Raw genomic sequence first — 144,179 nt, 5'->3', positions numbered from 1 at the left:
CACTGGACGACACACAGTATCATGAGAAGAACTAATGTTTAATGGAAACATTCCTGCTTTTATGAGATTCTCCCATGCAAGGGAGGGATTCACATTAATTACACATTGCACCAATCATACAGACGTTACCTCCCACACATCTCCTCCCCTTAGCTTAACAGATAATACGTTTATACTGTACATACTTTTCCCCACTTTCCAGATGTACCCCAAATATGTGTGATCGCATGGGTAAAGATGCCGAAATTAGTTCCATTAAATCTGGCTCTGTGGTCGGTCTCTATTCGTGCCCCAAAACTCCCGAAAGGCTATGCCACACATAATTGAGTCGGTAACCGAATGAATCCCCTAGTTTGTGGGATTCATCCTACCGAATGCCGGGCCGTTCGTGAGTTACTTTCGGTACTTTCTGCCATCCTCGAGGTCTTAGCGGTGTTCGGCTAGTCAAGTGTCCGTTTTGAGTTCCAGACACTCGACGACCAAACACCGCTGTTCGTGGGATTAAGATGGGCGCCGCCACGTGTTCGGCTGCCGAAATGGCGGCCCCCCAGGGGACACAGCAGTGAGTTCGTATAAACCAAGGGAATGAGAGAAACGATCAGGGAGGTAAATTGGATGATTAATGTACATCAAGGTGGTCTGTTTTCGGTACTTTGTTTGTATACCGAACAAAGTATGTCCATAGCTGGTGCAATGTCAATCTGTATAATCCAGGCATGAAGAACCTCAGCAGGGCCAACAAATAAAACGATAGATGGGACAGCCAAAAAGGGGTTCCGCTACATTTATTTTTTACAGTCTTTGTTCATTAGTTATACTTATGTTTGGCTTAGCTGTTCCCACTCTCCACCATGTTTTGACTGGACTGGTTACACAGCTGTCTCCACTCACATAGCCAGATAAAAAAGAGAAACCTTTTCCCAGTAGGTATGTGTCATACCTATGGCTGCCATGCGGCAGGTTTGTGAAGTAGCCGTGTGGCATCCTCAAAATCCTGACACCCTCCGGTATTCTCGGATCCAGGAGAACCCTGCAAGTTCTTGTCCTACACAGGATGCTTGTGTTCTCTGGATACATGTACAGCACACACCAGAGAGTCCACGGTTGTTGCTAGGTAATCATGGCAACCCTGCACATCTTTCAGTCATCCTTAAACGTTACAGGACACTGTCAATTCTTACCATTTTATAATAAAGGTTTATTATGTCATAATGAAGGAACACCTCCTGCTGCTCTTTACCAGAAACATCTATCCTGTGCAATTTTGACCTCACTGATCATTTGGTATCCCTGACCTGAAAGCCTTGACGTTGACTAGTTTTGTTGACTTTGCTTTCTCAACTTCTTTAGACATTAGATTAACCCCTTAAGACCGCAGCCAAATGTACAAGTTGTGATCCAAAAAAAACGTAAACAAAACCTGGCATTTGCGCTATATGTCTGTCCAACCGTAATTCACCTCTTTCATATTAAATGCACCCACACTTATTATATATCATTTTATTCAGGGGAAACAGGGCTTTCGTTTAACATCAAATATTTAGGTATTGAACATAATTTAATATGAAAAAAATATTACACAAATGGGAGAAAATAAGAATTTTTAAAAAATTTTTAGTTCTACGTGACATTCTAACTGTGAATGTCATAATACTGTTTGCTTTTACTGCAGTAACATACACATATTTGTATTCAGCGATGTCTCACGTGTAAAACAGTACCCCCTATGTACAGGTTTTATGGTGTTTTGGGAAGTTACAGGGTCAAATATAGCATGTTACATATTTCAGTTTTTTCACATTGAAATTCGCCAGATTGGTTACGTTGCCTTTGAGACCATATGGTAGCCCAGAAATAAGAATTACCCCCATGATGGCATACCATTTGCAAAAGTAGACAACCCAAGGTATTGCAAATGGAGTATGTCCAGTCTTTTTTAGTAGCCACTTGGTCACAAACACTGGCCAAAGTTAGTGTTAATATTTGAAAATGCAAAAAACTAATTTGAACGCAAATTTTGGCCAGTGTTTGTGACTAAGTGGCTACTAAAAAAAACGAACATACCCTATTTGCAATACCCTGGGTTGTCTACTATTGCAAATGGTATGCCATCATGGGGATAATTTTCATTCCTCAAAGGCAACCTGGCGAATTTTAATGTGAAAAAACTGAAACGCAAACCTTATATTTGACTCTGTAACTTTTGAAAACACCATAAAACCTGTACATGAGGGGTACTGTTATACTCAGGAGACTTCGCTGAACACAAATATTAGTGTTTCAAAACAGTAAAACGTATCACAACAATTATATCGTCAGTGTAAGTGCCATTTGTGTGTGAAAAATGCAAAAAAATGTCACTGTCACTGACGATATCGTCGTTGTAATATATTTTACTGTTTTGAAACACTAATATTTGTGTTCAGCGAAGTCTCCCGAGTAAAACAGTACCCCCCATGTACAGGTTTTATGGTGTCTTGGAAAGTTACAGGGTTAAATATAGTGCTAGCAAATTAAATTCCCTATAGTTTCAGCATGGGTTGTCAGGCAGGTCCCGCTAATTGTAATTAATAAAATGACCTAATTATGTAAAATGATTACATAAATATATGCGTAGAATTATTATATATATATGTGTGTATATATATATATATATGTGTGTATATATATGTATATAATTTTTGTTATTATTTTTATTTATATATAGGTATATATTTAGTGATATATACGTATATACTTATGTATATAGATATATATATATATTATTTCGTTCTACATGTATTTTGATATCAATATATATATATTAATTTTAAAATACAGTTAGAACGAAATTACGCATGTTTATATATTTTTTATCTATTTATTTTTTATTATTTTATTTTTAACGTATTTATATATTTATTTATTTTTTATTATATATAAATATATATATAATAAAAATTATATATATATTTAATCAATATCATTGTACGTGTATTTTGATATTAATATATATATATATATAAAAGTATGTATATATTAATATTAAAATACATGTAGACAGTTTATGCATATTTATGTGTATATGTGTATATATATACTTAGATCATGTATATAATAAATATATATATGATCTAAGTATATATAATGTTATTTTTACACTGATTTAACATCTTTTATTTTTTTTTCAGACAGCAGGGGGAGTACCTGTCATTACAGGCACTCCCCCTGCTGGCATTGACATGGACGGCTATGCCGTCCATGTGATCGCGGGGTCCTCGCAAGGACCTCGCGATCACATGGCCCTGGGGGCTCGAAGAGGATGGAGGGGGACTCCCTGGGCTCCCAGGTAAGTCCCCCATACCGCGATCGCCGGCGTGGGATCGCCGGCGACCGGGTAAGTACATAAGATCGCAGGACGTTCTATGCCGCCCTGCGGATTTTAGAGCCATCTAAATAAGGACGGCATAGAACGTCCTGCGGTCTTAAGGGGTTAAGCATGGTGCTTTATTAACTTTTTTTTTTTTGTGCTGACACTTGTGTGCAGTCGTCTGCTCCATCTCCCTTGACGTCTTCTCGTCCAAGCCAATGCTTCTCAGAGAGAAGCATTGGGAATGTGTAGCACATGCATGGCAAGCACTGTGCTTATCCAAACACATGCTTCTCTTAATAAAGCATTGAATCCATGTTAAATATTACATGTCTGACTCAGGAAGACAGCAACTACAAGTGTGTTTAGCCCTGCATTGCAAACATTGCCGTATCTAGAAAATGGCAATGTTTTATATTGTGGGACTAATAAGACAGATCTACTGCACTCAGGCCACTTGATGGAGATGAAGTGGTCTGGATGCCTATAGTGGTTCTTTAAAGATTGTTTTGGCCAGCCCCTATATTTTCTGTCGTAGCACTTACAAAAGGTCCTGTTTCCATTCCAGTTGTAGATTCTGGTGGTATCAGACCCATTTTCCCCTTCCTATATAAAGATAAAAAAATAGATAGATAGATAGATTCAGATAATCTGCAACCCGTATTGTGTTCCTTCAATGTGCTGTTTACATATGCCCAGTTCTCTTTCATATTTAATTAGGTAAAACCCCTGGAACATTTTTGATGGTCAGAACGCTTTGGAGATCATAGATTACCTTACATTGTGAAACCAACCAGATATGTATACATACACATCAAAAGATATTACTGTATTATAGTAACATATCATAACCATGTTAATATAGAAAAGATCAATATGGTGAAAATACGGTTCAGAGATTGCAAATAGTGATCTTATAATCAACACCTAAACTTCCCCCCAAAAAACAATACTTTTTGTGGATGCTATGAATCCTCCATAAAGTGGAGTTTAACAATGTTAGTATGGCATGACACGTCGTAACATCATTGCCCCCCTTCTCTTCCCAGGTGACTACTTACCAGCTGGGATCGGCTGTGGGGAGATGCCTGTAATACTGGCAAACATAGGCAGTCCCCATGATCCAATCAACACAGTCCAAGCCAAGTACTTGCATTAGTAGCCAGTAGTGATGTACCGAACTGTTCGCTGGCGAATAGTTCCTGGCGAACATAGCGTGTTCGCGTTCGCCACGGCGGGCGAACACATGCGCGGTTCGATCCGCCCCCTATTCGTCATCATTGACTAAACTTTGACCCTGTGCCTCACAGTCAGCAGACACATTCCAGCCAATCAGCAGAAGACCCTCCCTTCCAGACCCTCCCACCTCCTGTACAGCATCCATTTTAGATTCATTCTGAAGCTGCATTCTTAGATAGAGGAGGGAAAGTGTAGCTGCTGCTCATTTGATAGGGAAATGTATAGCTAGGTTAGTGTATTCAGTGTCCACTGCAGTCCTGAAGGACTCATCTGATCTCTGCTGTAAGGACAGCACCCCCAAAAAGCCCTTTTTAGGGCTAGAACATCAGCCTGCTTTTTTTTTTGTAATCTAATTGCAGTTGCCTGCCTGCCAGCTTGTGTGTCAGGCTCACAGTGGATACTGTGCCCACTTGCCCAGTGCCACCACTCATATCTGGTGTCACAATAGCTTGCATTTAAAAAAAAAAATATGTTTTTCACTGTAATAGATTGAATAGCAGTTAGTTGTTTGCAAGCGTCTGTGTGTCAGGCCAACAGCGTGTACTCTGCCAACCTCTGCAAGTGCACATTGCCACTCATATCTGGTGTCACAATAGCGTGCATTTAAAAGCAAAAAACTTTTTTCACTGTTATAGGTTGAATAGCAGTTAGTTGTCTTCAAGCGGGTGTGTCAGGCTAACAGCGTGTACTCTGCCAACCTCTGCAAGTGCACATTGCCACTCATATCTGGTGTCACAATAGCGTGCATTTAAAACCAAAAAACTTTTTTCACTGTTATAGATTGAATAGCAGTTAGTTGTCTGCAAGCGGGTGTCAGGCTAACAGCGTGTACTCTGCCAACCTCTGCAAGTGCACATTGCCACTCATATCTGGTGTCACAATAGCGTGCATTTAAAACCAAAAAACTTTTTTCACTGTTATAGATTGAATAGCAGTTAGTTGTCTGCAAGCGGGTGTCAGGCCTACAGCGTGTACTCTGCCAACCTCTGCAAGTGCACATTGCCACTCATATCTGGTGTCACAATAGCGTGCATTTAAAACCAAAAAACTTTTTTCACTGTTATAGATTGAATAGCAGTTAGTTGTCTTCAAGCGGCTGTGTCAGGCCTACAGCGTGTACTCTGCCAACCTCTGCAAGTGCACATTGCCACTCATATCTGGTGTCACAGTAGCTTGTGGTGCTCGTGGTGCTGTGATTCCCTTTGGACCTAGAATAATGCCCAGTTTTCAGAGGCCACGTACCCTGAACTTGAAAAGTTCTGAGGACATAGTTGACTGGCTAATACCCATTGGACACCCAATTCTACAGCTTCCGCTCGGAACCTTGATGCACCATCCTCCTCCAGCTTAGCGTCGGGCACCTCTCAAGATACCACTCACCCGCATAGGCGTGCGCACGGGGTGTGCCTGGGCACACCCTAATCCTCGCAGCACGCCTATGTATTGAGACTGGCAGGGGAGATCTCAGGATCTCTCGCCCTCCCCTCACCAGCTCACAGGCATGGAGGGAGGCAGGAGAGGACCCGGGGAGCTATTGCCAGCAGCTCTGCCGGGTTCCTCTCGCGAGATCTGAGCGTTGCCGCGGCAACGCTCAGATCTCGCGTGAGAGAACTCTAGCCCTGCAGGGCTAGAGTTCACTCTCCACTGGACCACCAGGGATGGATGGCAGCAGCAGCAGGATCCCCCTTCCCAGGCATAAGTTAGGCTAAGTAAGTAAGGGGGGATAACTGATCTGCCCCCATCTCCATTGGACCACCAGGGAAGGCAGCAAGGAAGGATCCCCCCTCCCTACATAAAGTAGGGAGGGGGGATATTAAGTAATGTACCCCCACCTCCACCCCCCCACAATCACCCACACACATACACAGCACCCACACACATGCACAGCACCCACACAGCACCCACACACATACACAGCACCCACACCCACACACAGCACCCACACACATACACAGCACCCACACACATACACAGCACCAACACACATACACAGCACCCACACACATACAGCACCCACACACATACACAGCACCCACACACATACAGCACCTACACACATACAGCACCTACACACATACACATCACCCACACACATACAGCACCTACACACATACAGCACCCACACACATACAGCACCCACACACAGCACCCACATACATACACAGCACATACACACATACAGCACCCACAGACATACACAGCACCCACACACACACAGCACCAACACACATACAGCACCCACACACACATACAGCACCCACACACACAGCACCCTCACAAACACACAGCACCCTCACACACATTACACAAACAGCACCCTCACACAGCACACTAACCGTACCCTCACAAACACAAACAGGACCCTAACAAACACACACAGCACACTACCAGTACCCTAACACACAAACAGCACCCTCACACACAGTACATTTACAGCACCCTCACAAGTGCACACACACACACACACACAAACAGCACCCTGACACACAGTACATTCACAGCACCCTCACAAGCACGCACACACAAACATCCTCACATAGTACACTACCAGCACCCTCACACACACATCACACTAACAGCACCCTCACACAGTACACACACAGCTTTGTGTGTGTGTGTGTATATATGTGTATATATATATATACATACACATATATATATATATTTGTGTACGGGATTATGAAGGGGGCGCACATTTAAAGTGAGTGTAATTTTGATAAATAATAGTCGGTTGAGGTGTGCCGAAACCGACGAGAGGTTAGGCCTGCAAAAAAGAGGGCCCACCTGGATTTATGATATGAAAAGAGGGTGTGGTAGGAGGGGAATTTCCGGAATCGACGAAGACAGGTAAGCAAGGGGTTTGCTGGGTTTATATAGGCCTTAAATCCCTCCCACAACTTCAGGCATACGCCTTCTATTTGTGTACGGGATTATGAAGGGGGCGCACATTTAAAGTGAGTGTAATTTTGATAAATAATAGTCGGTTGAGGTGTGCCGAAACCGACGAGAGGTTAGGCCTGCAAAAAAGAGGGCCAAAAAGTAAGTAACGTTTATTTATTACCACAATAATTACATTATTTAGACATATTGAGTCTGATTTCTTCTCTGGGTTTGGAATGTACCGGTTGTATACTAAAGATCCCCGGCGACCCACTCTCTCTATGACGTGTTGGCACTTGACTACTTGAGGCCGCAGTGGCGGCCCTGATCCGTAATGAATGACCTGAGAAGGAATTTGGATTAAGGCCAAGTCTAAGTAATAATGAACGTATGTATAGCCTGAACTGTTATGTAGCGGGTGCTTTGCATGTTTTTAATGGGGTATGTGTATTAGAAGGGAGTCTTGTTCGAGAGTAAGCGTGAAGTGTTGTATCCCTGTCACGTATAGTTTGATGGTATTGTATGCTAGTTTTAATGAGAAGTGGCAAAAGTTGTAAACGCAACCATGGTTCCTACTGAAAATTGATTTATTATGTTACGTTCGCGAACAAATATTTTTGAACATGTCAAATGCCCTCCTATATGTTGTTTTTTTTTTTTTTTTTGATAAACCTGTCCGATCAAGAATTCTACTGTGAGCTAACAATTGGTTTAAAGCATGATTAGTTCATTGAACTGCGGGGGAGTTTTGGGATGCATGTTCGCTGTAGGGTGCAGTCTGAAAATTCCTGCAAAACAAAACGTGACAAAGCGTCAGCTGCGTTATTGAAAATTCCTGGAACACGCATACAACAAATGTAAAACCGTATGATGCCAACCATGTGAGCCCCCCACGATTCATAACAGACAGGGACTGAAAGCGGCCCCTGTTAACTACATCCCAAGCCACTAAGTTATCAGAATAACCTAACTGCTGTTCCAGTACCTCCCCAAATGTGTGCTGCTGCCACTATGGGGAAGATTTCGAATAACGCTGAGGTTATGTCGAAGTTCTCTAGTGTATCTGTTTCCGGTGGCCAACTGTCATATCCATTCGTCCCCAAATATTGCCGCGTACCCTACTGAAGCTGCAGCGTCTGTCCAGATAACTGGGAAATCGCCGGAGATGGGGGAAATGAATAATGACCTACCATTCTATGAGGATAACATAGCGTAAAAATAGCGTACCAATGATTGAATGCGCATGGAGAACGTTGTGAACATTAGGCGTGCCGAGACAAGTCTCTACTAACTGTCAGGGATTTGAATTGTATACGTTTGTTCGCAATGAAGGCTAAGTGATGCCTCAATGACCGACATGAAACAAGTGGGAACTCTGGTCCACCTTGTCTTTATCGAATACTAATGCTATTACCTGCATTGCCTTATATAATTTACGTAGACGTGATAATTAAGCGACAGTATGAGTCAACGTATGGTAATTTAGAATTTAATGTACTGAAATGCCCCCAATGGGCCGCCAGTTAATAACAGTATATTTGTAATGAATAAATCTGGAAGCAGTCCCTATATGTACAGGAGCGTATAGAGGACCTGACGACAGTCCGATGCAAGGAGAATATGTATTTCTATATATATATATATATATATATATATATTTTTTTTGTAATGTTATTTGCTAATTGCCAAGCAGCTTGAGATGCTCTATCTATGCGTTGGCGCGAGGGGATAGCGTGGCCACTGAACGTTGTGGCGGGGTGTCGGCCTCTCGGGGACAGTTAACATAAGATAGACTGGGAGTGACAGGTGAGGCCCTCTCTATGCCACAACGCAAGGCGACTAACTATGATTTGGCCCGAGGGGCGTAGTACCTCCGAGTATGAGGATGGGTGTTGGCCTCGCAGGACCACTTAACCTAAGGCGAAGAAGCCAGGGGGAATGATAACTAGTGGATGCCTAGGAACCTAACAGCCAGCCATTGCTGTTTAAGAGGGACGGTTAGTTAGTGAGAGAGGACATACCATGGGATGAATCATGAGAGATAACGAAGTAGAATTGTAAGGCTGACCGTAGCTGGAGTGCTCTGTGAGCGTGTCGGGTCCAGATGGACAGTATTTTCCTGTATAACGTATACTGTAGCGGAAAGAACGATCCGTATCCAGCTAACAGGTTTGAGCTTTGGTGTTTAGCGGTCTTGTAAAAGTGTGTAAAGTGTATAATTGTGCACAACACCCTACCTACTGACATTACATGACGACACCAAAACTACTGTACGACATTATAATTGTAACACAATAACCATTACCAATTGATATTGCAACCATAACACCATGATTAACTGTTCAATAATTATTAACCATATCATAACTACTAATGGTAGAGACAAATTGTTGAAACGTTATGCGATCGGTTGGTTAACGTATGGCTATTGTGTAGACAATTGAATGAAATGAAACTTGACTCCATTATAATTGAATGGTCTTTGGAGGTTTTGGTTTTGTTTTATATGTGGGCGTCGTCATAATTTTTTTTTTTTTTTTAATTCTTTATTTTTTCAGTGCATTAAGATATAACAATCGGGCATGTGGTACCCCAACGGCAGTCCTCATGCTTTTCAAGAAACAGTTATAACATTAGGGTTTAGGTTAGTACTTGCACAATTTTTATATTATGAATGAATTTGCATAGGGAGCATTGCGTTCTCAGCTCATTTTTATATTCAAACAATGGTGAACAAGCTAAGTATATATATCTGACTTCAAATCATTCTTCATGTCTAAGACTTCGCTAAATATTAGTTATATAGGAACATACGATGTTGCTCTGTGCTTGGTACACGTTAAGAAATATACAATTTGTTAAATATCATAGCGTGGTCAAACTAGTGTGGTTTAGCTCAACTTAAATTTATAGTAATCTAGCGCAAGTATGTTGTGATATGGGTGTTAGAACAAGTAGTCCAAGCCGTGACCTGTCGTCCAACAAGCTGACCAGTGATGACTGATAGGCTATAACAGTGCTCATTTTCGTTGGGGGACATGAATTGTACACCTTTAAGCTTAATTGCTGTACGACTATAGAAAACGACATCAGTTAACGAGGCATGCTTTTAGTATTATGGCTGGCGACACTGTGCTAGCATGGATACGTCTATGACAATGTAACAGTTTAAGCAGCCTAAAAAAGCCTAGGCAGGACATGTGTTAAGTACTATAAACGTAAAAAGTCATAAAATGTAAAGTCAACAGTGGTATAGTTTAACTAAAAAAGTGGTATCTAGGAAGCATCAGCGGCAAGTCAACAGGTTGGACCACGCTGATACACACATATAACTGTAAGCTACCAGGGTGGCAAGCAATGACATCAGCATACACAGTATGGTATACATTATAAGCAGATTAACTGTAATGCAACTTAATAAGGTGCACATTCTGGCTGCTTGGCTAGTCAGGATGATGCTACATAGTTAGCTGGTCTCGGTAGGCCTTAAGGTGACATGCTATGTGTCATGAGCGTTATATGCTTAGGTAGGTATTCCTTGCTGTCTAGATTATTGTAGTTGAATTTTGTCCTGAATAGGAGATTTTAGCTAAGATGAGTTTGAAAGTATAATAATACAATGAAGGAATAAGTCAGTACGTGCTTAGAATAATTGCTTGGCTGCCTGTAACACATATATAGCATGCATATCATGGACTAGTAGTGACACAGGAGCCGTCCCCAGTACTTAGGTGTTATAGTGTGGGGAAGTCCACTGTGCCTCCCGGGGTCAGCCAATGCCCATAGTGGCGATCTGCTGGTGTGGTGTGCTGTAATCCGTCGAGGCAGGAACCGTAGCAGTGTCCTTAGGCTTATGTGACAGCACCTCACCGATATATCCTCTGGGCTGCTGCGGTAGATCGGCACATGGGGTGGAGAGGTGGAGGGTTATGGCTGTTCCGTCGCGTCTTGGGCGCCTTGCTGTAGCGGGTCTGTGAGGAGTTCTCCGGAGTGTCTGGTAGGCCTTTGCTTGGGTCCTGCTGGGTGGTCTCTGCGTTGCCGGCTGGCAGCGCCCTCTGTGCTGCTTGCCTGTCATAGCTGGTTTGGGCTGCTTGTGCGGGCGACCTTGTGGTCGGTGAGGTCTCCTCCGAGCCGCAGTCCCAGCGTTTGCCCGCTTCCACGGTGTTGTGGGTGCGTCCGGGTGACACAGCTGGCTGTGAGCGGGCGCAGGTTGTGGAGCCGCCGGTTTGGTCGGTGCCGGAGCAGGGAGTCGACTCTTCTCTTCCAGTCTCTCCCAGAATCGCCGGCATATGGCGTCAAATTTGTCCCGAAAGGTTGCTGCCCAGTTGCTTGTGTTGTGGTGCCCCTGGTGAGCTGCACAGCTGCCGGCCATCTTGGCTAGGCCATATGCGTCCCGTTGGTCGGAGCCGCTCTCTAGAGCGATCCATGGGTGAGTGCTCCCAGTAGGCAGGCGGACCGGGATGACCCCCGCCGGTCCATAGGGGGGGGGACAAGGGCCTGTATGCTCCGAGGCTGTTGGTTGTGGCGGTGGGAGAGCGGCCGCCTCTCCTGCGCACGCCACATGGGTAGGCCTCGAGCGCTTGTCGGGTGAGTAGGTCTCGGATTGTCGCTTAAGGGGTGTCATTTTGCTCCGTTCGATGTCCCCTCACGTTTGCTGGCCTTTATGTCACAATTAGTCGTTCGGCGTCGTCATAATTTTGTGCCACTTAAGGGAACCAGTTCGGCTTATCCTGGTAGGGTGATAACTTGAAACTAATGAGATTTATTTATAGTAGAGGTCACCAGAAGGGAATACATTAAATTTAGATAGGTTTCCGAGGCCAACCTCTATAAGTAATGTGGTGAATTTAACCCATAAGGCCCATTAGCAATCAGTAACAGTAATAGTGTGGTGGAATCTCGGTAAAAATAAATTTAGTAGGCCGAGATTACCACGTGGCATGTGTACGTGCATATGCTGACGTATCGATCAGTTGGTTGCACGAGGCAAGATACGATCAGTAGTTTACGGAGCATGTGCAAGAATACAGGATATAGTATTCCCCTCCTCCATTGTGCTGGACAGGCCATACGGTCAAGCAGGAAGTTAATTCTTATTTGTATTGATTGGTCAAGAGAATGTGCGGGTGGAGCTTAATATGGGAGGAGTTATATGCCTATATAAGGAGCCTGCACTATTGTCCGGGGCTCAGAACTTGCTGTATTTTGGTGACATTAGTCCCTCTGAGTCCCGATCGGTGATCCAATAAAGAATCTCTTCCTTCCTGAAGAAACCTGTGTCCATCTCTCTGTGCTTGGCTTCCGTCAGTTTCTCCGGTATCATTTGGTGCATTGGCCGGGAAGCTCATCGTTCAACGGTAGCTGAGAGGCAGAGGCGTGAGACGGTCTATCTTTGCCCACGTTCTCTACGGCTGCACCCCTGAACTTCTGCGTGGACCTCCCTTCGTCTCGGCGCCACTGGTCTGTTGTCCAGGAGATCATCGGCCTCTACGTAAGAAGTGCTGGGGTGTCCCCGTCGATGAGTGTGAACTCAGGTTCAGGAACGAGGAGGTAAGACAACTGCTGTTTTAGACGGCAGACCCACTAGGGGTATACCGATTGTGCGGTAGGCCCATAAGGGGTTTGAATTGTGTATGGAATCTGCCCCCTCTGTCGGAGGGAAGGAGCGAAGGCGCACCGCTCAATCGAACGCTCTTTAGTAAGACCGTTTGATTTGGTTAGTCAGGCGGGATTCTGGTGTAAATAGCCCTAGCCGGACACCGGTGTCTTGTCTAGACTAGCGTTCTAGGGTGTATATTTTGTTCGCTAGGTCGGAGGGACCGGGAGACTAAGCGGCGTCTGTGTAAATTCGGTTCGCTAGCTCTCAACCTATCTTGGCTAAGTGGGAAGGCGTGTAAATTTGGAACCCACTAGATTTTTGATAGAGTAATCGACTAAGAGGCGTCTGTGTAAATTCGGTCCTCTAGTTCGCTATATGTGGTGCTTGGGCAGTGTGGCTAACCAAAACGGATGTAGATAGTTTTAGGTAGTCCATTCAAGGTACTGGCCAATAGTTTAGTTGGGAATTGTAAATGTGTTAAAGATTGTTAGTAAAGTGTATATCTTGTTAGATAGCGCGAGCTCAGCCGTCTAGCGAGAGTGTTAATAGTGTGTTGCTGTATCATAGTGCACGGTACCATAACCCTGTATATTTACTGACACTGTATATAAGTACTAATCATTGTCGTCTATTGCATGTTTAACACCATAAACACTAATAATTGTATTGTGACCTTAAATTGTGCTTTGACCTATGCTAACCGTACTGTAACCGCTATTTGTAAAAGACGATGTTACTGGGGTGTGTTATAGACGGGTAATTCATATATAGAGAATTATAGCGTGGGTGACTGTATAGTTTCGCCAAAGGGCATAATATTGATTATTTAGTGACTGGTGTAACAGCTGTGTGTGTACGGGAATTCCCTGAGTGTTTATTGTGTTATTGTGTACGTTTCACTTGGTAACCGTACCACGTGGTGCTGTTGCCAGAGGAAACGGGTGTGACTGTTGAATAGTACGCGTGCATAGTATTCGTTGTCAACGACGTTCCATTGATAAGTATGGGTGCGTCGGAGTCAATGATTCTGGATCCCTTAGGTTGAATGGTAAAGAATTTTAAAAAGGGATTCAAAACATGTGATTTTGGGGTTAAAATGTCTCCTGTACGTTTGGTTACTTTGTGCACTAGGGAGTGGCCTACTTTGGTTGCGGCATGGCCGCCACGTGGTAGTTTGGATCCAACCCTGATACAGCGTGTACACGTGGCTGTGTCAGGTAGGCCTGAACTTTACGGACAGTTTCCATATATTGATTGTTGGAGACAGGCCGTAAACGACTCGCCAAAATGGATTCAGATATGCCACGAGGAGCAATGTCGCCTCATGGTGGCCAGGACTTGTTTGTCCACTAGGACGGTGGTTAGGCCCATTTTGGACACGCCCCCTGAGTCCGAGATCCCTTTGCCGCCCCCTTACTTCCCTACAGGAAGAGGTAACGCGAATGCAGGAAGTTCTATACCCCTCCCCTCATTGCCCTCATCCACTTCCGCTTCCTCCTCTAGTACAGAATCCACCCCCCCTCGTATTAAACCTCCCCTTCCGGAACCAGAACCAACCCCCGTTAGATCTAAATATCCTGATTTGGCGCCACTTCAAACTTCCGGTCAAGCTTCTTCTAGCTCGGCTGGGAGTATTCTATTTACCAATTTTTCCCAAAATCAAGCTCCCACGTCCTCATGCCCTATTTCCCCCCGACTGGAACCTCTAACTGACGCCCCTCCACGTAGCCCCATACTAACCCGACAACTGACCGGTACCCAACAATTAAAACATTATCAGATGCCTCTTCGTCTGAATCCTGGGTCAGCCTATATCGATGCCGCAGGCCAAATGGCACATGCTGACCCAGTCTTTGTATATGTCCCATTCACGACAACCGATCTTTTAAATTGGAAGACCCACAATTCCTCGTATACTGAGAAACCACAAGCTATGACTGATCTGTTCACCTCAATAGTACAGACACATAACCCGACATGGGCTGATTGCCAGCAGTTATTAATGACTTTATTCAACAATGAGGAAAGGACAAGGATTAATCAAGCGGCCATTAAAGCACTAGAGGATAAAGCCCGTACTTTAAACCAAGCCAATCCATCAGCATGGGCCGCAACACATTATCCCAACACCGATCCCGATTGGAATGTAAATGGTGCTGATATGGTTCAACTCAGAGCCTATAGAGACGCTATAATTGCTGGCATGAAAGCCGGAGGAAAGAAAGCCATTAACATGTCGAAGACAGTTGAGGTGATTCAGAAAAGTGATGAAGCGCCCAGTGTCTTTTATGACCGATTATTGGAGGCATACCGCTTGTATACCCCCTTTAATCTGGAAGACGCAGATAATTCCCGAATGGTGAACTCCGCCTTTGTCAGCCAAGCTTACGGAGATATTAAGCGCAAGCTACAAAAGTTAGAAGGGTTCGCAGGTATGTCTATTACCCAACTAATGGAGGTAGCGAATAAAGTATATATGAACAGGGAAACAGAGACAAAGAAAGAGGAAGAGCGCAAGATGCGTAGAAAGGCAGATATGCTAGCGGTAGCGATCGCAGGCGTAGATAGACGGGGCCCAGATAGAGGCGATAGTAAGTGGAATGATAAAACAGAAAAGAGGGCGGTGGTTGCGCACACAATGAATGATATCCTTTGGTCTTAAGTGTAGACCCTTAGGTTCTGTGAATAAAAAGAGCCATCATAGGGCAATACATCTTAGCCACATTAAAAAGTGTAAAAAACTTGGAAAACTCACAATATTTAGAGCCTTTCTGAGTTGGCTCTAAACTTTAAAAGCAGTATGTAGAATCTGGTGCTGGTAATGCAGTCAGGGTCCCTTGGGAAAAACGCCAACCGCCTCCTTTGTGTGTAAATCAGGAACCAGGATCACCAAATAAATAATAAGTAAATACTTTAATTTTAATACATAAATAAAGCACAACGCGTTTCGACCTAGTCCAATAGGTCTTCCTCAGGTGCATAACACAAATGGACTGACAAATTCTTTATATATCATGCCTAACACATACAATTACTAATCAAATTACTATAAAATATCGGCAGCTGTAAAGTCCGTCCTTCAAATCCATATAAGGAGTGTTTCCGGCGAGAATTCTAGTGCTTATGCCTCCTCCAAGATGGCCGCCGTCTGTTAGTATCCATAGGAGTGCGTGCGACCTTCCCAAGATGGCCGCGCGTTATTACCAGGACGATATGTGTGTGCCCTTCCGGTTTCGCTTTCCTCCGGTCACATGATGCAGCTACCAGTCACGTGGTACCGGAGAGGGGCGTGAATAAGCGATTAAGCTTACATGCAAAGATAGTGAGGAGGATAGGAAACCCTTATCACTCCAAGTCCATGTTTAAAGTCCATATAACATAGAGGTATAAGAAGAGAGGGAAAAAGAGATTAAAACACTAATATATTTATGATGGTTACAATGAATTAAGAGCATTTAGATGAATAAAAATAATAATTAAAAAATATATATATTGATATAAAAGCCTATATACCAAAGAGAGTTTATAATAGATAATTAATCACATACAGACAATTGGATATAGAGACCAACATACCAAAAATGGATTATAATAAATTGATAATATCATATACATAGAAAAAAGGGGATTTTTATAAAATTGAGCTTATTCCAAAATCGATATTTAAGCCTTTTGGGCATAATGTTTGTAGCTCAAATATCCAGTTTGATTCTTTTTTATTTAGATTCATAGCGCTATTGCCGCCTCTCCAATGATTTTCTATTTTATGAATTGCTGTAAATTGTAGATCATTGGGATTAGAGTCATGTTTTTCTAGAAAGTGGCTTGACACACTATGATTTAAAAACCCTATTTTAATGTTCCGGATATGCTCATAAATCCTGGTTTTTAGTGGTCTTGAGGTTTTTCCTACATATTGTAGGCCGCATGTGCATTGCAGCAAATAAATAACATTTGTAGACTCGCATGAAATAAAAGAGTAAATTTTAAAAAAAATGTTGGTTATATTAGAGATAAAATCAACTTTCTTTTTATTAATTATATGCGTATTTCTGCAGGCATAACAATTGCCGCAGTGGTAAAAACCTTTTTGTGTTTCTGACCATTTAATTAAAAAGTTTGAATTCTTGTTTTCTTTATCTACATAATTAGAGGAATGAAGTGGAATGAGGAACCTCTGAGTAGAAATCAGTGCGCATACTGTAGGGAAGAAGGGCATTGGAGAAATGAGTGTCCTAGGACAGGTTATGGAAACTTTAGAGGCAGAGCGAGAGGTAGAGGAGGCCCCGGAGGGAGCAATGGTAATAGAGGGAGTAATGGGAACAGAGGAAGTGTAAGGGAAGATAGGTACTATCCAGCAGCGCAAAGGTCCCGCGATAGAGAAGGTAGGGACTTTGTAGGATTGGCTGACACGGTCATGGAGGACTATTGATACCGACCGGGCTTCATCCCCCTTGGTCGAGCGGAGCCTATGGTCGATGTATCAATAGGGGGAAAAAGGAGTGCGTTCATGATCGACACTGGTGCTGAACATTCGGTGGTGACTGATCTAGTTGCTCCTCCATCTGGAAGAACTATTACTGTAATAGGAGCAACTGGAAGAAGTGCTGCAAAACCGGTTCTTAAAAGTCGACTCTGTACATTGGGAGGCCACGTAGTAAAACATCAATTCCTTTATATGCCTGAATGTCCAGTCCAATTGCTGGGACGTGATATGCTATCTAAGTTACAAGCGCAGATTACGTTCCTACCAAATGGAACAACATCCTTAAAGTTTAATGGACCTTCAGGTATTATGACATTATCCGTACCAAAGGAAGAAGAGTGGCGACTTTATACAGCGTTGACTAGCCAAAACCCTAGGAGTGATGAATCCTTATTCAACATACCAGGAGTTTGGGCAGAGAACAACCCACCAGGACTGGCCCGCAATATTCCACCTATTAAAATCGAACTAAAACTTGGGGTTTATCCAGTGAGCCTAAGACAATATCACATCCCGCAGAAGGCTAAGAAGAACATCCAATCTTATCTGGATAAGTTCATACGGTATGGTATCCTAAAATTCTGAACTTCCCCCTGGAACACCCCATTGCTGCCTGTTCAAAAGCCCGGTACAGATGAGTATCGACCTGTGCAGGACTTGAGAGCAGTCAATGATGCGGTTGTTAGTATACATCCAGTTGTGCCCAATCCATATAACCTGCTTGCTTTAATTCCGGGCGGGGCTACTTATTTTACAGTCTTAGACCTCAAAGATGCCTTCTTTTGCCTCCGAATTGCCGCAGAAAGTCAATGTATCTTCGCTTTCCAATGGGAAAACGCTGTAACGGGCTCAAAACGCCAAATGACCTGGACAAGACTGCCCCAAGGGTTTAAAAATTCACCTACCCTATTTGGTTCAGATCTAAGTCAAGATTTATTGGATTTCGAGTCCATCCCAGGAGAGTGTGTATTGTTACAATATGTAGATGACTTGTTGATAGCAGCAGTTACAAAGGAAATATGTCAGCAAGCAACGCACGATCTACTACACATTCTCTGGAAGGCAGGATACAAGGTGTCTAGAAAGAAGGCTCAGTTGTGTTTGCCAACTGTCAAATATCTGGGATTCCATATTTCTGAAGGTCAAAGAATTATGGGGCCAGAGAGAAAAGAAGCTGTGTGCCAAATACCGATACCCAAGAATAGAAGACAAGTGCGAGAATTCTTGGGGGCAGCAGGCTTCTGTAGGATATGGATTCCCAGCTACGCGATACTGGCAAAACCTCTGTATGCAGCTATCAAAGGTACAGAGCACGACCCCTTCTTATGGACTCAAGAACAGCAAACGGCATTTGAAGATGTGAAGAAGGCTTTGATGAGTGCCCCAGAATTAGGTCTACCTGATCACACACGACCATTCTACCTGTATGTACATGAGCAAAGAAGAATGGCTGTGGGAGTATTGACACAGTACTTGGGATCCTGGCAAAGACCTGTTGCCTACATGTCTAAAAAACTGGATGCAGTGGCCAGCGGACTTCCACCTTGTCTAAGAGCCGTAGCTGCAGCCACCCTGCTAGTAGCTGAAGCCGATAAACTCACTCTGGGTCAAGAACTTTATGTACGAGTCCCACATGCAGTACAGACGTTGTTGGATTACAAAGGAAATCATTGGTTTAGTAACAGCCGTATGACCAAGTATCAAGCAATGTTGTGTGAAAACCCAAGAGTGCATTTAGAGACTGTAAATACCTTAAATCCAGCTACCCTTTTGCCACAACCTACTGAAAGTCAACATGATTGTTTGGAAGTAATGGATGAAGTATTTTCAAGTAGACCCGATCTCCGTGATTTTCCCATCCAGAACCCCGATGTTCAATATTACACCGACGGCAGTAGTTATGTGAAAGAAGGGATCCGCTATGCAGGATATGCAGTAACAACAATAGACAAGGTGATAGAAGCTCGGCCACTGGCAAAAGGAACATCAGCACAAAAGGCAGAATTGATAGCACTGACACGAGCATTACAATTGGCTGAAGGTTTAAGAGTGAACATCTACACGGACTCCAAGTATGCGTTTTTAACCACTCATGCCCACGGAGCTTTGTATAAAGAAAGAGGACTATTGAATTCAGAAGGCAAAGAAATCAAGTATGCAGCTGAAATCCTACAACTATTGGAAGCAGTGTGGGAGCCGAGAGAAGTCGGTATTATACATTGTCGAGCGCATCTGAGAGGAGATGGTGATGTAACCAAAGGAAATCGGATGGCAGATAGTGCAGCTAAGCGTGCCGCTGAATCGGGAAGACAGAAGTATGTGGGGCATATAGCTGCTCTTATACCAACTCCACTGTCTCAATGGACTCCAGTTTATACAGCTCAAGAAGAGGAGTGGTTAAAGACTGAACCTGGAAAGTATTTGGAGAACAAATGGTATCAGTTAGAAGATGGAAGAATAGTCATTCCAGCATCACTAGCGGTAGAAATTGTCCAAAACTATCACAACGGGACACATTCTGGGAGAGACAGCACAGAAGAATCTCTCAGAAAACATTTCTACATACCAAGATTGTCCAACTTGACTCAGGCCATTGTACGAAGATGTGTAACGTGTGCTAAAAATAATGCAAGGCAAGGACCAGTAAAGCCACCAGGAGTCCAGTTTATGGGGGGACTCCCCATGTCCGATTTACAAATTGACTATACAGTGATGCCTAAATCTGGTGGACATCGCTACCTTCTGGTGGTTGTGTGTACCTATTCAGGCTGGGTAGAAGCATGTCCTACTCGTACGGAGAAAGCAGGAGAAGTTGTGAGATTCCTGTTACGAGAAATAATACCCCGATATGGACTACCCTGCTCTATAGGATCGGACAATGGTCCAGCTTTTGTTCATCAGTGCCTACAACAACTGACTCATATGCTTGGTATAAAGTGGAGGCTTCATACGGCATATAGACCCCAGAGTTCTGGTAAGGTAGAGAGAATGAATAGAACTATTAAGAATCAGTTGGCTAAAATGTGTCAGGAAACCCAACTTAAGTGGAACGTTCTCTTACCCATAGCTCTATTGCGAATCCGCAGTACACCTACCAGAAGGATGGGCCTCTCTCCTTTTGAAATCATGTATGGGCGACCACCTCCCGTACTTGGTAACTTAAGGGGGGATTTGAGTCAGTTGGGAGAAGGAATTACCCGGCAGCAGGTTGTAGAGTTGGGTAAGACTATGGAGGAGGTACAGAAATGGGTACAAGATAGATTACCTGTGAATATTTATCCCCCAGTTCATAGTTACCACCCAGGAGACCAAGTGTGGATTAAAGAGTGGAATAATGTACCGTTAGGGCCCAAGTGGAGAGGTCCTTATGTTGTTCTTTTGTCTACCCCTACAGCGATAAAAGTAGCCGAAGTGACTCCGTGGATACATCACTCCAGGGTTAAACCAGCAGCAGTCGATTCTTGGCAAGTTACAGCAGATCCAGAGAATCCCTGCAAGATCCGGTTAAAACGCACGACTCAGTCGGAGTGACGAGGAACTTTGTGGATTACAAATTTTATTGTTTCAGAGATTTGGTAAGTGAGTGAGAAGGCCATAATAAAGCCTGTCCGCTCACCGACGTATAGTGTATAAGCCAGGAAAAGTCTCGAAGGGACCCCTGTGAAGACGAGCAGAACTCCATTCCCTGCAGCCCTTACATCCTGGAAGCTGAGGTGCCTTCGCACGAACGAAGACTGAGGATGACGACGAAAGATGTGTTTATGATAATGTTTATTTATGTGTATTTTTATATTCAGGAAGGTAGAGGTACCGACACTCCTAGCTGTGAGGTATGCATTAAGACTACAAGAACAGGTAACCATATTTCCCAAACCCTAATTTGGCATTCACAATACGAGTGTAAAGGAGATGTATCAAGATGTAGATACCTAAATATAGAATATAGTGTGTCATTTAGGAGTAGGAGAACCTAAGTGCTTCAGTCCAGAGTATCAACCTCGTACAATTTGGTTGACTCTCAGGAATGGAGATCCTCAGGGGACCCTAATTAATAAGACGGTATTAGAATCCGTACATTCTTCGGGTGTTCTGCTATTTGATGCGTGTAAGGCGATATCAAGTGGTAGAAAGCTGTGGAATGTATGTAGGGATCTTAGATGGGAGAGGACGTATGGGTCTAACGATAAATATATTTGTCCCAGTAGTAAAAATAAATATGTGAGTCCTAGATGCCCAAATAGAGATTATAACTTTTGCCCATATTGGTCTTGTGTGGGGTGGGCAACTTGGGGACAGACAGTAGACAAGGACATGATTGTGACTAAGTTGCCTACCAGCCTATATTGTAAGTCTATGGAATGCAATCCAGTCCATATACTTTTAAATAACCCCGACAAGTTCTTAGATAAATATGGTAATTTATTTGGGTTTCAAATATATGGGACGGGTTTAGATCCTGGGACAGTATTGTTTATAGGGATAGAGACTGATACGGTATCCTCCCAGACTCATCAAGTATACCATTCCTTTTATGAAGAGATGAGCATAGATAATAAGATCCCCCATAATGCTAAAAACCTGTTTATTGATTTAGCCGAAAGTATTGCCGGTAGTCTTAATGTTACCAACTGCTATGTGTGTGGAGGTACTAACATGGGAGACCAATGGCCTTGGGAAGCAAAGGAGGTAATGTCCGGTTCTGAGGCAGTTGACCAATTAATATCTACACAAGCCGATTATCATATGAGTGTTAGAGGTAAATCTGAGTGGAGATTAAAGACCTCCATCATAGGTTATGTTTGCATAGCAAGGAAAGGAATGATGTATAATACTTCTGTAGGAGAATTAACTTGTCTAGGGCAAAAAGCTTATGATGATGATACGAAGAATACAACTTGGTGGTCGGCTTCAAATGTCTCAGAACCATCTAACCCGTTTGCTAGATACGCCAATTTAAAGGATGTGTGGTTTGACCTATCCATCACATCTACCTGGAGAGCCCCAGCAAATTTGTACTGGATCTGTGGTAAGAACGCCTATTCGGAGTTGCCACAGGACTGGGAAGGGGCATGTGTGTTGGGTATGCTCAAGCCATCCTTCTTCTTGTTACCTATTGAAACAGGTGAGACTTTAGGTGTTAAAGTGTATGATGTGAATCATAGGAAGAAAAGGGGACCCATAGAGATAGGCGCCTGGGAAGATAATGAATGGCCTCCCCAGCGTATTATAGATTACTATGGGCCAGCCACGTGGGCAGAGGACGGTACCTTTGGTTATAGAACCCCAATTTATATGCTCAACCGTATTATAAGATTACAGGCGGTGGTTGAGATCATTACTAACGAGACATCACAAGCGCTCAATCTTCTAGCGAAGCATAATACCAGGATGAGGACAGCAGTATACCAAAATAGATTAGCCTTGGATTACCTTTTGGTAGTAGAGGGAGGTGTATGTGGGAAGTTTAACCTGAGCAATTGCTGTCTTCAAATAGATGACGAAGGGCAAGCAATAGCTGAGCTTACTAGCCATATGGTTAAACTAGCGCATGTGCCTACTCAGGTATGGAAAGGGTATAATCCAAGCAGTTGGTTTGGTAGCTGGTATGAGTGGTTTGGAGGGCTTAAGGCAGTGGTAGGTGGAGTCCTACTGATTTTAATGTTGTGTCTACTCCTGCCGTGTCTTATACCCTTAGTAGTTAGGTCTGTGCAAAGCCTGATAGAAAATATAGCAGAAAGGAAGGCTGCTGCACAGATAATGGCAATTTATAAATATAAGGCTCTAGATCAGGGAGAACCAATGCAGGAAGATGAGTGTTGAAGATTCACATCATAGATAAGTCTGGTCTGGTTCAAGGTAACTTGCGGTGTATGCAAACTAAGGTTAAGTGATGCCTCAAGTAATTGTGAAATATCAAGAGGCATCAAAGGGGGGAATGTGGTGGAATTTCGGTAAAAATAAATTTAGTAGGCCGAGATTACCACGTGGCATGTGTACGTGCATATGCTGACGTATCGATCAGTTGGTTGCACGAGGCAAGATACGATCAGTAGTGTACGGAGCATGTGCAAGAATACAGGATATAGTATTCCCCTCCTCCATTGTGCTGGACAGGCCATGCGGTCAAGCAGGAAGTTAATTCTTATTTGTATTGATTGGTCAAGAGAATGTGCGGGTGGAGCTTAATATGGGAGGAGTTATGTGCCTATATAAGGAGCCTGCACTATTGTCCGGGGCTCAGAACTTGCTGTATTTTGGTGACATTAGTCCCTCTGAGTCCCGATCGGTGATCCAATAAAGAATCTCTTCCTTCCTGAAGAAACCTGTGTCCATCTCTCTGTGCTTGGCTTCCGTCAGTTTCTCCGGTATCAATAGTACGATCTTTACAGGAGGGAAAACTTACTTAATTGTCATCTTATTTATATACAGCCTAGTGCAATAAGGAACATGAGATGCCGGAGATAGGTGTAGAGCGCAATTTAAGACTTAACCCCCTCATATATCAATATTCATGAAGCTGTATAAACGGAATTAACTTGAACTGCTAGGCATGAGGCAGTTTATACAAATAAACGAAAGTTTGTGCGAAAGTGTGACTGTGTATACTAATGGAAAACATAAGCGTTTTATGCGAACGGATAATATATACGAAAGTTTAACCGAAACGCCAGTTAGCAAGCACAAGACGGACTCTAAGCATAATCTTACCCTGATTAGCATACTTGTATATTAATCAAACACATTAGCTATGCTTTGAGGAGAAATACTTAAATAAAAGTATACCTTACTGCCGTCCGGACATACTGATATCGTATTTAGAGAGTAGAAACAAGGACGTTTTTTAAAGAGTGACACAATAAATGCTATGACATTGAAAGCTTTACCAGCGCTGTTACAACCAGAGTTTTAACTACTATTGCAAAGCCAGCAAGTTAAGATAAAAGATCGTTTATAATTCCCGTATGCAAGTAACGAACAGAACAACAAAAGACAATTTGCAAATAAACGAAGATTTGCCATCCATTAACTGAAATGTAGCCCCATGTAGCCAAAGCGCAGCTTAAGCGGAACAGGGCCTTGACAGGGGTTAGGAGGCGGGCCCAGGAGGAACAGACAGGACAGGTGGGTTATGGGATATGTGGGATTGGCTATTTAAGGGAGGAGCCATTTTGTAAGGTTCACTTCTAATTTCCTACCCGGTTCAGTTTGTCCCGCCCACCCTCCCTATATTTTATGTTTAGATAGGGGTTTCCCGTTTTTTCACAGCGGCGGGATAGGGAGCTGAGAGAGAGGACATAGGCTCCCTATGAGGAACGTGAGGAACATGGAAAAAAGTGGAATTATGGTCAATGGTGGTTTCGAGTCCTGGAGGTGGCTCAGAACCTGGTGGGGCAGGGGTATCCGGGTATACCCCTGCCATGGTTACTTATGGTTGGCACTTGTTCGGTTCAAGTTGGCGAGGTTGGAAAATGTCGTTACATATTTGTATTTGTTATGTTGGGGGTCATTGCCCTCTATTAAAAAGAAGGATACGGATGAGAGGGGCGGAAGGTGGGGGCAATGACCCATGTTTATATGTTAATTTATTTAAAGCAATATTATCGTTATATATTATTTAAATTATTTAATAAAGCTGTGGACAAATTTTCCCATATACCAGGTGTCAGTGTGTTATTGGGTTAGGTATGTGGGGGGTTTTTTGTCCAAGGTTCCGCCAGCCCATATGGCGACTATACACCGGTCATGTACCAATCAATATTGAAAACCGTAAGGTAGCGATATTAGTGAAACAAATTGACTAGTATACGAAAGCTGATGTAAATTGGACTAATTAGATGCAGCAGCAGAGCATAAATAAACCTAATATGACATACTTACATAGCAACAAGCACTTTATTGTTTAAACTACACAGTGAATGTAACCATGTGACCTGCTGATAAGGGTATTGCTGTATGTTATAACTTAGGCATAAATAACAAGTAAAAGACGATGTACAGAAAGAATTGTTTAAGTAAAATGAAATGAAACACAAAAATACGTTTTTTAAATTGGAAAAAAAAAAAACTTTCCCCATGCTGTTTTTAACCAAAATGATCTTGACTTGTTAGGTATGCTAATACAGATAAACAAAAAGTCTATGCGAAAGAGAGGATTACATGAGCGGCTGCCAAGTGTGTACTAACAGGAATGACCCCGTTGTATGCGAACGGAAATTTAGCCGAAACACTAGTTGGCACGAACCGCTTTCAGTAACCTGAAGGATTTAACATGAGCTACATAGAAGAAACCGTGTAGCTGAACGTGTGAGTAACTGACAAGTATAAGGGGTGCAGGAATGATGCTGTATAACTTACGATTAGCCGTTCGAGTGTTGGCTACCCTCATTATACTCACGAACACAAAGCAGAGAGAGATGCAGACAAACTGCCGGCGGGCGGCGGTACAGTTTCCTGATAGTATTTTTGGCGCGTCGTGAGAAAAATGACGTCAGAGGTCTCCTTGGACCGGAAGAGAAGGCGGGAATTTCCGGAATCGACGAAGACAGGTAAGCAAGGGGTTTGCTGGGTTTATATAGGCCTTAAATCCCTCCCACAACTTCAGGCATACGCCTTCTATATATATATATATATATATATATACACACGCCGCGTGTGCTTTAGGGTGCACACCCTAATGCAATAGGCTGCGCACGCCTATGCTCACCCGCCTGCCGCCACCACCAACACTAGCACCACAGTCGCTTCACTTTATCTGTCAGAGGAGTTATTTACACATCCGTTTGAAGAAATGAGTGATGCGCAACCATTATTGCCAGAGGATGTAGATAACAGGGATATGTCTCAGTCAGGCAGCATTACACACATGGACGTACGGTGTGATGATGATGATGTTGTACCCGCTGCTGCTTCCTTTGCTGAGTTGTCAGATACAAGTGAAGTGGTTGATGATGACGATGCGTCCATGGATGTCACGTGGGTGTCCGCTCGTCAAGAAGAAGAACAGGGCGAAAGTTCAGATGGGGAGACAGAGACCGAAGGCACCATGAGCGACATCATACCATTTGTTTTCTTCCTGGAGCATGCCCTGCGAAGAGTGCTGGATCAGGCCGTAGATGAGCGAAGAGTTGTGGTCACCATCACCACCAGAAACAGCCTTATCAGCATCGCTTGCTGGACCTGCGGCAACGCTGGAAGAGGATTGTGAGGAAGAGGAGTCAGAGGAGGAATGTGGCTTTGAGGAGGAGGAGGAGGACCAACCACAACAGGCATCCCAGGGTGCTTGTTGTCACCTATCTGGTACCCGTGGTGTTGTACATGGCTGGGGGGGAAGAACATACCTTCATTGAGATCACTGAGGAGGAGGAACGGGAAATGAGTAGCTCAGCATCCAACCTTGTGCCAATGGGGTCTTTCATGCTGTCGTGCCTGTTGAGGGACCCTCGTATAAAAAGGCTGAAGGAGAACGACCTGTACTGGGTGTCCATGCTACTAGACCGACGGTATAAGCAGAAAGTGTCTGAAATGTTACCGCATTTGCAAAATAAATTAAAAAGTATGCTTTACACAGCGTATAAGGGTGATGTTACAGCACAACCGGAATCTAACAGGGGAAGAGGTGAAAGTAATCCTCCTCCTCCCACGACCACGCCGGCAAGGACAGGACGCTTTAAAGACGTGTTGTTGATGGAGGACATGCAGAGCTTTTTAAGTCCTACGTATCGCCACAGCTCTTCGGGATCCACCCTCAGAGAATGACTCGACCGACAGGCTACCTCGCTTTAACTGCAGATATCGACACTCTGAGGAGCGATGAACCCTTTGACTACTGGGTGTGCAGGCTTGACCTGTGGCCTGAGCTATCCCAATTTGCGATAGAACTTCTGGCCTGCCCCGCTTCAAGTGTCCTGTCAGAAAGGACCTTCAGTGCAGCAGGAGGTATTGTCACTGAGAAGAGAAGTCGCCTAGGTCAAAAAATTCTAGATTACCTCACCTTTATTAAGATGAATGAGGGATGGATCCCGAAGGGACTGACAGTGGGCGATACATTCGACTAAAAAAGGCCTGATGAGATGAGCTGCCTTGGGCTAAAAATGGTGAACCTATGTAGGAGGAACAGTCCCTATTCTGCTCTGTGTCAGTGTGTATCAGGGTCCCTGAGGACAGGTGTCAATCCATATCTGCCAAGTGACCCTATGTAGGGGGAACAGTCCCTATTCTGCTCTGTGTCAGTGTGTGTCAGGGTCCCCGAGGACAGGTGTCAATCCATATCTGCCAAGTGACCCTATGTAGGGGGAACAGTCCCTATTCTGCTCTGTGTCAGTGTGTATCAGGGTCCCTGAGGAGAGGTGGCAATCCATATCTGCCAAGTGACCCTATGTAGGAGGAACAGTCCCTATTCTGCTCTGTGTCAGTGTGTATCAGGGTCCCTGAGGAGAGGTGGCAATCCATATCTGCCAAGTGACCCTATGTAGGGGGAACAGTCCCTATTCTGCTCTGTGTCAGTGTGTATCAGGGTCCCTGAGGACAGGTGTCAATCCATATCTGCCAAGTGACCCTATGTAGGAGGAACAGTCCCTATTCTGCTCTGTGTCAGTGTGTGTCAGGGTCCCTGAGGACAGGTGTCAATCCATATCTGCCAAGTGACCCTATGTAGGAGGAACAGTCTCTATTCTGCTCTGTGTCAGTGTGTGTCAGGGTCCCTGAGGACAGGTGTCAATCCATATCTGCCTAGTGACCCTATGTAGGGGGAACAGTCCCTATTCTGCTCTGTGTCAGTGTGTATCAGGGTCCCTGAGGAGAGGTGGCAATCCATATCTGCCAAGTGACCCTATGTAGGAGGAACAGTCCCTATTCTGCTCTGTGTCAGTGTGTATCAGGGATCCTTAGGATTGGTGTCAATCCATATCTGCCAAGTGACCCTATGTAGGAGGAACAGTCCCTATTCTGCTCTGTGTCAGTGTGTATCAGGGATCCTTAGGTTAGGTGTCAATCCATATCTGCCAAGTGACCCTATGTAGGGGGAACAGTCCCTATTCTGCTCTGTGTCAGTGTGTATCAGGGTCCCTGAGGACAGGTGTCAATCCATATCTGCCAAGTGACCCTATGTAGGAGGAACAGTCCCTATTCTGCTCTGTGTCAGTGTGTATCAGGGTCCCTGAGGACAGGTGTCAATCCATATCTGCCAAGTTACCCTATGTAAGAGGAACAGTCCCTATTCTGCTCTGTATCAGTGTGTATCAGGGTCCCTGAGGAGAGGTGGCAATCCATATCTGCCAAGTGACCCTATGTAGGAGGAACAGTCCCTATTCTGCTCTGTGTCAGTGTGTATCAGGGTCTCTGAGGACAGGTGTCAATCCATATGTCAAGGTGTCAATATGTCATATGTCAGGTGTCAATCCATATCCATTGTGATTTCGGAATGTTAGGTGATTTATGCCCTTTATGGATTAAAACCAGACTCTGCATCAACTGTGTAATTTTCCATGGGAGTTTTGCCATGGATCCCCCTCCGGCATGCCACAGTCCAGGTGTTAGTCCCCTTGAAACAACTTTTCCATCACTATTGTGGCCAGAAAGAGTCCCTGTGGGTTTTAAAATTCGCCTGCCCATTGAAGTCTATGGCGGTTCGCGAACGTTTGCGGAAGTTCGCGTTCGCGAACCGAAAATTTTATGTTTGCGACATCACTAGTAGCCAGATAAAGATACAAAGTGACAGACAATGAATTGAAACATTGGCTGTGATCACTGCCACTGCCGCTTTCATTTCACATTCTGATCTGAGATGAGAAAGGAAGAAAGATTAATGATACAAAGCAGCCCTGAGTGTATACTTATCTACACAAGAAGGAGAACTCTAGGCAGCACCCAAGCAGGAAGCAGAGACTGGTTGAACTAAAGAGCTACAAGTTGTAGTTGTGTTTCTAACAGGAAATGCATAGGGTAAGTAGGTGGCTATTCATGTCAAAATTTACTCTGATAATACCTAGTAAAGGGTTACCAGAAATGTCACCACACTCACAATGTCCAACAATCTCTGATGAAAATTTGGTATCCCCAAACTTAACCACTGAATTACCCACATTTCAGTTTGTGAGCCGATACATTTTTTAAACCTTTTTATGACCAACAACTTGTTTGAGAATATGCTACTCAAACAAATGTGTATGCCAGCCAATATCTGGCAGCTAATCCAGGTTCATACCACCATACATAAATCTATGGTACACCACTGAATTGAAAATGAAAATGTTTTGGGCACTGACCTTAGAAGAAAAAAAAAATTGCATACATTCATACTGGCGCAACTATCCCATCCTGGCTACCCCTCTTTTTCCAGGGATTATAAAGAGGGAAGATATAAGAAACTGCTCCATTTCTTTAATTTTAATGACAATGCCCACTGACACCTAAAAATCACCCCTAGTATGACAGCTTATACAAGATATGGCCCATGAACAAACACCTGTCTGAAATGTTTCCAGAAAATAACAGCCCTGACCAGAACATCTGCATAGAGGAATCCCTAATTCAATTTAAAGGGTTATTCCAACTACCATGACCACTTTGGGGATTTGAAGTGCTAGTGGTGGTCAGAGTCTGGATGTGCAGTGTTTCTGCTTGAAACACTGCACATCCAGATTAATTTTTTTTGTTTAATGTCATTTTTTTTCAATTTTCAAAAGACATGTCTTTTTTTAATACAATGTATTGAGTTTATTAATGTGGGATTGCGGTGCAGGTGCATATACTACATCCCCATAATAAATTATTGGCATCAGCATTTGTTGTACAATCTTTTCCTTCACTGTAGGGCTTAGGCAGCATTTGTTTCTCTACAGGGCAGCTAGTTTTGGATAAAGTTTAGATGCAAGTTTTTCTAAAACCAAAAAGATAGATTGGGGTCTAAAAATATACCCAAGTATTTAAAAGAGTGGACTGCGGTCAGTGTGCTATTTGAACTAGTTTTGATGGATAGGTGGGAATTGTGCAATTTATGTAATTTAGGTACTGTTCCAAAGATCATTGTGACAGTTTTGTCAGTGTTTAGGAAGAGTTTGTTTTTTGCGATACACTTTTCTACTTTGTAAACTGGTCTTGGAGCACAGCCTCAAGCTGGGGTAGATCGGATTTGCTTGCATAGATCACTGTGTCGTTTGCGTACATGTGTACATTTGAGGATTTGCAGACATTAGGCAGATCATTTATAAATAATGTAAATAGTAGGGGGCCTAGAATGGAACCTTGGGGAACACCACACGTGACTGGGAGAGGGAGTCACTGTCAGAAATGGACACATATCACCAGGGCTGGCGCTACCTGTAAGGCGGACTAGGCAGCCGCCTAGGGCGCCCCTTGGGAAGGGGTGCCGCCAGGAGTGCCGGCCCCCCTCATGCTGCAGCCGCCCGCGCGCTCTGCAGAGAGCCTCAGGCGGCTGCAGCTTTGCCCGGGCTGGTGCGTCCATGAGGGCGCACCGCCCGGGTGCAGCATGAGGAGAGGGGCTGACAGGAGGGAAGCGCTCAGCGCTCCCTCCTGTCCCTCCCTCACTGTAGCGTGGTCGAGCTCTGTATGGTCCGTGGGTACAGGGAGCATCTGTCTCCTGTACCCGGCCGGACTAACAGGAAGTGAACACTGAGTGTGCACTTCCTTTTAGTCCGGCCGGGTACAGGAAACAAAAGCTTCCTGTACCCGCGGACCATACAGGGCTCGGCCACGCTACAAAAGAGGTAGGGGAGGGTGGGGGGATAAATGGAGGTGGGGGGAATAAATGGAAAGGGGGGGTTAATAAATTGACAGGGGGGGTAATAAATTGACAGGGAGGGTGGGGAGAATAAATTGACAGGGAGGGTGGGGGGAATAAATTGACAGGGAGGAATGAATTGAAAGGGAGGGGAAAGAAATTGACAGGGTGGGGGGGGGGAAGAAATTGACAGGGAGGGGAATTGACGGGGTTGGGAAGGGGAATGAGAGTGGGGAGGGGAGAAGCTACGGTTGTTGCAGTGCACCAAAGAGAGGCCTTTTTTAGTGAGGAGATTAGGACTAGAATTAGCTGGGGGATCAGGGTTAGACTCCATATTATTTGCCAGGGCAAGTAACATAAGGAATAGGAATGTGGACATCATTTTTGTTTGGCCATATAGTGAATGGGATATTTTTTGCCACACACACATGGGCACGCAATGCTCCCGCACAGAAAGAGCACTCAACGATGGACCGGTATGACACTCAGAGGCAGGCATACTTAGCACCCTCATGATAGAGAGGGGGCTCACAATCCCTTGCAACACACGGCTATCTAGGGATACTGACCTATATGCTTTGACCATGAGTTGATCTTTCTATATTTACATACAACTAATCAGTCCACAAGAGCAGTTAATCTACACTACTGTTTATATCCCCTTAAATTACAAAATGTGCACTGTTATGCATGACTAACTATTGCTATTATATGTTGATTGAAACGACAGCAACAGCTGTTGGGGTATTGCCAGAGCGTATGTAAAGTTTACCATATGCACCAAAAAATAAAGAATTAAAAACATTTTTTTGGCAAAAAACTAATATTTGGCCAGTGTTCGTTACTAAGTGGCTACTAAAAAGACTGGACATACCCCACTTGCAATACCTAGGGTTAAACAAAAAGATATATAGCGTATACTGCGTCTCAAAAGCATACATACATAGACCTTCAAGGAGTACAATGTTACAAACCTCAGGATAACAAAAAGAGACAATAATGGTGCAGTACAATATGGTAAAGTGCAAATTATGCAGACCGTAGCTGTAGGAAAACCACTCACATTTAATAGAGCTATATTAGAGCTCTGCTGTATTGCGTGTGGACGGTACAATCCCCGTCTGAAGATATATGGTGGTAGAGGTAGTGCTGGTCCTCCAGGTGGAAATGCAGATATAGGGAAGTAAAAGAGCAGAAAGAACTCCAATGGTGTAGCAAGTACTATTATATCAAATAAATATGAGGAAATGTACCTTCATTTTATAGAGCAAAACTTGCCTTAGTTGGAACAGCATGGGTGGTATAATCCCCACCTTAGGATATTGATGGTGCCAGGTAGCAAGCAAAAAACAAATAGTTATATATAAAGTAACTATTCTAAAAAAAAACGTATAAAAAAATAAAGGTATTTTAAATAAGATAAGACTCCTACTTGACGCTTTTCGCCTGTCCAGAGGCTTTTTCAAATCCATAGATCCAAAACGATCTATCGCGCCTTTATACTCTAATGTTATATTTTTCGCCGTCTATCCAGCTCAATCTAACACCGCCACTATCTTGTTATAATCATATACACAATATTATTCTAATGTAGCATATCAAGTAGACATACAGTTTCAATTTTACTTTTTAAACAGTTAGCTTCAATAAGGTTTTTTTCCATTTTGATATACTAATCAATTTTTAGTAACGTTTGCTTAAAGTATTGGTTTAAGCAAAATCCTATTCCGTTAGACATTTACAGTGCCTTGCAAAAGTATTCACCCCCTTGACTTTTTACCTATTTTGTTACATTACAGCCTTAAGTTCAATGTTTTATTTATCTGATATTTATGTGATGGGTCAGAACACAATAGTTGGTGTAGTGAAATGAGAAAAATATATAAATTTATAAATACATTTTTAATATGTGGCTTAACAGCTTAAAGCAGCTGTGGCTGCTCAATGTAAAAAACAAACAAAAAAACCTTGTCCCCCCCCTCCCGAGTCTGCACCCGTGCGAGTGGGGGGCTTCTAACCTGAAGAGGGGACCTATTGCCCCCCGCTCCCCCCTGTGTGCAATCTAAGTGTCACATGATCGGTCATTACATATACACACCTTTTTTTGAAGGCCCCAGAGGCTGCAACACTTAAGCAAGAGGCACCACTAACCAAACACTGCCATGAAAACCAAGGAACTCTCCAAACAAGTAACGGACAATGTTGTTGAGAAGTACAAGTCAGGGTTAGGTTATAAAAAAATATCCAAATCTTTGATGATCCCCAGGAGCACCACCAAATCTATCATAACCAAATTGAAATAACATGGCACAACAGCAAACCTACCAAGAGACGGCCGCCCACCAAAACTCACAGACCGGGCAAAGAGGGCATTAAAGGACCACTCTAGGCACCCAGACCACTTCAGCTTAATGAAGTGGTCTGGGTGCCAGGTCCAGCTAGGGTTAACCCATTTTTTTATGTTTATTAATGGGTTAAGCCTTCCCCCAAATCCTATAGTGGCTGTCTCATTGACAGCCGCTAGAGGCGCTTGCGTGATTCTCACTGTGAAAATCACAGTGAGAGCACGCAAGCGTCCATAGGAAAGCATTGTAAATGCTTTCCTATGCGACCGGCTGAATGCGCGCGCAGCTCTTGCCGCGCGTGCGCATTCAGCCGATGGGGCGGAACGGAGGAGGATCGGAGGCAGAGATCTCCCCGCCCAGCGCTGGAAAAAGGTAAGTTTTACCCCTTTTCCCCTTTCCAGAGCCGGGCGGGAGGGGGACCCTGAGGGTGGGGGCACCCTCAGGGCACTCTAGTGCCAGGAAAACGAGTATGTTTTCCTGGCACTAGAGTGGTCCTTTAATCAGAGAGACAGCAAAGAGACCTAAGTTAACCCTGGAGGAGCTGCAGAGTTCCAGAGCAGAGACTGGAGTATCTGTACATAGGACGACAATAAGCTGTATGCTCCAACCCACCAATCAGAGTGCTCTGAGCCTAATTGCAGGGCGGGGCAAGGCTTTATAAGCCTTCCCCCGCCCTGCAGAGCTCAGTCTGCGCGGAGCCCTTGCCGGGTGAAGAAGGCTTATTTTTTTTTGCGCTCATTTTTTTATTTTAGTTTTAATTGCGTTATTATGGTTTTTATTTGCCCTTTTTTGGGGCTGAAAAAATAAGATTTTAGAAGAAAACAAACATTGAATGGTGAGTTTTATTTTTTTTACAGGTACTTAGTTAAAGTACCTCATTAGTTTTTAGGGTGAGGGGGGTAGGTAGGGGGATATTTTTTATTGGGGGGGAGGGGGTGACTAGGGGCTTGGGGACCCCTAGTCACCTGGGGGGGGATTTTTTTTTGGGCCCCCACCCGCCGCTCAGGTATAGCGAGTAGGGGCATAATTTACTAAGTAATCTTAGTAATCTGTGCTACCCACAGGCTCCAGCATGAAGGGCGGTGCTAGAAACCTCCCAGGTGCAACGCATCTGTGACGGTACAATCCGTTTCTCCGTCAAGCATTCCCTTCTTCCCATAAAATAACATTAGCAAGTAATCCACAGAGTAATAAACTGCTGGTATCGCCAAATAATCCACACATGAGCCAAGGCTTAATGCTGGAACAAGACTGATTTACTGGCACACAGAACTCAAAATTTATGCAACACAAAACTCCTCCTCTGGGCCAGGCTAGATAATTGAGTTTTAGCAATATACATAGCTCAATTATCTGCTGGCCAGAACATTTACAGTTTAACATACTTTTTACCTAACATTCATAACTCTAAAACCATACATCACATGCACATAGAAATTACATATTCACAATCAATCCATTCAGGGGAACAACATATTAAAAAATGGCATGAATCAGACCAGGGGTTCAAAAGTTAGTAAAAGTATCTTTTGTCCCTTACTGGCCGCATGGCAATCTGGTTTAGACAGGTTTTACAGAGGCCTCTATCCTGGAGACAAAGGGGAAAGTAATCCAATTATCCAGGGCTAGAGGCAGACTCCATTAACCACATGGTTACAGAAAGACATAAAATTCTTTAAAAATACATAAAGTCATCTTTTACACATAACACACAGACATTTCACATATCCCCAGATAGCTGGAATCTGAGCGCACAAAACTACTGAATAGCGCTCAGATCCTATTCACACAGTTCAATTGCCATGGAGCTAAAGTCTTTCCCATAGTCTTTCATTATATGAATAGGCTCCATGGCATAGCTATCTGGGGGTATCACCGCTCACACAGGGCAAGTACCGAATTTAAAGGGCCAGAATGAGTGACATACACTCTGGTATGGCCGAATACTGTTTTTAAAGGGCCCAATCTCCCAGGGCCATAGTCCAAAGGCAGGAGGCGGGCAGCCAGGCTTCTCCAATGCAATGTGGCGAGATTGCTCTCGTCACAGCATCCTAGGGAAACTTGTTTGAATTGCGAAAAAAAATTGTAAACAGAGGCATTATTTTCAATGCATTTTCATTTGTAAAACGAAAATTATGTTAACCAAGGCGTTTGTAAACAGAGGTTTTTTTTGTTTGTTTGTTTTTTTAACAGTGAGCAGCCACAGGCTAATTTTTACTTAGTATTAGTAAATTTGGATGAAAATACCAATTTAGGTCTTTCAGCCTTTTGGTAGATAACTCCCTAATACCGTGGGAATTAGGGAGTTATCTACTAAGCGGCTGCAAGAGACGTCCCGAAGTGCAGAAGTCCAGAATTTTGGAATGCTGAACCGAAAATTTTCCCCATGCACATCCATAATAGCTGCTACATTTTCTTCATCGCAAATTTAAACTTCACTAGCTTTTCTTTATTGGAAACGTATCCATGTTAGGGGTAATTCAACTGCAATTTAATGAATAGCAATACAAACAAGGTACTCTGTGTGTATAAGGCGCTTAATGAAACTACAAACAATGTATATGGGTAGCAGCAACACTGGTGTAAATACCTCAAAATTACACATAAATGATAAAACCAATAAAGTGAACTAGGTGGAGAGTGCCACCAAAAGTTACTTAGTGGAGCGCTAGATATGAATACACCTACCCCTTTAGAAATTGGGGGAGGTATAAAATGACAAAAGAGATATATTCTGAAAAATATAAAGTGAAATACAAAATAGTGCAATATATCGAGTCCACCAGAGTGATATATATAAAGGTATGGACCACACTCACATGGTGTAGAGCCCTATCAAAATAGGCTCAAATCTCATAGGCGGAGATATATTGGGTAATACCAAATCCTTCTCCAGATTCTTGGCTCAATAATTCTCAATATGGAGACAAAAGGGAACAAAATATCCTTGTGCAGATTGCAAAGTGCAATATATAGCCAAAGAACAAGTGACTGCTCACCTTTTGGGAGCCAGTTACACCAGGTTCCCGGTATTATGGTGTTTGTGTGTGTCTTTAAAATGGAACACAACCCTTCTTGTGCAGCAGGAATAGAAAGTGATAGGGATCAATTTAATTAATAGATATGTGTGAATTATAATTATTGTTTAATCCCCCCCCCCCCCCCCCCCCCACATCCGGACACTGCTATTATTGATATCTTCTTATGCACAAATAATGGATATCTTATCCACTAATAGCAGATATATGACACTATTATTGTTTTGCTATTGATGTGAGCTTTTGAGGGTGTTAGTCTCTAGCCCTGCCTAGCAACTACTCCGAATTGTCTGCAGCGAGTGGCGATAAAGTGATGGCATCACTTCCTATGAAGCGGCCACACAAGAATCTGTAGGTTTGACTTCCTGTGACTTGGCCACAAAAGAAATTCCTGCATGCACATTCTACTATGTTCTCTCCACCGGTGTGTGCATACATAGATACGACAGAAGGGAAATATAGTTACTAGTATATTTACCTTCTGTTGTATCCGTGTATGCAAACTGCAGTCGGACCTCATACTCGCGACACACCTGTGTCGTGCTGTTATGGTACTTTTTAGCAGTAAACCAAAATGTTTAAATGTCTATCTGTTCCTGTCCAAATCAATAAAATTAAATTGCGTATATACGCTGAAGTAATTAAGTCTGACACACAAGGTTCAGGTTAAAATAACTTCGAGAAAATTTATTGGCAAGTGATTAAAAAGCGGACGCGCAGGCCCTTTTAAGAGACATTTTACGTCATCATTGATTATTAGAATATCAGCAAATAAACAACATTAATTGGATTAATTGTTAAGTGTCGGGATTAGTGTCCACCTATCAATATTGTTAATTGGCTCGAAAACTAAGTGGTTAGTCCCGTGTCCACCCACCAAGAGGTGGGATTGTTCTGGACACGGGTGGGGACAAGGGGGTCTTGAGCGTCATTTTACACGGTCGGTGATCTCAGGCCTCGTGGCCAGGTGCAAGGTCTCTTATGAATAGAACATTTCATTACTACTGTGTTCTCATGGCCTTCAAATTATACTATGTTGCAAGTTTAAGGAAAAGTCAGCAATTCCTGTGTTAATCATGTCTTTATAGAAAATACAGTCTTTGTCTATTGTATTAGATGTGCTGGGAAATTCTGTCATGTAAGGTAGTTTTAAAATGAACAAGTTAGGTTATGAGGACAAAATGGAGGATTGAAGAAGTCAGGTTAGGAGGACAAAATGGAGGATTGTCACAGTATAAAGTTAAAATGGAGTTAGTGCAATAATTCAATACAAGTACAATAAGGATTTTTAATAATCCCACATCAGTGCCACACGGTATGGAAAGCACTGCTCTAAGGGGAGCATTCAGCACTTTCATGCTGAGCTGGAAAACACCAAATGCTGCATCACACTAGGAAGCACCTATAGGGGCAGACTGACAGCCACTACAAGTGTCTCTAGAATGCAAACACTATGTTTACAGGTAAAAAAAATTTTTTTACACTACTGAAACTGCAAGGACTCAACATCCAGAACCACTACATTAAAGTAGCACAATAGTGACTGGAATACTATAGCTGTGAACACACTATTTCGGTACCAGTCCCCCGCTATAACCAATGTAAAAGATGACTTTTCTTACCTTTATTGCAGCGGCTGGCACTGACTCCTTGGCAGAGATCATCAAAATTGACAATCTCATCCAATTAGCACCTCCACAGGAGATGCATTGAATCAACGTTTCTCTTTGAGCAACGTTCAGTGCCTTCATGCAGAGTGTGGACACGCTGAATGTCAGTGCTGCACCCAGGAAACACCTATAGTAGCCATCTGAGTGACTGCCCCTGAGGGTGTCCCTATGAAGCAATATAAACTCTGCCTTTTATTCTGAAAAGTCAATTTACATTAAAAAGCCTGCAGACATACAATACTCCCGAAAATAACTACATTAAGCTGTAGTTATTTTGTTGACTATAGTTTCCCTTAACGCCGTTACGGCGTTCTAGGCCATCCCCATTTAAATAGGCTTTAAAGCTGTTGCGGCCGTAATGGCTTAAGCCCCCAGGAGCTCTGCGGTACTTGGCTTCAACGTGATCCTCTTTGGGAGGACTGCCTGACAGCCCTCCGACGGCAAAATAAGCGATCACATGGCCCCCTATAGCTGGCTGTGGATCTGCCTGCAGGGGGACTGTCTGTACTGTCAGACAGTCCCCCTGCTGGTGGGAAAGTAAAAAAATAAATTATAATAATATAATAATAATAGACATGTAAAATAAATTAAATGTATATATATATATATATATATATATATATATACACACACACACACACACACGTATAATTACAATAATAAATAATTATTTTTCAAAATGAAAATAAATTAGGTATACATATGTAATTTCATTCTAACTGTATTTTGTTATTAATATATATATTGGTAACAAAATACCCTTAGAATGACATTCTATATATAAATCACAAATAACCGCAATATATATATATATATATATTTACATTAATGATTACATAAGTATACATGTAGAATTTAAATATATATATTAAAATTCTACGTGTATATTTAGTAGCTTGGTGTATATACCTATAGTGTGTGTTGTTTGAGAAGTTTTCAAGGTGGGCCCTTGCAGTGTGACTAATGATGCTAACCCCTGGGTTACCCCTACAGGTCATGGGGTGTGTGTAGATGGAGCTGTGCAAGCTGCAATGCCCTAGTAGTGTATGTGGTTAAGATAAAATTCAACATTTGAAGGCATTTAAACAGAGTCTGCCCCTTTCAAAGTAACTTATGGTTCGGGCATGATATGCAGGCATAATTATAAACATTTGCGGGGTGAATTAAGAATAACATGTGCTGGTTAACTGTCATTTGATATGCTTATTGGTGTGTTATTCTCAGGCTTGGTATGACGGTAAGTCGTCAGCTTTACTTGTGGGTGGGGACAGGCTAAGCTACCCGACAGGGGGATTGGCAAAATTATATTAATTAACCTGGGTTAAGAGTCAGGGCCCCATCGTGATCTTCACTATAGTTGGCGTTAGTCCAGCTTTAGAGGGACACAACTGTTGGTATCATTGACCTTGTGCTGCATTCTCCCTTCTGCTAGGTGGGTGGTGAAGGTCTTCTGGGGTTATGCAAGGCGTGGTGCGCTAAGTGTTGACCGCTACGTAAGAGTCAGGCGTGGAGCGTTATTGTCTTGGCTTGCCTGGGCAGTAATATAGTAGATTGTAGGCACCCTATGACCATCGGCAACTCAGCTTCCAGTACCTCCTCTGGGACCCCTCTGATCTTTACATTGAGCCTCCGCCTGGAGTCCTCCTGACTCGCGAGGCGGCGTTCATACTGTTGGTTCTGCAGCTGCAGGTCCTGTACAGCCTGTTGGAGCGTGGCAATGCTCTGGGTGTTGGACTGAGAGGATCCCTCCAGTTTGTCGATGAGGGCCTGTCAGGCCTTGAAAGTCTTCTTGCAGTGCCAGGACATCTGCGTGAATATTTTTTTGCAGGTCTGCCAATAGAGCTTGGAGGACTGCTGTGGTTGCTGGTTCAGAGTCTGGACCAGTTTTACGGTAAGTATTCCTCGTTTAGGTCATCAGATAGCTCCTCGGAAAAATCAGAGCAGCCGCCAAAAATCGCGAGCCCTGGGGTGGGCTGGTTTGGCATAATTTTTTGGTTTTGCGCCCCATGTGGCTTCCGGGTACCCTCCTGTCGTTTGGGGGATGAAGGGGGTTAATCTGATCGTTTATTTCACCGGTTGAGGCTCGGAGCTGTGGGCTCTTGCGACCATTCACTTTGGTGTTCAGGCTCCTCCTCCTACGTGTATATTTAAGCAATCTTTTAGCATACATATGTGATTTTATTAATTAAAATTTGACTGACATGCCTGACAACCCAGGCAGAAAATGTAATTCGCAAGCACTCTAATTAACCCTGTAACTTTCCAAGGCATCATAAAACCTGTACATAGGGGGTACTGGTTTATATATGTAAATATATTACAACGATAATATCGTCAGTGAAAGTGAATTTTTCACACACAAATGGCACTTAGCCTGACGATATTGTTGTGATATGTTTTACCGTTTTGAAACACTAATATTTGTGTTCAGCGAAGTCTCTCGAGTATAACCGTACCCCTCATGTACAGGTTTTATGGTATTTTCAAAAGTTACAGAGTCAAATATGAGGCTTGCATTTCAGTTTTTTCACATTGAAATTCGCCAGGTTGGTTTTGTTGCCTTTGAGACCGTATGGTAGCCCAGGAATCAGAATTACCCCCATGATGGCATACCATTTGCAAAAGAAGACAACCCAACGTATTGCAAATTGGGTATGTTCAGCCTTTTTTAGCAGCCACTTAGTCACATACACTGGCGTTCAAATTAGTTTTTTGCATTTTTCACAATCAAACAAATATTAACACTATCTTTGGCCAGTGTTTGTGACTAAGTGGCTACTAAAAAAAAACTGGAAATACCTAATTTGCAATACCTTGGGTTGTCTACTATTGAAAATGGTATGCTATCATGGGGGTAAATCTCAATTCTCTACCATATGGTCTCAAAGGCAACGTAACCAATCTGGCGAATTTCAATGTGAAAAAACTGAAAAATGTAACATGCTATATTTTACCTCGTAACTTCCCAAAACACCATAAAACCTGTACATAGGGGGTACTGTTTTACATGTGAGACATCGCTGAATACAGATATGTGTATTTTATTGCACTAAAATCAAACAGTATTATGACATTCACAGCTAAAATGTCACTTAGAACTAAAAAGAAAAAAGATTTTCTCCCATTTTAATTAAAACTATTTTATGAATATTAAATTATGTTTCATACCTAAATATTTGATGTTAAATGGAAGCCCTGTTTCCCCTGAATAACATGATATATAATAAGTTTGGGTGCACATAATATGAAAGAGGCGAATTACGGTTCAACAGACATATAGCGCAAATTCCAGATTTTGTTTACGTTTTGACCACGTGTACATTTGGCTCAGTCCGGACGTTATATGCCGTCCTTAATTGGCCGGCTCTAAACGCCGCAGGCATAGAACGTCCTGTGCGGTCTTACCCCCCACGTGGCCGGCGGCACATGGCCGCTGCAGAACGCGGTTGGGGGGCATGCTTTGCCCCCCAGGCAGCCCCTCTGTGCCTGGGGACCGCGTCTGCAGCTTCTGATCGCAGTGACAGGCTGTCACTGCGATCGGTATTTACCATGTGTCAGCCGTTTTGAAATCGGTTGACACATGGATCTCCACAAAGCCAAAAAAAAAAATAATTATCCACAAAACTCGTCCATTAGGATACTGGAACCATCAAGCATTGCAAATTAAACAGAATAACCTAAAATACACAATGTGTTAGTAAGAAGATGTAAATATATCCCGCTCTATCTCCCGCCTCCCAGCTTACAGCTGCTCTCCCAGACATGCTGCGTTTACAAGGAGCTGGTCCTGAGGACTCAGACACTAAGCGACTGACTGCAAATTTCCCGCCAACCAATGGGCAGGTTCACGCACATACGGGGGTGGGATTATTTCCCATTGTACTCTGTTTTCACTAACTCAATTCCATTGCCGGCATAGTTGACAGAACAATAACATAATACTTGCAAATATCGTTATTATACTACAAAATCGCAGAAAAACAATTATAAGGTATTTGTTTACATCTAACATATCCCCCTCCCTCCCCAGTCAGGCGCGATGTGTTGGTATATTCCAGTTTGGGAGGCTGGCTGCTGGCAGTTTCCCGCGGGTTCCTGTGAGCTGGGGAGGAAGTTCTGACAAAGGGAGCAAACACCGGGTGTTTAACAATCGCCATGGCCCCTGACACTGAACGTTAAATCTCACAAAGCGCTTAGTAACTACGAACTCCCCCCTCTGGGGGAGAGACGGATTAAGGTAAGTTTGTAACCTAATGCATGAGTTAATTTTTTTTTTTTTTTTAATTATTTTTGTTTTATAGCAATCCACAAGCTTGTTCCTTTTACCATTGAGAAGCATCGTGTGGTCCATTTTTTTAAAGGCATATTTGTCACCTTACGGCACCATAACAACTTAATCTAAATTTAGTTATGGTGCAAGGAAGCTTTCAGGCTCACTCTTACCTCAAGGGGTTAAACAGGTCTTGAACGGGTTAACCAAAAAGATGCCTCCAGCGTCTGGTCCCCCCCCCCCCGCCACTATCAGGCTTCAGAAATGTAACTTTCACAAAGCATAGAGTGACGACGGTCATAGGTGCCACTGGTTGTCTGCTCAAAACCAAATTCATGGCATTCACGGCACGCACACCGGCGTCCGAGGAGGACATCTTGGACTTGAGGCAGGAGGTCCAAGGTCTAATAGAATCCATTCACCATTTGCAGTCTTCCCAGGCCACTCTCACAACCAGGGTGGACCTGGCATAGGGCTGCAACGTGAGTGTAAACCTCAAGATCTGGCATATACCCGACCCCGTTGGCGAACTACCCCACTACCTCAGACGACTTACCACCTCCCTCATGCCGCACGCCCAGGCAAAGAAACTCACCTTTTGAGGGCTTCTTTTGCATCCCAAAACCGAGGCAAGCACCACCACAAGCCTCACAGGGCGTCATCGTCAGATGCCACTTGACCACCGACAAGATTCGACTAATGGCTGCTGTCCGGGGAAGACCCTGTTCAATTTCAAAACCTCTCAACTCACCTTCTTCAAAAGATATAACCTGCAACAGATTACTATGGCACCGATCAATGGAGCCTATGACCAGCCCACCTGCGCGATGCAGGCATTGAGTACAGGTGTGTTTTACCATGCACCCTGATAGTCACCAGGAAGCAGACTCCTTTCTCTGAGCCCTGAGGATTCCCACAAGAGAAGCGCTGACAGCAACTCCATCCAGTTCACATACCTGGGACACGGAGAGAACTGTGCCCTTTACCCCTTGAGGGAGCAAACATCCTGCAGCTCCGACCTGAAGGGACTGTGCGAGCTCGAAGGATAATATACCACACTGTCAAGTCATGTCTTTCTGTTTTAAGTTTTTCGTTAAAAGGCTTATGTTTCATTGTTTAATTCTATTAATGTCCTAAAATTCCTTAAAAAAAATAAAATAAAATACATACACCTGGCATGGGATAACTACCCAGTACTAACTTCCCCGGTCACCATCGGACACTAGGCACTCAACTGGCACACCTAAATTTCCTTTGAAGGACTTCCACACCCAACAGGAAGCTCCCCTCACCTACTTGGAAGCCATCAAGACTCCGTCCCAGAATGTTCTCTCCCCCCTGTCCCAGAGTGTTCTCTCCCCCCCTGTCCCAGAGTGTTCTCTCCCCCCCTGTCCCAGAGTGTTCTCTCCCCCCCTGTCCCAGAGTGTTCTCTCCCCCCCTGTCCCAGAGTGTTCTCTCCCCCCCTGTCCCAGAGTGTTCTCTCCCCCCCTGTCCCAGAGTGTTCTCTCCCCCCCTGTCCCAGAGTGTTCTCTCCCCCCCTGTCCCAGAGTGTTCTCTCCCCCCCTGTCCCAGAGTGTTCTCTCCCCCCCTGTCCCAGAGTGTTCTCTCCCCCCCTGTCCCAGAGTGTTCTCTCCCCCCCTGTCCCAGAGTGTTCTCTCCCCCCCTGTCCCAGAGTGTTCTCTCCCCCCCTGTCCCAGAGTGTTCTCTCCCCCCCTGTCCCAGAGTGTTCTCTCCCCCCCTGTCCCAGAGTGTTCTCTCCCCCCCTGTCCCAGAGTGTTCTCTCCCCCCCTGTCCCAGAGTGTTCTCTCCCCCCCTGTCCCAGAGTGTTCTCTCCCCCCCTGTCCCAGAGTGTTCTCTCCCCCCCTGTCCCAGAGTGTTCTCTCCCCCCCTGTCCCAGAGTGTTCTCTCCCCCCCTGTCCCAGAGTGTTCTCTCCCCCCCTGTCCCAGAGTGTTCTCTCCCCCCCTGTCCCAGAGTGTTCTCTCCCCCCCTGTCCCAGAGTGTTCTCTCCCCCCCTGTCCCAGAGTGTTCTCTCCCCCCCTGTCCCAGAGTGTTCTCTCCCCCCCTGTCCCAGAGTGTTCTCTCCCCCCCTGTCCCAGAGTGTTCTCTCCCCCCCTGTCCCAGAGTGTTCTCTCCCCCCCTGTCCCAGAGTGTTCTCTCCCCCCCTGTCCCAGAGTGTTCTCTCCCCCCCTGTCCCAGAGTGTTCTCTCCCCCCCTGTCCCAGAGTGTTCTCTCCCCCCCTGTCCCAGAGTGTTCTCTCCCCCCCTGTCCCAGAGTGTTCTCTCCCCCCCTGTCCCAGAGTGTTCTCTCCCCCCCTGTCCCAGAGTGTTCTCTCCCCCCCTGTCCCAGAGTGTTCTCTCCCCCCCTGTCCCAGAGTGTTCTCTCCCCCCCTGTCCCAGAGTGTTCTCTCCCCCCCTGTCCCAGAGTGTTCTCTCCCCCCCTGTCCCAGAGTGTTCTCTCCCCCCCTGTCCCAGAGTGTTCTCTCCCCCCCTGTCCCAGAGTGTTCTCTCCCCCCCTGTCCCAGAGTGTTCTCTCCCCCCCTGTCCCAGAGTGTTCTCTCCCCCCCTGTCCCAGAGTGTTCTCTCCCCCCCTGTCCCAGAGTGTTCTCTCCCCCCCTGTCCCAGAGTGTTCTCTCCCCCCCTGTCCCAGAGTGTTCTCTCCCCCCCTGTCCCAGAGTGTTCTCTCCCCCCCTGTCCCAGAGTGTTCTCTCCCCCCCTGTCCCAGAGTGTTCTCTCCCCCCCTGTCCCAGAGTGTTCTCTCCCCCCCTGTCCCAGAGTGTTCTCTCCCCCCCTGTCCCAGAGTGTTCTCTCCCCCCCTGTCCCAGAGTGTTCTCTCCCCCCCTGTCCCAGAGTGTTCTCTCCCCCCCTGTCCCAGAGTGTTCTCTCCCCCCCTGTCCCAGAGTGTTCTCTCCCCCCCTGTCCCAGAGTGTTCTCTCCCCCCCTGTCCCAGAGTGTTCTCTCCCCCCCTGTCCCAGAGTGTTCTCTCCCCCCCTGTCCCAGAGTGTTCTCTCCCCCCCTGTCCCAGAGTGTTCTCTCCCCCCCTGTCCCAGAGTGTTCTCTCCCCCCCTGTCCCAGAGTGTTCTCTCCCCCCCTGTCCCAGAGTGTTCTCTCCCCCCCTGTCCCAGAGTGTTCTCTCCCCCCCTGTCCCAGAGTGTTCTCTCCCCCCCTGTCCCAGAGTGTTCTCTCCCCCCCTGTCCCAGAGTGTTCTCTCCCCCCCTGTCCCAGAGTGTTCTCTCCCCCCCTGTCCCAGAGTGTTCTCTCCCCCCCTGTCCCAGAGTGTTCTCTCCCCCCCTGTCCCAGAGTGTTCTCTCCCCCCCTGTCCCAGAGTGTTCTCTCCCCCCCTGTCCCAGAGTGTTCTCTCCCCCCCTGTCCCAGAGTGTTCTCTCCCCCCCTGTCCCAGAGTGTTCTCTCCCCCCCTGTCCCAGAGTGTTCTCTCCCCCCCTGTCCCAGAGTGTTCTCTCCCCCCCTGTCCCAGAGTGTTCTCTCCCCCCCTGTCCCAGAGTGTTCTCTCCCCCCCTGTCCCAGAGTGTTCTCTCCCCCCCTGTCCCAGAGTGTTCTCTCCCCCCCTGTCCCAGAGTGTTCTCTCCCCCCCTGTCCCAGAGTGTTCTCTCCCCCCCTGTCCCAGAGTGTTCTCTCCCCCCCTGTCCCAGAGTGTTCTCTCCCCCCCTGTCCCAGAGTGTTCTCTCCCCCCCTGTCCCAGAGTGTTCTCTCCCCCCCTGTCCCAGAGTGTTCTCTCCCCCCCTGTCCCAGAGTGTTCTCTCCCCCCCTGTCCCAGAGTGTTCTCTCCCCCCCTGTCCCAGAGTGTTCTCTCCCCCCCTGTCCCAGAGTGTTCTCTCCCCCCCTGTCCCAGAGTGTTCTCTCCCCCCCTGTCCCAGAGTGTTCTCTCCCCCCCTGTCCCAGAGTGTTCTCTCCCCCCCTGTCCCAGAGTGTTCTCTCCCCCCCTGTCCCAGAGTGTTCTCTCCCCCCCTGTCCCAGAGTGTTCTCTCCCCCCCTGTCCCAGAGTGTTCTCTCCCCCCCTGTCCCAGAGTGTTCTCTCCCCCCCTGTCCCAGAGTGTTCTCTCCCCCCCTGTCCCAGAGTGTTCTCTCCCCCCCTGTCCCAGAGTGTTCTCTCCCCCCCTGTCCCAGAGTGTTCTCTCCCCCCCTGTCCCAGAGTGTTCTCTCCCCCCCTGTCCCAGAGTGTTCTCTCCCCCCCTGTCCCAGAGTGTTCTCTCCCCCCCTGTCCCAGAGTGTTCTCTCCCCCCCTGTCCCAGAGTGTTCTCTCCCCCCCTGTCCCAGAGTGTTCTCTCCCCCCCTGTCCCAGAGTGTTCTCTCCCCCCCTGTCCCAGAGTGTTCTCTCCCCCCCTGTCCCAGAGTGTTCTCTCCCCCCCTGTCCCAGAGTGTTCTCTCCCCCCCTGTCCCAGAGTGTTCTCTCCCCCCCTGTCCCAGAGTGTTCTCTCCCCCCCTGTCCCAGAGTGTTCTCTCCCCCCCTGTCCCAGAGTGTTCTCTCCCCCCCTGTCCCAGAGTGTTCTCTCCCCCCCTGTCCCAGAGTGTTCTCTCCCCCCCTGTCCCAGAGTGTTCTCTCCCCCCCTGTCCCAGAGTGTTCTCTCCCCCCCTGTCCCAGAGTGTTCTCTCCCCCCCTGTCCCAGAGTGTTCTCTCCCCCCCTGTCCCAGAGTGTTCTCTCCCCCCCTGTCCCAGAGTGTTCTCTCCCCCCCTGTCCCAGAGTGTTCTCTCCCCCCCTGTCCCAGAGTGTTCTCTCCCCCCCTGTCCCAGAGTGTTCTCTCCCCCCCTGTCCCAGAGTGTTCTCTCCCCCCCTGTCCCAGAGTGTTCTCTCCCCCCCTGTCCCAGAGTGTTCTCTCCCCCCCTGTCCCAGAGTGTTCTCTCCCCCCCTGTCCCAGAGTGTTCTCTCCCCCCCTGTCCCAGAGTGTTCTCTCCCCCCCTGTCCCAGAGTGTTCTCTCCCCCCCTGTCCCAGAGTGTTCTCTCCCCCCCTGTCCCAGAGTGTTCTCTCCCCCCCTGTCCCAGAGTGTTCTCTCCCCCCCTGTCCCAGAGTGTTCTCTCCCCCCCTGTCCCAGAGTGTTCTCTCCCCCCCTGTCCCAGAGTGTTCTCTCCCCCCCTGTCCCAGAGTGTTCTCTCCCCCCCTGTCCCAGAGTGTTCTCTCCCCCCCTGTCCCAGAGTGTTCTCTCCCCCCCTGTCCCAGAGTGTTCTCTCCCCCCCTGTCCCAGAGTGTTCTCTCCCCCCCTGTCCCAGAGTGTTCTCTCCCCCCCTGTCCCAGAGTGTTCTCTCCCCCCCTGTCCCAGAGTGTTCTCTCCCCCCCTGTCCCAGAGTGTTCTCTCCCCCCCTGTCCCAGTGTTCTCTCCCCCCTCTCTCTCCTTCCCCCCCTGTCCCAGAGTGTTCTCTCTCTCTCTCTCTCTCTCTCTCTCTCTCTCCTTCCCCCCGGTCCCAGAGTGTTCTCTCTCTCTCTCTCTCTCTCTCTCTCTCTCCTTCCCCCCGGTCCCAGAGTGTTCTCTCTCTCTCTCTCTCTCTCTCTCTCTCTCCTTCCCCCCGGTCCCAGAGTGTTCTCTCTCTCTCTCTCTCTCTCTCTCTCTCCTTCCCCCCGGTCCCAGAGTGTTCTCTCTCTCTCTCTCTCTCTCCTTCCCCCCCCCTCACCGGTCCCAGAGTGTTCTCTCTCTCTCTCTCTCTCTCCCTCCCCCCCCCTCACCGGTCCCAGAGTGTTCTCTCTCTCTCTCTCTCTCTCCCCCCCCCTCCCTCACCGGTCCCAGAGTGTTCTCTCTCTCTCTCTCCCCCCCCCTCACCGGTCCCAGAGTGTTCCCAGAGATTCAGTCTTCTGTACCCGGCTGGACTGACAGGACGTCCTCTCTCAGTGAGAGCCTTATGGACGCTCCGGCCCACCTCATTATCGGTATTAGTGATTATCGGCCAATACGATACTTGCAAAAAAATCTGAATATCGGCAAAACCGATTCCCTACTGTGCATGCGCAATAGCCTCCAAATGCTTTCTTTCCTATGAGAAAACATTGGATTGGTCGAGACCCTCAAGACTGATTTCCGCCCCCCTCCTCCAATGTACTACCAGAGTACCTCTGGTTGGAAGAGTAAGTCAACATATGCAAAGACTATAGTATATGTTAACAATGCCAATTAAAAAAATTTGCATAAACACTTCTTAACACAATAGGAAATAAATAACGACACATTTTAAGCATGTTTTGTCTATTTGACAAATATACGTATGTATGTAATGTATGTATTTGTGTGTAGTGTTAGCATTTGAATGCATTTGTATGTTTGTATGTACTGTTGCTATTTGAAAGCAGTGGTGTACTTGTATTTAGTGTCTGTCTGTACCGTTGGTGTTTGCTGGGTGCACATACAATGCCCCACATATACACACTGACTTGTACACACACATAGATGCACTCTCTCACAGGTTTGAAACACTCACTGACAGACATGCACACTGACCTGCTCTCAATAACAGACACAATCTCACTGATTTTGAGAGACACTCTTGTACATTCATGCTCACACAATCACAAATTAATATTATTTATCGCGGTTTAATTTTTTTTCTTTAGGTCCATACAGCCTCCTTACCTTTAGGAGAGCTGGTGTGGGTCCTTTTCCTGTGGTCCAGGTGGGCTCCTGCAATCTCCCAGGTCCTCACACTGCTCCCGCTCGCTCTGTGATACCGGGGCCAGAGTGATGTCCGATTCCAGCTCCCACCATTATCACAGAGGGCACAAGTGAGCAGTGTGGGGAACTGGGAGTTCAGAGCTGCCGCCATCGTATTGTCCGCCCCCCCCCCTTCCTTCCACCCTTCCCCCCCTTCCTCCCCCCCCCTTCCTTCCCCCCCCTTCCTTCCCCTCCCCCCTCTTCCTTCCCCTTCCTTCCCCCCCCTTCCTTCCCCTCCCCCCTCTTCCTTCCCCTCCCCCCCTCTTCCTTCCCCTCCCCCCCTCTTCCTTCCCCTCCCCCCCTCTTCCTTCCCCTCCCCCCCTCTTCCTTCCCCTCCCCCCCTCTTCCTTCCCCTCCCCCCTCTTCCTTCCCCTCCCCCCCTCTTCCTTCCCCTCCCCCCCTCTTCCTTCCCCTCCCCCCCTCTTCCTTCCCCTCCCCCCCTCTTCCTTCCCCTCCCCCCCTCTTCCTTCCCCTCCCCCCCTCTTCCTTCCCCTCCCCCCCCTCTTCCTTCCCCTCCCCCCCTCTTCCTTCCCCTCCCCCCTCTTCCTTCCCCTCCCCCCCTCTTCCTTCCCCTCCCCCCTCTTCCTTCCCCTCCCCCCTCTTCCTTCCCCTCCCCCCTCTTCCTTCCCCTCCCCCCTCTTCCTTCCCCTCCCCCCTCTTCCTTCCCCTCCCCCCTCTTCCTTCCCCTCCCCCCCTCTTCCTTCCCCTCCCCCCCTTCCTTCCCCTCCCCCCCCCTTCCTTCCCCTCCCCCCCTCTTCCTTCCCCTCCCCCCCTCTTCCTTCCCCTCTTCCTTCCCCTCCCCCCCTTCCTTCCCCTCCCCCCCTTCCTTCCCCTCCCCCCCTTCCTTCCCCTCCCCCCCTTCCTTCCCCTCCCCCCCTTCCTTCCCCTCCCCCCCTTCCTTCCCCTCCCCCCTTCCTTCCCCTCCCCCCCTTCCTTCCCCTCCCCCCCTTCCTTCCCCTCCCCCCCTTCCTTCCCCTCCCCCCCTTCCTTCCCCTCCCCCCTTCCTTCCCCTCCCCCTTCCTTCCCCTCCCCCCCTTCCTTCCCCTCCCCCCCTTCCTTCCCCTCCCCCCTCTTCCTTCCCCCCTCTTCCTTCCCCTCCCCCCTCTTCCTTCCCCTCCCCCCTCTTCCTTCCCCTCCCCCCTCTTCCTTCCCCTCCCCCCTCTTCCTTCCCCTCCCCCCTCTTCCTTCCCCTCCCCCCTCTTCCTTCCCCTCCCCCCTCTTCCTTCCCCTCCCCCCCTCTTCCTTCGCCTCCCCCCTCTTCCTTCGCCTCCCCCCTCTTCCTTCGCCTCCCCCCCTCTTCCTTCGCCTCCCCCCCTTCCTTCGCCTCCCCCCCTCTTCCTTCGCCTCCCCCCCTCTTCCTTCGCCTCCCCCCCTCTTCCTTCGCCTCCCCCCCTCTTCCTTCGCCTCCCCCCCTCTTCCTTCGCCTCCCCCCCTCTTCCTTCGCCTCCCCCCCTCTTCCTTCCCCTCCCCCCCTCTTCCTTCCCCTCCCCCCCTCTTCCTTCCCCTCCCCCCCTCTTCCTTCCCCTCCCCCCCTCTTCCTTCCCCTCCCCCCCTCTTCCTTCCCCTCCCCCCCTCTTCCTTCCCCTCCCCCCCCTCTTCCTTCCCCTCCCCCCCCTCTTCCTTCCCCTCCCCCCCCTCTTCCTTCCCCTCCCCCCCTCTTCCTTCCCCTCCCCCCTCTTCCTTCCCCTCCCCCCCTCTTCCTTCCCCTCCCCCCCCTCTTCCTTCCCCTCCCCCCCCTCTTCCTTCCCCTCCCCCCCTCTTCCTTCCCCTCCCCCCCTCTTCCTTCCCCTCCCCCCCCTCTTCCTTCCCCTCCCCCCCCTCTTCCTTCCCCTCCCCCCCCTCTTCCTCCCCCCCCCCTCTAGAGTCTAAGGTGTTTTTTTTCCCCTTTTTATAAACACCTTAGACACACCCAGGTAATCCCCAAATCCTGGACTGGTAGGGTGTCCTGAGGACTGGGTTGAGAACCCCTGCTCTACAGTATCCGTTTAATAAGGGACCCCAGGCTCCGACAATCTCAAACCATTCATTCCGCAGATATTTGCAGTCAAGTTGAGTTCATTTGCTTGGACTCCAGTTAGGAGCTCTTATAAGTTGATTCATGGCTGGTTTGGACTTGAAAAACAAAACACATATGGCTATATAAAAATGTCAACAAAACTGGAAATATTATTTTTTTTTCTGCAGCTTTTTTTCGCTTTCCAGCTCACAGAGATGCTTTTTTTTTTTCCTGCGTGCCTTTATTGGTGTTGTGTGCTGCTAGGTTAGAATGGTTAACAATCTAGGTTAGGTCAGTGTGGGACTCTGAGTAAATAGACTTCTTGCATAACACAAGTGATGCACTATCCTGCTTTGTTCCCTCCTCCTGACCCAGCATAGAGCGGCACCTTCCTTCAGTGTAAAGATTTAGAGTATCTTGCAGATTTTACAATCAGTGCCCTGAAAACTCAACACAAGCTCCTATATTCTCCAACTTGCTCATGGGCAGGTAAGGCAGACAGATCTGATCAAACAGAAATCATAATTTAGGCACCAATGGCTTTTATGAAGTGTCTGAATGAAGTTGACTAGCCTTTCGGGGTTTGTGTATTTCTTTTAAGAAATACTCAAGCATATTTCTTGAAAGATCTTTAAATGATAGAAAAGTACAGCTGATAAATATGAGCTTTTATTGATCTAGGCATTCTGCAGATTAATGATTACCATAAAATTGAATTAATTATAAAGTCAAATTATTAGTTTCTGAAAGAGCTGTTGTGGTGTGTCATATAACAAATCTGATTAAAAACAGTTTAATTTACATTGCAAATTGCAGTTTAGATCAGAAAACACATTTTAATGAAAGTGTTTGTAACGTCTTCTAGTACCAGGTTTTTTGCTTTCAATTTAAAATGCATTATATTTACCTTTTGTGACGTGTTATTGCCTTCCCATCTTGTCTTATTTTTTGGCATGTCATCTGTCATGATGGAGTTAAAACTATCATCTTAACATAAAAAACTTTCTTTTTTTTTTTTTTTGACAGAATTTGTTCACATGTGGTTTTGTATTTCTTTTTATTTATTTATTTATTTTTTCCTCTCTTTGTTACCTGATGTGTTGTCGCATCATATGGAATGTAACTTTATACAGTACAACAGGGCTTGGCAAATTTGCTTGGAATCTTGGAGCTTTTTTAAAATTTTATTTATTCTAACAAAACTTTATTTTTAACACCACAAATACAAATTCTTTTTTTTTTTCTTTTTTTATTATTCTTTATTTTTGGTAGTGCAGGGGTAAACAAATATGCATAAATTGACATCAGCAAGATTCAGGTGAACTCACTGGTAAGTTGCTTCACATATCATGAGTAGTGCACTTTTTAAAGGTAAAAGGTGAAAACAAGGATATGTTGGCGTACTTTCTCAAGTGAGGCTTCTATGTCTAATTGCTGGTAGAAAGTTAAACTGTTATGCCTTGATTATTTGTGCTCACTAGCAGGATGGAAAATCAGATATGCTCTAGAAATGTAAATGACCAGTGATTAGGTTTTAAGCATGCTAGACTCAATTTCTCTGAGTGAAAATAAAAGGCAAGGTACGCCATCTAACGTTATCAGGTCAGCATAGAATAATACAGGAGTCCACCACATGGTATGTAGATCAGGATGAGGCGGTCACCACTGTGTTCCTTCACCCTATTTCCGATTTGGGAGCATATTGTTGGCGTTTCGTCAGAAGGCCCCTTGTAAGGAGATATGTGCAGCGTGGAAGCACTGATGTAAAGCTTGTGTATGCTTGCTGCGAGACCTCTCTTGTGCTGAAGTCGCCATCTTGAGGGGCAAAAATCAGAGTCCTGGTTTTCTGGGCTATGGCTTGGCCCGAAGCTCCTGCGTTCTCTGCTACCGGCTCATGGGGCTCCGAATGTTTAGCAGCTCCGGGTTCTCTCAGAATCCGCTCAGTAGGAGTAGGTGTTCTCTAATTTGACAGGGTGCCGGGAGACCTCATGGAAGGCGTGATCTGGTGCAGCCTAGTAGTTTGTGATGCTGAGTTAGGCGAATTAACCATCTGTTCATGTTGCTTCCTTGCCTCTATCCTTTCCCAGAACCTTGCAAATATTAGGTCTAGTTTAGCCAGCATGGATGCGACAAGGGTCTCGGCTGAGCCTCTGGAAGCGGTCGCCGCAATCTTTTTTTTTTTTTTTTTTTTTTTTTTTTAATTCTTTATTTTCATTGTGCATGAAAGAACATTTGGCATACAGGGCCACGACAGCAGCTGCATGCTTATTTCACAACATTTTAACATTGTATGACATGGCAGATTATACAGCACTTTTTGTATTTTAAAGAGAACACATACAAAAATTACTTTCTTAATAACATTGGAAGAGTAGTTGAAACATGTGTAGGTTATCAAGCTTATAGTTAGTGTGATCTCGTTGAGAGTCAGTGTAGGTGCATGATATCGCTCTTCTGCGAGTGTTTAGCGTTTAGATGCTTAGATTCTCGCTACAGTAAAAAGTTATGGACAAGCTACGCGTTATAAGAGATTCTTACGCGTTAGTCATTAGCATAAGAATTTGTGCGGTTCATGAGAACGAACCAGCCTATTCACCGCCAGGGTAAGCATTTTTTAAACCTAGGAGAACAATGAATGTGTACCTGATATAGATTATCTACCGTGGTGTCGGGAGCAAATGGTAGCATTTGTTATAAGTGGCTAGGTCTACGGCCTCGTCAGCGTCGCTGTAAAATAATTATAATAATAAAAATAAAAAAAAGTACATACATTGGATGCCCATTACGTCTCCTCTCACTAAGCTATATTGAATAATGTGTGCTGTGTCAGTCAGAGCAGGTTTGGTGCCCCCTCGAGATGCACCCCGGTAGCACATGTGTACTAGGTCAGAGAATTAGAGAGGAAAGCATGGTGTCTTGTTACACATGCAATAAATACCTGGGGCACAAGGTTATTGATTAGGCAAATGAGAATCTGCAAGTTATGACAGCCGCTCAAGTCCCAATCTATCAAATGAGTGATGTATGAGACCGGCTGACAGTTTTGGCTTCAAACTAATTTGTGGTTACTCAATGAGACCAAGTTAGTAACCAATTAGAAATAGGTTGTGCTACAAAAAACAATTTGTTTGATGTACGCAGACTGAGTTAAAAATAAAAATAAGAAGAAAAATAAACAAGAAAAAACTTGTTGTGGTAGTAAGCGGTCGTGAAGTTATATTTTGCATGTAAAAATACTGTGAACATACATTCAGTCCTGCTTTATGGTCAGGGGGGTGGCTGGGTTAGAAAGCAAACAAATCCCTACATGTCTCTTCCTCCGGGTCTCCCTTCACTTCTGACAGTAAGACATGATAGGGGGTCCCCTGAGGGTGTGGGAGTAATGGTACCAGCTTAAGAAATGCAAGTTAAAATAAAAACAATAACGAAGGTGAGTGCAATCAAATAGGTAAAAGAACTGGTAACTAGAATTAAAAGCAATGTGAGTCCCGTGGCCCCAGCGTGGTAGTCTAGGGGGGCCTTCTCATTAGATGCCATCAACATTTATATTAACTGTGGGTCACTTACGTTTACACTACCAACTATTGGTAACTACAGTGGGGAGTCCATTTTTAAGTCCAGTGAACTTGCAGCCGTGCACCGCTAGGTCGGCAATCTGGCCCCCGGTACAGTTCAAGTTGTAACAGCGACGTATGGGTCGGGTGTGCGTCCTTGTGGTACGAATGGGACAGTTCTAGTCGGGTCCCAACTGTGCTGTGGGGATGTCGGACTTTTCTGGTCTGTTTGCTTGAGGGAGTCCATAGGTAGGCCTAGTGAGTGTAGAAGCGGTGTTGCATCGCATATGTCCCGGATCTGATGTGAGACTGATCCCTGTTGGATGGTGAGGGTGTGAGACGGTCTCCAGCGGTATCTAAGGCCTTGTTGGCGGAGGAGTGAGGTCAGTGGTTGAAAGGAACGTCTCCAGGCCAGGGTGCTGCTAGAGAGGTCGGCATAAAAGCTCAGCGCCCCGTTTTTGAATTGCAGGGGTGTCCTACCTTGCAGGGCATCTAGTACTGCGGTTTTGTCCATTCTGTTTCGGAATGCAATTATGGTATCCCGGGTGGCCCCAGTAGGTGCTTTTGGTGATTTGGGGACCCTAAAAAGGTAGTCGGGGTGTATCCGGTCTGCTTGTGCTGGCGGTAGGATCAGTGCGAGTAGGCGTTGAACGACCTTCGGTAGTTCAGCTTCGGGGATCACCTCCGGGAGTCCCCTGACTTTCAGGTTGTCCCACCGTCTGGCGTCTTCGTGCTCGGCTATGCGGTGTTCGTGCGAGCGTTGCTGGAGCTGCAGCTCTTGCACGGTGCGTTTGAGTTCCCCTATATCCCGGGTGTTGGATTCCATACTGCCCTCCATTATGTTTAAACGGGTTGTCACCCCTTTGAGATCACCTCTCAGTGCAGTGATATCCTTATGTATATCGTTGTGGTGGTCCGCAAGTATTTGTTTGAGGACCGTCACTGTCACTGGTGCGGAGTCTGTGTTGACGGTGGTCGGTTGGGGCTGTCCTGCCCTGGGAGCTGGTAAGTAATCTTCTCCTGAGAGGTCGTCGGAGAAGTCAGAGCAGCCTCCGTGGAGCGCCGCCATGTTGTGCTCACTTGCTCCTCGGGCCTGTCTCCACATGTCTCCTATAGTGAGTCCCGGGTTGGTTTTTTCCAGGTTTGGCTTTTTCGTTTTGCGTCCCATAGTATTAAGGGGGTGCTGGGGGGGTCTCTGTCGCGGTTTAGGGGTAGTTTGTGAAGGTATTTTTCCAGTTTTCTTCGCTTGTGCCTCGGAGCTCCAGAGTTTTGCGACCGCTTGGTTTGGCTCGGTCGCCGCAATCTTAGAAGCCACATGGCAACACTAAGTGCATTGAGTAGCTGTGGAAGAGCTCCTGGGACCGGGATGACCCCCACCGGTCCAGAGGGGGCAGAGTGCAGAAGTCTGTCAGTGTAACTGGTTACAGTGCCTGGAGAGCGGCTGCCTCTCCAACGTCTGGTGAGCTTGTAGGCCGCAACTAGTGGAAGGCAGGTAGTCTGGACCTGGAGAGTTCCGAATCTGGTACAGATCGACTCATCAAAGTCGCCACTGTTCAGGAAGATGTATTTTGTGGTGAAAACTGCTTATTGACTGGGTTAAATGACTTTTTTAGCATGCCAAGCTCAGGAGCTAGCCCAGCACACTTCTGCTCTACTTACCAGTCAGGCTCAGCTCCCTCACAAATACAATTCTTAAAGGGATACTAGAGTCACCAGAACCACTACAGCTTAATGTAGTGGTTCTGGTGTCTAGTCTGTCACAGCAGGCTTTTCAATGTAAACACTGCATTTTCAGAGAACATAACCTATGCTTAATTTGTTTTATAAACTAAGTCAGAAAAGAGTGGCACCTAAAGGTATAGAGGGTAAATGCTAACCTTTCATTTCTTGTAAAAAAAAAAAAAAAAAAAACGCACAAGAAAAACTTTGATATGTATTGCCCCATAGAATGCTAATTGCAGACCTGAGAGGTTACTTGTTATACACACCACTTTTTTTTTTAATTCTTTGTCGTGACATGGAGCATAGAAAGAAAAGACAGTCATGCGCCCTGTGGCTTGCGCAGAAGCCGATATGATCATCATGCTCAATTGCAATTCGTATGTATGACTAACGTGCTTAATCTGTCACAGTTTTCACATAATCAGATTAGTTACACAATAAAACGATATAACCATATAAACAAGAATATGAGAAATAGTGAGCTATTGTCAGTGTTTTCCGTTGTCGTGTTATACGGGCCTATGTGGGTTGCGTCGGGACTAGTGTCCATCCCCATCCCCCGTCCCCTCTGCTCTAGGTTTGTGGGAGGCTCCTAGGGGAGCGACCTTAATGTGTAATGGTCAACTGGATCCCAGTTGAGACAACGGGCTGGTGGCCCGTGGGTCCCCCCGGCCCTCACATCAGGGCGAGGGTAACCCCCGAGCGACCCGCCGTCGCCGCCTCTTGTGGACCATTGGTATGGACGGTCTTTATCTGGATATGAAAAGGGTCCCCTTGACCCCCTACGTCAGGTGGTCGCTACTCTGTGAACTGCTCCCATGGATCCCAAACTTTTTGGAAGGTGGTCATAGTGTCCAGTTTGTCCATCAAATAGTTGTCTTTAAGCTTCGCTATAATCAGGTCTGAGTGGGGTGTCTCTGGTTTTTGTCCAGTTTCTGCGGGCTGCTAGGTATATCATGTTTAGTAGCCGTTGTGTAAATTTATCCAGTCCTTTGGTAGGTCTGGATAATAGAAATGCCCAGGGATCTATAGTAAACCTCATTTGTAAGATATGTGAGCTTAGGTCCACTACTCCCCTCCAGTACTCCTGTACTCTGGGACAGCTCCACCACATGTGAATGTAGCTGCTCTTTTCCCCAGATAGGTGCCAGCAGGTGTCTGTGGGGATAGTGTTCATGCGGTACTGTTTGGCTGGGGTTATATACCATCGGTATAGCGTTTTGTACACTTGTTCTTGTAGCGTGGTGCAGATTGAGGCTTTCACACAGGTCTTCCTCCCACCTGGCTGTGTGTTGTAATGTTCTCTCTGTCTCTGATTCTGAGCTTAGGTGGCCATATAGTAGGGAGATAAGCCTTGTTGGTGAGCTCTAGTTGAGGCATATGTTTTTGAAGAAGGTTAGTCGTATTGCTATCGCCGTCTTCACGTCAGTGGTTTGTGCAAAGTCTCTAAGCTGTATGTAGCGAAAATGGTCTCGGGGTTTCAAGTCTGCCAATGTACTTAGGTGTTCATATGTCACTACCTTGTCATTAACGTATAAGTGTATGTATCGTTGCAGTCCCGTGGCTTCTATGCCCTTAAAATCTCTTACTCTCATTCCAGGTAGGAAAGCCCTGTTCCTCAGCACTGGGGTCATGGGTGAGGGGTTGCTAGCAAGCTTGTATTTCTGGGCTACATTGTCCCATGTGTCATAGGAGTTTATTATGGATGGGCATGTGGTCCTCACACCACTGCTATTTTTAGCTGCAGCAAAGAACAAGGAGAGACCAAATGAGTGGGTCCCTTGACAGCTCGATTGACAAGTGTCCTAAAAGGATGTTTCTATTTCTCCTCTCTATTTGAAATGTTTACATTTAAATAATCTTTCTCACTGTAGATTGATGGACTTTAAATTGTTTGGAAACTGCCTTACAACCCTTCCCAGTTTAATGTGAAGCAACAATTGTTTCTCTAAGATCATTGCTAATGTCTTTCCTCCTTGGCATTGTGGGCACACACCTTAATGCTCCAAACTGTTCAAACTTTTGCTATTATAGAGGTGGTCATACTTGCTGATGACCAATCAAGGGCATGTGATTATCAAAACCTGTCTGCTTCTTAGCCTATTAATTCCTATGGAAGCCGTAACTGTGTATTTAGTTTTTCACACACTGCTTCTCCTTTTTGGCTTTATATTTGTTAAATCATGGCACATGTTGGCTCTCTCCTTCGATAGCTTTTATTTGAAATTCAAGTGACATGTTCTTTATATTTTCAGTAATGGTTGTATTTTATTCAACTATTATTATATATATATATATTTTTATTAATTCTAAGTTATTCTGAAAAACATAACTGTTAATATGTGCAGAAAATGTTTTTAGAATGAAAGACAAAGGGGGAAAAGGGTACACTCTGGACAGGGGAAGAAAAAAGGCTTGGATCCTTCCCTTGTAGCAGAACAGTGCATATATAATGCAAAACAGTGGAGCGCTTATTTCCTTTTAAAGTGCAGAAGATACATGCATATATATAGAATGACCCTTACTTGTAGTATTTCAGTTTGGAAAATATCCGTCTTTGTACCTTTTTAAATACAAAATAAAGTGCATATAGTGTAAAACTTTCTAAAACACAACTACTAGGGATTGCTAATGGAACACTCACATGATCCAGAGCTATAAAACCTAGCTCTGGTATGAAGGGCCTGCTGGTCCGTATAAGAGCGGCCACTCCCCTCTTTACTGTAGTGGATACACTTCTCCCCAGAATATCTCAAGATAAGGAAAATATATATAGTAAAATTCCACTTAGCTGAAAATATATGGATACTAGTAATGGTAATACCCACAAGTGTAAAGACTGTGACCTGGCTCAGTACCAAAGCTTTGTGTAGTTTGGGACTACACTCCCTTTTGTATAGATGCAGGAATCCAGATAGGTATAGTAAAAATGTACACTTTATTTCTATATCTATAAAAACAATAAAAGTCAAAATACAAAAAATACCAAGATTAAAAATTAAGTCATTTCAAATGGTCCTAAAAACGTGTTTCACAGTTTTCCTGGCTTCCTCAGTTTAGGAGTTTTCCTAGTTAATCTATTGTCATTAGCAGCTGTGTTCTTTGTGATTTCCGTGTGATTGATATAGACTGATATATTCCAAATTGAAATACTACAAGTTAAGTGTCATTCTATCTATATATATATATATATATATATATATATATATATATATATATATATATATATATATATATATATATATATATATATATATGCATGTATATATGCATGTATCTTCTGCACTTTAAAAGGAAATAAGTACTCCACTGTTTTGCATTACATTACATGTGGTTGTGTGTTTTGGAGGATTACACATTCAGTGTGGTAGCTGCTACTGTGTTTAATATAGACTAATATAAACATTATTCTGAAAGTTTTATAACACTTAATTACACACTATTTTTTTATACAGAACAGTGCATAAGTTTATTTATGTAATGAAAAATAACAATGCCTTAATCTTTCTACTCCTCTCAGGTGAGGGATTTTGTGTCTTATTTCATCGTGGCAAGAGATTTATGGACTTGTACATGATGAATTGTGAACTATTAGCAACATGTAGTGCCTTGGGGTACCTGGAAGGAGACACTTATCATAAAGAACCAGATTGTCTGGGTAAGTATTGTCTTGGGGGTGGGGGGGGGGGGGGGGATTTTTCCTTGACTGGATTTTGTACAGGTAACAAAATCAGCACCGCTGATTACCTTGGCTGCATTGATAATGCACAATTTTACACTTCCATGTTATAAATATCAATATCAAATATCAAACTTCTGGAATAAATGGGAATAATGACATGTCACACATGTCATGTGTCCTTAAGGGGTTAACACAAACAAGGTTCATTGCCAACCAACCTCTAACACTCTCAGCCAATGAATACCATCTATTGAACAAAATTGTCTTTCATAGTGTAAATTCCAAACTATCAATGCTGTAAACACCAGGATGAGTCCTGGTTTGTAGCGGTTCATTAAATGAACACTATAGTCACCAGAACAACATTGCCTTAAGGATGCAGTTTTGGTGTATTGATCACACCCCTGCAGTCTTACTGCTCACTTCTCTGATCAAAATGGATGGGGGCGTGGCGTGCTGATGTAACACGTCGGAAGAGGGGGGCAGCTAGTGCACTCAATGTGAAAGCAGGGACCGGAAGAAGCGTGGCGTTTAGAGTGGCTGACATTGAACTGGTTATTTTCTGTTTACTTGATTTACTGAACATAACATAAAATAAAAGAAAGAAGGAAGGAAAATAAACCGTAGTAAAGGAAGGAGAGAATAAATAGAGGAAAAAGAGACTGCTGATATATAGATATTCCTCTTTTCTGTTTTATTTTTTGTTGTGGGCTACCTAGTTTAGCCTTCCTGATGGTGAGTGCAATAAGGAAGGAGAAAACAGAAGAAATAAAAAGGAGAAGAATAGAAAAGGGATCTTCTTTTTGTGGTAACACGTAATAAAAATGTCCACCTAATACAGCTTTGTTGTTGGAGTTTATAAAGGGAATATGAAAAGACATTTTTAAATGGATTAAATTTAAATGATATATGTATAAACATGCGTAAAGTAGAAATAAAAAGTTCCAATAAAACTGAGACTAGTCACCAGAACAATTACAGCTTATTGTATTTGTTCTGGTGAGTAGAATAATTCCCTTTTTTGCAGTAAACACAGTATTTTCAGAGAAAATGCAGTGTTCACATTAGAGCCTAATGATAACTCCACTGGCCACTCATCGGATGACTACTAGATGTGCTTACTGGGGCAGTGCTACCATTCAGTGTCCTCACCCTCTGCATGCAGACACTGAATTTTCCTCATGGAGAAGCATTGATTCAATCCATCTCTATGAGGAGATGCTGATTGGCCAGGGCTGTATTTGTGCTGGCTCTGCCCCCGATCTACCTCAGACAGTCTTAGCCAATCCTATGGGAAAGCATTGCGATTGGCTTACAGAATCAGCTATAAGCAGGCAGGGCAGAGGCAGCAGCTGCAGATTTGAATACAAGTAAGATTTTACTATATTTAGGGAGGCAGCGGGGCTAGATGGTGGTTTTTAACACTATAGGGCCAGGAACACATTTGTGTTCCTGATCCTATAGTGTTGCTTTAAGTAACTTTTTTTTTTTTTTTAAATCGCACTTGGGCTAGAAAATAGTTAATGCAGCACCAGTGGTTGGTAAGGAAATTTTACCATAAAAAAAAAAAGATGCATAAATGGGTGGTATGTATTAAAATATTGATTACCCTTGATCTATGTTAGAGAAATACTCCAAGCTTCTTAATTTCATCTCATTGAAGTTATGGGCCCACAAATGTCTTGGTGCCATTTACACCTTCAGTGTTTAAATAATTTTCTGGGGGTTTAACCCTCCTCTGTTACTCCTCCTGGATTCAGCAGTGAGAAGTAATGTTTCTGGACAACTATTGTTAGGCTTAGAGGCTGACAAACTGTATGCATTTTTGTATACATTATTGTATACATTTTCACAGGTATTAAATCCTGGCATTTTCAGCAACTAGGCATATTGAGATCTTAAATGTATTTGTTAAATGTAGAACAGGACTGCATGACATTTCTGCAATTGTTTACATCAAAGTTCCTACTTTCCCTCTGTAGAGAGCGTGAAGGATTTAATCCGTTACCTTCGTCACGAGGATGATACCCGTGATATTCGACAGCAACTTGGAGCTGCTCAAATTTTGCAGAATGATTTAATACATTTGGTCATCCAACACCACAATGACAATCAGCTGTTTGATGCAGTCATACGGTAAAATAGATTGCTCGTTATCCTATAAGCCATCAGCTTGCTTATATCCGTCTTCCTTTATTTTCAATATTTATTTTTCCTTTATGTCTATGTAGTCTGAGAATGCCTATGTTTGTTCTCCACATTAAAGAACTCTACATAGTCTGACTTTTTTAAGCTTTAGCCAGGATTAAGCTTTTTGTCAAGATCGAAGCAGGGGCTAAAAAGCCATGCTAGGATAATTAATATTACCGTATATACTCGAGTATAAGCAGAGTTTTTCAGCACATTTTTTGTGCTGAAAAACCCCAACTCGACTTATACTCGAGTCAATGTCTGTATTATGGCAATTTACATTGCCATAATACAGACTGGGGGCTGCAGAGCGTTTACTTACCTCTCCTGCAGCTCCTGTCGGCTCCCTCCTCCTCCGCGCCGGTACGTTCAGCACCTCTGTCAGCTCCCAGTGTAAGTCTCGCGAGAGCCGTGGGGTCATAGTGTGGCCGGGAGACTTACACTGGGAGCTGCACGGACCGGCGCGGAGGAGGAGGGAGCTGCAGGAGAGGTAAGTAAGAGCTCTGCCAGCCCCCTCCACTGAACTGCCAATGCCACTGGACCACCAGGGAGTGAGAGCCCCCCTCCCTGCCATGTATCAAGCAGGGAGGGGGGGGGACAAAAAAAAAAATAATAATAAAATAAAATAATTATAAAAAATAATAATTAAATAAAATTAAAATTAATAATAAAAATAAATTATTAAAATAATTAAAAAAATAAAATAATAAAATTGCCCACCCCCCCACCAGGGCTCTGCAACACACACTCTGCATTTATACACACACACTCTGCATTTATACACACACGCTGCACTCACACGCACTCATTATATACACACTGTAAATAAATATTCAATTAATATAATTTTTTTAGGATCTAATTTTATTTAGAAATTTACTAGTAGCTGCTGCATTTCCCACCCTAGTCTTATACTCGAGTCAATAAGTTTTCCCAGTTTTTTGGGGTAAAATTAGGGGCCTCGGCTTATACTCGAGTATATACAGTAGATTTGTTTGTAGCTTTAAATGGTTGCTTCAACTGAAAATTATGTTTTCATAAAACACTGGTTTTATGTACTTTTGCTAGCATTATGTTCATGTTGGTATATGAAAATGTTCGTATATGCTTTTGTATTACCGTATATACTCGAGTATAAGCCGACCCGAATATAAGCCGAGGCCCCTAATTTTACCCCAAAAAACTGGGAAAACTTATTGACTCGAGTATAAGACTAGGGTGGGAAATGCAGCAGCTACTGGTACATTTCTAAATAAAAAAAAAATTACATTAATTGAATATTTATTTACAGTGTGTGTATATAATGAGTGCAGTGTGTGTGAATGCAGTGTGTGTTTGTGTATGTGTTGGTGGGGGTGGGCATTTTGATTATTGTTGTATTATTAATTTTATTAATTATTATTTTAAATTTTTTTTTTTTATATTTTTTTTTTTTATTGTTATTTTATTATTATTTATGTATTTTGCTTGATACATGGCAGGGAGGGGGGCTCCTTCCCTGGTGGTCCAGTGACATTGGTAGTTCAGTGGGGGGGAGAGGGGTGCTGGCAGACCTCTTACTTACCTGTCCTGCAGCTCCTGTCAGCTCCCTTCTCCTCCACGCCGTCCGGTCAGCTCACAGTGTAAGTCTTGCGAGAGCCGCACTATGACCCCGCGGCTCTCGCGAGATTTACAGTGGGAGCTGACCGAGGTGCTGAACGGACGGCGCGGAGGAGAAGGGAGCTGACAGGAGCTGCAGGACAGGTAAGTACCGCTCTGACAGCCCCCCAGTCTGTATTATGGCAATGCAAATTGCCATAATACAGACTCTGACTCGAGTATAAGCAGAGTTGGGGTTTTTCAGCACAAAAAATGTGCTGAAAAACTTGGCTTATACTCGAGTATATACGGTATATTGTTTTCTGTTGAATATGGTGTCTGACCTTGCAATAAATAAAGAATTAAAAAAAAAAAAAAAAACACTGGTTTTAGCTTAAGTAACGTTTGCTGGCTTGGGTCCCGTTTCTCCCCCCGGCTCTTTTTTTTTTAATTTTATTTTTTTAGATAAAGTAACCCATTAATGTAGCTCTGTCACCTATGGGAGTTTTTGTATTCTTTAAAAAGATCCCAAAAGGTGATGTCACTTCTTTGTATGCAGGGGCAGGAAGAGGGTTTAAGTGAAATTCTCCCTCCCGGTGAAGTTCTTTAATAATGAATATTAAGCACTTAAACATACAGTTGTGTAAAAATAAAATGTTATTACAAAGTGAATATAATATTACAATACATGGCTCATATATAAAATACACCAACAAAATATTCTTAAAAGAAAACTACAGTGTAATAAAATGTATTTAATGGAGTGTTTTCTGTTTGTATTCCTAATGTTGTTACAGTGTTCCTTTTTAATGTAGTACGTATACGCCTATCAATTGTTTGGATACAATTTCATGTGAAGTGTAGCTTTTGTTACGTGCAGGTTTGTATTTCTTAAACTATAGTGATCCTTTAGATAAGGATAGATATGCATTCTATCATCAAAGTTACATTTACAGTGAGGGGAGAAAAAAGTGTGTGATTTTGAATGTTTGCCCACTGACAAAGACATTTTAATGGTAGGTGTATTTTAACAGTGAGAGACAGAATAACAAAAAAAAATCCATAAAAGCATGTCAAAAAATTTGATCCCTTCAACTTAGTACTTGGTGGCAAAACCCTTGTAGGTCAGACGTGTCTTGTAGTTTGCACACTTCTCAGGAGGGATTTTGTCCCGATCATCTCCAAGTCATTAAGGTTTCGAGGCTGACGTTTGGTAACTCGAACCTTCAGCTCCCTCCACAGATTTTCTGTGGGATTAAGGTCTGGAGACTGGCTGGGCCACTCCAGTAACATAATGTGCTACTTCTTGAGCCACTCCTTTGTCTTGGCTGTGTGTTTTGGAATTACCCATCCATGACCCATTTTCAATGCCTTGGCTGAGGGAAGGAGGTTTTCATCCAAGATTTGACGGTACATGGCCCCTTTTGATGCTGTGCAGTTGTCCGGTCCACTTAGCAGGAAAAACACCCCCCAAAGCATAATGTTTCCACCTCCATGTTTAAAGGGACACTATAGTCACCTGAACAACTTCAGCTTAATGAGGTTGTTTAGGTGAGTGCTACAGCTATCCGGAGCCTTTTTCTTGTAAGCACTGTATTTTCTGAGAAAATGCAGTGTTTACATTGGAAGCTTGGAACACCTCTTGTTGCAGTCAATCAGACGGCCACCAGAGGGACTTCCGAGTTCAGAGGCCCTAAAAAGGCCTCTCGTCCGATGCATTCTGGGTGAATGCATCAGACGGGCTATCAGCACACAAAGCACTGTGAACGCGCTTTGTGTGCTGACAGCCTGTCAGCACTGCTGTGGGCGTGGCTTCAGCTGACAGCTGAAGCCCGAACCCACAGGGATGCTGTCTGGCCACAATAGTGGTTGAAGGGGGGGGGGGGGGGGGGACCTACTCTCCTCCCCCCTCCCCCCCCTGCCCCCACCCCTGAGCGGTGGGTGGGGGCCCTAAAAATAAGGGTGGCACATACTGCCCCCCCGGCCCCCACCCCTGTGCGGCGGGTGGGGGCCCTAAAATTATCAATAAGGGGGGACCTATTGTCCCCCCCCGGCCCCCACCCCTGTGTGGTGGGTGGGGGCCTTAAAATAAAAAATAAGGGGGGGACATACTGCCCCCCCCCCGGCCCCCACCCCTGTGCGGCGGGTGGGGGCCCTAAAATTATCAATAAGGAGGGACCTATTGCCCCCCCGGCCCCCACCCCTGTGCGGCGGGTGGGGGCCTTAAAATAAAAAATAAGGGGGGGACATACTGCCCCCCCCCGGCCCCCACCCCTGTGCGGCGGGTGGGGGCCCTAAAATTCACAATAAGGGGGGGGGGCCTACCTAAAATTCACAATAGGGGGGGACCTATTGTCCCCCCTGGCCCCCACCCCTGAGCGGTGGGTGGGGGCCCTAAATACAAAGGGGGTGGGTACCCTAGTTAACCCTCTTCCCCCCCCAAAAAAAAAAAAACTTATCTCCCTACCTACCCCCCTCACCTTAAAATATTGAGGGGGGACCCTTTAACTAAAAACCTGTAAAGAAAAAAAAAATAAGATAAAAACAACTTACCATTCGATGTTTTCTTTCTTCTAAAATCTTCTTTCTTCAGCCCCAAAAAAGGCCAAATAAAAATCCATAATAACCGACGCAATAAAAAAAAAAAAAAAAAAACCCGAGCGCAAAAAAAATAATCCATCTTCACCCATGGAGGGCTCCGCGCAGACTGAGCTCCGCAGGGCGGGGGAAGGCTTATAAAGCCTTGCCTTGCCCTGCAATTAGGCTAAGAACACTCTGATTGGTGGGTTTAAGCCAATCACAGTGCTCTTTGTCATTTTACAAGCGTGGGAAAGTTCTTTGGAATTTTCCCACGCTTGTAAAATGACACAGAGCACTGTGATTGGATGGGGGGGGAGAGGGTTAACTAGGGTACCCACCCCCTTTGTATTTAGGGCCCCCACCCACCGCTCAGGGGTGGGGGCCAGGGGGGGACAATAGGTCCCCCCCCTACCCCCCTATTGATAATTTTAGGGCCCCCACCCACCGCTCAGGGGTGGGGGCCGGGGGGGGACAATAGGTCCCCCCCTATTGTGAATTTTAGGGCCCCCACCCGCCGCACAGGGGTGGGGGCCGGGGGGGGGGGCAGTAGGTCCCCCCCCTTATTGTGAATTTTAGGGCCCCCACCCACCGCTCAGGGGTGGGGGCCGGGGGGGGGACAATAGGTCCCCCCCTATTGATAATTTTAGGGCCCCCACCCGCCGCGCCGGGGGGGGGGGCAGTAGGTCCCCCCCTTATTGTGAATTTTAGGGCCCCCACCCACCGCTCAGGGGTGGGGGCCGGGGGGGGGCAATAGGTCCCCCCCTATTGATAATTTTAGGGCCCCCACCCACCGCTCAGGGGTGGGGGCCGGGGGGGGGGCAGTAGGTCCCCCCCCTTATTGTGAATTTTAGGGCCCCCACCCGCCGCACAGGGGTGGGGGCCGGGGGGGGGCAGTAGGTCCCCCCCCCTATTGTGAATTTTAGGGCCCCCACCCGCCGCACAGGGGTGGGGGCCGGGGGGGGGGGACAGTAGGTCCCCCCCTATTGTGAATTTTAGGGCCCCCACCCGCCGCACAGGGGTGGGGGCCGGGGGGGGACAGTAGGTCCCCTCCCTATTGTGAATTTTAGGGCCCCCACCCACCGCTCAGGGGTGGGGGCCGGGGGGGGGCAGTAGGCCCCCCCCCTTATTGTGAATTTTAGGGCCCCCACCCGCCGCACAGGGGTGGGGGCCGGGGGGGGGGACAGTAGGTCCCCCCCTATTGTGAATTTTAGGGCCCCCACCCGCCGCACAGGGGTGGGGGCCGGGGGGGGGGACAGTAGGTCCCCCCCTATTGTGAATTTTAGGGCCCCCACCCGCCGCACAGGGGTGGGGGCCGGGGGGGGACAGTAGGTCCCCTCCCTATTGTGAATTTTAGGGCCCCCACCCACCGCTCAGGGGTGGGGGCCGGGGGGGGGACAGTAGGTCCCCCCCTTATTTTTTATTTTAGGGCCCCCACCCGCCGCACAGGGGTGGGGGCCGGGGGACAGTAGATCCCCCCCTATTGTGAATTTTAGGGCCCCCACCCACCGCTCAGGGGTGGGGGCCGGGGGGGGACAGTAGGTCCCCCCTTATTGATATAGTTTTAGAAAGCGAGCTGAGCTGTCAGTCAGACAGCTCAGCTCGCGAACGCGCATTCCGCGCACATGCGCGGTAAAGCGCTCAGGTTCTTCATAGGGCGGCTGTCAATGCCGCTCTATGAAGAACGCGATTGGTGCAGCGCGAAGCCGCGCATGCGCACCACATCGCCCTCTCCATTGGGCCCCGCGATTTCGTCATTTTGACGAAAAAGGGGGCGCGGCCTGGCTGGGAGCTCGGCGCTGGAACGGAGGTAAGTTTTTAATATAAAAACACCTCGAATTTTTTTTTAATTAAATGTAAGTTCATATAAAAGCAAGAAGGAAGGCTGGGGGACCTGTCTTTCTTGCTTTTATATGTAGACTATAGAGTCCCTTTAACGGTGGGAATGGAGTTCTTGGGGTCATAGGCAGCATTCCTTCTCCTCCAAACACGGCGAGTTGAGTTGATGCCAAAGAGCTTTCATCCAGTTCTCCTCTGAATCATTCAGATGTTCAGTGTGTGTGTGTGTGTGTAGTGTGTTATCAATTGTTTTCTTGGGGACTATGGTCCCAGCTGCCTTGAGATCATTAACAAGATCCTCTTATGTAGTTCTGGGCTGATTCCTCACCGTTCTCATGATCATTGACACTCACCGAGGTGAGATCTTGCATGGAGCACCAGACCGAGGGAGACTTATTTTGTGTTTCTTCCATTTGCGAGTAATCGCACCAGCTGTTGTCACCTTACCAAGCTGCTTGGCGATGGTCTTGTAGCCCATTCCAGCCTTGTGTAGCTCTACAAACTTACCTTTGGTCTTGGCTGTGGTGGATGTTGGAATCTGATTGATTGCTTCTGTGGACATGTGTCTTTTATACAAGTAACAAGCTGAGATTAGGAGCACCCCTTGTATAAAAGACATCTGAGAGCCAGAAAGCTTGCTGATTGATGGGGGATCAAATACTTATTTCACTCATGGACATGCAAATCAATTTAAAGCTTTTTTTTTAAATTCTTTATTTTGTCGTGCATTAAAGAATAACAGTTTCAGATGTATTTTCCATGCCTTGACTGCATTGAAAATAATATAACTGGCGATATCAAGGCATGATATGTAAAAACAATGCGCAATTTTTGTAATAGTATGAAGAATAGGTTCAACAAGCTAGATAACTGAAGAAGCTGGCATGTAGTCCATGTCTACCAAGCGATGATTTACCAATTATCAACAAAAAAATAGTGAGGAGACTGACTTTGCAGATTACAGGCAGAATTAACCACTGGGTTGCACCTTCACATCACAAGAGAGATACTGAGTCAACTGCATATAATGGAAAGCATAGTGTTGTAAATATACTGCATATAGTAGTCACTAGATTGACATATATCGTTGCATTAAAACGATGAAAACAAAATAAAAGGTAGACAACAGTGAGTTAATGATAAGGGTGTCACTGGTGGGTGGTCTACTGTCCCACTTTAACTGAGACAAACTGTAGGAGGCATGCATCTAACAAAAGTTTGACTAAAGTGAGACTTCACTCTACTCCCTATGCCATGACACAGATCACCCGATTCCCACGCTCGCCATTTGCGCCTCCCTGCATATTGAAGGCATCGTCAGCCAGCTCTGACAACTCTGCTAGCCCCAGCTCTTGAAACTAAACTGCTACCTATCAGTATGGCGGTCAGCCCCCGCCCCCTAACCAATTTATAACTTTTGACATGCGTTTTTCTGGAATTTTTTCTTTTGTTATTCTGTCTCTCACTGTTAAAATACACCTACCATAAAATTAAAGACTGATCATTTCTTTGTCAGTGGACAAACGTTCAAAATCAGCAGGGGATCAAATACCTTTTTTCCCCTCACTGTATAATTAAACAGACATGCAAATGTGGTTTGTTTATAGCTGTCATTTAAATTTTAGGTTGATGGTGAACCTAACCCAGCCAGCACTGCTCTGCTTTGGAAAAGTGCCTGCGGATGCTACATTTCGGCACCACTTTCTCCAGATTGATTCCTATTTACAGGCTTACAAGGAGGTGAGCTTCTAACACTATATATAATCCTTCAAATGTAATCTTCTGTATTATTAAGCGGTATGCTAATTATTACCTGATTCTTGATGAAACATTTCAACCACCATAAACACTATAGAATGATGTAGAGGTTATGATTCCAGGAGTACCCTGTTCTGCTCCAGGCATCAGGTCACTCCCGTGAGTTATTGTAGTTATGGTACTTTGAGATTTTATTTGACAAATTTAGTACAGTGATGTAGAAGGACAGTGAAACAAATTTCTTCTATGTATGACTAGTATAATATATTAAGGAATACTGGTCGCCATAACAACGTAAATAAAATTAAGTTAATTTGGTGCCACAAGGTCCCCAGACACTTTTGTACTGAATGGTTTAACCCTTAAGGTTGCCTCCAGTGCCGGATTTCCAATTGCAGTGGCATCTGGCTTCTGCAATTTACTTTTTGGAAGTGTGGTGTGCGGCCGGGCAGGAACGCCACTGATTGGCTACAGCAGTCAGCCGATGCTCTAAGGCTAAGCTAATCAGTAGCACGCCGTTCATAAAAAATGTAAGTCAACTGCAGAAGCCGGATAATGCTGGGGGAATTGGAGGTCTGACGCCAGAATTTTAAATTGAGTCCCTAAATCTTATGGGAAGCCCGTGTACGTACTGAGGGGCGAGGCATGGGAGGTGTGGGCAGACAGTAAGATGAGCCTCGGCACCACATTCATTATAGGCTGTAACGGGACTGTATAGGAACAAATAAGATCACGGACAAGCAGATTGCAGCTGTCAAAGTGAGTGAGGATAGTGGCATGGACCAGCATATTAGATGTATTTGGTGTTGGATAGGGGCACCTGCGAGCTATGCTTTTGAGATGGAAGCGGCAGGATTTGGCAGGTAACTGGACATGAGGGGTGAAGGAGAGGTTGTAGTCAAAGAGAACACTTAGGCTGTGAGGTAGAGCTGGTGGTAGTGCCATTGACTTTGAGGAGACAGACACAGGAGTAGCATTACTTGAGGGAGGAAAGAAGAGAAGTTCTGTTTTGGGCAGGTTAAGTTTAAGGAAATGAGCAGCCATCCAGTTAGAAATAGCAGAGAAACAGTCAGAAACTTGAATCAACAGGGATTGCGAGAAATCAAGAGGACAGGTAGATTTGCTTGTCGTCCGCATAGAAATGTTACTAAAAGCCTAAAGCGCTTATGAGTTTACCAAGTGAGGCAGTATAGAGAACAGTAGGGGGCCAAGGACAGAACCTTGGGAAACAGAGTGATTGCAAAGAAGAGGAAGAGCCAGAAAAAGAAACACTGAAAGAGTGCTGGTAGAGGTAGGAGGAGAACCAGAAAAGAGCAGAGTCTTGTAAAACGAGATTGAGGATGAGAAGAAGTTGTTGATGATCAATAGTGCAGAATGGCCAAGGAGGGTTAGAAGAGAGTAGCAACCACTGTATTTAGCAGAAATTAAATAATTGGATACTTTGGTCAGGGCTATTTTAACATGATGGTGAGAGCAAAATCCAGACTGAAGTCGGTTGAGTGGAGTGTTGGATTCAAAGAAGTTTGAAAATCTATTGTACACAGTTGTAAGTGTAGCTTTACATTCGCTCAGATATCTTTGAACATGCATACAATCATGTACTCACAAAGTCTCAGACTCACACGGTCACAGATACCTGTAAAAACATCATTCACACACTAGGCAAAATACACCCCCCATATTGTGTGAATGTTATGGTGATACTTTATTATGGAAATGGGGCTGGCAGAATTAAATGTTTTTTTTGGTTTTTTTTTTAATGCTGCCTTGTTCATCTGTGTAGCAGGAAAAGAGCAGACTGAGACCACTTACATGGCTCAGCATAAATCAGTGGCCAGGTTGGCTGCCGACCGCACGAGCTCTGAAATATTGTGCTGCTTTAAAGGACCACTCTAGGCACCCAGACCACTTCAGCTTAATGAAGTGGTCTGGGTGCCAGGTCCAGCTAGGGTTAACCCATTTTTTTTTTATAAACATAGCAGTTTCAGAGAAACTGCTATGTTTATAAATGGGTTAAGCCTTCCCCCAAAGCCTCTAGCGGCTGTCTCATTGACAGCCGCTAGAGGCGCTTGCGTGATTCTCACTGTGAAAATCACAGTGAGAGCACGCAAGCGTCCATAGGAAAGCATTGATAATGCTTTCCTATGCGACCAGCTGAATGCGCGCGCAGCTCTTGCCGCGCGTGCGCATTCAGCCGATGGGGCGGATCGGAGGCAGAGAGCTCCCCGCCCAGCGCTGGAAAAAGGTAAGTTTTACCCCTTTTCCCCTTTCCAGAGCCGGGCGGGAGGGGGACCCTGAGGGGTGGGGGCACCCTTAGGGCACTATAGTGCCAGGAAAACGAGTATGTTTTCCTGGCACTATAGTGGTCCTTTAATGTTGTGCTAGATAAGGCAAAAGGTCCATTGCAACAAGCATGCTATTGTAGGTGGGGCAGGTAGTTGGCACCTTCAGTACAGGCCTGACGCCTGCTTTGCCTTCAGTCCTTAAGCACATAGAGTCTGAATCTAAATCCTTCCAACTTTTGCGCGTGGTGTGTATACAGCCTTGCTTGTTGTGGCACACTTGTCAGTGCTTCACTGCACACCAGTAGTGCAGCACCAAGGCTGAAAACCTTTGCACTAGGTAAGTCAAGGGTAAATGTAGAGGTTGCAGATTTCCCATGAAATAGAGAAGGATGTTGATGCCTAGTGCATCATAAGTTTAGTGTGTGATGGCATGTCGTTGGATGTTTCAAAAAATACATCCTGCTTTTCAGGATATAGTCGGCTTCTCTGGTCACTCACTGTTACCTTTTTAAGTTTTGTAAATCTCATTAACAAGGCCCTTATTACATATTATCTGTTAAAAAGATTGCATTGTGTTAACAGTGAGAGCTTCTCAGGTGCTGCATGCAGTTGTTTCTGATTGGATCTATTACTGATGCTGTGGGTGGCTACCCGCAAGCCCTGGTAAATGCATTTGAGTATTCTGCTTAGGCAATATATGTTTATTATAAATGTATTGGTTCTTTCCATAACATCTTTAATCTTTACATAGTCAACTATTTCCTAGAAATATGCATTTTTACATTTTACTTTTTTGAATCTATTCCAGCTAAAATATATATTTCCATTGTATATGGATAATTATATACAGTATTTTCCTTTTCCCAGGCTTTTGCAAATGAAAGGCTTTTTGGAGTCTTGAGTGAAAAGTTGTATGATCTATTGCAGATGGTAAGTGATTCTACTAATTAGTGGCTTTCTGTCATTCTAGCCTTACATTATTTATATTATTATGATAGGTATACATATGATGTGTGTAGTTTTTGTTTTCTTATTTAGCAACATCTATGGTTTAAATAGATCATTTATATTAACAAACTGTTTTAGTTTTGGATGATCTAATGGGGGAAAAGCGTTTTTTGCTTCTAAAGTAACATGCTGATTTAGTGATATCTAAAATGAAATCCTGTTCTGTACCTCTATTTTTGTATATGCTGTAACACTTCTTCTACTGGCTGTAAACATTTGCTATATAATCTATGTATGATGAGGAATTCTAGCTTTCATTGCATTACCTAAAACAAACCAAGGACTAATTCATTTAACGATACCACAAAAAATGTGTGCATCGTGTGTATTCTATGTGTCGTCTTGCTCAGAAATGCTTCAGACTTGAGAAAGGGAGGTTCTCCTGGTTTATGACCGTCATCTGCATTTTTGCGTTGCCGACCGCTGACGGTCCTGAACCGTCACAACGGTCAGATGTACTTACCCGATCGGCGTTGTTCCCCCGGCAGCGATCGGCGTTGCTCCCGGTGTGGGGAGACTGCCTGGGTCAAATATTTTTACATTGAAAATAGCCTGGTTGGTTATGTTGCCTTTGAGAGCGTATGGTAGCGCAGGAATGAGAATTAACCCCATGATGGCATACCATTTGCAAAAGAAGACAACCCAAGGTATTGCAAATGGGGTATGTCCAGTCTTTTTTAGTAGCCACTTAGTCACAAACACTGGCCAAAATTAGCGTTCAATGTAGTTTTTTTTTTTTTTTTTTTTTACACACAAATATGAACGCTAACTTTGGCCAGTGTTTGTGACTAAATGGCTACTAAAAAAAGACTGGACATACCCCATATTGAATACCCTGGGTTGTCTACTTTAAAACAAAAAAAATATGTACATGTGGGGTGTTATTCAGAGATTTATGACAGATAACAGTGTTACAATGTCACTATTGATACATTTTAAACATTTATGTTTTGAAACCGCAATATCCTACTTGTACTTATAGCCCTATAACTTGAAAAAAAAAGCATGTAATTTTTTTTTAGACTCAGGACAAAATTTTCAATCGATTTAGCAGTTTTTTTTCATTAGCTTTTGTAGATGAGTAAAAGTTAAAAAAAAGTGTTTTTTTTTTTTTACATTTTTCATCATATTTTAATTTATTTTTATTTTTTTTTAAATTACATGAGATTATATAAATAATGGTATGTAAAAAAAGCCCTTTGAGTCCTGAAAAAAAAGTATATAATTTGTATGGGAACAGTAAATGAGAGAGCAGAAAATTACAGCTAAACACAAACGCCACAAAAGTGTAAAAAGAGGCCTGGTTGCAAATGTACAACATCGTAAAAACAGTCCGGTCCTTAAGGGGTTAAATATTTAGTTTTTAAGTTTTAACTCATAGATGGCATTGTGTCTCAGGGCTCTTTTGATCACTGAAAACAATCTCGGACCCCTGTGATAATTAGATTGCCAGGTGAGTCCAATTTAAGGAAAAACTACTAAAGGAGGGTGTTCCACATTATTAAGCAGAGCACCATTTTCATGCAATATGGGGAAGAAAAAGGATCTCTCTGCTGCCGAAAAGAGTGAAATAGTTCAATGCCTTGGACGAGGTATGAAAACATAAGATATTTCACGAAAACTTAACATGATCATCGCACTATTAAGAGATTTGTGGCTGATTCAGAGCACAGACGGGTTCGTGCAGATAAAGGCATATTGAGGAAGATTTCTGCCAGATCCATGCATCCGATCAAGAGAGCAGCTGCTAAAATACCATTAAACAGCAGCAAACAGATATTTGAAGCTGCTGGTGTCTCTGGAGTCCCACGGACATCAAGCTGTAGAGTCCACCAGAGTCTTGCAACTGTGCATAAGCCTTCTATTCGGCCACAACTAACTAATGCTCACAAGCAGAAACGGCTGCATTGGGCAGAAAAATGCATGAAGACTAATTTTCAAACAGACCTGTTCAATGATGAGTGCCGTGCAACCCTGGATGGTCCAGAAGGATGGAGTAGTGGATGGTTGGTGGAATGCCACCCTGTTCCAACAAGACTGCGAAGTCAGCAAGGCCGGAATCATGGGAAGAGAGCTGGTCAGCCCCTTCAGGGTCCTCGAAGGTGTAAAGATGACCTATGCAAAGTATGTGGAGTTTCTGACTGACACTTTCTTCCCTGGTACAGAAGGAACAACTATGCTTTCCGTAATAAAATAATCTTCATGCATGACAGTGCACAATCTCATGCTGCAAAGAATACCTCTGCATCAATGGCTGCTATGGGGATAAAAGGAGAGAAAGTCATGGTGTGGCCTCCGTCCTCCCCTGACCTCAATCCTATTGAGGTTATTTGGAGCATCCTCAATCAAAAGATCTATGAGGGTGGGAGGCAGTTTACATCCAAACAGCAGCTCTGGGAGGTTATTCTGACATCTTGCAGACAAATTCAAGCAGAAAAACTCACAAGTTCAATGGATACAAGACTTGTGAAGCTGCTATCAAATAAGGGGTCCTATGTTAAAATGTTTAAAAAGTTAAAATGTTATAAGTTTTTTTTTTTTTTATATTCTTTATTTTTGCTGTGCAGGTGATAACATTTGTATGGCAACAATGCCACAACAGCATTTGCCAAAAAATTGATAACAATTATACATTAATACTGGTGTAGCATACAGCGAAAACGCACAGTTTTTGTATTAAGGTTGATAAAAGAAGCTAGGTACATTCTTAAAACAGTTTCGAATTTCAATTGTAACTATACGAGTCTGATGATGAATATGAATATAGTTGTTTAACGCTATTACGCTGACTATTTATCAAGGGAACTCTAGCACCTTTAACAGGTCTGTCGGATTCCCCTCAGTGAGAGCATGCATACCCTACACATTTAGTTCAGAATGCCAAGATTGTTTTTGAAACAAACAGGTTAGTAATAGTCAGACTGAGGGAAAGAGAGAACCAGAAACCCTCGGCGGGGCAGGTTGGTAGTACGATTGAGAAGGTGGGTATTGTGTGCCCAAGAGTTTGTGAGTGTCAATGGCTTTAGTGGAACTATTGGTTCTCCGCTATGTGTCATGCTGAGTGATTCGGTTTGCGTGGAGGAAGTGAGTGCCCTAAAGTGAGGTGTACCCCTCTGGGAGATCCATTAGCTGTTCCAGGAGGCATTAAGTTTGGTGGGGTGGTGTGTAACGCTGTAGCCTGACATGCCAACCCCTCTATTGCTGAGTAGGTGGTAGAGTAGCGTGGGCGGGGTCTAGTCGCTGGGCGTGGAAAGTGCTCGTCTGATTGCCGCTAGGGGATGTTGTCCTGTATCCGCTGAGGGGAGGGGGATAAGTGTTTGATCTAGTGGGTGGCAGATGTGGGCCAGTATGTCATGCTTACGGCTGACTTCAGCCGCTGGTGTGGCTATAACGAGGTTCAAGATACCAGTAGCAGTGGGTTGCAACAGTAAAAACCGTTAAAATAAACAAAACATATATAATTTAAATAGTAACTGTGGAGTCTTAAGATAGTAACTCTGACTTGGGTTGGTTCAACAGTCCCGGCCAAAATGTTATAAGTTTGATTGAAATAGCTTTTGATTTCACTAAATATGCTGCAAACACAGCACAATTTTCAGTTCTTTACAACCTATAAAGTGTTTTGAAACTTACTGTGCGTAATAATTTGGAACAGGGTGGGTGTGTGTGTGTATATATGTGTATATATGTATGTATGTATGTATGTATATATATATATATGTGTGTGTGTGTGTGTGTATATGTATATGTATATATGTATGTATGTATGTGTGTATGTATGTATGTATGTGTGTGTGTATATATATATATATATATATATATATATATATATATATATATATATATATATATATAGAGATATATCCCCTGCACTCACGCTTTACAGACAGTCCAATGCCGGGCGCACCACCAGAGCTCCAAGATATGTAGAAACAAACAACCCGGAAGGCTGCTCTCCGGACTTTTAAAACAAAAAAGTTTATTCAAATATCATTAAAAACGACCAACGTTTCGGTCCCAGTTCGGGACCTTCCTCAGGGTCAAAAATAGGACAGCAAGACAAAATATTATACACACATACACAGTGGGACCCTCGGTTTACGAATTTAATGCGTTCTCCGGGACGTTTCTTATTGCGAAAAATGTGTAAACCAAAACGCGGTTTCCCATAGGAATGTATTGAAAACCGATTAATCTGTTTTGGAGGTCAGAAAAAAGTCAAAATGAGCTGGCATGGAAACCAACCCACAATGCAGAACACATAATAAAAGGCATGCAAATGATTAAGCTCAGCTCCCTAGTTTTCCACAGCTTGAGAAATGCACCAAAATGGCCCAAAACAACTGCAAACAATTTCCAGAATAGCTCCAAAACTCGATGCAAAAGCCGCTCCAAGACCTCCACACTCGACGCCACGTGCCACCCACAGGCATGCAGGGGGCGGTGCTATAAACCTCCCAGGTGCAATGCATCCTGGGGAAACTTGTTTTGTTTTGTGAAACAAATTTGTAAACCGAGGCATTTTTAATGGATTTTCATTTGTAAACTGAAAATTATGTTAACCGAGGCGTTTGTAAACCGAGGTCCCACTGTATGTGTGTGTGTGTGTGTGTGTGTGTATATATATATATATATATATATATATATATATATATACATATATATAATTTTTATTATTATTTTTATATATATATTGTTTGAATTTAATTTTTTTTTTCTTCCAATCCTTATTTTCTTGGATCAAATTAATGTATTTTGTAGAATACTTAAAGGAACACCAGCAGCACTATAAACACAAGAGCCTTTCCTGCTGCTGTGGAGCAGTTGGTCCACTGTGCGTTGCCATTAGCTGAAATCAGAACTGTGGCTTCTATACACAAAGTGGATTTCCAAAACTCAAAACTGATCTATGGGAATGATTGTTCTGAGAGCCAATCGGGTGTTATGGCACAGCATGGAACCAATAAGGTGTTCGTATGAGTTAAATAATTTAAAAAAAATCACTCCATATAAAACAAGAGCTAACATAAGGTGTCTCACCAACACCCTATAAATATATAACAGAAAAAAACTGTTTAAAAAAATAAAATAAAAAAGATACAATTTGTCTCCGTCTCTCTCCCCCTCTTTTCCCCCCTCTTTTCCCCCCTCTTTTCCCCCCTCTTTTCCCCCCTCTTTTCCCCCCTCTTTTCCCCCCTCTTCTCTTCCCTTCCCTCTTCCCTTCCCTCTTCCCTTCCCTCTTTCCCTTCCCTCTTTCCCTTCCCTCTTTCCCTTCCCTCTTTCCCTTCCCTCTTTCCCTTCCCTCTTTCCCCTCCCTCTTTCCCCTCCCTCTTTCCCCTCCCTCTTTCCCCTCCCTCTTTCCCCTCCCTCTTTCCCCTCCCTCTTTCCCCTCCCTCTTTCCCCTCCTCTTTCCCCTCCTCTTTCCCCCCCTCTTTCCCCCCCTCTTTCCCCCCCTCTTTCCCCCCCTCTTTCCCCCCCCTCTTTCCCCCCCCTCTTTCCCCCCTTTCCCCCCCTCTTTCCCCCCTTTCCCCCCCTCTTTCCCCCCTCTTTCCCCCCTCTTTCCCCCCCTCTTTCCCCCCCTCTTTCCCCCCCTCTTTCCCCCCCTCTTTCCCCCCCCTTTCCCCCCTCTTTCCCCCCCTCTTTCCCCCCCCTCTTTCCCCCCCTCTTTCCCCCCCTCTTTCCCCCCCCTCTTTCCCCCCCCTCTTTCCCCCCCCTCTTTCCCCCCCTCTTTCCCCCCCCTCTTTCCCCCCCCTCTTTCCCCCCCCCTCTTTCCCCCCCCCCTCTTTCCCCCCCCCTCTTTCCCCCCCCTCTTCCCCCCCCCTCTTCCCCCCCCCTCTTCCCCCCCCCTCTTCCCCCCCTCCTCTTCCCCCTCTCCTCTTCCCCCCCTCCTCTTCCCCCCCCCCCTCTTCCCCCCCCCCTCTTCCCCCCCCCCTCTTCCCCCCCCCTCTACCCCCACCTCTTTACCCCCCACCTCTTCTCCCCCCTCCAACCCTGAAATAATCTATATTAATATATGTAAATGAATAGAAGGCACGTCTCCCCTGAAAGGTATCTCAATTCTTGGAGTCTGGTTCCAATGGTACTCTGATAGTGTAAAAATTCTAGTAATGAAGAGATAATCGTGCTATTTGGTTTGTACAAATGTAATAATTTCAATGCACTTACAAACACATAAAAATGCTGGGCATGTCTCCACAATAAGAGGATCTTTGATAGAAGAATAGCAGCAACATGAAATCACTAAAAGTATATAAAAGTCCAACAAACATTGTCCCTCTCAGGGAACCTCTTGAGGGATATCCCACTGCGTCTCGTCCCTCTCAGGGAACCTCTTTCATTAATTAAAAAAATGTCCAAAATGTAATAGACTAAGCTTCTTCGTGCCGCAGATAGGTATTTAGCGCCTATCACACGCACACTGACAGATATACAGCTACACACATGCAGGCATACAGACAGACCTAAAGATACGTTCAAGACACACCGGTAAAAAATATACACTTTTATAGCCAACCTACAGTTTCTTACCTTTTGAGTGCTGGAGGGTAGCTTCCTTTGTATCCAGTCTGCAGTCTAAGTATGCTGGGAGTTAGGGCCTGGCTCTTGCAACCTGCACCACCTCCTCTTTGTTCCTCCCGTGCAGCTCCAGTCTCGCCTGGCCTGGCCCGGCCCCTACCTCACAGCCTCCCCACCTCCTACACGGTTTCGGTCTCTGAGAGGAAGTGTATTTATCTCCTTGTAATTTGTGACCTGTAACTACCAAAGTTAAAATTAAATCCTGGACATTTGATGTGACCCATAAATGAGGACAAATTAATTTATATTTAATTTCTGTTCATAAGCAACACTAACTCATAACTTTTTTTTTTTATATATATTTTTTTAAAATTTATTTTCTAATAAATTTGAATTTATTTGTAACATCAACATCAAATTAAAGCTTTTTTTTTTCCCCCCTTAAAAAAAAAAATGGATATAATGTGTGCAATAAATGAAAAAGATGGAAATTGCAGTTGAGCACACAAAGCAACAATGCAAGAATTGCATTGGTTCTTACTTAAACAGGCAAAGGAAGCTTGGTCCTTATAAGAAGTTAAAGGGACACTATAGTCACCAGAACAACTACAGCTTATTGAATTTGTTCTGGTGAGTAGAATCATTACCTTCAGGGTTTTTGCTGTAAACAATGTCTTTTCAGAGAAAATACAGTGTTTACATTACATCCTAGTGATAACTTCACTGGCCACTACTTAGATGGCTGTTAGAGAACCTTTCTGGGTCATGGCTACCTAAAATGCATCCAAACATTCAGTGACTCCTACCTCTGCATGCAGACACAGAACTTTCCTCAGAGATTAATTGATTCAATTCATCTCTATGAGGAGATGCTGATTGGCCAGGGCTGTGTTTGTATCATGCTGGCTCTGCCCCTGATCTGCCTCTGTCAGTCTCAGCCAATCCTATGGGGAAGCATTGTGATTGGCTCAGGCTACCACTTCTAATGATGTCAGCAGACTGCTTGTTTTTCTGAGTCTAACAGCATGCAGAGTTACAGCTTCAGGCTTGAATACAGTAAGATCTTGCTATATTTATAGAGGCATGAGGGGCCCGGGGGGGCATGTTTGTGTTCTTGACCCTATAGTGATCCTTTAAATTCCAGAATTCCAAGGAAAAAAAACTGTTATTTGCTGCCAGTTCCATCTCAATCACCCCCTGCCCCCACACTCTGTATAGGTCTTACACACACACTCCCCTATAGACTACACATCCATTATATACACACACACTAGTTCCCCCTATAGACACACTGCACCACCTACACATACACACTACATTCCCTAGTCACACTCTGTACAGCCTATACATACATACCCTACAGCCCCAGTGCACACACTATTTGCCCTATGCACAATATACAGCCCCTAGCCACACATATTACACCACAAAACTAAAACCGACCTATTTGGACAAAACACCACACCACAAACGGCCCACAAGCAGCTTCCAAACACATTTATTTTTTCCTCTGGTATCTCACTTATGGAGACAGCAGAGATAAGTCACAAGCAAATGCAGTGCAAGTGTGTCATTAAGGTAGTTTGCGCTGTGCAGAGCAAATACAGATCTTTAGCATGGCTCTGCAAATTTGTTGCCCTGGAAGAGCAATAAACAAACAATGCTCACTTTAAGGAGTAGTGTGCTTGTCATTGGTGATAACACAACACACCCTCCCCCGCTCTCCCCTCCCCTCTGGTCCATGCCACTGTTATGAAAAAAAGTCTCGGGCCATTTTTTTCTCGGCCCGTCCCCAGTTCTGAGCCATAAAACCTCAGAAATAAGCATTTTCAAAAAGTTTCCACACTTTTGGCAACAAGTGTATAATTATATTACATTGTTTTTAAAGTCTTGGGATTAGCTCATTCCCTATAAAGGAACGCCATTAGCTTCAAAACAACTTTATCTTGATGAAGTATGTAAGTGTATACATATGCCCCTCCAGTCTCATTGCTCCATTCTTTGTCAGTTAGGAATTAAACCACTTTTGTGTCTGTTTACTCATAGTCTCATGATGTGACTCACACAGCCTCCATTAAATAATGGTTTCATTCAGATCTTAAGATCCTTTTTTTTTTTTTTTTTTTTTTTTTTTGCTTTGTTTACATTTTACAAAAAGTGCAGATTTCAATAGAAATTAAACATGCTACACTCTCCTGGCTATCCATCAGGAAACCTATCCTGTTCCTGGTTGTGTAGCTCCGTGGAACTAAAATCAAGAGGCAGGCAATTGCTCAAAGCACTCATTGAGTTACATTGGAAAGTCTCTGGTTGGACAGCCACAGGAACTCTGGGTGGGGTTAGAAGAAGAGGCTTGCAAAGGCTTCGGACAAGAGATAAATGCATGTTTTCATTGTGGGGATATTTACTTAACAGTGATTTTTATTTATATATAATTTTTTTTTGTATTTGTTTCATCAAACCAGACACGTTAAAAAAGTGTAAAACATTTATTAAACTAGTTAGAAACAAATTCTCTACTATTAAATAGATCTCACATTTTAATTTAATGCTAGGAATCCTTATTTAAAATTATTCTACTTTTCATGTTTGTTTCTCTGACACATGATCATATAATACTGGAGAAAAAATATAATATGCAGCTTAGTCAGGCCCAATGGTGAAACCTAAAATTAATAAGCGTATGCCAAAATACAAATGTTCCTTTTATTAATGTAACAATACCCTTGATAAAGGGACATGTGTCTCTAAACATTTGTATTTTGGCTTGCTCTTCTAGTAAATTTAGATTTCACCAGTGGACCTGATTAACTAAACTGCACGTTATACTTTTTCTCATGTTGATTTTTTTTGCTAATCCACCCATAGCAATTTATGTACTTATGCTGCGCTAGATAAAAAAAAAAAAAATGTTCTGCTACATTTTAGTCTGCATACTCCTACATATTCCCATTTGTGATTCATATAATACTGGGGATGATTGGTTGATAGCTGAAGTGTATTATTTAAAAAATATATATCATTTTTATATATATCATTTTTAACCAAAATATATGTTGCCTGTACTTTATTAAGGACTGGGAAGAGCGAGAAGAAGAGCATAATTTGCTTATTGAAAGGATCCTTCTGCTGGTGCGAAATATCCTTCATGTTCCTGCTGACCCAGAGGAAGAAAAGGTACGATTGCAAAAACACAGGTGTTTTTAGCTTTGCTTCTGACCCACAAGAGTGCTAGCATACAGTTAGGGTAAAGTTTAACTTACTCAAACTTCAGTTGTCCTTCTTTTGTATTATTGTGAAATGCACAGATCATTTATCACTATCTTGATACCCATCTTTTCTGTGACAGTGGGTACACAAAAATAGGCTAAGTGTACTGAAGCAGATCAGGAGCTGAAATACTTCATGATTATAATTGCCTTGCTGCTCAATCAGTTGGTTAGATTAATTTGAGCACTTCTGTTTACATTCTCAAAATGTGTCTGCCTTTTCACTCTATTATGATTGATTTTAAAGGTATTATGAGCTTAACATAACATTTAACATCTAATCTTATTGGACCTTTATTAAACTAGAGAAAATGTTAACATATAGTGTACTCAATTGTCTTCTATTTACACGTCTTTCAACTTACTTTCATAACATATTTATAAACCTGTGGAAACACAGAAATGTATAAAAATCTTTGTTTCCCTTTATATGGCCATAAAGGTATTCACGCTATTAATAGCTTTCCCCTACCTCGCATAGCTACAGGCTAGAATCTGTGCAGTCCTGAAAATAATATAAACGAAGCATGAAGTTATATTCTAATTGGTAAAATTACAACTTAATCTTAAATAATTTAGAATCAAATTACATAAAATTGCCAAAATGAGCGCGCTTAAACTGATGACAAACTAGATCTAGAAGTAAAAAAATGGAATATAATGCAGACAAATCTGAATTGCGTAATACACAGTAGGGGGTAAAGGAAAGAACTCACATGGACCAGAGCCCTTTCACCCCTGGCTCTGGGTTTGAAAAGCTCCACTGGAGAGGGAAGTATTCCACACTGTGCTGATAGGATCTGGATGATATGTTCCCAGTAAGCAGATGGTTCTATGCAAATACAGGACAGAGCGAGGAAGAAAACCCTAATTGAATAGTAGTTTTCTCAATTTATTATAAAAAAGGATTAAAAACTCTTACTTTGCAAATGGTGGGATTGCCAGCAAAAACTACCCACATAAAAGCACGTGTAAACAGAAAACATGGCTTGCACCATTCAGTATTCACTGCCGGGTTTCGCCAGTCCCAATCATGTGATCTCTTCTGGTTCCACCTCTCCTGTGACGTCACATGTGACGCGTTACGCCCGCCTTCCTGGGCTTCTTCCGAGAATCAAATTGCATCTATACATTGTGCTAGAAGAATTATCAAACGTCTAGATTTCTCTAAAGTCGGAGGTTAAAAAAACAGCCTTTTTTCTGTTCCTCTCATTGGTTCATTGTGTGGCGATCAGCACGGTGATAAGGCTCTGCTTTGCATGTTTATCTGTGTCTCTACTGCTTGAATGCAGGCTAACATAAAGTGATAATTGCAAGTTTAAGATAGCAAGGAGGGACAGGCTCTGTGTGATGGCAACAGCATTCAAGCTGACATCACCTGCAATTTCCTCAAATCCATTGCTTTTTATAGAAAAGTAATGGATTTGAACTAGGCATGTGCAGCCAGACTCTGTCCTAGAATCAAATGCGGATTATCGCTGCATTTGGAGGAGTGCAGAGTTTCAGTCTGTTGTAGTGGAGGAATCCCCTCTACTGGCGGACTACATTTTATGCAGATATATCCGTATGCAGCTGCTATACAGCTGAATACAGTTGTATAGGAAACCTTTCTCTTCATACTAAAGAGAATGCAAATAATCTACATTGTAATTGTGTAGGATGAAAACCTCAAAGCCCAATTTTGTATAATTGCTGTATATATTATTTCTAATAATATTTTCACATAATCATTCTAAATACAACCGTAGAAAAATTAAAATGTAGCTTTATCAATACTTTATCAATTACTTCTCAATAGTAATGCTCGCTTTCTCTTTCAGAATGTAGACGATGATGCCAGCGTTCATGATCGGGTGCTTTGGGCAGTGCACATGAGTGGGATGGATGACCTTGTAAAATTTCTGGCCAGTTCTGATACAGAGCAACAGTGGTGTATGCATATTCTGGAGACTGTTTCTCTTATGTTCAGAGATCAGGTAATTCAGAGTTCATTGTAAGTATGCAAATGGTCTGGGGCCAGTGCTTCTCAAACACTTGCAAACAAAAAAATAAAAAAAATTATCCCACAAGAACCTTTAATAATAACCAATTTTGCCAATGTTTTTAGATGCCGTTAACGCACACAAGAAAACAGTGGGGGTATATTTATCAAAGCTTGGGTTTTGTACAGATGGAAATTGTTGTATATACTAAAGCTAATTCTGGTCCGAATTCAGTCAAGCTGACTGAATTGACACCATCGCCCACATGCTTTCTGTTTGTCTAAATGAAGTTGCTATGGTGCCAGGAGGCCCCTGGGAACACTTACCTTAAGGTGAGAATCCAGCACCTGTCTCTGCTCCCCCCAGATGGCATCCAGCTTCTGAAAAGCCATTCTCTATAAGCTGCCCGGTGGCACTCTACTTCTGGAAACTGAAACGTCAGAAGCCAGATGCCACCTGGGGGAAGCAAAGACCAGCACTAGAGGCTCAATTTGGGGTTAAACCGTTTAAGAACATTTTAAACCCCATGAGGTAAAAGTGTGCCTGGGCGCCTCCGGACACTAACTTCCTTTGGATGACGTTATGGTGCCTAAACTGTCCCTTTAAAATCTGTGCATACGAACCTTATACAAAATATACGATCCAGAATATTTACTATGCACTGATTTTAATGTAAATTGGGACCGAATGCATCTAGCAGGATGCACATTGGCAAGCGAATGATAATTTGAAGTACTAATTGAAGCATGCATGCTGATAGTAAAAAAAAAAAAAAAAAACACCATGGCAGTGGAAGAGCTGGGCAGCGCTTGCTAGCCATCGCAACATTAACATGTTAAATATAAATATCCTATGGGAATCATTGGGAACCTTTCAAACCTTCCTAGGTATGACATGGGTTAGGGCATGTCTACTAAACAGTGAGCACCCAGCAGCTACTCACTGTATTAAATCTAGAAACTGGGCAGCTATTGGGATGAGGCCTGTAAAATATGGGCTCTTATGAGTTGCCCCCACTTGCCATCTATGGGTGGGGGTTGGTGGATTTTATTTCATTAGGTTACCATACTGAAGCTGCATCCTATTATGGATAAATATGCAAATGAATTTTTTATTTATTATTCTTGTTGCTAAAAAAATAAATAAATGTAAATGTCTTTATACAAAGTTGTGGAATACTGGAGTGCAAAAAGTTTGACCCAAATAAAGAGTGTTCTTTAAATGCTTTTCAGAATGCAGAACAGCTTGCTGCAACTGGTCAGGCACGTTCAAGAGACCCTGATGTAAAAGATTTGGAGATCCTACGTCAGAGGGAAATGGCAGAGAAGAAGAGCAGAGTGTTCCAGCGTGGTTCCAGGTGAGTACTGATCAAAGCACTTCAGTATTCCACAACTTTCTATAGAACATGCAAGGCTTAGCAGATCTGACCGGTAGACACAAATCCATCTGTCCAATCTCCTAATCCTTGCATTAATACAAATTAAAACTGATAAACACTACAAACTCTTCACCTTTTCTGCCAACACTGGGATTTTCTTCCATCATAATGTTACAGGGCACCTTTTATATTAAAAAGGTTACTCCAAGCATCATAAGCCCTCAGGAGAGGATATGGTGCTAGGAGGTCCTTGCAGCTTTTTACTGGTAAGGAGCAAAACCGTTTTGCAATGGTTTGCCACTTACTTGGGTCTAGCTTTTGCAAAACTGCAGAAAACTGATGCTGAAACTGCCAGTCATTCATTGTCTGAGAGCAGCAGCTTAATGCTGTCTGCCAATGAATAAGTGTCTGTGCATAAAATCTGCACAGATTTAACATTTAGTAAGCCTCTTTCATTCTAGGCTGTCTAATGAAAGCTGCCAGAGGTGGAGTTTGTTCTTTTGTGCTTTTTTTTCTTCTTCATATCTATAGATAATTTTTTTAGTTATATGGCTCCTGCATACTAATGCATGTAACCTATGGAAGCTAGCAGATTATCATTCAGGTTACTCATTATAGATTTGGTTATTGACTGTGTAGCAATAAACTGCTAATTCATACATCTGCTGATTCTAAAGCTTACAAATACGTCCAGTTTTGGATAACTGCTTTGTCTAGCTTTTGGGTAATTTTTAACTTCTCACTCGTCTTCAGGATACTACTTAATGGGGGGGGGGGGGGGGGGGGGGGAGAGGAGGAATATCTCTCATATTGGGAAACCATTGCTGGTATACTTGGGTTACTTCCTTGGATGATGAGAGCCAACTGTGATATATGGGATATAGTCACTCGCAACTGAAAGAGGTATATACGGATTAGCCACAACATTAAAGCCACATGCTTAATATATAGTGTACTTCCTCCTCATGCTGCCAAAACAACTCTGATGTGTTTAGGCATGGACTCCACAAGACCTCTGAACATGTCCTGTGGTATCTGGCAACAAGACATTAGCATCATATCCTGTAAGGTGCAAGGTGGGGCTACCATAGATTGGATTTGTTGTTCCAGCACGTCCCACAGATGCTCAATTCGATTGAGATCTGGGGAATTTGGAGGACAAGGCAAGACCTTGAACTGTCATGTTCCTGAAACCATTGTTGAACACTTTTTGCAGTGTGGCATCGTGCATTATCCTTTTTGAAAGAGAATACTGCCATCAGGGAACACCATTACCATGAAGGGATGTGGTCTGCAACAATCTCTAGGTAGTTGGTATGTATCCCAGCAAAACATTACCCAGAGCATACCACTGCCTTCGCCGTCCTGCGTTTGTCCCATAGTGCATTCTGCTGCCATCTCTTTCCCAAGTAAACAGCACTCCAGCCATCCACCTGATCTAAGAGAAAATGTCATTCATCTGACCAGGCAACCTTCTTCCACTGCTCCAAGGTCTAGTTCTGATGCTTATGTCTCTATTGAAGGCGCCTTCGGTGGTAGATATGGGCACTCTGACTGGTCTGTGGCTACACAGCCCCATACACAACAAACTGTGATGCATTGTGTGTTATGACACCTTCCTATCATGCCCAGCATTATAAAGGGACACTATAATCACCAAAACAACTTTAGCTTAATGAAGCAGTTTTGATGTATAGATCATGCCTGTGCAGTCTTACTGCTCAATTTTCTGCCATTTAGAAGTTAAATCACTTTGTTTATACAGCCCTAGTCACACCTTCTTACATATGCAGCCTCTGATTCTTAGAGTCTGAACCAGATGCTCAAGATGCTACAATAGGTTTCTTTTCCACGTAGGCATAGAATGGAAAATTATAGTTCTTATTCTGAAAAATTGTTTTCTTCCTGTAATTTTCTCTGCCAGGAGGGTTGCTGAACATTTTTTTTTTTCTGACTTGTGAGACATTTTTTTTTTTTTTTTGTGAGGGTTGAACAGTCCTGAATACTAGTTATTTCTTTTTTGTCTCCTCTGCTAATAATTATCAGGTTATTATTCACGCCTTTTCTCTTGCAGCTTAGATTGACAAAGAGAGCGTTTTGTATATGTGGCATGTTGAAGCTACTAGTCCCTTTAGGAAGTGCTCTTCCACTTTTCTGGATCTTGTTAGGGTCAAAAGGTTTTTGCCAACTCTTTTGCAAACTGTCTCAAGTACATGATGTGGGAAACTTGTGCCCTGCCTAACAAGCCTGAGTGGTATAGCTACCTCTAGGTAGATACTTGGTCAGGGCCGGCGCGTCCATCAGGCGGCCGCCTTAGGGCGCACCTGCTCTGGGGGCGCAAAATTCCAGTGACTGGCAGGAGGGAAGTGCTCCCTCCTGCCGGTCACCTCCTGGATCCCCGGAGCGGCGCGGCGTGCGGCTGAACTGAGTTAGGAGGCGGCGAGGGAGCTCTGATCTCTCTGACCGGCTCCCTCGCGCGCCTTTTGCTGATGCCACGGGAGCCAGAATATGATGTCACATTCCGGCTCCCGCGGCATCAGAAAACCGCCTGCGAGGGAGCCGGTCAGAGAGATCAGAGCTCTCTCGCCGCCTCCTAATTCAGTTCAGCCGCATGCCTCCCAGCAGCCTCACTGGACCACCAATGAGAGACCCACGCCAGCACTCCAGGTAGGGAGGCTGGGTGGGAAATTTAAATTTAATTTAGATTATTAATTAGTGTGTGTGTCTGTCAGTGTGTGTGTGTTCGAGTATGTGTCTGTGAGTTTGTGTGTGTTCGAGTATGTGTCTGTGAGTTTGTGTGTGTGTGTGAGTATGTATTTTTCTGTATGCCTGTCTGTATGTATGTATCTGTATGACGTTATGTCTCTGTATGCATGCATGTATCTGTATGTGTGTATGTCTTTGTATGCCTGTATGTATGTGTCTGCATGCCTGTATGTCTCTGTATGTATGTTTATTTATGCCTGTATGTCTGTATGTATGTGCCTGAATGTCTTTGTATGTATGTTTCTGTATGCCTGTCTGTATGTATGTGTCTGTATGACAGTATGCATGTATGTCTTTATATGCCTGCATGTCTCTGTATGCATGTATATCTCTGCTTGTATGTCTCTGACTGTATGTGTCTGTATGTCTCTGTATGAATTTTGCTGTCTTTGTATGACAGTGTACCTGTATGACTTTGACTGTGTGACTGAAAAATGATGCCTGTGTGCCTGTGGCTTGGGAGGAAAGACACACAGGTAAAGATGCATTTTTTTTTATTTTTTTTTAAATGAGGGTTGGGGGCGCCAAAATGCATCTTCGCCTGTGTAACTAAAAATCCTAGCACCGGCCCTGTACTTAGTCATCTTGGATACATTTGCCAAAGTTTGTCGTTTTCATGTTTTATGTCCTTTACTAGGAAGCATGCTTTTGGTAGGATCGTGATATGGGCCTTAGCTTGTGATTCAACTGCTCTGCTTACTTTATTCCTCCCCTGCTTGACTGAGAATTCTAGAGTAGGTGCTTGAGTAGGAAGAGTGTGCTGAAGTATTGCTTTATGAGTTATACCTCCTCATTTTGGGAGGGACTTGTCACATATGTCACGACTCATGAACTCTTACCATCTGGAAGGAAAATAATTTGTCAGGTAAGGCACACATTTTTGTTTTTGCTTAAGGCCTTCTTTTGCACTTGAAGAACATGAAGCGGTGTGTAATGGTCATCTTTTTTGTATATTCTTCAGGCATTCTCGATTTGGTGGATCTTATGTGGTTCAAGGCTTGAAATCTATCGGAGACAAAGATATCATTTACCACAAGGGTCTTCATAATGTAAGATTGTTTTATCTTAGAACTGATCAACTGGGTTCCTTCTGAAGGTCTTATCAAATGTGATGGCACATCATTGTTCATATAATTTACTTCTAATTAGTGTAGAATATTATTTACTTGCCTCAGTAAAAACAAAACAAAAAAATAGATTTTTGTGTGTATTCTTTTTTTTTTTTAAATATTGATTCTCTTTGCAATTAGTTTAAAAATTATACCCATGACCTTGGAAAAGACAGGAAGAGGGTTCCAAAGAGACGACAACAGGCCAGGGACATTGAGCCACGCCGCCGGTCAGCACTTAATGTCCGTCTGTTTCTGAAGGAGTTTTGCATTGATTTCTTGGAGAACTGCTATAACCGGCTCATGTGCATTGTGAAGGTGAGTCAGGTGCACGTGTGTGCTCTTTTCATGCTGAGATAATCCAAGTACACATGTGCTTTGTTTCCCATAATGCCTAGCATGCACAGTTGAGTCTCTTGATTCTGTGCTTACAGCATCATGGTATGAAGTCATTTTAAAATGTATGCCAGGCTATGCCCTGACCGTATGTAATGCAAAAGGTCATTTTTATATGAAAACAAATAACTACCAAGAATGTGTGGTACATAAATGTATGCATCTATCCCTTTAATGATTTGATTATTAGTATCCCACATGCACAATATAAAACTGATGCTATTGTTTTAGTGATAATAAATCTAAAGCAAATCGTTGTGTAGATGAGAATCTGCCAAGCCAGCTCATCTGGTTTTGTGACTGCTTGTCATTCAGGACCACCTGATTCGGGAGAAGGCTCAGCAGCATGATGAAACTTACTACCTATGGTCAATGGCTTTTTTCATGGCCTTTAACCGGAAGTTCCGCTTTAGACCAGAGCTTGTGTCTGAGACTGTTAGTATCAGGACCTTTCACTACATAGAACAAAACCTCACTAACTATTATGAGATGATGCTAACTGACAAGAAAGAAGCTTCATCTTGGGCACGCAGGTGAGTGTTGCATGGGCACTCCATTAAAGAAATAAGCACTCCTAAATTGAGAAGATACTGGAACCACTAAAGTACTTCAGCAAGTTGAACTGCATTATGGGTTTAGAGTGTTCCTTTAAGAGACTTACAGTAAGAATTTGACTTCCTTCTTTGTTACCACTACTACCCCTTTTTATGTTCGGGTTTTTGTAGAAGCTAATCTACAAGGCTATGAAGGCACACTTGAAAAGAAAAATCTAAATACATTTATCCTGGTCATTTGTTAAAAAAAACAAACAAAAAAAAAAACCTATTTAGAAATATATATATTTTTTTGTTTGGAATATAGGTAGATCTTTGTGTGAGTGGTCAATAATAGCAGGGTTTTCTAACCTACATTGTGTTTATGGGTACTCTGCAGCAAACAGTGATATAAATAGTTTTGCATGATTGGATCCTTCTCCCAGAATGTCAAAACATGAAGTGGGTGCTTTAATAACAAATTTCAGTGCTGCAGAATATGTTGGCGCTTTTAAAAATGCCAGTAATAAATAAATCCATTTTTTATTTTTCAACCCATGGTTTTGTAATGGCTCTTAGTAATGGTACACAGTTTTCATTTGTATTATTTGTATGTAATATATAAAATACACCTTCTCATGCAATAGAATGCACTTGGCCCTGAAAGCTTATCAGGAACTTCTGACTAATGTAAATGAAATGGATCATTCAAAAGAGGAGGCCGTCCGAGAAAGCAGCAAAGTAATTAAAAGTGAGTCTTCCTGTGATGTGATGCTCATTATCTATGTTCTTATTGTGTTTTGCTATATTTAAAACTTTTGCAGCATACCCTTAAGGACAACAACAATTGTCTAATTCATAACCGAAACAAACCATTTTTGATATGCATGTGTCAACCTGTTATTTTTATCTATTTTGCTCTTTTGTGTTAAGGGAATCCTCCAGCACCATAACAACTTAATTGAAATTAAGTTGTTATGATGCCATTAGGTCCCAGGCGCTTCCTTACCTTTAGGAGTTAAACAGTTCATGAACAGGTTAACCTCAACGTCTACTTTAATCTGCAGCTCCATTTCATTCTGTCCTTGTAGGCAGAGGAATGGGATTTCGTATGATTGATCGTCAGAAAATTTCTGTCAATGGAAATTTAAATCCTATGTAACATGTAAAAGCTTTGCCCGCTTTTAAAAAATATACAAAATCACATTTGAGACATGCCCTAATTCTGGCATGCCTATTTGCTTCCTTGAAATGGTATACTGTAACACAATAAGGAACACTATTTGTTTTACCACATTGACCCTATCTAAACCTGACAATGCACTGTTCAGTGGTTTGGCCCTTGAGGTTCAGCAAGAGCCAATCATCTTAAACTGAGTTCTTGCTTTCTCTCTCCTTCCATGTGAACCAGACTGTGTAAGCTAATAGCAGTGGTCATTCATATGGCTGCTATCAGTTTAGTTTAATATAGCAATATACACTCATATATGTTGAACAAGGAATGATGTGCCAAGTATCTCTTCCTGGTTAGAAGAGAGGTCTTTTTAAATGTATTTTCTTACAATGCATAAAAAAGGATAATTTGCCCCATAGTTAAATTTGTATTTCTCTACGACTATATAAAACAGTTTTTTTTCGAGATGTGCAATGGCAAGACTTTATATGTTTGCATGGGGTATAAACTGGAGCAAGATACTGTCAAAATATTGAATGCCAAGTTCACCTGGCATATCTTCTTCTCTGCAGATAATATTTTCTACTTGATGGAGTACCGGGAACTCTTTCTAGCCCTTTTCAGAAAATTTGATGAAACCAAACAGCCACGGTCTTTCTTGAAAGACCTGGTAGAAACCACTCATTTGTTCCTCAAAATGCTGGAAACGTTCTGCAAAACAAAAGGGACAATTGTGGTCCAGGTAAGGTTTTTTTTGTTTTTTTTAACCTATAGTTAGGTCCAAGTACAGCTGCAAAAACAGTGTACAGAAGCTCAGATGTTGGCTAGGAAGGTAATTGCTTTGCATATGGTGTTGAGGAGCAGTATTCTGCCTTGCATTCAGACTTGTGCCTGCCATTAAAAGATGCCAATGTGTGTAATGCTTTTAATTCAAGAATTGTTTCCAGGGTCATCATTTTTTGGTTTTACACAACTTAACCATAAGTCTGTTAACTTTAATTGTACTCATTTTAGCGTTTGACTTTGTCACGTGAAATTATTCTTTTTACTTTTACATTGCAAGATGCCAATGTTAAATTTCTGGATGGAATTTTTCTCATCTGACCTTTTAATAAACAATTTTTGAAAGAGAAGATGCAAGAGTGCATTTTCCATGAGTCCTGTTTTAGCATTGTGATCACCACATAGCATCTTTCTGATTGTTTAGTTTCCAGACATCTTGGTTTTCCAATGTCCTGTTCTGTTCAGTGCAGTAGCACAATGTTTTTGATTTACTTTAAGATGCAGGAAAAAGGTTGCAATGTATTTTGGCTGATGTTCTTTTCTCCCTAAGAAACGGAGGGTGAAAAAAAAGAAAAAGAAGCGTAAACAGTCTTCAGAAGAACAACACAAGAGTCCAGAGGAGCTGGAGGAAATTTGGAAATCGATATCTGATGAACTTAAAGAATGTGTCGTGGTAAGAGATAATTTTAAAATAATTCTTATCGATAAAATTATATTGGGAGAGGATGTTGGATGGTTATCTTTTTAATTTTTATACTATACATCAAGGGCTCAAAAGATCTTCCTGAAGCTGTTGTGCCTTTTGATGCAGCCTCTGAGATACCAGTTGAAGAGCAGAGAACTGAAGCTCTAATTCAAATCCAGAATGGACTTCTATCTGGTAAAGCACCAGAATCCCTTGTCTTACTACGTTCTGCCAGGTAATTATTGTTTAGTGCAAACACCCATGCATAGTTGTTTTTTATTGTGCTGGTAGATTTGGTGATTTTTGCCTCTGAGGTCAAGTTATTTTATTTTTTCAGAGAAGTCTGGCCTGAGGGAGATGTGTTTGGAACTTTAGAAATGGAACACGAGGAAGAGATTGAGCTGCTGAAACAAATTATCTTTGCAGATCTTCCAAGTAAGAGAGAGAGAGAGAGTGTGTGTGTGTGTGTGTGTGTGTGTGTGTGTATACACACACACACACAAAAAATGTACATAGGAAGGATGCACTCTCCGGTCTTCCAAAGACCGGAGAGTGCATTCTTTCTATGTACATTTTGAATATATATTCAGTGTGGGATAGCACCAGGGCATTGAGCTAAATACTCTTTCGCCAGCAAGGGTGAGTGCCATTATACTTACAAAATATATATACCGTATATACTCGAGTATAAGCCGAGTTTTTCAGCCCATTTTTTGGGCTGAAAAACCCCAACTCGGCTTATACTCGAGTCAAGGTCTGTATTATGGCAATTTGCATTGCCATAATACAGACTGGGGGAGAGGGGGGCTGGCAGAGCTGTAACGTACCTGTTCTGCAGCTCCTGTCAGCTCTCTCCTCCTCTGCGCCGTCCGGTCAGCACCTCGGTCAGCTCCCAGTGTAAATCTCGCGAGAGCGCGGCTCTCGCGAGACTTACAGTGTAAGCTGACAGAAGAGCAGAACGGACGGCGCAGAGGAGGAGAGAGCTGACAGGAGCTGCAGGAAAGGTAAGTTACAGCTCTGCCAGCCCCCCTCCCCCCCCCCCCCCCCACTGGACCACAGGGGAAGGAGAGCCCCCCTCCATGCCCTATATCAAGCAGGGAGGGGGGACGAAAAAAAAAAATATAAATAAAATAAGAAATAATAATAACAAAATAATAATAATAAAAAAAAAATTTATAACAAAAAAAAGGGGTATAAGGACCACTATGGGAGGAGGGGGGGAGGGGGGGAAGGGGGAGGGGGGGAGGGGGGGGGGGTATAAGGACCACTATGGGAGGGAGGGGGTGGGTTAAGGACCACTATGAGAGGGAGGGGGGTAATAAGGACCACTATGGGAGGGAGGGGGGGATAAGGACCACTATGGGAGGGAGGGGGGGATAAGGACCACTATGGGAGGGAGGGGGGGATAAGGACCACTATGGGAGGGAGGGGGGGATAAGGACCACTATGGGAGGGAGGGGGGTATAAGGACCACTATGGGAGGGAGGGGGGGGATAAGGACCACTATGGGAGGGAGGGGGGGGATAAGGACCACTATGGGAGGGAGGGGGGGGATAAGGACCACTATGGGAGGGAGGGGGGGGATAAGGACCACTATGGGAGGGAGGGGGGGGATAAGGACCACTATGGGAGGGAGGGGGGTATAAGGACCACTATGGGAGGGAGGGGGGTATAAGGACCACTATGGGAGGGAGGGGGGGGGTATAAGGACCACTATGGGAGGGAGGGGGGGGTATAAGGACCACTATGGGAGGGAGGGGGGGGTATAAGGACCACTATGGGAGGGAGGGGGGGGTATAAGGACCACTATGGGAGGGAGGGGGGGGTATATGGACCACTATGGGAGGGAGGGGGGGGTATATGGACCACTATGGGAGGGAGGGGGGGGTATATGGACCACTATGGGAGGGAGAAGGGGGATAAGGACCACTATGAGAGGGAGGGGGTGGGATAAGGACCACTATGAGAGGGGAGGGGGAAGTAAGGACCACTAGGGGAGGGGAGCGTAAGGACCACTAGGGGAGGGGTGAGTCAGGATCACTGGGGGGGGGGGGTGAAGGAACACGGGGGTGGGGAGGTAAGGACCACTGAGGGAGGAGGAGGGGAAGTCAGGACATATGGGGGGGGGAGGGGGCGGCAAAAATTTTTTTGCCTACGGCGGCAAATATACTTGCACCGGCCCTGCACACACTGCATTCACACACTGCATTCATGCACACACACACTGCACACATTCACACGCTGCACGCATTCACACGCTGCACGCATTCACACGCTGCACGCATTCACACGCTGCACTCATACACACACGCTGCACTCATACACACACGCTGCACTCATACACACACGCTGCACTCATACACACACGCTGCACTCATACACACACGCTGCACTCATACACACACGCTGCACTCATACACACACGCTGCACTCATACACACACGCTGCACTCATACACACACGCTGCACTCATACACACACACATACGCACACACTGCATTCATTATACACACACTGTAAATAAATATTCAATTAATATATTTTTTTTAGGATCTAATTTTATTTAGAAATTTACCAGTAGCTGCTGCATTTCCCACCCTAGTCTTATACTCGAGTCAATAAGTTTTCCCAGTTTTTTGGCTCGGCTTATATTCGGCTCGGCTTATACTCGAGTATATACGGTATATGTATATGTAATTTTTCTTTTTTAATGTAATCATCACAGGGTGATTGTGCCTACACCTATTGTAAAGGTAACTTTTTCCATGCTCTTTCTAGACTTGTCAATAAAATCATACTCTGTCTAGTGGGAAATGAAAATGGGCAAGGTGTCTTGGAAATATTAACAAGTTTCATAGTTAAAGGAGAAAAAGCACAATCATATAAACACATAACTTAAACAGGTGACTGGTTATTTGGTAAAAACTGCAATATTGTTTCAACTCATAGTGAGTATACATAGTATTCATTGGCTGAGCAATGTGGTGGTTATGTTGCTTTTGCCATATGTAATTGTATGGCTGCTATTGCCAGATTTGCATACATTTAATAAGATACGTTGCTGTAACCATCTTGGAAATGTGTTCTTCACTTAAATGTTTGTTATAATTTGCTACCAGTGCCATCAGCACAAAATAGGTGATATTTTTATATCTGAGTAAAATCTCATTTTCTTTTTATCTTTTACAAATGATCTGTTTTTTTTTTTGTTTTTTTTTGTTATGAATCCTAAACAATCCCATTAATACATAACCGTTCTTAAGCTATGTATCCGTTATGGTCACAGAATGATAGGATTAAAGGAAACCCACAACATTTTCTCTTTCAGGATCTAAACCTGTTCAGGCAGAGGATCTACCAGAAGAGGAAGAGGAGGAGGAGGAGGAGATTGAAGAAGAAGAACTTACCTCTGTCCAAGTATCCGAAAAGGAGTTTAATTTTCTGGATTACATGAGAAGGTATATATAGGCTTTATATGATCAAGATGACTTGTAACTATTAAAACAAATCAAACTCAAACACTGTTGCCTATTTAATCAATCTGTAAGAATTATTTACAAATGTTTTTTTTAAATTTAAAGCACATGGCTAAAGCCACATGCTCTTTATCTTTAATTGCATTGAAACATTACCAGGACAGTTATAAGCACTGGTTAATAATTTATGAAGTGCTAAAACGTCCCTTTCCTCGATAAAATATAAAGGGGTCCAAATGGGTAATATATACAAATACTGGTAGCCTGTTTAATATAATTCTGCAGAGCATGCAAAAATCTAAGACATTCTTTGATTTTTTTTATTAGCTGTTTGACTAATCTGATTCGTACTTATTTGATTTATATAAAAGACAACATTTTCCTCATTGTGCTGTACCAAGGGTCCTTTTAAAAAGACTGAGTTTTTTTTAACCGTCATGATTCCCTTTTATTCCAGAAGTTTGGTCCTTAAGAGGTTAAAGGGGCCAAAGACTGGAAAAAAAAAAATCATGAGTCAAATTAGTATGAAAGAAAATAAGCCCTAGCTGTAAGCTTAAAATCTAGGAGACCTAACACTTAGCAATGACCAATACGGCCCATGAATTTACAAGCGCAGTTATTCATTAAAGAGATTCTCCAAGCAAAATGATAATTTCATGGTGCTTGTAATTTGTATAGTGAAACGCTGCACATAAAGAGATGTTTATATTGCCAAAAGGTGTATCCAAAACTGGTAACGTCATTGGCAAACATACTTCATACACAGAAAGTTATTTATTGACTGATGGCACTCAACTGAGACACTCGGCCAGTGATTGACCAGCGAGATCGACATCTGGTCTCCGCAGAAGCTGGATACACTTCACTACACAGCAAAGAAGACTTGGTTCCCAACAAGGATCCGTCTAAGAGGGCAAAATAGTTTGCCCCATGATTGGGGAATGACACCAGAGTACTCCTCACATCATAACCACTACAGTGGGCTGTAGTAGTTATGCATGGAGTAACCCTTTAATTGAAAAATCTCAGGAGGAAAGTTAAACTTACAAAATATGCCATTAGTCAGCATTTCTTACAGACTGAAAACATATAAGTAAAAATAAAAATATAGGTCAGTTTCCAAAATGGGAAGTTTTAGAATGTCCTTGATTACCATTGAAATGTTCTCCTTAGGCACTCTTAAAAACAACAGAGAAACCTTTAACCTTTGTCCTTGCGTGTAAAAAAAAAAAATCAGGGTAATCAACTAAACTAAACTGTTGGGAATTGCAAATGGATGTTAGTGAAAAACCAGGCCTGATGTATTCTAATACCAGACTATATTTAAGTTATGGATTCAGGCAAATACATTACTATTATAACAGCACCCTTTCTAACGGTTTAATTTTCTGTTATGGTACTTGTATGGTAGATTTGCCAATTCCAATGTGGTGAAGACCTATGTGCTGTTGTTGAAGAACTACCAGCAGAACAGTGCTCACACCAACCACTGTGCTGTGAAAATGCTGCACCGCATTGCTTATGATCTCAAAATGGAGGCCCTTCTCTTTCAGCTCTCAGTGTTCTGCCTTTTCAATTGTATCTTGAGTGATGCAGCAGCTAGCGTCTACAAGGTAAGAGCTAATGAAACCTCTTAAAATTTCGATCCGAGCATGTAGCTTTATATTCAATCTTGTATGCAGTTTCATAACTTTCCTAAGATCTATCCTAGAATAACTGAGATATCACTGTTTGTTGGTAAGCTACACTTGGTCTTCAAACAATGATGATTGTGTAATGTTTGGATCCTTAAATGGTAAAAGTCTGGCCAAGTCATCCTGAAAAATGAATGAACTCTGTTTGCGTTGCCAATGCTTGATTCATTAAATCATCATTTCATTTGTAATGAGAACTTGGAGAGTAGAATTATCATCCTTTTAAATGGTACAATGAGTTTCATTTTAACATGTACCACAGGAGAAATGCTTAACACCAGTCTCATGGCTATGGTTCATTTATTTATTTTTCTCAAAGTATTTCGCAAAAAATGCTTCCTCTGCAGTGTTGTGGACAACTTTTCCATTTTGACTCATAACTAGCATGTGACAAGTTCGTCACCCAATCCCAAGAGCCTTGATAGGATGTTTAGATAGGTTGTGCTAGAAATAGGTCCATTAAGATGCTCGAGTCGTCTGCATAGCAGCAGATCCTGTTAATTTTTTAACATCTGTTTCTTGTGAAGCATGCAACTGCTAAAGATAGATGGAGAATATAGATACCTTGTAAAAACAACTTCCACTGCCATTTTTAATACTTTTTATTCAAGGGATTGAGAGCTTGCGCTACACAGCTTAGCTCAGGAGCATAACTAACAGAAGTTCCTAAGCAGAAGCATCCAGCTCTGGTGCCTTACGGACCCCAAGTTAGAAGTCAAGTTATTTTAGAATGGGGGAGTGCCAATCCACTTCTGGCACCATAGCCACTGTAGTGGTTATGGTGCTTGGACTGTTCCTTTAACATAACTGTTATAGCATGTTTACAGAATTTTTAAAGCTGTATTATTGTATTCTTCCAGGAATTGGTATCCTTCTCTAAATATATCCTGAACAAATTCTTTGCCCTGGCAGCAACAAATAACAAAGCTTATGTGGAGCTTCTTTTCTGGAAAAATACCACTGTGGTACGAGAGATGACAGAAGGTTACAAAAAACTTGGTGAAGAGGAGAGGTGAGGCTCTTTATGATACAATGGGCAATGTTTGAATGCAACATTTGGGGTCTCATCAAGGAATTATTCTGCTGTATGTTAATGTGGCCACAGAGACCTTAAGGGGGGAAAGTACCTACAAATCTAAATTAGACGGTAACTTTGTGCTACTAATGGAATTGACAAAGGGAAACCCAAAATGTTTGTTTCTCTTCTGTCCTTCAGATAAATTTTGTAACACTCCCTGGGCACATTTTGCATCTAGTTGTGCTTTCTTGATTTCTTTATTTGCTGTATTGTTAATGCCTTGATATTGTTATCTCCTCAAAACCACAGTGAAGCAAATCGAAAGCGTTTGAAATGGACTCCAGAGGAGGAAGAGGAACTCAGAGGCCTCTATTTGCAATATAAGGAGGTGGAAAGTAAGTATTTGTAAGGATCCATGCTTTTTTTTGGTGTTCGGATGGGTTTTGGATCACAGTTTTGCTGAAAACTGTGTTTAAAAGGGTGGTAAATATGTAGTATATTTTCAGTTTCCTGATTTCTGTAATTTTTTTTAATACCTATGCTGTTTTTGTTCAGTTCATGAATTTATTGTTATGCTGAACAATGCTAAGCGCCCTTCCCTCCACCCTTTGAACATATATTTATACACCTATATACACATTTAAATAAACTTTGCACTTATTTTGTGCAGCTGTGTAATTAACTGTTACATACTGCACTTTTTTGTGGAGCTCTGTAATAAATGCATGCACACTACATACAGCTCTGAATCACCTGCCATATTTCCTTTTTACATCCTCCACTTCCCAAAAATCATAACTGTTTACCCCCTTTGCTAAAGCAACCAGTCCCTGCCAATAAAAACTTTTATTCCATTTACTGCTCATGTATATTCTTCCATATCCCCTATATCACAAATCTATATCACGTCTACATTTACTCACAGCCAAACATGTTCAATCCCGGCATCATAACGTGCAGCTGAGATGCCCACAATCCATTGCCTTTCTCTGGTGGCATATTGAGTGAGTGATGTCACCATTGTGCATGCACTCTCAATAGACACCGTGCTGCCCAGAAGAATTGACCTCTGTTGTGCATTAGAACATGACCTGCAATTCTCTCAACACAGAATGAAGATACACTGTTGCCAAACACTTCTTTGTGGCCTACAATCCTAGCCATGGGCCCGACCTCATATATGGCTCACTAAAGAACAGACCACCTTTCTGAAGCCTTTAGCAAAGGATCTCGCTCTGTACTAACTTTCTCAATTTCTCTGTCCTATTGTCCATGGCTCAGATCAGAGTGTCCTGCCCCTGGCTCAGATCAGAGTGTCATGCTTCCTGCTGTTTGTGTGTTGAGGAACACTTCAAAACCCTATCTCTGCGGCATAGAGAAACAAGTTTGAGCTGACAATCTCTGCACACAATTACCACCAATGTTATATGGTATTATCTGTGCACATTATCCTAGCATCTTGGTGCAACCTGCTAGTTAGTCAAGTAAAAACCCTGGGGCACCAGGCAAACAAAAATGTTTACTTTTACATCTGAGCAGTGGTGAGGTTCTTGTTTGACATTAGTGATGTAGTTGGTGCATTAAAATATGTTCTGAAAATAAATATATTGATAAAATTGTTGGGGGTTGATCTACAATGCAAATCAATTTTTGTTAGTGAAATTATCCTGGAATTTAACTTTGATAAAGCATTTTCATATCAAGTATGTTTGCTCACATAGTATCCAAATGTCTGGAGTGTCATTTTAAGATCATAGAAATATGAAGAATGTGTGCATTTTAAAAGCCACTTAGCCCATCTAATTTGACTATCAAATGATCACAGGCTTACATTTATGTGATAACCTTTAAGCCCATGTCATCCTCTTATGTATTTTACACTCCATTAAAGGTGGTATGGTCTTTGAACTATTGAGCCCAAAATGTATTTTTTTTTCCTCTTCCACACTCTCCATCCATGCCCTTTTGACACAATCCAATCTCTATTATTGCAAATAATAATAATAAATGATTAACCCATGGTTATTCTTATCAGATCAGACCCTCATCATTTACGACCCCTTACTGTGCTGTATATTGTGTCAGTGAGAGTTATGACTTGGTAAACTGTATAAACAGATGCAATGTTTTAAGCTTTGAAATGAAGTTAACCACAGAAGCAAGTGACTTTGTTTATTTTGAATACATATGTTTAATTCTGTCCAGAAGCTTAACCACTGTTTTTCTTTTGTTTGCAAGATGGTGATGTGGTTGATAGTATACTGGCCAATCTGAAGCCTGGTACACGGACCAGAAAGCAAATCATTAACCATCTTGTGCAGATGGGGCTGGCTGAAAGTGTAAAAGATTTTAAACGTGAGGTGTAAGTACCACAGGGTCTATCTTTTTTAACAGTATATTCTCTGCAAGATGGGATGGCAGCCTTGCTTTTCACTTGTTCTGTAAATTTTACTTACTGTTGACCAATATAGTTACCACTGTAAAAAAGCCAAAAATGGAGAAGCCATGTATGGAAAAACTAAGTACACCTTATGATTCGATGACTTGGGATGACAGGTGTTCTTGGGATCATTGTCCTGTTGCATGACTAATGTTCGGCCAAGCTTTAGCTGTCGGACAGATGGCCTCACATTTGACTCTAGCGTACTTTGGTATACAAAGGAGTTCATGGTCAACTCAATGACTGCAAGGTTCACAGTTCATGTGACTACAAAACAAGCCCACATAATCACCCCTCCACCATTGTGCTTGACAGTTATTCTGAGAAGTTTGTCCTGATATGCTGGGTTTGGTTTCCTCCAAACGTGGCACTGGGCATTATGGCTATACATCTCCACTTTGCTCTCGTCTGTCCAAAATACATTATTCCAGAGGTATTGTGGTTTGTTCAGATGCAACTTTGCAAACCTAAGCCGTGCTGACATTTATTTTTTTTTTCCTCCTGGCAAACCTTCCAAACAAACCATACTTGTTCACTCTTGTTCTAATTGTACGGTCATGATCTTTAACATTGAAAATGCTAACTTAGGGCTGTATAGTCTGAGATGTAACTCTTAGGAGGTCTTTTGCAGTGTGACCTTGCGGTGAATTTGCTTGGACGTTCACTCTTGGGAAGATTATATTTATACAATAGTTATCAACTTCAAAAAGAGTGTGGCCAACTGCCTTAAATGTTTTTTCCACTTTTGAATAGTCTTTCTCCCTGTAGAATGATGGACTTTAAATTGTTTGGTTAAGGCCTTATAACCCTTCCCAGTTTGATGGGCAGCAAAACTTGCTTCTCGAAAATCATTGCTGATGTCTTTCCTCAATGTTCCAGACCAGCAAACTGCTTAAACTTTGGCTATTAGAGGTGGTCACACTTGTTTATGATCCGTTAATCAAGGGCATTTGATAAGCAGCACCTGTCTGCTACTTATCCTCTTAATTCCTATGGAAGCAGTAATGATGTTGTCATTATCTTGTGCAGGTCAGATAGGAGACTTATGCCAGGGTTGTTATTTGAGACTTTATTTGTGCTTTTAGACATATTATGCAAATTGAGGTAAAAAACAGACTTTAGGCAATATGCCACAAAACAGGATACTTGCAAAGAATGTCTCTGATCTCCAGGTAGGTTTAAAACAAAGGCAGTTTAGTATCAATGGCAGGCTGGTAACAGTAGAAGGCTGATAACGGAGGCAGGTTTGTGGCACAGGAAGGCTGGTAATAGAGGCAGAGGTCAAAATCATACGTGAGAGTGGAGCAGGTTTGAAGGCAAGTCTGGAGCAGGGTAGAAGGTAAGTCTGGAACAGGTTCACAGGAGCCAGGAACTGAAGTCTTTCAGGTAGGTCACCAACTTCAATGTAAAGGCCCTGTTGTGAGCAGGGTGTAGCCTTATGTAGCTGAAGCAAGTAATTAGTCCTAGGCAGGTGAGGACTGAGGTGACCAATGGCTAGGGAGGCCACTAGTGGTTGAGAGCTCGAACTTCTTTTAAAGGAACAGAAACAAAAAAGGAAGATAAAACGTAGCTGTCAGGATACGATCCTGACAGATGTACTTAGTTATTCACACATACTTAGTTATTCACACATTGCTTCTCCATTTTGGCTTTATTTTTGTTTAATCATGACACGGTGTAATATTGTTGTTAATCTGAGGTTGTATTTTCCTAATTTTATCTAAATCCCTGCAAAAGGAATAGATGATTGCCATGTCCTGATCCGTAAAAACAAAGAATTGAGAGTGTGAGTGTGTACGTACGTACTTGGGCCAAACAGTGTTTTTACGGTATTGCTTGCAATATAAAATTACCCACCCTGCAGAGAACAGGGCTTGATAACATGATCTGCCAATTGAAATAAAGTGCAAATCATGATATGTATAAAAGGTGTTGTTGCACTTTTTATTTACAGAAAAGGTACACGAATTGTAATCTGGACAGAAGACCAAGAGTTTGAACTTCAGCGTCTCTATGAAGATTTTCGAGAAACAGATGGTAAGACCTTTCCCCTCTTTCTGCACTGGCACTACAAATTTATGAACCTCACCTCATGTGACTGAAGTGAATCCAGGTAGACTTTTACTTGAGAACTATAGCAGATATAATGCCCCAGTTTCAGAGAAACTGCAATAATTACCTCTGAGAGCTAACTCCTCCTCTAGTGGCTGTCTACCAGACAGCCACTAGAGGGACTTCCGGAATCAAAATATACCTTTGGTCCGTTATCTGATGCTGGACGTCCTCATGCTCTACATGAGGACCTCCAGGGTCAGATTTTTCCACATAGGAAAGCATTGAATAATGTTTTCCTATGGGGGGAAATCCTAATAAGAGTGTGGCCATTGCTGCGCATGCGCATTAGGTCTCGAGGATGGAGCCGACATCAAGGGACATCGGAGCTGGATTCAAGTAAGTGAGCACCGAAGGAGGGGCGCACTCCAGGAGCCTATAGTGGAAAACGGGTTTATTTTCCTGGCACTATAGAATCCCTTTAATCTACCATCTATATGTACAAAAACTGGTGGCACTCCTGGGACTTCTTGTAATATTTACTTTATACTGTTTAGTTTTTCTATAAAACATTCATCAGGAAAAAAAAAAAAATGTTAATAGTACTCCTATTTATACAAAATAAGACTTGAAAGCAATATAGCCCATGGATGAAAATGGAGGAAGGGACCGACAGGGACAAGCTTTTAGTGGGGGGCAATTTTTTTTTATAAAATAAACTTTATTGAGATATTACAAAAGTGTTCAAGTGTTTGTGCAATTTACAAACTTCAGACCACACTCCCCATTAATTTATAGAGGGAAGTATACAACAATCTTAACAATCACAATACAGCATTATATTATGGCCTCTTAAGGCATCACCAAATTAAAGGCCTGTTCCAAAACAAGTTCACTTAGGTGCTGTTATAGTTGTGCCTGCATAGATAGGTACATTTGGTAACATACACTCAAAGTCTTACTAATTCTAGATGTTTAATTGCACTTGTGACATCTAATAGACACTAGTGACATCCTAGACTGGACCCATACAGTATCTTGTTCAAGCACTTTGACTGGAAAAAAAGTGAAACTGGCTCCCTCTTGTGCAGATATGAACCACTAGAGAACCCCACATATTATTTGCTAGAACAGGGCTCAAATTAATAGATGGTCCCGTATTTAGTCACTTAAATTAGCAGGGGGAGAGGACATGATCAGTGAGCATAACATCTAGCAGCTTAACATGTTTTGTTTTATCCTATGCAGTTCCAGGAATGCCCAACCCAGCTTAGACACTGAAATTCTAGAGCAAACTGCCTATAACAACTCCAATCTACAACTAAAATGCTGGAACTGGGAGGCAATCTTCCAGCTATCACCTACATTCACATTTAACCAAGGCCACTAGCTTAGCTCAACAAACGCCTATACTGCCACAGAAGTAGTACCTATCATGCTCATAACATATATAATAAAGTGCTTGGTCCCAGACAAGATAAACTTAAAACACTGAAAAAAGAGTCAGGCTATTGTATTTTGTTTTTAATATGACCCCATGAGGTTTATGTGTGGGTGAAGGTTTATTAGTCCCTTTGGGAGGAGGGAATTCAATTTGATTGTTCACTTGCCTGGGTTAAGCCTTGATGCCCGAATAAAGAGGTGTCCGTGTCCGTTATCCTAACCGATATTTATCTTCGTAAACTTCTGTATGACTGGTTTTACTTTAGCCAGTCAATCGAACATGTGTTTGAAATACTCATGTATTAAATTTGGGTAACTACCAAAGTAAAATGAACGTCTGCCTAGTTACAGATATGCTCCTTATCAATTTATCAAGGCACAACTGCTGTTACAAACATTGTCAAGAGATTCTGGCATTCTAATTTTCAAAGTGAAACTTATATGTGTCATAATGTGGTTGGGCTCCCTGTTTCTGTTATACGGCTGCTATCAATACTCATACCATGCTCCATCAAGGGATGGCCTGTGGTGTTTATGGCTAGCTAGGGACCAATTTGAAGCAGTGATAAGGTATACAAGTAAACTGCAATCACGACCAAAGTACGGCAAAGCATCTGACATGCCTTCTAGTAAAACAAATTAAAAATGTTGCACACAGCCACTAGAGCACTGCAGGGGCACCTGCAATCCCCAACAAATATACTGAGCAAGGTATAAACAGGCTAAACTGCAGTACCAGTTTAAATATGGTTGTAGTTATTACCCTGTGTATAAAGTTCTTCATCTGTAAAGATATATAGTAAGCTAGGAAAGAAAAACATACAACATTTGGACACAAAGGCCTTAATCATTACTTGATGAAAATTGATAGCCTGAATAATTGTATAATTATCTGTCCTACCTGACTGCATATCATTACAGTTGAACTGCTACAGACAAGTCTGCATAAAAGTCGACCCTTTGAAGTAACAAGTTGTACATTTAGCAATTGATTGCTTGGTTGTATATGGAGAGGTATTAGCAGTAGAAAGAGGGAAGTGCTCATACCATTGTACAGAACACTGGTGAGACCTCACTTGGAGTATTGTACGCAGTACTGGAGACCATATCTTCAGAAGGATATTGATACCTTAGAGAGAGTTCAGAGAAGGGCTACTAAACTGGTTCATGGATTGCAGGATAAAACTTACCAGGAAAGGTTAAAGGATCTTAACATGTATAGCTTGGAGGAAAGACGAGACGGGGGGATATGATAGAAACATTTAAATACATAAAGGGAATCAACACAGTAAAGGAGGAGACTTTATTTAAAAGAAGAAAAACTACCACAACAAGAGGACATAGTCTTAAATTAGAGGGACAAAGGTTTAAAAAAAATATCAGGAAGTATTACTTTACTGAGAGGGTAGTGGATGAATAGCCTTCCAGCTGAAGTGGTAGAGGTTAACACAGTAAAGGAGTTTAAGCATGCGTGGGATAGGCATAAGGCTATCCTAACTATAAGATAAGGCCAGAGACTAATGAAAGTATTTATTTAGAAAATTGGGCAGACTAGATGGAACGAATGGTTCTTATCTGCCGTCACATTCTATGTTTCTATGATTGCAGAAGATGGTAGAAAAGGGTAGAACAACAAAAAGTGCTGTTAGATCGACTGCATTTCAAAGACCCCATCATTCGTGGGGTCTGCTTGTTATATGGAAGCCACTCTGCAGGTATGCAAATACCAACTTTAAGAGGTGGGTTGCCAAAGACTAGCCAGGGAAACATGCAGGGCTGTATCAGCAAAGGACATTTCAATTCAATGTTTAACTCCAAGCTGCCATCTTTTTGCTTATTCTTTGCAACCTAGGGCTGTGGAACCCATTTCTGATGCTGAAAAATGACCTGTTTTTTTGTGTTTTTTTAGAGAAACAAAACCCTATTTTTTCTTGGGATAAAAATACCTTTATTACAGCCATTGGATATTTTTATTTCACTATTGAAGAGCCTCTCTGCTTATTTCTATTTGTACAAATGTGTTTTTTTTTTTTGTTTTTTTTTCCCCAGACATCCTTGGAAACATTATGAAAAATATCACTGCAAAACGCTCTAAAGCCAGAATCGTAGATAAACTAATCAGCATGGGTATGATTTCTGAGCGCAAAGAAATCTATAAAAAAAGGAGAAAAAAAGGAAAATCAACTGGCATGGTATATTATTAATGAATAGATCTTTTAGATTTTTGAGCCTCATATCTGTTTGTAATTTCTGTTACATTTTCTTTTTATAATCCACCTCCTTTCATAAACTATTGTGATTACAGACTCCTAACAACATGTAAACATGTGCTTACTAACAATTTGTATTGCATGGAGTGTCAAAATTATTTATTTATGAAATATTTTACCAGGATGGACACATTGAGATTTCTTTTGGTATTTCAAGTATGTTCTGGGTCCACAAAACATTGCATTGTTACAATAGGATACACTATTACAAAAATACAATATACAAATACTATAAAAATAGATTTTTCTCACCCCTCCTTGGGTGGTATGTTTATTACTCATTCTCGGGTTCTCTACCAGAGGCCTGGAAGTTTGAGGGTTCTGGGCAGTATCTTAGCTGTTCCTAGAACTGCACTCTTCTGGACCGCGATCTCAGGTGTCCCACCTGGAATCTTTTGAAGCCACTCCCCCAACTTGGGAGTCTTAGCCCCAAGTGCTCCTATCACAACTGGGCCTACTACTGCCTTTACTTTCCACCTCCTTTCTAGTTCTTCTTTAAGTCATTGGTATTTGTTCACCTTCTCATGTTCCTTCTTCCTGATGTTATAGTCACTGGGTATTGCCACATCCACCACGACTGCAGTTTTTTGTTCCTTGTCTACTACCACGCTGTCTGGTTGGCCAGCACATGCTTGTCTGTCTGGATCTTAGCCCTGTCATTCCCAACTACCATTTTTGGTATCTCCCATCTGGACTTAGGCAGGTCCAATCCATATTCTGTGCAGATGTTTCAGTACACAATCCCAGCAACTTGGTTGTGTCTCTCCGTGTATGCTTCTGAGACAGTCCAGCACCTAGTAGCCGGATGCAAGATGTTAGCAGGAACAGTATACACAAACCGCATACACGGAGAGACAGTCCAGCACCTAGTAGCCGGATGCAAGATGTTAGCAGGAACAGCATACAAGGAGAGACACAACCAAGTTGCTGCAGATTTGTGCTTTCTGTGGGAAAAGCAAGTCTCGTGGCTTGACTGGTGTGCTGATTTTTGTTTAACATTGTATTAACTATTGACAGACTTCAAGTGGAAGGGATTTTCAATCACACCTTTGCCCCCCTCCAGGAGAGAGACCTAATGCGCATGCGTGGCAATGCCGCGCATTAGACCTCCCCATGGGAAAGCCTTATACAATGCTTTTCCTATAGAGGTTTCAGCAATGCTGGAGGTCCTCACATAGCGTGAGGACGTCCAGTGACGCTATAGCACACGAAATTTGTGCTAGAAACACGGAAGTGTCCTCTAGTAGACAGCCACTAGAGGAGGACTTAACCCTGCAAGGTAAATATTGCAGTTTATGAAAACTGCAATATTTACACTTGCAGGGTTAAGGGTAGTGAGAGTTGGCACCCAGACCACTCCAATGGGCAGAAGTGGTCTGGGTACCTGGAGAGTGTCCCTTTAAGAAGGCCAGTCCTCATGTGCGCATATATTTTAATATATATTGCCCATAATCAAAACTTTACCCCCCCCCCCCCCCATGTTGATGTTTCAGATCACGTTAAATATTGCAAGGTTACATAGCTGAAAAGAGACTTGCGTCCATCAAGTTCAGCCTTCCTCACATATGCTTTTGCTGTTGATCCAAAAGAAGGCAAAAAACCCAGTCTGAAGCGCTTCCAATTTTGCAACAAACTAGGAAAAAATTCTTTCTTGACCCCAAAATAGCAGTCAGATGTCTCCTTGGATCAAGCAGCCATTATCCCACTAATTAGAAATTGTATCCCTGTATGTTATGTTTTTGCAAGTATTTATCCAATTGCAATTTAAACATCTGTATAGACTCTGACAAAACCACCTCTTCCGGCAATGAATTCCATATCCTTATTGCTCTTACTGTAAAAAAAACTTTTCTTTGCCTTAGATGAAATCTCCTTTCTTCAAGCCTAAATGTGTGACCTCGTGTCCTATGTATAGCCCTGTTTATGAATAGATTTCCAGATAATGGTTTGTACTGGCCCCGAATATATTTGTATAATGTTATCATATCCCCTCTAAGGCGCCGTTTTTCCAAACTGAAGAGATTTAAATTTTTTAACCTTTCTTCATAACTAAAATGCTCCATTCCTTTTATCAATTTTGTAGCTCGTCTCTGCACTTTTTCTAATGCCATGATATCCTTCTTTAGAACAGGTGCCCAAAATTGCACAGCATATTCAAGGTGTGGTCTTACCAGCGATTTTATAAAGAGGCAAAATTATATTTTCATCTCGAGAATTTATGCCCCTATTTATACATGACAAAAGCTTACTGGCCTTAGCAACGGCAGATTGACATTGCATATTGCTACCTAATTTGTTGTCTATAACAATTCCCAAATCCTTCTCGTGTGTGGTTATCCCTAGTTCACTACCATTTAGGGTGTAAATTGCTAGTGCATTCTTAACCCCGAAGTGCATAACTTTGCATTTTTCTACGTTAAATTTCATCTGCCATTTTAGTGCCCAGTCCCCCAATCTATCCAAATCCCTCTGCACCAAGGCAATATCCTGCTCACATTTTATTACTTTACAAAGTTTTGTGTCATCTGCAAACACTGATACATGGCTTTCAATGCCCATTTCAAGATTTCAAGGTAGCAGATACGATAATCTCGAAAATATTTCATCCCACACCAACTATTTCTCTGTGAAGGATTAACAAATGCAAAACATTTTGTACATTTACTTAAATCAACTTTTTAGATATCCCTGAAAATCACTGAAATGTGTTATTTCATACTCTTTTTGAAGTGGATAGGAGGATGACTATTGTATAATCAAGTATTAAGAGAGGATTGTAAGGAAATATAACTTCCCCAGTTTTGCTGAAAAGAACTGAGATTTTCAAACGGTGTTGGGATAGTTTTACAATCAACTTACACATATACTTCACACATGCACGAGCAGACGTGTGTGTGTGTGTGTGTGTATTTGCATGCACATGTATTGTTTTAAGTGAGACATTTATTTATCTTAAGGTTATATTTTGAACTAATAAAAGTTATTTTTTTTTTTTTTTTTAAATTGGTCTGCTACTTGACCTTTATTCTCATGAGTAAAACCATTAAGCATCATTACATGAGGTGTCTGTCCGCAAACCTCAATTCTGCCAATGGCATATTCATTCTGAATTATTTTGTTGTTCCTGAGCAGCCCACTAAAACGCCTCAGTCTTCTCAATTTTACAACAATGCTTTCATTGCTGATATGCAGCAATGATCATTGTACTAATGGATTAATTGGAATGACTGTACCCGGAGTGCACTTTCCAAGTGAGAGAATAGGATTTGCATGTGTGTGTTTATGTATATGTATACATCACTAGAATGGTCTAAAAGACATTATAATCTGTTTAAGAAATGAAAATGTCTAAAACCATGTAAAACATTACTGGTGGCTTATTTCACAACCAAATGCTGTAAGTACAAGTCTCCCTTTTACAAATTCAATTTAAACACTAACCATTTAGAATAGCCAAAAATAGTTGTTTTGTATACTATATATTTCTTATCCGAAAAAATTTAGTAGTAAGTTGTTGTTTTTTAGTCTGAGGAAGAATTTCTTCGTGATCTGGGAATAGATGGAAAAGACATTGATATAAATGATGAGGAAGAATCTGAAGAAGAGGAGGAGGTTGACGAAGAAGAGGAAGAGTATGAAAGTGCCAAGTTTGAGCAGAAGCCAAAGGAGAGCAAAAGAAAAGACAAGGAGAATGACTCCTTTTCGGACAAGAAGATTCATAGTCTTCTAAAAAGTTTGGAGGAGGAGGGTGAGTGACAGGATGCTGTCCTGCATAAAGCAGAAGTGTTTTGTGCCAGTTATGCATAAAACTAAACTCTTGTTTTTCAAAGTCCAATTAAAGGACCACTCCACACACAACACATTTAGTGCTTTGTCTATGGAGGATCTAATTTTAATGGCAGGTTGTTTAAATCACGTAAGAAACACATGCCTGGCTGTCAATCATGGAGATTGTCCTCCTCCTGGTAGATCATGAGCCCACTCCTACAGGTTCTAGTGAGCCTGTGAGCACCCACGTCCACAGGGCTCCATCTTATATATCGTCCTTTGCTCTTGCTGCAACTTCCTACCTGCCCCTTCCCCTCACCACGTGCACTTGTGGCAATGTCAAAAGGAGGGCTTGCAAAGGTTGAAGGTAGAAGACGTATTTTTAAATATACCCCTTAAGGCCAATATGCACAACTAAATAAAGATCTATATTTTAAGTGTTTTATTATATATATTTTTTTATAATCTGCACTACTTTTCTTAAGACCGTAGTCGGCTATTGGTAGAATATAGTGGAAGAGTAGACTGTTTGTTTTTCAATTTTTTTACTGAATTAATTATTGTAGAGTGATAAAATAAAACTTGATTCAGTTTGCATTTAAAAATTGATCCTTTGTTCTGTGCTTTTGTCTGCTTTTCTTATTTGGTCTGCCAGGTCTATCCAGTCCTGTAGTGTGGCTTCAGAATTGTTTAAACAGAGCTGCAGAGGATAGAGAAGAGGACGGTGAGTTTGGCATTTACCTAAGAAGACATTGTTAATTAACCATTGCAAGTTATTGTATTTAGTTCACACACTGGTTTTGTAGCTTTATTGTGAAGCGGTTCATGGTTCCAATGACCACTTTCCCACTGGGAACTTGTGTTCCTTGCATTGCAAGGAATCTTCAGTCAGTTTGAGATTTTTTTTCATTCCAATGCCAAGTGGCTCGTTTGGAATAAAAGTCTAACTTCACAAAATGTAAATGGCTCCATAAACCATCATATTAGTTTTTGCAATAACATTTCTACAAAATTTAGCTGTAATTTTCAAGTTATGTCAGGGAACTAACCATAAGCTTAGCACTAAGAAGCGCAGCCAACTGTGCATTATGGCTGTTTACTAGATACAGAGCAATATAATACATTAAGACGTCTGAGTGAGCACACAAGGAGTTCTGTTAGATTGACAAACTGCTTCTTTTTCAGACTAAATCAACTTACTGACATCACTGGAAATTAAAAAACCTCCTAGTGCTATGTTTATGGAGTGACCAATACTTAATAGCCTTTGCATCATTTTTATAATGAGTTCATAAGAAAATCATGATTTCTATAATCCAACTGAGGGGGTACTTATTAACTAGATTACTTTTTTTTTTTTTTCATGTACTAGGTTTTTCTCAGCCAATTCCCCTTGTGCCTTTAACGGAAGAGAACGAGGATTCTATGGAGAATAAGACATTCCAAAAGCTACTAAAAAAACTAGGTGTTCGTCCTCCAGCTAATGAGCAGGTAATTGCCCTTTATTGCTGCCAAGGTTTTGTTTACTGTAAAAATACACTAAATACTGTATATAGTAAAAGGGCTGTAAATCGTTCACTGGTGGTTTCGAACTGAAAGAGAGCAAGTAACCTTTGAAGTTTTATGTGGGTTTTTTTGGGTGGGGGGAGGGGTTGTTACCCTGTCCACAATTACACACTCTGATTCCTTCTTGCGTCTGCAATGCTAGGAAAGCTCCTGTGACACAAGATGCTGGGAGGTAGTGAGTATTTCTAGAGACCAGCCCATGAATGATGCTCTGCCCTTTGTCATGCTTTTGTCAACAGTTAAAAGTGGTCCCTTGCCAATATCTCAGCTACTTGCTTTATGGTGGTGTTAGTTATATAGTTTCCTAGCTCCTCAAATCAACAATGCTTTCTATAGCCTATTGGTCATGCGGGCAAGACCAATCTTCCATCTTTAGAGCATCGGATGATAATAATAAAACCAGATTCTGTATACATGCATTCATACAGCCTGTAAGGGAAGGTGTTTTGTCAGTTAAACAGGTTTTGATTGAAAGGGCTTCAGTCCGTGATATTTCCACTAACTGAAAGAAACTATGCATATATCCATTTTATTCAGTAATGACAATGCCTCGCTCTGTGTGAAGCTGTACTATTTCTGAGGAAGGATTAGGATTATTGATGTAGGGTTATAGCCAGTTATAGAGCTATAGGCAAAACTTTAACATAGATCTAAATAGATGCAGATATTTGCAAAAATTATAAGCCCATCTTCTCAGTGTGAGACGACATTTCTCTGCCCTGCCCGTGAATGTACTTGCATGGAGTTTATCTTCTATACAGCTGCCTGGTAAACAATTCCCTATTTCTTTCTGTCAGGTTTCTTGACCCGTGATTTTCCTGTGTATGGACTTTTAATCCATTCATATAAAATATTTATGGACACAGTATTTTCAAACTTTCATCACTGACCACTTGTGTATCTGCAGGAATCATTTTGGCGCATCCCAGCCAAACTGAGCCCTGGACAGCTTCGCAAGATGGCAGCTTCACTTGATTACTTACCTCCTGATAATGCTGCAGAAACACCGCTGGAGTCTGAAGATCAAGATAAAGGCCTAGAACAGCGTGCAGGAGCTTTGCGGGCTCTGTTACTTGCTCGGAAAAAGAAAACTGGAACAATGTCACTTGAAGGTAAAAAGGGTTTTCCGGAGACTGAAAGAAGAAATGTTTACATTATTTTAATGTGAATATTTAGCATTTGTGTTTTTTGTTTTTTTTAGAATTTTAAATTCTTTATTTTTGTTGTGCATAAGATATTAACAATCGGTTGTGAGGTACCCCAACGGCATTCCTCCAACGCATAGTAGACAGTTTAACAGAGAGGTACATGCAATATCTAGCACAAATTTTATGTTTAAAGGTAGTTGAGTAGAAACACGATAGAAAGTAAGCTTCGTTAACATTGAATTTTGTGTCGCATCCAATAATATCATTAATAACGGCGTTAATCTAGGTTATGAAAATACATATCTGGCTTACAGTTTCACAACGGCACGGGCAAACGGTTATACTCGTGGTTTGACATTAGTTAAGTATTGGATGGTGTCGCGCATTATCTTCTATATACTTTAATATCGCTTTGTCACATATTTGTTCCTGCGCCGTATATCAGTAGTGAGATGCAAGGTTAGTTAAGGCAGAAAATAGAAAAACATATAAAAAACATAAGTGGCCTAAAATGGCATGGATTAACCCGGGACCGCGACCATAGGTTAGTGCGGCATGACATAGGCTTATAATTCTGCAATTTTTGTGCAGGTGAGTATAATATCATTTTCAGGACGCCACAACAGCGTTCATACTTGCATGTATATATATATACAGATAAGGCAGTGGCATAGTTACTTCGCACTTTTTTTTTAACAGGTATAACTGGTTCAACGTTAGAGGTCTATGGGTTATATACATGGGAGATAGAACATTCGTTATAGTGCGCTTATGATGTGGGGGTATGTTATTCGTTATGGCATTTGCTTCGCAGAGCACGATTAAGAGAAGCGTTACTACAGGGGTTAGAATTTTAAATGTATGCCCATAGTAGGATTAACTTCCTGTATTTACAGTAGATACATCATGTTAGTTTACAAATAAATTGTACCCACATTACAAAATTAAACAGGAGTGGTATATCTGGACCACATATATCAAATGTACTAATTATTTGGGAAAAAAACGTATTATATTTGTATTCTTTAAAACATTGTTTGATTTAAGGTGGTTTACTTAAAAATAAAATAATCCAAAATATTTAACCAGGAAAGGTCCATTCAGATTTTTCTGGTTTCCAAGTACGTCCTGGAGATGTTACTATTTATTTGCCCAACATCCAGGGGATGTTAAGATTACCCAATTTAATGGTACTTCGGAAGAATGAAGGGCTGAGTCAACCCTGCCGGCATTTGTACCTGCAACTCATTGGTAAAACAGATTCTAGTGATGATGCATTCGCTCATAGAGCTATCTCACAAAATGCTTCTAATGAAGCTCCCATAAGCCTCTTGAGACCTCTAGCAGTTGTAACTATGGGTAAAGGAATGAAACTTAAAATCACTTTGGGAGAAAATGTGAAGTGGTTTTGAAATTGCTCTTTTCCTGATACAGAAGCCATAAATAGGTTCAAGTAGTACATGTTATAGAAGACAGATGTCTAAAATGTACTGTCCTCCATCACCCAATAATGCTTTTCACACAGGGGCGGGCTGGGCCGGGGGGCAGGGAGGCAATTGCCCCCCAGGCAGGGCCGGATTAACATAGGGGCTGATGGAGCTGCAGCTCCAGGCCCAGGCCCATGGAATAGGCCCACTGATTTAAAAAAGAAAAAAACAAAATATTTTTTTTTTTACATTTTTTTATTTTCACTCACTACTCTTAGAGATTCCACCTGGCTTTTATTTTATTGGCACAGCCAGTATTTGAGGCTGCCTGGCTGGTGCCAATATTGCAGTGATACTGGCAATACAAATGCTGGTAATTTTCTCAGTATGAACAAAAGATTACTATGCAATACCCGCACTGGCCAGTAGGGGTCGCTGTGTGTGGAGACAGGCAGGGATAGGAAGTTCCAGCATATCCCTCCCTGCCTGGCTCTACTCACTGATCCACAAGGGAGCAGCTACAGAGAGTCCAAACAGCAACTCCCAACCTGCAGATACAGCCTACAGCTCAGGGAAGTGAGGGATGGGGGGAAAGGCTGCAAGGAGACATACTATATTTATACATACTATACTGCACTAATGTGTTTTTTTTCTATTTTCTATTTATATATGAACCAAACCCCAAAAAGAAGAATTATGGGATAAGTGTCCTTTTACAATTAATTATTAGAGCTGCACTTCGCACTTTAGAGAGTTTGGTGTGCGGGGACATATTACCTGAACACTGAAGTAATTTTTTACATTTTTGTTGTGCCTAATTGCTCTCTACAAAGCTTCACCAGACAACCACCAATCAGGGACACTGTGAGACATTATGGCAGACACTGAGACACTAAGGGACATTGGGAGACATAACACAGACACATGGGGACACAGCGTCCCTGGTGTCTCAATGCCCCCTAGTCTCCCAGTGACCCCTAGTCTCCCAGTGCCCCCAGTCTGTCAGTGTCTCACTGTCCCCATGTCTCCTAGCGCTTCCATGTCTCCCAGTGCCTCAAGTGTCTCAATGTCTCCAAGCTAGTGTCCCTAGTGTCTGTGTCCCCATGTTTCCCAGTGCGCCCATGTCTCAATGTACCCAGCCAGTGTCTCTAGTGTTTGTGCCCCTGGTGTCTGTGTCCCCATGTTTTCAAGTGTCCCCTATTTTCCCAGTGTCCCCATGTGTCCCAGCCAGTGTCCCCTAGTCTCCCAGTGTCTCCGTGTCCTTAGGTCTCCCCGTCTTCCTAGTGACATGGGGACCCTGGGATACATGGGGACATAGACACATGGGAATTCTGGAGGACACAGGGAGACATGGGGCATTGAGACACTGTGATACATAGGGTCACTGTGAGACCTGGGGACACGACACTAGGGGACACTGGGAGACATGGGGCACTGAGACACTGACACCCAGGAAAACTGAGACCTGGAGTAATTAACACATGGGGGCACTGAGTCATGAGGGCACTTGGAGACATGGGGGCACTGGGAGGAATCCATCTATACAGCAGACTCAAACTAAGTAGTTTTTTGGTGATTTTACAGCATTTTCTCTTATGTCACTGCTTGTGATTTGCATCATGTGATGTCACTCATACATATTTAATTATGCAAATTAGTAAGGCCGGTATGTTTTCCAAGAAAGGTGGCAACCCTTACTACTTTTCACATACTCTTACTTAAGTATGGAAACTTAAGAGGGATGTATGGGAACAAAACTTGTGTGGACTGGCTGACAATGAATATAGTTAAAGGGACACTATAGTCACCAGAACAACTTGTTGAATTTGTTCTGGTGAGTAGAATCATTACCTTCAGGCTTTTTGCAGTAAACACTGTCTTTTCAGAGAAAATGCAGTCTTTATATTACAACCTAGTGATAAGTTCACTGGCCACTCCTTAGATGGCTGTTAGAGATCCTTCCTGGGTCATGGCTGCTTAAAATGCATCCTAACATTCAGTGTCTCCTCCCTCTGCATGCAGACACTGAACTTTCCTCATAGAGATTCATTGATTCAATTCATCTCTATGAGGAAATGCTGATTGACCAGGGCTGTGTTTGAATCATGCTGGCTCTGCCTCTGCCCCTGATCTGCCTCTTTGTCAGTCTCAGCCAATCCCATGGGGAAGCAATGTGATTGGATCAGGCTACCACTTCTAATGATGTCAGCAGACTGCTTGTTTTTAACACGTTTAACAACATGCAGAGTTACAGCTTCAGGCTTGAATACAGTAAGATTTTTATTATATTTATGGAGGCATGAGGGGCCCAGGGGGGCTAGATGTTGGTGTTAACACTATAGGGTCAGGAATTCATGTTTGTGTTCCTGACCCTATAGTAAACCTTTAAGGTAATGCTGACTTTGGTCTCTCTAACACTGTGGCATGTTCCCTTTCTTCTACACTCACTACATACAGCTTTTCTCTGTCCCAGACTATATACCAGGAGTCTGCTAGTAAGAAGGTAAGGAGTCAAGTTGACCAGCGAGTGCTAGGGGACAGTCCTTAGAAAGCATTGAGCGAGCGCATCATTAGATGCATTTATACCAAGCTCAGGGTGCTGTCTGCATATATGCATTCATGCCAGACTGGCCTTCTAATTCTTTGGGCAGACATGTCCTCTTTTTGGGCATGTTCTCCTCTTTTGGCAAATTACGTGATTTGCGTCAGTGGCACACCCTTTTACCCCGCCCATTGACTTCCTGCTTGACTGGACACTGCTGTTAGGGGTTATGGATTTACTTGAAAGATGAAAACATAAATTAGAGAGCGATTAGCATAGGGTATGTGTTTTCTTATAGCTGCTGTTTTCTTTCTCTCCAGCACCATCTCCATCAGATACATGACGCTTGGGAGTGTTTTACTGTTTTTGTTTGATATGATTCTGTAATTAGGCCCATCATAATTGTCAGTACCAGGCCCACTGGGCTCTTAATCTGGCCCTGCCCCCAGGCCGCCCTAAATTGTTTGCAAAACGGCCGCTGCAGTGCTGTCCTGGGCGCCAGGAGGAGGGGGGGGTGCCACGCGGATCAGGCTGATGGCCTGTTACAGGGAGCCCAGCAGGTGGTCAGCTGGCCACCTAGGGCGCCCCGGTAGCAAGGCAGAGTAGGCACCTGCTTGTCCCAGACAGCAGATGCCTATACCGGCCGCGTGAGGAAGGAGGCAGGCGCGCCCTCTCTGGTGATGCCGGGAGCTGGAATATGACGTAATTCCGGCCCCGCATCACTAAACTGCGCAAGGGAGCAGAGAAGAGCAGGAAGTCACTGGACCCCGGGGAAAGGACCCAGAAGACTCCTAAAGGTAGGAGCAACAAGGAATTTGTGTGTGTGTGTGTGTGTGTGTCTGGAAGTGTGTGTGTGAGTGTGTCTGGAAGTGTGTGTGTGTGTGTGTCTGGAAGTGTGTGTGTGTGTGTGTGTGTCTGGAAGTGTGTGTGTGTGTGTCTGGAAGTGTGTGTGTGTGTGTGTCTGGAAGTGTGTGTGTGTGTGTCTGGAAGTGTGTGTGTGTGTGTGTGTCTGGAAGTGTGTGTGTGTGTGTCTGGAAGTGTGTGTGTGTGTGTGTGTGTGTGTGTGTGTGTGTGTGTGTGTTATTGAGGGTGAGTGCCAGTGTGCCTGTCAGCAGGGCCAGCCTTTGAGGTGTGTGTAACGGACCGTTTCACTTACAAGAGGATAAAACCCAGTTTAGGCGATAATCCCCTTTCCAGATGCACAGGCAGCTACTGCAAACACCATTCTCCCGACTGGAACCACACGAACACTGGAACAGCTGAACAAGAAAAGCAGACATCGGCTTACACTCTTGGCAGTCAGCATACAATCCCATTCCCCCAAAGACCGAGACGACACATCGCTTTGAGGGTTAAACAAGAACTCTGGACTGGGACACCCAGTCTGGCTTTTATTTCCAACTCACACAACAGGCCACACCCAGGGGGAGGCATAAAAGAACCAATGACATAGATGTTACCTCCCACACATCCCCTCCCCTTAGTGTGACACATAATCCCATTATGCATACAGTTTAAAATATACTTTTACACAACTTTCATAACTTTAAAACCATACATCACATTCACATAAAAATACATATCCACAATCAATCCATTCAGGGGAACAACATATTAAAAAATGGCATGAATCCGACCAGGGGTTTAAAAGTTACTAAAAGTATCTTTTGGGCCTTGGCTTGCAGCATGGCACAATCTGGCCCAAACAGAAGTAAAACATCCCCCACAATGCATCCCGGCTTCCTCCCTTCTGCCCTGGAGATAATTGGAGAAGTAATCCAATTATCTAGGACTAGAGTCAGACTCCATTAACCACATGGTTGCAAAAAGACAGTAAAAGACATAGAATTACATACTGATACATTTAACACATAACACACACATTTCTACATATCCCCAGTTTAACTGAACACATAAATACCTACATAATATTTAAGACAGTATTGCTGTGATATGTTACAAAGTCTTAAAGGGACATTAGTCCCAAAAGTCCCAATATGTCCATCGCTGATTTTAAAGGGCCAGTAGCAGCAATATAAATTATTACATGCCCAAATATAGTGTTTATAGAGCAATATGTCCATGGGCCGTAGTCGCAGGGCAGGAGGCTAGCAGCCAGGCCTCTCCAGTTCACAGTGGCGAAGCTGGTTTCGCCACAGTGTGCAAGCTGAGTGTGTGTGTCTGTCAGTAAGTGTGTCTGTCAGTAAGTGTTTGTGTGTGTGTGTGTATGTGTCTGCCTGTCCGCGAGTGTTTGTCTTTCAGTGTTTGTGTGTGTGTGTGTGTGTTATTGAGAGTGAGTGTGAGTGTGTCTGTCAGCAGGCCAGCCTTTGAGGTGTGCAAGCTGTGGGGTCACGTAGGGTGCCATGACAACAGAGGCGCCCGGTGGCCAACACAGCTCACAAGTTTAGGACACCAGCACATTGAAGGGACACTCCAGGCACCCAGACCCATTCTGCCCATTGGAGTGGTCTGGGTGCCAACTCCCACTACCCTTAACCCTGCAACTGTAAATATTGCAGTTTTCATAAACTGCAATAAGTAAATTGCAGGGTTAACTCCTCCTCTAGTGGCTGTCTAGAGGAGGAGTTCTACGTCCTGGTTTATAGCACATGTTTTCTGTGCTATAGCGTCGCTGGACGTCCTCACGCTATGTGAGGACCTCCAGCGTCGCTAAAATCCCCATAGGAAAGCAATGAAAGTATTTTCAATGCTTTCCTATGGAGAGGTCTCCCCCGCCGGGGGCCACGCATGCGCAACCGGTCTCCTCTGCCGGATGACGTCACAGGGGGAGGAGCGTGGGCGGACCCTAGACCAGCGCAGAGGGACATCGGCGCTGGTCTCAGGTATGTCACTGAAGGGGTTCTAACCCCTTCAGCAACATGGGATGGGGGTGGGAGGGAGAGGGGACTTGCAGTGCCAGGAAGCCGATTTGTTTTCCTGGCACTGGAGTGTCCCTTTAATTTAAATGATTCCCTGGTGGTCCACTGGTGCACACCAGCAGTAGGTGCCTTAGATCATATCCTCTCCCTCGTGGTTCCGGTGCTCAGTTAGTGAGTCAGAGCACAGGCTCAGAGATTCTCAGCCTGCACTCTAACAACATTGAAAGTCGGAGCCGCAAAGGAGTGGGTATGGAAAAGAGCTACTGATTAGCATAACATCAATATCCGTTATAAAACCAGGAAAAGGTGGGCATGGATGGTGAGCTGATTCGGGGGTGCAATGGGCCACTTGACTGGATTTGCCCCCCAGGCCTGAGGCTGCCAGCCCTCCCCTGTTTTCACATATAATAAATTGGCAACGTTTTTGTTTTTGCATCTCTTAAATGCATACTAATTTATTGTGATGTAACACTCCTATTTCAGAAAATGAGGAACAAGAAAACGAGCCTACAACTGTCCATTTTGAAACAGATGACCAAGATGAGAGGTGAGAAGATAGGTCCTTAAGGAGTTGTCATTAGTGTCTCTATACCAGACATTCAGTTGGCAGTGGATTTTCTGTCATCTGCACATGTCCTTACATTAATTGCATCACATCAACTAAGCAATATTGCATCACATCAACTAAGCAATATTTTCAGTATCTACTTCTTAATACAGCCGCACTGGTGGTATCATGATGCACGGCAACTGTGTCATTGGTTACGTTAGCTGAGCAGTAATAAACATCATAATTTTGATATGCATGGTTTTATTAAAGACATGTAGGTGAGAAATTGTTTTATGCAATGCTATAAAAGGCACTGTGAACATTCCAAAGTCTTCTTCTTTCTTTGCAATTGAACTATAGGTTGAAATCCAAGGATTTTAAATTTAGCAGCAAACTAAACAGAAGAGGAAGAGTCCTTCTTCAAATCACATCCAAAGTAAATTCCATAGAAGAGCAACACGTTTTTAAATTAAATTCAGGAATACTCCAATGCAAATGTAAAAGTAAAGAAAATAATACATAAAAGTTTCAAACTAGGCAAAAACAAAGAGTCAAAAGGTATGATTAGTAGATATAATTGAATAAATTGGCAATAATAATGAAATAAAGTTATATGAAAGTAAATATCAATAAATAGGAAGAACACATAAATCATATATATATATATATATATATATACCAGAACAATATCCACAAACACAAAACAGAGATGGTAATAAAAAGAAAGCTAAAATATAAAAATGCTCCAGCTTCGCAAAATCCTTGAATTTTGTTACAAGACCCAAAGGGTCATATTATAAAAGTTTAAACCTGCATAATAACAGAGGAAGAAACATTTTGAATGTTTTTAGTAAAATTCATTAAACGTAAATTAATTTGACCTGTCAGCAGATTTCATAAGATCTTCCAATCTACAGCCTAACAAAAAAAAATGAGTGCCATGGCACAAGAAGAATGAGAACCAAAAACTAAAACATCAAAAACATAGACCATTTCACCCAGTGAGCAAAGTTAACAGAGGATATCGGTGTGTGGGGCTTCTGATAAGAAATTAATAATTTAGGCTTTTTTTTTTTTTTTTTAGTTTAGTACATATTCTTTCAAACATGAGACTGCACAAAGGGATAGATGACGCTATAATGCGAGCTGCAAAATTAGAGGACAGTCATGCTGGGCTGAAGCATGTTCTTATCTACCATATCAGCCCCTAGGTTTTCTATTTTGTCTAGCATATTTAACCCCTTAACACCGCAGCCAAATGTACAAGTTGTGAACGAAACAAAACGTAAACAAAACCTGGCATTTGCGCTATATGTCTGTCCAACCGTAATTCACCTCTTTCATATTAAATGCACCCCCCCTTATTATATATCATTTTATTCAGGGGAAACAGGGCTTTCATTTAATATCAAATATTTAGCTATGAAACATAATTTAATATGAAAAAAATGGGAGAAAATAAGATTTTTTTTGATTTTTTTTCGTTCTTCATGACATTTTAACTGTCAATGTCATAATACTGTTTGCTTTTACTGCAATAAAATACACATATTTGTATTCAGCAAAGTCTCACGTGTAAAACAGTACCCCCTATGTACAGGTTTTATGGTGTTTTGGGAAGTTACAGGGTCAAATATAGCGTGTTACATTTGAAATTGAAATTCGCCAGATTGGTTACGTTGCCTTTGAGACTGTATAGTAGCCCAGGAAATAAATTTACACCCATAATGGCATACCATTTGCAATAGTAGACGACCCAAGGTATTGCAAATAAGCGATGTCCAGTCTTTTTTAGTAGCCATTTGGTCACAAACACTGGCCAAAGTTAGCGTTTGTATTTGTTTGTGTGTGAAAAATGCAAAAAACGCCAATTTTGGCCAGTGTTTGTGACTAAGTGGCTACTAAAAAAGACTGGACATACCCCATTTGCAATACCTTTGGTTGTCTACTATTGCAAATGGTATGCCATCATAGGGGTAATTTTCATTCTTGGGCTACCATAGGGTCATAAAGGCAACGTAAGCAATCTGGCGAATTTTAATGTGAAAAAAATTAAACACAAGCCTTATATTTGACGCTGTAATTTTTGAAACCACCATAAAACCTGTACATGAGGGGTACTGTTGTACTCAGGAGACTTCGCTGAACACAAATATTTGTGTTTCAAAACAGTAAAAAGTATTGCAGCAATAATATCGTCCCTGTAAGTGCTGTTTGTGCGTGAAAAATGCAAAAACCGTCACTTTTACTGGCGATATCATGGTTGTAATACATTTTATTGTTTTGAAACACTAATATTTGTGTTCAGCGAAGTCTCCCGAGTAAAACAGTACCCCCCATGTACAGGTTTTATGGTGTCTTGGAAAGTTATAGGGTTAAATATAGTGCTAGCAAATTAAATTCCCTATACTTTCGGCATGGGTGGTCAGGCAGGTCCCGCTAATTGTAATTAATTAGGATACCTAATTATGTAAAATTATTACATAAATATATGTGTAGAATTAATATATGTATATATATACATATGTGTATATATACGTATATATATATATATATATATATATATTTTTTTTTTAATATTTTTATTTATATATAGGTATATATATAGTGATATATACGTATATATTTATGTATATAGATATATATATTATTTCGTTATAAGTGTATTTTGATATAAATATATATATATTAATATCAGAATACAGTTAGAACGAAATAAAACACATCTATATATTTTTTAATATTTTATTTTTAATTATTTTTTTTATTTAATTTTTTTACGTATTTACATATTAATTTTTTTTATATTATTTATAAATATATATATAACAATAATTATATATATATTTAATCAGTATCAGTCTACGTGTAATTTGATATTAATATATATATATAATTATATATATATTAATATTAAAATACACCTAGACGGTGTATGTGTATGTGTGTATATGTGTATATATATACTTAGATCATATATATATAATATATATATATGATCTAAGTATATAATTTTTTTTTTTTACACTGTTTTAACATTTTATTATTTTATTTTCAGCCAGCAGGGGGACCAACTGTCATTACAGTTGGTCCCCCTGCTGGCAATGCAGCAGGCAGCTATACCGGCCATGTGATTGTGAGGTCCTCGCAAGGACCTCACTCTCACACGACCGGGAGGCACCGGAGGAGGAAGATGTGCCGCGGGGGGGCTCCCTGGGAGTCCCCCGAACCGCGATCGCCGGCGTGGGACCGCCAGCGACCGGGTAAGTTACTAAAAACCGGAGGGCGTACTATTACGTCCGGCGGCGTTTAGAGCCGCTTTTAAAAGGACGTAATAGTACGCCCTCCGGACTTAAAGGGTTAATGTAGCCATACCTAGTTGGCAAAGGTTAACAAGCGTTCATTTATTTAAAAAAATGTGGTGCCTTACTTTTTTTTTTTTTAACTTGTGTGTTAATGTGATGCTTGACCTAAGCTGTACACTCTCTCTGCACTTTTTGTGCCTTATGCAAACACAATAAAAAAGTGATTGCCAAAAAAAATTTAAATTAAAAGATGCCTGTGTTGGTATGACGAAAATGTCAAAATGAACTCCTTCAGGAATGTAAGAATGGGCATTCACATCAAAATTTGAGACTCATTTACAGGATATAAGACATAGTAAGGTAACTATCAGGACCTTGCTCCCACGCCGTGTCTCCCTCTCAGTCCACGAGGATGCCGCGTTGGAGCGCGACCCTCCAGACAGCATAGTCGGCTCAACCACCCACGCCAACCACTCACATTCATACGAATGCCACCACTGTTCGTGAAAACGCCGCTTACCGAACACTGCGACACAGAAGGCAGAACTCTATCCGTATGAAAGCCACCATTTCCCAAACGCGGCCACACAGGAGACAGAGCTTCGGGAGAATCAAAGGGCACTCGCATGCCGAAACAGAGCTTTTTAAAGGTACAGGAGGTGAAGACCAGGGAGCAGCTACAGTAGACAAGACCACCCACTCTCTTTATTTAAACGCCACACACCCTTGACTCCTCGCTCAGTTTTACTGTGCTCCTGATTGTGTAAAGACTTCAGTGACTGACCTGCCATATCCTGATTTTGACCCTTGCTGTACTATCGCTTCTGAACTTGTGCCACCTAGCTTAACCTTTGGCTTCCCCAACTTCTCTCTCCGTTTGATCTTTTTGTACTGCAAACTTAGTCCATTGCTTTCAGTGCTCCTTTGCATATTGGGCTTCTTCTACTAAACCGTGATCCCGACTTTAACTAATTTTGCAGAAATTTTGCGTAACATAAGGTCATACTTACCAGGCGAAGAGTCAAAAAGAGAAAGAACTAGATTCATGTCTCTGACTTGTTGATGTCTGGACACTTTAATTTCCCTTATCAATCTGCAAACATGAGGGTGTTTGCCAGTGGAAACACCATGATGGCTGTTGTGACCTACTGTTATCATACCAGCCTATATAGAATTGATGTAGATTAATTTAGAAATAAACAAATATGTTTAAATGTCTATCTGTTCCTGTCCAAATCTGAGATGATTAAATTGCGTATACGCAGAAGTAAGCTCACACTGACTGACACATGGAGTTCAGGTTAAAAGCACTTCAGAAAATTTAATGCAATCTGCCTGGAAAACAGTTATGCAGATCTTTTTAAAGGCAAAATGACATCATCATTGAATATCAGATAATAACAAATAAACATCATTAATTGGATTAAATGTTATGTGACTATATCAGTGTCCACCCATCAATATTATTAATTGGATCAAAAACTAAGTGGTTAGCTTCGTGTCCACCCACCAAGAGGTGGTATTATTTTGGACACGGGTGGGGACAAGGGGGTCTTGAGCGTCATTTTACACGGTCGGTGATGTCAGATCTCGTGGTCAGGTGCAAGGTCTCTTATGAATAGAACATTTCATTACTACAGTGTTCTCATGGCCTTCAATTTATACTATGTTGCGAGTTAGGGGAAATTCAGCAGTTCCTGGGTTAGTCATATCTTTATGAAAAAATACAGTCTTTGTCTATTGTGTTAGATGTGCTGAGCAATTCTGTCATGTAATGTAGTTTTCATATGGAGAAGTCAGGTTATGAGGACAAAATGGAGGATTGAAGAAGTCAGGTTAGGAGGACAAAATGGAGGATTTGTCACAGCATCAGGTTAAAATGGAGTTAGTGCAATAATTCAATACAAGTACAATAAAGATTTTTTAATAATTCTACATCAGTTTGATAGTCCGATAAACTTATCTTTTTGAACAAAAGAAAGATTAAGATACTGAAATGAGATACAGATCCAGTTCCATGCAACAACGAGACTATAATCTCCAAGCATTCTGATTTTCATGTTACCTCGGCCCATGTTTCTATGAGGACGTTGTAGCTTTCTCTTGAAGACGTTACTGATTTTGCAAAGTCTCCTGATAAGAGCCAGGCCATGTGTTGAAGAATATTCTCATGAATCCATGCATGTAGTTTTAGGTCTGGGTTAGTAAACAGAGTTTGAGGAAAATGTTTTGGATAATCCATGCCAATTCCAGAAGATGTGACCAGCATGGTTGCATCTGACAGACATGAATTAATGATGGACATGTATCATTTTGGTTTCCAGACCAATCCTGAAAACTTTTCACTGCTGAGTCTGGTCTCCAGCTGTAAAATCAAGCATTTAGTCTTGAGGCAAATTAAGAGACCCCATACATTTAAAGTTTTCCAGAAAATGTGTTTGTCTAAAAGCCAATTGCTGCAGTTTGAAATCAATTTTGAATTCCAATCTGACATTGTCAACCCTGGAATATATTCTGCCTGTACAATAGTAGTTCCTTTCCAAACATATTATCCCGCATTCCTTTAAAATTAAATCCTCTCTTATTGAGTCCTTCCTAGATGGATGACTTAATGAACCGCATAGATGGTTCCATTCTCAAAAGAATGCACCAATTAATTTGTCTTTGTTAAAATTCTTTAATAAAAATGACCCTGTCAGAAGTTTTAGGCAATTGTTGTGGAGTTGAAGTTCTTGATCGGACCTTTCCACGCATCTATATGTCATAGCCACCAATGCAGATCTTCCTTAGATTTCCAATCTTAAGGAATGGGGTCAGAATACAATCAACCAATTTGAAGATGTTTTAAATAATTTTCAGACATTGTAATGCTCTGTTAAAAAACCAAAAAGGGGGGATGGGGGAGTGATCAATCCTATCCATGCAGATCTTTCCTTCATTAGTGATTTCTACAGATGTGGAAAAGGTGTTTGATAGTGTGGATTGGTCTTTTATTATTTCCGATGCTATAGCAGGTAGGCCTCTCGCCGAATATGCTGGCATGGATAAAAGCCCTCTACTCTAACCCATCGGTACGAGTATATGTCAACGGAGTCCTTAGTAAACCTTTTTGCAATCAGAAATGGCTCTCGTCGGGGTACCTTCTATCGCCCATGTTTTTTTTGTTTTTGTTTTTTTTTCTCAGACTAAAACCATTCTTGAATGTGATCCGCGAGCATTCTCAAATCGCTGGCACTAGCAGGAAGTGGGGATAGAGTTGAAATTCAGCATATGAGAGAGATCTCATATTTTCAGTAACAAATCTGGCCACCTCATTATTTGCCATAATGAAGGAGTTTGAATGTTATGGTCCTATTTCAAATCTGAAAATTAACTGGGCATCGGCTGCAATCGTACATTGATAACAACCCTTAAACATGCATTGCTCCTCTAGTTGTGTAAGGAAGCAATAAAGTACCTTGGAGTCTGGCTCATGGTTGATCTTACTCTCATATTGCGCCTCAATTTTCCGCCCCTTCTGGGCAAGGTGCAATGGGACTTGCATGCTTGGTCACTTCTTTATATTTCTTGGCTTGGTAAGGTAAATGTTCTCAAGATGAATGTACTGCCTTGCTACTTATATTTAACACAGACCCTCCCAGTCCTTGTCCTCCAGGCCTTTTTTGACCAAATTTGTAGAACATTCATAGATTACATATGGTGTCACCGGCACAAATAAAAGCACGGTCTTAACTACGCTCTCTCGCATACCCTGAAGCTCTGCATTGAAATCCTCAAAAATTTTACCTTACTAAACACAACTTTATCCATATAAATTAGAAAAATTGTAAAAGTCGGTTGGTGTTTTTTTTCCACTTAACTACTTTTGCCTAAAATTAGAAATTTTATTCTAAGCTCTTCATAAATCCTGGTACAAGTAAAAAAAAAAAAAAATGAATACTGTTAGTCTTTACATCTTTAAATGTGTACTGTATTTTTTTTCTTGCATATACATTTAGTGCTGTGTCTTTTGTTTGAATATTTTTTCTTCTTCCAGTGTGTTTTTTTTTCTTCAAATTTTATTGATTTAATTATTTGTAGACCAAAGAGAGTGATGAAACGAAGCCATGTGGTAGACAGTGACGATGACGAACTAGTAATTAATGAAGGTTTGTTTTACACTTTTTTTGGGGGGTCTCATGCATACGATTAATTTTTAGCTATAAATATTAGTAGGTGTTTATTTTGTATGCTGATTGCACTTATTCTGTTTTAGAACTGAAAGAAACCGACCAGCAGCTATCAGATACCTCTTCTAAAAACAAACATAAAAGTAATAGGTAAGTTCTTCTTTGGTTGTTGAGATGTTCTATGGAAATAATCTTGTAGTGCTACTTTGACGGGAATTAATGTAATTTAATGGATTGTGTGGAGGAGATCCGCCTGATGGAAGACCAGACTGCTGCTTTAAAAAGTAGGACATGTCCTCCACACATGGGATTTCTCAGTTCAATCTTGACACTCTGTCATGATCCCTCTGTTTACATGCATGCATGATAATATATATAAATATATATATATTTTTTTTTTTAAAGTAGCATTGTAAGCACCAAAGCTAATACAGTCTGTGATGGTGGTTATAGTGCTAGTAGGATGTAGGAGAAATCACCTGCTCTGTGGCATGCCATTTTAAATGGTTTGACAAAAGAAAACTAGGCTCATCAAAGTACCTATGGCTAGCCACTCTCTCTGCTGTATGGATTGCTTAACTCTACAATGGGCTGCAGTGGTTATGGTGCAAATACTTTTTTTTTTCTTCTTGGTGTTTATTAAGTCTGCAAAGAAATGTTAATTTTTATGCCAAATTGGGAGGGAGGGGGTGGGTGGGTAGCCAGCCTTTTTCCAGCTTAACTAGATTGGCATTAAATAAGCAATTTCCTTGTAAATTAATCATAATCCTGGTACATTAAATAAATTCCCACTTTGTTAGACTTTACTTCTTCAAATGTTTACTGTATTTTTTTTCCCTTTTAAATAGAGCTGTGTTTTTTGTTTGAATATTTTCTTCTTCCCAATTATTTTTTTTATATTCATTGATTTAATTTTTGTAGACCAAAGAGAGTGTTGAAACGAACCCATGTGGTGGACAGTGAGGATGAGGAACTAGTAATTAATGAAGGTTTGTTTTACACTTTTTTTTTTTTCTTGAAACATGCTATCAATTTGAGCTTTGTGTCAACATAAGTGGGTGTTTATTTTGTATGTTGATCAAACTCCTTCTGTTTCAGAACGAACGGACCGGCAGCTATTGGATACCTCTTCTGAAAACAAACCTAAAAATAATATGTAAGGTGTTCTTTGGTTATTGAGATGTTCTATAGACTTATCTTGTAGCACTTGTATGCAGGGAACTAATGTATGTATTTTTATTTAGGCCAAAAGTAAAAAGAAGCAAACTGGTTGACAGTGATGATGAAGATGATCTAGCAACAAAAAGTCAAGGTTTGTTTTAGAACATTTGAATATCCCTATTTTCATCTCTGTACCTAGATACATATCCCCCTCCCGTACCTTTATTGCAAGTTCTCTGACCCTCTCATCTCTTTATTCAACAGCCTGATTCCCCAACTTTGCAAGCCCATTACTTCTGTAAGCAAGCCTGACTAGTGTCTCTGACTGCCTCTCTGCGATTTCTTTTTTTTTTTTTTTTTTTTTAAATTCTTTATTTTTGTAGCGCAGAGATGTAACATAAGTAGGCGGGAGGTACCCCAAAGGCATTCCTCCAGCTTATCCCACGCGGAACATGCGGGGCACATGAGTAATATGCACATTTTTATATTTAAAACCAATTAAAGCATACGAGTACCATAGTATATTGTAAGGATGGTAGTATACGAAGGCTCAATTTTCATCTCTAAAGCATTATAAGGCGCAATCGAGCTGCGGTTCGTATAGTCAGAGCAGCCATCGGTGTGTTAGGATCACAGTAAGTGCGGGTTGGCATGCTGATAAGATGAGTGAGTGGGCTCAGGCGTAATAAGGCACTTAAGGCTGTGTACCGTCAAACCATAGTTGGCGATAAAAACATTACATTATTAACCACCAGTTGGATATTTGCATGCAGGGGATAATTTTTTTTTTATAAAGCAGCAGTTTTACGCGATAACAAAACTAATTAGAGGTCGTGCTAGTGAGTATATGGGTGCGTACTTATGTGGTGGCTCGCTTCCAAAGTAGTGTTGTTACATTTGTTAGCCTGTAATAGACATGCTGTTGGGCTAGTGTAGTCGGTAACCCATTGGAGGCGTCCCTCATTGTAGTTGGGACCAGTCGAGTGATGGGAGGGATACACCTGCATGTATACCCTAGGTCAAGGTCGAAGTCCTGTGGGCAGAACCTGCCCGCGGTGTGTTGGGGCTATGTGTTAATAGCTCTATGTCGGCTAGGTGTAGGGAAAGCATATTAAGTAAGTAAGAATACGGACGGTCGGAGGGGCCGACCGGCTAGTGACCGCTAGTATGGTCTGCTGTCAGGTGCGTGTGCATAGGCCCACCTTGGTAATATCAATGAAGGTGGAAACGTAACAATGGAGGAGTCATGTACATATCATATCACAGTTAGGAGTTAGGGGAGAGGGAACAGAAATATGAGAGAAAACAAATGAAGAAATATATATGAGAGAAGGCACAAAACGTTTTGTACTCAAGAATGGGGAGATTAATAGTCCCAGGTGTGTCTCAGTCCTCAGGTCATCAGAAGGTATGCACGGTGTCGTGCTATAGATTATGTGTGACCTCCAGGATATGTCCATTGTCAGGTTGTGACCCTGGCATATGGGTCTGCGGTTGTTCTCCGTGGCACAAACTCCGGTGCTTCAGCAGAGTATCCCCCCGGTAGGTGTACTTGGCCTGCTGGTCGTGTCGGCTGGGTCAGTGCGTTCAAGGGGAGGCCGAGCAGGCTGAGCTTCTCAGTGGACTCTTGCAGGTCGCGGATGGTATGCTTACTGCCTCCTGCTTCTACTGTAAGGGTGCGCCCCGGACCCCATCTGTACCGGATTTGTTGGAGGCGCAGGAGAGCTGTGAGTGGACTAATTTGCCTCCTCCACCCTAATGTTGCGCCTGACAGGTCTGCATAAAACTAAATGGACATGTCTTCGAAGGGGAAAGTAGGTTGACCCCTAACGGCTTCTAGGACCGCTTGTTTATCCTTGAATGACTGGAACTGGAGGATCAGGTCTCCTGTTGCAGTTGGGGGGGCCAAGGCAGGTCGCGGTATGCGGAACAGGCCTTCCAGGACGGTTGCCCTTGCTACCTTAGGGGTGAGTAATGCTGTGAGTAATCTAACAAAATGTGGCAACTCGGCTTCAGGAACGGTGTCTGCGACCCCACGTAGTTTAATGTTGTTCCGTCGGGCCTTGTCCTCGTGGGCGGCAATTTGTTGCTCATGTTGCCGGGTTTTGAGTTGCAGGTCCCTTAGTGCGTTCTGGAGGTCTGCAATCTGTTTCGCTTGACTGGTAGAGGTGGTTTCCACTGCAGCCAGTCTGTTGGTAATGCCCTTAATGTCCCCTCTGATCAGGGCCACGTCATCCGCTATTTTTTTGTGATGGTCCGCCATGAGGGCCCCAATTGCCTCCATGGTCACTGGGGTATGGGGTTTCGTGGGTGGCTGTGTCCGTGGTGCGGCCGGAGCCGGTATGTGCATTATGAGGTCTCCCCCTTCTTCGTCTGACGACCCCTCTGTGAAGTCAGAGCAGCCTCCGTGTAGGGACGCCATCTTGGCTCCTGCAGCATCGTGTGCCTGCCGCCATAGTTCCCCGATATCCATGCCCTGGCGGGGGTTTGTCGGGTTTCGCCTTTTTGGTTTTTCTGCCCATCGTGTTCGTGGGGTCTCGGGGTCCCCCCGTGAGATATTTGGCGAGAGTGTAGGTGCAGGAATTACGGGTTGTTTTGCTAGTTGGTCCGGAGCTAGGCGGCCATGCGACCGTCTGCTTCAGGTGCTAGGCTCCGCCCCCTCCTCGCTGCTATTTCTAACTGGATGGCTGCCCACTTCCTTAAACTCAACTTTCCTCCCTCAAGTGTTGTTACTCCTGTGTCTGTCTCCCTCCAAGTCAACGGTGCTACCATTAGCTCCACCACGCAGGCTCGCTGCCTAGGTGTTCTCTTTGACTCCGACCTCTCCTTCAAGCCTCATGTTCAGTCTATCGCCAAATCCTGTCGTTTCCATCTCAAAAACATTGCGCGCATCCGACCCTACTAAACGCATTTCTTGCCTTGACTACTGTAATCTGCTTCTCAGTGGTCTTACATGCTCCCAACTTGTGCCGTTACAGTTCATCTACCTGTCCGCCCGCACCTCCCATGCCTCACCCTTCTTTCAGTCCCTACATTGGCTTCCTATAAAATATAGGGCTCAATTTAAAATTCTGGTCCTTGCTTTCAAATCGCTACATAATGCTGCTCCAACCTATCTATCTTCCCTTATACACAAGTATGTCCCGTCTAGGCCCTTACGATCTGCTGAAGACTTACGTCTATCTTCTGTCCGTACTCCCAACTCTGATGCTCGAGGGCTGCACCGTTCCTGTGGAACTCCCTTCCCTCCTCCGTTAGATGGTCACCCAGTCTCCACTCCTTCAAAAAATCATTAAAAACCCACTTCTTCATAAAAGCGTATCAATTAAACTGTTAATAGCTTCTTACTGACTCCTCTTCTGCAACTGTCACTATCCTTACCTTTTTGTGTCATTTTACCCCACTCCCTCTAGCATGTAAGCTCATTGAGCAGGGCCCTCAACCCCTCTGTTCCTGTGTGTCCAGCATGTCTGGTTACAACTACATGCCTGTTCGTCCACCCATTGTAAAGTGCTGTGGAATTTGATGGCGCTATATAAATAACATAATAATATATTTATGTTTAATGCTGCACTTTTGAAGGAAGGATGTGCAAAGCACTGACCTTGTCATTTTTATTCATATTTGTTTTAGGAGAAGCTGCAATGAAGCGTGGTCACACAGGAGCAGGGTCTGATTCAGAGATGGAGGAAGACATTAAACCAACAAAAAAGAAACGTCTCAGTATAGAGGATGAAGAAGAGGACTAATGCTGGATGCCTTTAAGTCTTTTTAGGTTTCCTGCCTTAATAACCTCTTAAACACCGTCACGGCTGCTAACTTACAGGATAGCTGTCGTCAAATTTTCACTTATTGTTTTTTTAAAAAGTTTATTACATTTAATTAAACTTTATTTATTTTTTCTTAAAATGTATTTATATTGGTGGGATTTTTTTGTGTGTTAAAGAATTTTTATTTTTTTTTTCCATCTGGCATGTTGAATCAGACTCTACTGTTATCTGTCAAACTGCTGCTCCACCTAATTTGTCTGCTGCCGCAGTTTAACACAGAGCAGTCGCAACAGGCAAGTGAGGTGGAGCTGCATATGGTCTCATAACAGCCAGATAAAGTGAAATTGTCTCAGAAAAGTCAATCTACATCATTTAAGTTTCATTTAGGGTAATAAGACTTTTAAATAATTTGGAAGTGAAAATTTGATGACACTTGTCCTTTAATTTAACCAGATCTCCATCTGTGCCAGTGAATATGCCTTGTTTTTTGGGTTGAGCTATAACCCCGCTCTTCTTGTCTGATTTATTTTGCGTATGCGGAAAGCTGGTTGACTAAGGGTTTTAAAAACATTCACGGTCAGCCTGTGACATCAATTTGTCCATTGTTCTAACAAACTGCAATAAAAAGATGACTTGTTTTTTGGGGGGTATGGGAATTGTCTGTACTGTTCAGCTAGAGTTTATATATGTAGCAGATAGTATATAAAATGTATGTATAAAACTGTGTGTTTCAAGCAATTATTTGTTAGAAAAGTCTGCCATACAGATTGGGTTGGGGCACGCAGCGCATTATATGTGAATAGCTGTAGTAATGTCCGTGTTATAAAGTGATCATTTGTGGTAGAGAAATGTTTCAGTAGAACCTATATGTGATCTCAAAATCCAAGGTAAACAAATGGGTATGATAGAAAAACAAAGCATCTATGACTTTTGAATATCGATAAATGGTGCTCCTAGTCAATTACTGAGTCTCAAGACTTTCAACCCGCAAGATCTCCAACTCTGACCTCACCTTTATTATGCACATTCAGTCAATCTTAAAATCCTTAAAATGTTATCTTAAATATTATTTTACATATTAATATTGGCCCCTTATTTCCTATTTGGTTGCTGAAATTAATTAAGTCTTTTACAAAGGTGATAAAAACCTATACAAAAAAATTGTGGAGCACTAGATTGTACAAAACCAAGAATTGCTTACCCTTATTATTGGGGTATAAACCAGGAAGCACACCAGGTGTATAAAAAAAACAACAAATTTAGTGCAGGTTGTAACCATTAAAGATATGTATGTAAATGGTAATTGGATCCACACACATGGGCGCCTAAATATATCGGCTCCGTATTAGAAGCAGGGGCAGCATCACACCATTCTTCTGATGGATGTAATCCTCCAATCAGAAGAAAATATAAAGGAGAAAGCAGTAATATAGCATGTCAAACTTTAAAAACTTTCATTAATAAAATAAAGTAACCATAACATCAAAGCCTGGAAACATTGACTTTTTGGTGTTTTTCTCCCGCTGATTGGGAAGATGAGACTGTCACACATGCTGCCCGCTGAGGCTATCTCTCTGGCCTGCTACCTTAAAGGAACACTATAGGCACCCAAATCACTTCATCTCATTGAAGTTGTCTGGGTACAGTACCCCTGTCCCGTTAACCCTGCAATTGTAATTATTGCAGTTATTAAGAAACTGCAATAATTACCTAGAAGGGTTAACTCCACCTCTAGTGGCTGTCTACCAGACAGCCACAAGAGGTGCTTCTGAGTCCTAAGCAGACTTTTGGTCCACTAAATGTAACTGGACGTCCACACGCTTTGCATGAAGACATCGAGCATCTGCTAAAACCTCGCAGGAAAGCATTGAGCTAATGCTTCCCTATGGGAAAGTCCTAATGCGTTAGAGGCATTTGCTGTGCATGCACATTAGATCCCCTGAGCTGATGTTGACAGAGGAGGAGCCTTACACAGCGCCAAGGGACATAGGTGCTGGAATCGGGATGGGCTGCGAGGTAGGATGGTACTATAGTTCTAGGAATTTTGTATTTTTAGCTCTATAGTTTCCCTTTAATGGATGCAGATGGGCTGAATTGGGGAATTCAAAGACCTCTACAGCGAACCCCAGTTGTTGAAGGGATACTCCACTGCCAAATAATTGTAATCAAAATAAAATAAAAGCTGTGTAATCATTTAAATATTGTAGACAATACTAAAGTACATTGACAATAAAAAGTGCTCATCATATGACCACAAACAGAGTGTGAAATATACCAAAAAAGTTTTGGTGGTGAAAAAAGTGTGGATGAAAACCCCTTCCATCTGAAGTAAGTGAATAGTTAATACATTGCTAGACACACACCACTCAAGCCCTAATATTTTCTTTTCCCATAGAAATTACAATTTAACAGTGCTCTCACTACTGCAAGGGATTCTGAATATACAAGCACCCATTCAAATACCAACACTATACATTACACTATAGTGCCAGTAAATACCGCAACGCTGTACAGATATACAACCTAGAAATTTCGACTTGGGGCACCTCGAACCTAAAATGTTTGGGAACCACTGGGTTAAACAAAAGAAAAATGTGGGGTTAAAACATCCAGCCATTTTTAAGTTGACAACACTTACATTATGAAGTAAACTATATAAATTCAAATGGGATGTATCAAGGTACAATAATTAAGAGAAAATATTTTGTATGTAATTTTTTATTTTTTTGGTACACTTGCCAAGTAAAAAGACAGCACTTTTATTGCAATTTTTATGGTTGATTTTTGTAAATTTTCAAACATAATCAGGTTATTTAGTATTTGCACAAGTGTTTACTCAAACACATTTTTTTGTAATTTCGCCGTGGATATATTAATCTGTACTTGAAGGGACACTGTAGGCACTCAGTACACTTCAGCTGATTGAGGTGGTCTGGGTGCTGTGTCCCTTTAGCAATGTTTACATTGCAGCTCTGTCTGCCCTCAGTGGCAGTTTACCAGACTGAATTGAAACTGACCTTTGGTCCGGTATGTGATGCTGGACGTCCTCACATTCTGTATGAGGACCTCCAGCGTCAGATTTATTTTTTTCTTCCATAGTAAAGCTTGCTCAGAGCTGAGAGGGACATTGGCGCTGGGATAAGGTAAGTAATTAAATATAATTTAACCCTTTATTTACAGGGGGCGGGGAGCGATAGTGCCAGGAATACAGCTTTGTATTCCTGGCACTATAGTATTTCTTTAAAATATATTTCCTGTTTTTGGGGTCATATTATGAGCACTTTATATGATTTATGCTATTTAGTATTTTTTACACTATTGAAAGAATTACGTTCCAGTACATACATGAAAACAAAAGAAATCTCAATGTATCCTTCACAGTCACAATCTATCCTTTCACAGTCAAAAAAGTGTTGTTTTTTTTTAATGTACACTACTGTTACACCAGATATGAGTTGCACTGGTGTGACACTGTGCCCTGGCAGCCCCTGAAATGCACACGTGTGAAGGAAACTGCTATTATATTACAGTCAAAAACTTTTTTTTTTTAAATGCAAGCTATTGTGACACCAGATATGAGTGGTGGCACTGGGCAAGTGGGCACAGTATACGCTGTGAGCCTGACACACACGCAGGCAGGCAACTGCAATAAGAATACACAGAAAAAAAAAAAGCAGACAGATCTTCTAGCCCTAAAAGGGGCTTTTTGGGGTGCTGTCCTTACAGCAGAGATCAGATGAGTCCTTCAGGACTGTAGTGGACACTGAATACACTAGCCTAGCTATCGATTTCCCTATTAAATCAGCAGCAGCTACACTGTCCCTCCTCTCACTAAGAATGCAGCTTCCGGGGGGCAGGGCCTAGCTGTCATGGAGGAAAGACGCACTTCGTGTGAGCTCCCTCAATATCTCACTTTAAGCAGCTATCAACAAGCGAATTTCACCCCAGAAGGGGATGACCCAGCAATGTTGCTCCTACCTGACCGACCCGACATGCTTAATAGCGGTCAACAACTCGACAGAGTCTTACTTACCTCCGCGTGGCAAGTGTGGCCTGGTGCTCACCGGGTGGGAGAGGCGGACGATCTCCCGATCCTGGGATGTCCAGGAGCAGCTACTTCCCGCCAGGAGCTCCGTTACACCCCCCCCCCCCCCCCCCCTCGGACCGGTGGGGGTTATCCCGGTCCACCCCTGAGAGGCTGTCTGGAGCTAATGGAGGCGCAGAGCACAGCCGCCCAGACTGACATACTCATCTGCGACTCTCCCAATATGGCGGCAGCCGCGTGTCCTCCTGGTACCAGCAAAGCATGGCAGGATATTGAGTCTAAGCTGGACAGACTCTTTAATCAATTTTGGAAGCAAATAACAAGCAGGAAGCCCCAACAAGCTCCCCCACAGCTAAGCGAAGCAGTCCCCATTAAAATCCACCAACGCAAAAGGCGTCGAAGACGGGACCGGAGGCACAAACAGAAATGCAGAGCCTGTCCCACGTCAAGCACTCGCCTCCACCTTAAGCCACCACAATCCCGCACCGGACGTGAAGCACTACCAGGACAGATCCGACCACCCGACAAAACAAGCTTCCACCCCTCAAGTCCACCTGGCGCCCAGAAGGGATCGGATGAGCACAAGCAGTAAACAGCAGCCTGCCAAGCATGTCCCACTATAGCCGATCCTCCACACTTTTGATCACATGAACTGCTCTCTGCACATTAACTAATCGTAAAGTAGCAAGCGTTTAAACATGTCATTATTTCACCTCCTAAAGAGTTTATTGTCGTAGTTCCTTACATGCCTTTACCTTAACCGTTCATGTATTATGTTATTAAGTATTCACTAGTCTCATCTCATGGGGCGACTCACACTTGATTTATAACTAGTGGTGGAGTTGCTGATATAAATACACAGTTGATAACGTGCAAGCTACACCCTAAACATGACAGCCATCTTTCACAACAATGTACTGCTATATACTCATACCCTCAGTGCAACTAGCCATGATATACGCACGTTCAGCCTAGCATGCTCAAATATAACACACTTCTGTCTAAAAAAAAAAAAGAATACAAAAAAAAAAGAAAAAAAATGCAGCTTCCGAATTAATCGAAAATGGATGCTGTCCAGGAGGTGGGAGGGTCTGGGAGGGAGGGTCTGCTGCTGCTGATTGGCTGGAATGTGTCTGCTGGCTGTGAGGTACAGGGTCAAAGTTTACTCAATGATGACGAATAGGGGGCGGACCGACCATCACATATGTTCGCCATCCGTGGCGAACGCGAACAAGCTATGTCCGCCGGGAACTATTCGCCAGCGAACTATTTGGGACATCTCTAGTCAGGATAGATGCCTCTGGAATGGGAGGTACGGTTGAGATGGTACGCATACCGGTGTCTCAGGGGCCAAATAAGCATTTCTGGACAAAAGTGTCTGATGGGCCTGGGCAATCTGGTCCATACGGTGATCCTGTTCTTAAAATCTTGCCTCATAGGAGGCCATTTGCTGTCCTAAACCTGCAGGGCCCATGGTCCTATCATAATGTCATGATGTAATACCCCAACATGCAGAGTTTAGGATAGCAAGGGACAAGACTAGGATATAACTTATTACCTGGACTTAGAATGGCCAGACTAAACTTCAGACCACGATAAAGCGTAATCAGAAACGAGACGAGGTCATGGTAACAGAGAGACTACGAAAACGAGAACAAGCCAGAGTCAGGTAGATGGTAATCAGTCACACGGGCAAACAAGACAGGAAAGGGTTAAAGATAAATTCAGAGTCAAGAACAAAGCCATGGTCAATACCAAAATAAACAAAATAGATCAAGGAACGCACTAAAGGGTACTGACACAGAAACCACAATAGGACAAAGTGGATAGGGCTAGGGAAGTTTAAATATCCTTTAACATTTGATTGGCCCACGTCATGCCTACGCCCCCAAAACGTTCGTGTGTGGGGGTGCTGGAATGACGTGGGCCAATGGGAGCCAGAATCAACTTTTGGCTCCAACTGCCCCTTTAAGAGCAAGCTCGTGACTCGAGCCGTGCTCCTAGTGCCAGGCGGGCCACGTCACCGAGCACTGCGGTCAGTGCACGCGGCTAAGTCAGAAGAGGAGATCAAGACGCATGCGGCTCGTGTGGAGGCAGGAATGATCCAGCCACGCGCGGCTCAAGCTTAGGAGCCAGGTCGGTCAGTAACCTGTGGTAACCAGGATAAGGTAAATACAGCCACAAGCACTTATCCCAATCACACACCTCTCCTAACGTCCTATCCCATTAAAAGCATATTACTGCGTATTTAATAAAACAGAAAGACCCCCTACTTCATCCAGGTTACCGATCGATGGTTCGATATTCTGAGCCCTCTCTGATTTACTGTACACGACTATTCGATATTCCCACAAATTTTATATAGCATTTTATGTTTGTTTGAGACCACCTTAAAAATATTGGATATCGCTAAAAATCATGATCACTATATACTTTCTCTACAAACCTCTAAAACGAACCAAACTACTCATCCATCCGCTATACCACTTTATCCCACCTAGAACTAGTGCCCAGTTAAAATACTTGACTCTTACTTACCCACACTCAGTCATGCCACACACATTTCACCACTACTCTCACTGAATCCCTCTGACTACGGCTAAATTAATCTTCTACATCAGAACACTACTCCTAAGATTGGGTTGTATCCATGTCTCGGGTCTTTCATTTAGAATAGGGGCAGCTTCGGTCTCCTTCAACACTGACACTCCAGTGCATATTATTAAACGATTGGGCAGATGGAAATCCTCAGTCTACAACCGATATATTCCTCATCCCGAGAAAGAAATGAGGAAAGCTTTTAAAAGTTTGGCTTTGTAAATGCAATAAGTGTGTTTTTCTTTAATACCTTTTCACCCTCTTTGCATGAACCCGATTTACATATATTACTAATATGTTTCTGAACATATATATTATATTATTCACTCACTCACTCACTCACTCTCTGGGCCGGCCTAAGACATCATGCTGCCTAGGTCCAACGATAAATGACTATGGGGGATAATGTATAATAAACACAGGTTACTGGCTATGGGAGGGATAATGTATAATAAACACAGGTTACTGGCTATGGTGATACCGGAGAAACTGACGGAAGCCAAGCACAGAGAGATGGACACAGGTTTCTTCAGGAAGGAAGAGATTCTTTATTGGATCACCGATCGGGACTCAGAGGGACTAGCGTCACCAAAATACAGCAAATTCTGAGCCCCGGACAATAGTGCAGGCTCCTTATATAGGCACATAACTCCTCCCATATTAAGCTCCACCCGCACATTCTCTTGACCAATCAATACAAATAAGAATTAACTTCCTGCTTGACCGCATGGCTTGTCCAGCACAATGGAGGAGGGGGAATACTACATCCTGTATTCTTGCACATGCTCCGTACACTACTGATCGTATCTTGCCTCGTGCAACCAACTGATCGATACATCAGCATATGCACGTACACATGCCACGTGGTAATCTCGGCCTACTAAATTTATTTTTACCGAGATTCCACCACATTCCCCCCTTTGATGCCTCTTGATATTTCACAATTACTTGAGGCATCACTTAACCTTGGTTTGCATACACCACAAGTTACCTTGAACCAGACCAGACTTATCTTTGATGTGAATCTTTAACACTCATCTTCCTGCATTGGTTCTCCCTGTTCTAGAGCCTTATATTTATAAATTGCCATTATCTGTGCAGCAGCCTTCCTCTCTGCTATATTTTCTATCAGGCTTTGCACAGACCTAACTACTAAGGGTATAAGACACGGCAGGAGTAGACACAACATTAAAATCAGTAGGACTCCACCTACCACTGCCTTAAGCCCTCCAAACCACTCATACCAGCTACCAAACCAACTACTTGGATTATACCCTTTCCATACCTGAGTAGGCACATGCGCTAGTTTAACCATATGGCTAGTAAGCTCAGCTATTGCTTGCCCTTCGTCATCTATTTGAAGACAGCAATTGCTCAGGTTAAACTTCCCACATACACCTCCCTCTACTGCCAAAAGGTAATCCAAGGCTAATCTATTTTGGTAGACTGCCGTCCTCATCCTGGTGTTATGCTTCGCTAGAAGGTTGAGCGCTTGTGATGTTTCGTTAGTAATAATCTCAACCACCGCCTGTAATCTTATAATGCGGTTGAGCATATAAATAGGGGTTCTATAACCAATCCTCTGCCCACGTGGCTGGCCCATAATAATCTATGATACGCTGGGGAGGCCATTCATCATCTTCCCAGGCGCCTATCTCTATGGGTCCCCTTTTCTTCCTATGATTCACATCATACACTTTAACACCTAAAGTCTCACCTGTTTCAATCGGTAACAAGAAGAAGGATGGTTTGAGCATACCCAACACACATGCCCCTTCCCAGTCCTGTGGCAATTCCGAATAGGCTTTCTTACCACAGATCCAGTACAAATTTGCTGGGGCTCTCCAGGTAGATGTGATGGATAAATCAAACCACACATCCTTTAAATTGGCGTATCTAGCAAACGGGTTAGATGGTTCTGAGACATTTGAAGCCGACCACCAAGTTGTATTCTTTGTATCATCATCATAAGCTTTTTGCCCTAGACAAGTTAATTCTCCTACAGAAGTATTATACATTATTCCTTTCCTTGCTATGCAAACATAACCTATGATGGAGGTCTTTAATCTCCACTCAGATTTACCTCTAACACTCATATGATAATCGGCTTGTGAAGATATTAATTGTTCAACTGCCTCAGAACCGGACATTACCTCCTTTGCTTCCCAAGGCCATTGGTCTCCCATGTTAGTACCTCCACACACATAGCAGTTGGTAACATTAAGACTACCGGCAATACTTTCAGCTAAATCGATGAACAGGTTTTTAGCATTATGGGGGATCTTATTATCTATACTCATCTCTTCATAAAAGGAATGGTATACTTGATGAGTTTGGGAGGATACCGTATCAGTCTCTATCCCTATAAACAATACTGTCCCAGGATCTAAACCCGTCCCGTATATTTGAAACCCAAATAAATTGCCATATTTGTCTAAGAACTTATCGGGGTTATTTATAAGTATATGGATGGGATTACATTCCATAGACTTACAATATGGGCTGGTGGGCAACTTAGTCACTATCATGTCTTTGTCTACTGTCTGTCCCCAAGTCGCCCACCCCACACAAGACCAATATGGGCAGAAGTTATAGTCTTTATTTGGGCATCTAGGACTAACATATTTATTTTTACTACTGGGACAAATATATTTATCATTAGACCCATACGTCCTCTCCCATCTAAGATCCCCACATACATTCCACGGCTTTCTACCACTCGATATTGCTTTACACGCATCAAATAGCAGAACACCCGAAGAATGTACGGATTCTAACACCGTCTTATTAATTAGGGTCCCCTGAGGATCTCCAT

At 43.0% G+C, this 144,179-nt stretch overlaps 1 protein-coding gene across 2 annotated transcripts; it reads left to right on the top strand.

Moving 5' to 3' along the window:
- Positions 1 to 42,090: 42,090 nt before the first annotated feature.
- Positions 42,091 to 134,907, top strand: TIMELESS (timeless circadian regulator). 2 transcript variants are annotated; one of them, XM_063426943.1, is made up of 34 exons: positions 42,091 to 42,205; positions 60,056 to 60,193; positions 62,200 to 62,353; positions 70,027 to 70,141; positions 73,312 to 73,374; positions 83,044 to 83,145; positions 85,058 to 85,213; positions 86,452 to 86,576; positions 90,325 to 90,412; positions 90,614 to 90,790; positions 91,184 to 91,401; positions 92,049 to 92,152; positions 93,148 to 93,317; positions 93,909 to 94,031; positions 94,127 to 94,278; positions 94,381 to 94,478; positions 97,372 to 97,501; positions 98,931 to 99,132; positions 100,074 to 100,225; positions 100,541 to 100,626; positions 102,470 to 102,593; positions 104,626 to 104,708; positions 108,216 to 108,358; positions 111,962 to 112,184; positions 112,860 to 112,928; positions 113,577 to 113,695; positions 114,678 to 114,882; positions 122,250 to 122,313; positions 129,702 to 129,769; positions 129,877 to 129,940; positions 130,712 to 130,779; positions 130,889 to 130,946; positions 131,035 to 131,102; positions 134,585 to 134,907. In XM_063426943.1, the coding sequence occupies exons 2-34, from the start codon at positions 60,097 to 60,099 to the stop codon at positions 134,698 to 134,700; spliced, it is 3,984 nt and encodes a 1,327-aa protein (XP_063283013.1). In that variant the 5' UTR covers positions 42,091 to 42,205; positions 60,056 to 60,096; the 3' UTR covers positions 134,701 to 134,907. The 2 variants fall into 2 exon arrangements, with proteins under 2 accessions (XP_063283013.1, XP_063283021.1); XM_063426951.1 differs by lacking the exons at positions 42,091 to 42,205; positions 130,712 to 130,779; positions 130,889 to 130,946 and adding an exon at positions 42,483 to 42,581.
- The last annotated feature ends 9,272 nt before the right edge of the window (positions 134,908 to 144,179 follow it).

The sequence above is a fragment of the Pelobates fuscus genome, chromosome 1 (assembly GCF_036172605.1).
Source record: "Pelobates fuscus isolate aPelFus1 chromosome 1, aPelFus1.pri, whole genome shotgun sequence".
In the NCBI taxonomy this organism is placed as follows: Eukaryota; Metazoa; Chordata; class Amphibia; order Anura; family Pelobatidae; genus Pelobates; species Pelobates fuscus.
The sequence above is the reverse complement of the archived record's forward strand: the minus strand, read 5'-3'. Positions and strand labels throughout refer to the sequence as shown.

What these genes read in the sequence shown, in the direction of transcription:
- TIMELESS (XM_063426943.1), top strand. Translation starts at nt 60,097, where the DNA reads ATGGACTTGTACATGATGAATTGTGAACTATTAGCAACATGTAGTGCC. An exon ending in TATCTTTGCAGATCTTCCAA is followed by an intron (nt 94,479 to 97,371) that starts GTAAGAGAGAGA and finishes TTTCTCTTTCAG; the next exon opens with GATCTAAACCTGTTCAGGCA. An exon ending in CGAACTAGTAATTAATGAAG is followed by an intron (nt 129,770 to 129,876) that starts GTTTGTTTTACA and finishes ATTCTGTTTTAG; the next exon opens with AACTGAAAGAAACCGACCAG.